This window comes from Salvelinus alpinus, chromosome 7, assembly GCF_045679555.1.
Source record: "Salvelinus alpinus chromosome 7, SLU_Salpinus.1, whole genome shotgun sequence".
Lineage (NCBI taxonomy): Eukaryota > Metazoa > Chordata > Actinopteri > Salmoniformes > Salmonidae > Salvelinus > Salvelinus alpinus.
In genome coordinates, this window is record NC_092092.1 from 67,172,310 (window position 1) to 67,316,488 (window position 144,179).

Genomic DNA, 144,179 nt, shown 5'->3' on the forward strand with positions numbered 1-144,179 from the left:
AGTGGTGTCAGATGTATTCCTGGCCCAGTGGTGTCAGATTTACTCCTGGCCAGTGTTGTCAGATTTACTCCTGGCCCAGTGGTGTCAGATTTACTCCTGGCCCAGTGGTGTCAGATTTACTCCTGGCCCAGTGGTGTCAGATTTACTCCTAGCCCAATGGTGGCATATTTTCTCCTGGCCCAGTGGTGTCAGATTTACTCCTGGCCCAGTGGTGTAAGATTTACTCCTGGCCAGTGGTGTCAGATTTACTCCTGGCCCAGTGGTGTCAGATTTACTCCTTGCCCAGTGGTGTCAGATTTACTCCCTGCCTAGTGGTGTGAGAATTACTTCTGGCCGTGCATTTTGCATAATAAGTCAGCTCTGCAGTAAGTGCAGTGGGCAGAAACCTAACTGGCCATATTCATTAATGTTCCATGTTAAATAAATGTATCTGGGGATCCCTCTCAGTACAGGAGACTTGTTGGAGAATATTATTCAAACCACCAATGGGGATCAGGCTGAAAAAGGATCTAGCCAATGAGTGCATGGACTAAAGTCTATTTAATGAGACATTTCAGCAGAAACATAAACTAGAGCCTCCATACACAACAGCAGGCAGGGGGATTATGGATGGTTAGGCATTATTATTCAATTCGCTTATTGTGCGCTGTTTTATTTCAATTGTGTATCGCTTCAGACCAGAGGAGAGTGGATGAATTCATCAAGTGGGGGAAAAAAGACCACAATGTACAGCAGCAGCCATCCATCCAGGGGCATATTGATGCTGTCTAGTAGTCACACTGACTATTAGTTACCTGAACATGGTTCATATCCACACTCTATTCTGGAGATCATTTGTAAAGTCAACACACTTGCAATTATGAATTAAAGTTCTGAGCATCACAATGTGGGTGGCCTGCAACCCCGTCTTTGAATAATTGCCCATTAGGGATCTGCATTAGTAAAGGTGATGTACACTGCATACCAAGTTGGAGGGGCTGTGTCTGTGTTCATGCATCTCTGAACTCCTCATCTTAACCAGTCAAATGAGCAGCACTGCAGTACACAGTACACTTGCTGACAACAACATTATGCATATAGATGCATAGAATATTTGTTCTGTTCTGTCATGAATAATGTGACATTCTCCTGAAGAATAGATATGATTCCGATTCACATTCATACGGAATTCCTGACAAGAATTTGGTACTCTGAAGTTACAGTCTGCTTGAAGTAGCCCTTTTCCTGCAGTCGAATGTTATTAATATTTTTCATAATTTAATAATTGACAAAAAAAAAATGTAAACGCTGAAAATCCAGTGTTTCTGTCAAATGGTTTTGTTATATTTCTGTATTCTTTGAAGTATATAAAGTGAAATACTGGGATGCAAACTCAAACTTTAATACATTTCAACTCTACATATGACATGGTAAAGGTGTCTTATTTTTTTAAGCCTATAACCATGTGTGTGAGGTGTATAGCCTCCAGTCTTATTTCTCCAATAGTTTGTGTCGGGGGGCTAGCGTCAGTCTGTTATATCTGGAGGATTTCTCCTGTCTTATCCAGAGTCCTGTGTGAATTTAAGTATGCTCCCTCTAATTCTCTCTATCTCTCTTTCCCTCAGGACTACCTGGCCTGATGACTTCTTGCTGTCCCCAGTCCACCTGGTCATGCTGCTGCTCCAGTTTCAACTGTTCTGCCTTACGGCTATGGAACCCTGACCTGTTCACCGGACGTGCTACCTTGTCCCGGACCTGCTGTTCTCGACTATCTCTCTACCGCACCTGCCGTCTCTAACTCTGAATGATCGGCTATGAAAAGCCAACTGACATTTACTCCTGAGGTGCTGACCCGTTGCACAATCTACAACCACTGATTATTATTATTTGACCCTGCTGGTCATCTATGAATGTTTGAACATGTTGGCCATGTACTGTTATAATCTCCACCCGGCACAGCCAGAAGAGGACTGGCCACCCTTCAGAGTCTGGTTCCTCTCTAGGTTTCTTCCTAGGTTCCTGCCTTTCTAGGGAGTTTTTCCTGGCCACCGTGCTTCTACATCTGCATTGCTTGCAGTTTGGGGTTTTAGGCTGGGTTTCTGTATAGCACTTTATGACATTGGCTGATGTAAAAATGGCTTTATAAAGACATTTAATTTGATTTGATATACTTTTGTTTCAAAGTAGATTTGTTTAAGACTACCAAGAAACAGTCTGTGTGACCCTGACTTAGCCCACCGTACTAAAGACTTAATGGATGATCTGTTATGCTTCTGCTATGTCATCATTAGAATAACCATGGAAAGATTTAGCATACTGTAAATATTGAAGTGCAAGGGTGGAATCCATATTTGTGCATCTGTCTGAGTCTCCCAAAGCCATGTGTAGGACAATTCATTCACTACACTTACCCTATTCCATATTCCGCAAGTAGCTGTACATGGTGCTGAATCCATTCAGATGTAACGGATGTGAAATGGCTAGCTAGTTAGCGGTGGTGCGCGCTAATAGCATTTCAATCGGTTACGTCACTCGCTTTGAAACCTTGAAGTAGTGGTTCCCCTTGCTCTGCAAGAGCCGCGGCTTTTGTGGAGCGATGGGTAACGATGCTTCATGGGCGACCGTTGTTGATGTGTGCAGAGAGTCCCTGGTTCGCGCCCGGGTATGGGCGAGGGGACGGACGTAAAGGTATACTGTTACATTGATGCTGATGACCCGGATCACTGGTTGCTGCGGAAAAGGAGGAGGTCGAAAGGGGGGTGAGTGTAACGGATGTGAAATGGCTAGCTAGTTAGCGGTGGTGCGCACTAATAGCGTTTCAATCGGTTACGTCACTCGCTTTGAGACCTTGAAGTAGTGGTTCCCCTTGCTCTGCAAGGGCCGCGGCCTTTGTGGAGCGATGGGTAACGATGCTTCGTGGGTGTCAGTTGTTGATGTGTGCAGAGGGTCCCTGGTTCGCGTCGGGGCGAGGGGACGATCTACAGTTATACTGTTACACAGACACATACAAAATCCATGATTGCAGTCAGAAGTGAAGTCCCCTGTACGTTCTGCTACAGGGATAACGTAAAAAGGCTTCAAAGTGAGATATCAAAGGAAGGTCAACTTATTTTAGTGGAAATGTGACCAGACAGAAAAAAGTCTGGATACGAACACAGGAGTGCATTGTCAACATGATAAATGATGAGTATATTTGTCTCTCTTCATGAATGCATTGTGAAGACAAGCTAAGTCAGCTAGTGTGACTGAGCTTCAGGCAACACATTTTAATGTGATGGGGTGTAAGCTGGAGAACATTGCCCTGCCAAACGGCTGTACATTTTTATGCCGCGTTTTATCTCCAGCGATATTCTTACTATGCACAACTGACTTTTCCGAAACACCTTGAACCATGTAAGAACATGCACATGAAAACAACAAGAAGCGACATCATCTGTTGAAAAGTGAGGGACCAGTATACCTTCTCTCTGGAGTTTGACTTGGCAATAAACACTTTGATTAAGCTGCACACGCTGTCAAACACACAGGCCATAGCTCTGTTAGTGAGATGCTGATTTCTTATTTAACAATTATGAGAAGAAACTGATGAACAAGGCTCCTCCAGGCCTCCCCGTCCTTGGCGAAGCATACAGCAACCAGCACAGATTCACATAAACTATGATAGCTCCTAACATACATTTCATTGCTCAGTTCCCACACTGTAAAAAGTATTATTATTATTACTATAATTAGTAGTCGTAGTAGTAGTAGTAGCAGTCGTCGTAGCAGTAGTAGTAGTTGCAGTAGCAGTAGTTGTAGTAGTAGTATTAACATACTTGTTTCAACCAAAATGAGCAAACATCTTTATATACTTTAGCTGAGGGGACCTGAAATAAAACATTTTGTCAACTTAACAAATCAAGGCAACTAGCTGCAATATGATTTCTTGTTTATTCAACTTCAGGGCAGGGAATTTCTGCTAACATATATTCCTAAGTTGTCTAAACTTTTGATTACATGTCCTCTAACCTATAAAAATATGTTTGCTCAACAATGGAAATTATTTAGTTTTTGAAAGATTGCTGTTATATTTTTATTATGGATGAGACAAGTATGTTAATACTCAAATCAAAATCAAATCAAATTGTGTTAGACACATGCGCCGAATACAACAGGTGTAGACCTTACAGTGAAATGCTTACTTACGAGCTCATAAGTAATTTTTTTTTTTTTATAAGAATAAGAAATAAAACAGGTAATTAAAGAGCAGCAGTAAAATATCAATAGCGAGACTGTATACCGGGGGGTACCGGTACAGAGTCAATGTGCAGGGGCATGGGTTAGTCGAGGTAATTGGTAAAAAGGTAATATGTACATGTAGGTAGAGTTATTAAAGTGACTATGCATAGATGACAACAACAAATCAAATCAAAAAATCGAATCTAATCAAACTTTATTTGTCACATGCGCCCAATACAACAAGTGTAGCCTTTACCGTGAAATGCTTACTTACAAGTCCTTAACCAACAGTGCAGTTCAAGGAGAGTCAAGAAAAAGTTTACCAAATAGACTAAAGGAAAAAAAAAAGTCACATAATAAGAATAACAATAATGAGGCTATATACAGGGGGTACCGGTACCAAGTCAGTGTGCGGGGCTACAGGTTAGTCGAGGTAATTTATACATGTAGGTAGGTTTGAAGTGACAATGCATAGATAATAAACAACTAGTAGCAGCAGTGTACAAAAGGGAGAAGGGGGGTCAATGTAAATAGTCCAGTGGCGATTTTATTAATTGTTCAACAGGATCCTCCTCATCAGAAACGCTGACTAGCATAGCCTAGCCTAGCGCCACAGGGAATATCATATAATATAATTTCATGAAATCACATGTCCAATACAGCAAATGAAAAATAAACATCTTGTGAATCCAGCCAACATGTCCGATTTTTTAAATGTTTTGCAGCGAAAACACAACATATATTTATGTTAGCTCACCACAATAGCCCAAAACACAACGCCATTTTTTCACCGCAAAGATAGCTTTCACAAAACCCACAAATAGAGATAAAATTAATCACTAACCTTTGAACAACTTCATCAGATGACAGTCTTATGACATCATGTTATACAATACATTTATGTTTTGTTCGAAAATGTGCATATTTATAGCTACAAATCTGGGTTTGACATTGCAGCCATGGTCACAAACAGCACCAAAATGTTCGGAGAAATTTTAGACAGCCATGTAATCTAACAGAAAAACTCTTCATAAACTTTGCTGAAAAATACAAGTTGCATATATAATTAAAGATACACTGGTTCTTAATGCAACCGCTGTGTTAGATTTAAAAAAATAACTTTAGTACAAAGCACAGCATGCAATAATCTGAGACAGCGCTCAGCCATTCTCCGCCATGTTGGAGTCCAAAGAGTCCACAAAAATACAAAATAACATTATAAATATTCCCTTACCTTTGATGATCTTTCATCAGAATGCAGTGCCAGGAATCCTAATTCCACAATAAATCGTTGTTTTGTTTTAGAATGTCCATTTCTTCTGTCGAATTAGCAACTTTGGCTAGCATAGTGGAGCTCACGTGTCCATGAAGATTTTACGCATGAACGAAAAATTCAAAAAGTCATAATAATAGTCGAATAAACTGGTCAAACTCAGTTGATAATCCATCTTTAGGATGTTTTTCAGAAATCAATCCAATAACGTCCCAGACGGAGCATTTCTTCGTGTCTACCTAACGCATTGCAGAAAACGATATGACAAATCCAAGTGCGTAGCCAGGTACTACCAATATGGCTGACCTCTCACTCCAACGAGTCCCATCCGGTCCCAGAAAAAGCTAGAGACTTCATTCCACGTTCTACTGCCTGTTGACATCTAGTGGAAGGCATATGAAGTGCATACAGATCCATAAATAAAAGACAATTGAATAGGCAATGCCTTTCACAGAGACCCATTTCAGAATTTTCACTTCCTGTTTGGAAGTTTGCCTGCCAAATGAGTTCTGTTTTACTCACAGATATAATTCAAACAGTTTTAGAAACTTCAGAGTGTTTTCTATCCAATAGTAATAATAATATGCATATCATATGATCTAGGACAGAGTACGAGGCCGTTTAAATTGGGCACGATTTTATCCAGAAGTGAAAAGGGCGCCCCCTATTTCCAAGAGGTTATTAACAGAGAGTAGCAGCGGTGTAAAAGAGGGGGTTGGGGGCAATGCAGATAGTCTGGGTAGCCATTTGATTGGATGTTCAGGAGTCTTATGACTTGGGGGTAGAAGCTGTTTAGAAGCCTCTTGGACTTAGACTTGGTGCTCCGGTACCTTTTGCCATGCGGTAGCAGAGAGAACAGTCTATGACTAGGGTGGCTGTAGTCTTTGACAATTTTTAGGGCCTTACTTTGACACCGCCTGATATAGAGGTCCTGGATGGCAGGAAGCTTTACCCCAATGATGTACTGGGCTGTACGCACCACCCTCTGTAGTGCTTTGCAGTCGGAGGCCGAGCTCTCGATGGTGCGGCTGTAGAATCTTTGAGGATTTGAGGACGCATGCCAATCTTTTCAGTCTCCTGAGGGGGAATAGCTTTTGTCATGCCCTCTTCATGACTGTCTTGGTGTGCTTGGGCCATGTTAGTTTGTTGGTGATGGGGACACAAAGGAACTTGAAGCTCTCAACCTGCTCCACTACAGTCCAGTTGATGAGAATGGGGGCATGCTTGGTCCTCTTTTTCCTACAGTCCAGAATCATCTCCTTTGTCTTGATCACGTTGAGGGAGAGGTTGTTGTCCTGGCACCACATGGCCAGGTCTCTGACCTCCTCCCTATAGGCTGTCTCGTTGTGGTTGGTGATCAGGCCTACCACTGTTGTGTCATTGGTAAACGTAATGATGGTGTTGGAGTCGTGCCTGGCTGTGCAGTCATGAGTGAACAAGGAGTACAGGAGGGGACTGAGCACGCCCCCCTGAGGGGTCCCCGTGTTGAGGATCAGCGTGGCAGATGTGTTCTTACCTACCCTTACCACCTGGGGATCCATAACAAATATAAATACCTGGGGGCGGCCCGTCAGGAAGTCCAGGCGCCAGTTGCAGAGGGAGGTGTTTATTCCCAGTTGAACGCTGAGCTTTAGTCAATGAATAGCATTCTCACGTAGGTGTTAATTTGGTCCAGGTGGGAAAGGGCAGTGTGGAGTGCAATTGAGATTGCATCATCTGTGGATCTGTTAGGGCGGTATGCAAATCGGAGTGGGTGTGGGGTTTCTGGGATAACGGTGTTGACGTGAGCCATGACCAGCCTTTCAAAGAACATCATGGCTACAGATGTGAGTGCTACGGGTCGGTAGTCATTTAGGCAGGTTACTTTCATGTTCTTGGGCACAGGGACTATATGGTGGTCTGCTTAAAATATGTTGGTATTACAGACTTGGACAGGGACAGTTTGAAAATATCAGTGAAGACACTTGCCAGTTGGTCAGCGCATGCTCGCAGTACACGTTCTGGTAATCCGTCTGGCCCTGCGGGCTTGTGAATGTCGACCTGTTTAAAGGTCTTACTCACATCTGCTGCGGAGAGAGTGATCGCACAGTCTTCCGGAACAGCTGGTGCTCTCATGAATGTTTCTGTGTTGGTTGCCTCGAAGTGAGCATAGAAGTAGTTTGGCTCATCTGGGAAGCTCGTGTCACTGGGCAGCTCTCGGCTGTGCTTGCCTTTGTAGTCTGTAATGGTTTGCAAGCCCTGCCACTTCCGACGAGCATCAGATCCAGTGTAATACGATTCAATCTTAGTCCTGTATTGACGTTTTGCCTGTTTGATGGTTCGTCGGAGGGCATAGCGGGATTTCTTATAAGCTTCCGGGTTAGAGTCCCGCTCCTTGAAAGCGGCAGCTCTAGCCTTTAGCTCAGTGCGGATGTTGCCTGTAATCCATGGCTTCTGGTTGGGGTATGTACGTACGGTCACTGTGGGGAGGATGTCATCAATGCATTTATTGATGAAGCGAGTGACTGATGTGTTGTACTCCTCAAAGCCATTGGAGGAATCCCGGAACACATTCCAGTCTTTACTAGCAAAACAGTCCTGTAGCTTAGCATCTGCTTCATCTGACCACTTCTTTTATTGATCAAGTCACTGATGCTTCCTGCTTTAATTTTTGCTGGTATGCAGGAATCAGGAGGACAGAATTATGGTCAGATTTGCCAAATGGAGGGCGAGGGAGAGCTTTGTATGCATCACTGTCTGTGGAGTAAAGGTGGTCTAGAGTTTTTTTCCCTCTGGTTGCACATTTGACATGCTGATAGAAATTTGGTAAGACCGATTTAAGTTTCCATGCATTAAAGTCCCCGGCCACTAGGAGCGCCGCCTCTGGGTGAGCATTTTCCTGTTTGCTTATGGCGGAATACAGCTCATTTAGTACGGTCTTAGTGCCAGCATCAGTCTGTGGTGGTATGTAGACAGCTACGAAAAATAGAGATGAAAACTCTCTTGGTAGATAGTATGGTCTACAGCTTATCATGAGATACTCTACCTCAGGCGAGCAAAACCTTGAGACTTTAGATATCGTGCCTTAGATATCGTGCACCAGCTGTTATTTACAAAAATACATTGTCCCCCACCTCTTGTCTTACCAGACGCCACTGTTCTCTCCTGCCGATACAGCGTACCAGCTGTATGTTAAAATGTCGTCATTCATCCACGACTCCGTGAAGGAGAAGATACTACTGTTTTTTATGTCCCATTGGTAGTTGAATCTTCCTCGTAGGTCATCGATTTGCTAGCAGAATTGAACGTATTGGGGATTTATTCTATCGCCTACAAATTCTCAGAAGGCAGCCCGCCCTCCAGCCCAATTTTCTCCGCCTTCTCTTCACACAAATGATGGGGATCTGGGCCTGTTCCTGGGAAAGCGGTTTGTCATTCACATCGGGCTTGTTAGGCTCGATGCTGCCAGTTCGTGGTGAGTAATCGCAGTTCTGATGTCCAGAAGTTATTTTCGGTCATAAGAGACGGTAGCAGTAACATTATGTACAAAATAAGTTACAAACAATGCAAAGAAAAAAAAAAAAAACTATTGGATAGGAACACGTAAATCGTCAGCCTTCTTTTCCGGCGCCAACTATGGCACCTACTACTAATTCAATTAATTTGTAAAGTGCATTTCTCACATCCAAGACAATAGGGGGAGCTGTTAGCACTTTTTTTTTTTTGACATTGCCAAATTAAACTGCCTAGTACTCAATTCTTGCTCGTACAATATGCATATTATTGTTATTATTGGATAGAAAACACTCTCTAGTTTCTATAACCGTTGGAATTATGTCTCTGAGTGGAACAGAACTCATTCTACAGCACTTTTCCTGAGAGGGAGTGAGATTTCAGAAATCTTGGCCTCTGGTCCCAGGTCAGTTTTAATGTCCCTGTGAATGCTATGAGGATACAAACACTGCCTACGCCTTCCTCTAGATGTCAGTAAGTGGTGACAATTTGAATGGAGTCGATTGCGCAATCAGGGCCTGTATAAAACACCAAAGACCGGAAGTAGCTTTCTTTTGGACCCTGCGCTCGACGCACGATGGACGTCGGACTGGCCTCTTTCCAAGCCTTGGTTTAGCCAGTAATATATCGCCGGTCATGTTTTTACTCGTTATAGGTGTTAAAAACATCATAAGGTAGTTCATTTAAACCGTTTTATAGCAATTTATATCCGTTTAGTGCGATTTTGAGGCATTTATTTGTGACGCCCTTCCATGAGCTGGGCACTTTTCCTGTACATACCGAACGTTAGTGGCCATTTCGACGGGACAAGAGGACATCTTTCGACCAAAAGATGATTAGACCGGAGAAAGGATACATTGCCCAAGATTCTGATGGAAGAACAGCTCATAGTAAGAACTATTTATGATGATAAATCGCTGTTCTGTTGAAAAATGTTAAACGCATATATCGCCATTTTGTTTTGTGTAGCTTCGCTTTGGCGGACCCGGTATTGCACAGTAAGGATAATTTTAGAAATGTAATTCAGCGATTGCATTAAGAACTAAATTGTCTTTCGATTCCTGTCAACCCTGTATTTTTTAGTCAAGTTTATGATTAGTTATCGATTAGACTAGATCACTCTGAAAGATGGCGCCCGACATTTTCAGGCCAGTTTTGCTACTGTTCTCATTGTATAACCACGTTTTTTTGTGGCTAAATATGCACATTTTCGAACAAACTCTATATGTATGTTGTAATATGATGTTACAGGAGTGTCATCGGAAGAATTCTGAGAAGGTTAGTGAAAAAATTAATATATTTTGGAGATGATAACGCTATCGCTCCCTTTGCCTAGAATTCATGCTGGGGTAACGTTTGCACATGTGGTATGCTAATATAACGATTTATTGTGTTTTCGCTGTAAAACGCTTAGAAAATCTGAAATATTGTCTGAATTCACAAGATCTGTGTCTTTCCATTGCTATGCTTTGTCTATTTTTATGAAATGTTTTATGATGAGTAAATTGGTAATACACGTTGCTCTTTGTAGTAATTCTAGTCGCTTTGGGGAGATTTGTGATGGTGGCTGCAATGGCAAACTATGATTTATACCTGAAATATGCAAATGTTTCTAACAAAACCTATGCTATACAATAAATATGTTATCAGACTGTCATCTGATGAGGTTTTTTCTTGGTTAGTGGCTATTTATTTCTTTATTTGGTCGAATTGGTGATAGCTAGTGATGGAGTGGAAAAATAGTGGAGTAAAAAAAATGGTGTCTTTTGCTAACGTGGTTAGCTAATAGATTTACATATTGTGTCTTCCCTGTAAAACATTTAAAAAATCAGAAATGGTGGCTAGATTCACAAGAAGTGTATCTTTCATCTGGTGTCTTGGACTTGTGATTTAATGATATTTAGATGCTACAATTTACTTGTGACGCTATGCTAGCTATGCTAGTCAGAGGGGGGGGGGGGGGGGGTGCTCCCGGATCCGGGTTTCTGAGGCAGTAAAAGTTAAATGTTGTACTTAGAATCCCTTTTTGACTCATGCCCAGTTTTAATGGACCAGATGTAACGGCAGCCTTCCCTCTCTTCACTAGAAGAGGGGGTGAAACAGGGATCGGACCAACACGCAACGTTACACCAGACAATGAGTTCTATCAAATCTATCCTGAGTTACCATAGACCAGATACACAAGCATAATCTGACAATTAATCTTGATGGTTGTAAAGTCGTCTCAAATAAAACTGTGAAGGACCTCGGCGTTACTCTTGACCCTGATCTCTCTTTTGACGAACATATCAAGACTGTTTCAAGGACAGCTTTTTTCCATCTACGTAACATTGCAAAAATCAGAACTCTTCTGTCCAAAAATGATGCAGAAAAATTAATCCATGCATTTGTTACTTCTAGGTTAGACTACTGCAATGCTCTACTTTCCGGCTACCCGGATAAAGCACTAAATAAACTTCAGTTAGTGCTAAATACGGCTGCTAGAATCCTGACTAGAACCAAGAAATTTGATCATATTACTCCAGTGCTAGCTTCCCTACACTGGCTTCCTGTTAAGGCAAGGGCTGATTTCAAGGTTTTACTGTTAACCTATAAAGCGTTACATGGGCTTGCTCCTACCTATCTTTCCGAGTTGGTCCTGCCGTACATACCTATACGTACGCTACGGTCACAAGACGCAGGCCTCCTAATTGTCCCTAGAATTTCTAAGCAAACAGCGGGAGGCAGGGCTTTCTCCTATATATCTCCATTTTTATGGAACGTTCTGCCTACCCATGTGAGAGACGCAGACTCGGTCTCAACCTTTAAGTCTTTACTGAAGACTTATCTCTTCAGTAGGTCATATGATTGAGTGTAGTCTGGCCCAGGAGTGTGAAGGCTCTGGAGTGGAAAGGAGTGGAAAGGCTCTGGAGCAACGAACCGCCCTTGCTGTCTCTGCCTGGCCGGTTCCCCTCTCTCCACTGGGATTCTCTGCCTCTAACCCTATTACAGGGGCTGAGTCACTGGCTTACTGGTGCTCTTTCATGCCGTCCCTGGGAGGGGTGCGTCACTTGAGTGGGTTGAGTTACTGACGTGATCTTCCTGTCTGGGTTGGCGCCCCCCCTTGGTTTGTGCTGTGGTGGAGATCTTTGTGGGCTATACTCGGCCTTGTCTCAGGATTGTAAGTTGGTGGTTGAAGATAACCCTCTAGTGGTGTGGGGGCTGTGCTTTGGCAAAGTGGGTGGGGTTTTATCCTTCCTGTTTGGCCCTGTCCGGGGGTTTCTTCTGATGGGGCCACAGTGTCTCCTGACCCCTCCTGTCTCAGCCTCCAGAATTTATGCTGCAGTAGTTTATGTGTCGGGGGGCTAGGGTCAGTTGGTTATACCTGGAGTACTTCTCCTATCTTATCCAGTGTCCTGTGTGAATTTAAGTATGCTCTCTCTAATTCTCTCGTTCTCTCTTTTTTTCTCTCTCTCGGAGAACCTGAGCCCTAGGACCATACGTCACGGCAAACCGGGCATGATGACTCCTTGCTGTCCCCAGTCCGCCTGGCCTTGCTGCTATTCCAGTTTCAGCTGTTCTGCCTGCGGTTATGGAACCCCTACCTGTCCCAGACCTGCTGTTTTCAACTCTTAATGATCGGCTATGAAAAGCCAACTGATATTTAATCCTGATTATTATTTGACCATGCTTGTCATTTATGAACATTTTGAAAATCTTGGCTCTCTCTAATTCTCTCTCTCTTTCTCTCTCTCGGAGGACCTGAGCCCTAGGACCATACGTCAGGACTACCGGGCATGATGACTCCTTGCTGTCCCCAGTCCACCTGGCCTTGCTGCTATTCCAGTTTCAACTGTTCTGCCCGCGGTTATGGAACCCCTACCTGTCCCAGACCTGCTATTTTCAACTCTTAATGATCGGCTATGAAAAGCCAACTGAAAATGATTCATGATTATTATTTGACCATGCTTGTCACTTATGAACATTTTGAACATCTTGGCATAGTTCTGTTATAATCTCCACCCGGCACAGCCAGAAGAGGACTGGCCACCCCTCATAGCCTGGTTCCTCTCTAGGTTTCTTCCTAGGTTTTGGCCTTTCTAGGGAGTTTTTCCTAGCCACCGTGCTTCTACACCTGCATTGCTTGCTGTTTGGGGTTTTAGGCTGGGTTTCTGTACATCACTTCGAGATATTAGCTGATGTACGAAGGGCTATATAAAATAAACTTGATTTGATAACAATCTCACTAATAGGTAGAACAAACCCACTTACCTTTTTGCTAAATCATATTACATCCTCTGAAATACATGTATTAATGGTATACTGGTCCCTGACAAGTAAAATGACTAAAATAAGTAAGATACAACAAATTACTGGGTAATAAATTAGTGAGAAACATTTAATTTAAAACCAATCTGATATTTTAAGTTATTGGTCTCAGCAAACTAAACTATCTTGTTTGATCAAGGGAGCTATTTGTGTTGCAGATGCAAACTTCAATATTTATTTTCAGTCAGCATTGTTTTTCAAATTCAACTCACGTTGAACAGAAATCATTTGGTTAATGAAGTATTAAATGTCAGCTTAGCAATTTCCCAATTTGAAGTATAGTATAGTAGCATTTTTTTACAGTGCAGAATATTTACATGACACCAGGTTGATATTGGACTTGCCTTTCAAAAGGATCAATCCGTTATGAAGCCCTTTAATGGTAAAACAGGTGTGTAGAACTATCTGGTGGTGAAGTCAGAGAATACTAGGCAGTTAGTTCCAAGCAAAGTGTAGAGAGGCGAGTTCTGAATCTCTCCCTTGCCAAATGTATTCCAAAAACCTCTCAAACACCAGTAGTTATGACTGTAAATTACAACATAACCTCCAACACAACCTCACTGTGGGTTTATCTCACAGCATACAGAGCAGTAGGTGTTTGATTGCCAGTAGTTGTTTGACTGTACATGCAGTTAACCTACATACTGTTATTTTGGACACGTCCCTGTGCAACACCATGCCAAATGTCTACCTATTTAGAGTGTTTTTTTCTCAAGAGGTTTGACATGGTGTGTGGATTTCTTTGTGGTAATGTCACGGTTCATGAATCCACTGCCTCCCTCTCTCTTTCTCTTTCTCTTTTTCTCTCTCTCTCTCTCTCTCTCTCTCTCTCTCTCTCCCGTGTTTGTGTGGGCGTGGTTCCCAATCTCGGCCTGATTGTCTGCGCCAGCTGGAATCACGTATCTTCCCTTTATATGTTCTGTAACCAGTGTTTCTTGTTGTCAGATCGTTGTTACTTCCCTGAGGTTGTGTCGTGTGTCCGTGCTCATTCTCTCGCCGCCCTTGTGTGGATTATCTTCTGTGCTCCTTCCTACCCATCCGGACACACTCCCCTGGATTTCTCAGCACGCTATCAATGGAAGATGCGCCCTAGTCCCTGGGTCGGATTCCGTCTGAGTACAGTCTGTCTGTCCTGTTGCTGCTGTAAACTGTATTCATTAAACCATCGTTGCTTGCATCTTGCATCCGCCTCTGTATTGTCACAGAACGATCTGACCAGACCATGGATGCAGCGAGTTCAACGAGTCTGACCGAATTCATTTCCCGCAGTATCACAAGAATGGATCAACAAGAGGAGAACATCTCCAGCACAGGTCGGGCAGTACAAGCCCTTGCGACGCAGGTATCCCAGCTGACCCAACAATTACAACATCTGAGGGGTCTCGCTGCGCCACCTACACCGGCAGTTCAACCCGCCCCGCCAGAGCCGGATTCCCAGCTAGAGCCACGGCTACCGACACCAGAGGGTTATTCAGGTGATCCTGACTATTGCAGAGCTTTTCTTACGAGATGTTCCATGCATTTCTCGTTGCAGCCACGGACCTTCAACCGTGAACAGTCTAAGGTAGCATTCGTACTCACACTGCTATCAGGCAAAGCGGCTCTTTGGGGAACGGCGGTGTGGGCGAACCAGGACCCATGCTGCACCTCTTTCCAGACACTCTCCGAGGAGATGAGAAGGGTCTTCGATCGGGCCGTGGCGGGTAGGGAGGCGGCCAGACTACTCGCTGACCTTCGCCAAGGAGACCGTTCAGTATCGGAATACTCCATCCAATTCCGCACTCTGGCCGCAGAGTGTCAGTGGAACGAGGAGGCGCAGTGGGACATGTTCCTGCATGGGCTGGAGGACCGGATCCAGAAGGAGATTTATGTTCTGGACCTTCCCAGGAGTTTAAATGGACTAGTGGAACTAGCCTTGAGGGTCGACGCTCGTCTGAGTCGTATTGGCCGCCGAGCATGCCCTAACAGACCGTATAACGACCCGGAGGGCTGGCATGCCAGCGGCGGGAACACGGCCAGGTCAGCCTCCGCTCACGAACCCATGCAGCTGGGGAGAGCTCGCCTCTCCCGGGAGGAAAGGGAGAGGCGGAGATCCCAAGGACTCTGTCTCTACTGTGGTAGAGCGGGCCACTTTATCCACTCCTGCCCGGTAAAAGATCAGGCCCGGTAGTAAGTATGAGGCTACTATCGGGTGGTGTCACCACAGAGAAGACCTCATCATCTACTCTCCTCCCGGTAAGACTAAGATGGGCCACCCACACGCACAACACCCAAGCCTTACTGGACTCAGGAGCAGAGGGTAATCTCATGGACTTCAAGCTCGCTCACAAACTCCAGATTCCTATCACCTCACTCACGCACAAGATATCCGTCAAGATAATGGTCAAGAACTCCCCAACATTTCTCACACCACTGAACCTATCACACTCATCACTTCTGGCAATCACACTGAGACACTATCATTTCTACTCATGGACTCACCCCTTGCACCATTAGTTCTCGGCCACCCTTGGCTCACCCAACACAACCCCAGAGTTGACTGGGGTCATAACTCTATATCCATGTGGAGTAACAAGTGTCTTGAGTCCTGTTTAGTGTCTGCTTGTTCATCTGTGTCTGATTCTGTGTTTCTAGAGGAGGCAGTGGATTTGGCTAACGTGCCCGTTGAATACCTCGACCTGAAGGAGGTGTTCAGTAAGTCCCGTGCTGCTTCTCTTCCTCCGCATCGTCCCTATGACTGTGCAATAGAATTATTGCCAGGTGAGTCTCCGCCTAAAGGCAAGTTATATTCACTCTCTGTTCCTGAGAGGGAGGCTATGGAGAGATACATCTCTGATTCTCTGGCATCTGGATTCATTCGTCCTTCCTCTTCTCCAGCGGGGGCGGGGTTCTTCTTTGTGGGGAAGAAGGACGGATCTCTGCGTCCTTGCATTGATTACCGTGGGTTGAATAACATCACAGTGAAGAATACCTATCCCTTACCGTTGATGTCCTCAGCCTTTGAAAGGTTACAGGGAGCATCCGTGTTCACTAAGTTGGATTTACGTAATGCATATCATTTGGTTCGCATAAGGAGGGGGGACGAATGGAAGACCGCGTTTAACACCCCCAGAGGGCACTTTGAATATTTGGTCATGCCTTTTGGGCTATCCAACTCCCCAGCGGTTTTCCAGGCACTCGTCAATGACGTGCTGAGAGATATGATTGATCAGTTCATATATGTTTACCTGGATGACATACTGATTTTTTCTTTGTCTCTCCAGGAACACGTTCAGCACGTCAGACGAGTGCTTCAGAGGTTGTTGGAGAATGGACTTTTTGTCAAGGCGGAGAAATGCATTTTTCATGCACAATCCGTTCCATTCCTAGGTTACATCGTCTCGACTGAAGGTATTCGCATGGATCCTGGCAAGGTTAAGGCTGTGGTGGATTGGCCAAGCCCAGATTCCCGTAAGGCCCTACAGAGGTTTCTGGGATTCGCCAATTTCTACCGGCGTTTCGTTCGCAACTTTAGCCAGATAGTCGCTTCTCTTACCGCCTTAACCTCCCCCAGAGTGACGTTCAGGTGGTCCGATACAGCCGAGGCTGCATTCGCCAAACTCAAGAGCCGCTTTGTTTCGGCCCCCATCCTCATAGCTCCCGATCCCTTGCGTCAGTTCGTGGTAGAGGTGGACGCTTCAGAGGTGGGGGTAGGTGCGGTACTTTCCCAACGTTCCTCTTCTGACGACAAGATGCACCCTTGCGCGTTCCTGTCCCATCGGTTATCACCTGCGGAACGCAACTACGACATTGGCAACAGAGAGTTGTTGGCAGTGAAGTTAGCACTGGAGGAGTGGCGCCATTGGTTAGAGGGTTCGGGGGTACCTTTTATAGTTTGGACCGATCACAAAAATTTGGAATATATCAGAACCGCCAAGCGACTCAACTCCAGGCAGGCGCGGTGGGCACTCTTTTTCGGACGTTTTGACTTCTCTCTCTCGTATCGCCCGGGTTCCAAGAATGTCAAACCCGATTCCCTTTCTCGCATTTTTGACCATTCCGAACGCCCATCCACTCCCGAGTGCATCCTACCCGGGACCCTAGTGGTCTCCACACTCACATGGGAGGTTGAATCGAGGGTCAAAACGGCCTTAGAAGGGGTAAAGCCTCCGCCCGGTTGCCCGCCTAATCGGTTGTTTGTGCCGGAGGGGTGTCGGTCCGATGTTATTCGGTGGGGGCATTGCTCCAACGTAGCGTGTCATCCAGGAGTCAGCCGCACTAGCTTTTTGGTTAAGCAACGCTTTTGGTGGCCACTGATGGCTCGTGACATTCACAGTTTTGTCTTGGCTTGCTCGGTTTGTGCCACTGGGAAGACTTCTAATCAACCCCCAGATGGGTTACTCCAACCGCTGTCGGTCCCTTCGAGACCCTGGTCCCACATCGCGCTAGATTTTGTTACCGCCCTCCCGCCCTCCCAGGGCAAGACGGTTGTTTTGACCGTGGTGGACCGGTTCTCGAAGGCGGCTCATTTTATTCCCTTGCCTAAATTACCATCTGCCAAGGAGACAGCGGTAACTGTCGTGGATCACGTCTTTTGCTTACATGGCCTGCCGATGGACGTAGTTTCTGACAGGGGGCCCCAATTTGTGTCCAAGTTTTGGCAAGAGTTTTGTAGGTTACTGGGAGCGAGTGTCAGTCTGTCTTCAGGGTTTCATCCCCAGAGCAACGGTCAAACGGAGAGGGCCAACCAAGATTTGGAGAGAGTGTTGCGATGTTTGGTTTCTAAGAATCCCTCTTCCTGGAGTCAACAACTCTCTATGGTTGAGTACGCTCACAATTCGTTGCCAGTGGCAGCCACGGGTCTCTCTCCGTTTGAGTGTAGTTTAGGTTACCAGCCACCTACCTTTCCCAGTACGGAGTCCGAGGTCACTGTTCCCTCCGCTCACGCTTTCATCCAGAGGTGCCGTCACGCATGGAGCAGAGCCCGTGAGACTCTTCTCCGGGTGGGGGCGCGCACCAAGGCTAAGGCCGATCGCCGCCGGTCGAAGCCTCCGGTATACGTCGTTGGCCAAAGAGTGTGGCTTTCTACTAAGAACATTCCACTCCGATCCGTTTCGAACAAGCTTGCCCCCAAATTTATCGGCCCGTTCAAAGTCACCAGGATCATTAGTCCGGTGGCGGTCCGGCTCAAGCTTCCTCCGGCGTATAGGAGAATTCATCCTACCTTTCATGTGTCTAAAATAAAACCTGTGTTTCAGGCACGCATTAACCCGCCGGTCCCGGTTCCCCCGCCGCCACGACTTGTTGATGGGGAACCCACCTTTTCTGTCAATCGTATTTTGGACTCTAGAAGGAGGGGATGCGGATTCCAGTACCTGGTGGACTGGGAGGGTTACGGTCCGGAGGAGAGAAGTTGGGTACCTGCTAGGGACATTCTGGATCACTCCCTTATCGATGATTTCAATCGACAGGTAAATTCGCCAGGGAACGCCAAGAGGCGTTCCTAGGGGGGGGGGGGTATTGTCATGGTTCATGAATCCACTGCCTCCCTCTCTCTTTCTCTTTCTCTTTTTCTCTCTCTCTCTCTCTCTCTCTCTCTCTCTCTCTCTCTCTCTCTCTCTCTCCCGTGTTTGTGTGGGCGTGGTTCCCAATCTCGGCCTGATTGTCTGCGCCAGCTGGAATCACGTATCTTCCCTTTATATGTTCTGTAACCAGTGTTTCTTGTTGTCAGATCGTTGTTACTTCCCTGAGGTTGTGTCGTGTGTCCGTGCTCATTCTCTCGCCGCCCTTGTGTGGATTATCTTCTGTGCTCCTTCCTACCCATCCGGACACACTCCCCTGGATTTCTCAGCACGCTATCAATGGAAGATGCGCCCTAGTCCCTGGGTCGGATTCCGTCTGAGTACAGTCTGTCTGTCCTGTTGCTGCTGTAAACTGTATTCATTAAACCATCGTTGCTTGCATCTTGCATCCGCCTCTGTATTGTCACAGGTAATCCTGGAAAACTGGATTTTCCCAGTAATATATATTTCTTTGAGATGTGTGTCACAACATTTCTCTACCACTGCTAACTAGATTTAAAGTATTGGTAAAAAAATATAACCTTTCCTTGACATTTCCTTTCTTGTAACTTTAGTGGGTGTTATCTATGTACATCACATACAGTAGGATGGTCACGTGAAATGTTATTGTTAGTGGTTGACCCTGGGGTTATGTTACGCCCATAGCTGCGGGAAGTAGGGTGCTGAGGGTTCCACAACACCCCCTGATAAAAAATGAATAATAATATATTATTAATAATTATTTGTGAACTAGGCCTTTATTACTCCTGTATTAGAAAAATAATCCTCAGCACAAAATATGTCCCCTCCCCCATATGCTGTATTGTTCATTTGATGTTATGATTAATATAGTACAGTTATCCTTCTAACCAAGCAGCGGGTATTTCAAATCTAACCAGACAGGAGAAATCATAGTTGACAGACTGCTGATATAATGTCATTCCTTTTATAAAGCACAAATCTGTTAGATAGGCCTTTTTCCCTTTACTGTATTTTAGATAAAATATTGTATACATAAAATAGTGATATGCACTGTAAATACATTTAAGTTTATATTATCCTTTTTCAGACTATTCCTAAATGCAGCGCAACCTAGTTAAAAATGGAAAATAAAAACTGTCTCATTCATCTTCTCATAGACTATCCAGAGCAACAGGTCTCTCTGTATTCTGTTTAACCGGACCCTTAATGGCCCTTCAAGTATTACTGGAAGCAATGGAGCAAGAGCACAATTGGCTTTACAGTAAGCAAATGACAATCAATGAAGATATTTCATGAATGGGACAATACTGACTTGGCCAGATCATCGGCGGCACACAAATTCAATTTCAGGTCTAATGGATGTGCACGAGGGATACCATTTACTCAGAACAACGAGCCTTTTGGTTTAGAGCCCAAAAAGCCTGTCTGAGTAAGGGGACATAAATAGAATCAGGAGCAAGGAAACATTGAAGTGCTAAATGCTCCACTTACGGCAGGGCCAATGCAAGCTATTTACAGGAGAGGTAATCCTTAGTGCCAGGAGATCTGGAAAAACAATATGAATCTCCCAGAACCAATTTAAATGTATATCACGTTAATTAAAAATGTTGAATTAATTGATGACACGTTGCCTGAGCCACACAGAATGATTACACTTTCTTATAATTAAAATGATTCCATGCACTTCATTCAAAATAGTCTGTCCCTCCAATTTCAATGCTAATGTAGGTACAGACATTGATTCTCAGCCACTTACCTCTGAGCATTTGTCAAAGGCTAACTACTTTGAGGGCGCTTGATAGTAAAACAGAATGATTTGAATTGGTTAACAACACAATGCTGTGTATTTGTACAGTTAACAACACAATGCTGTGTATTTGTACGGTTATCAACACTATGATGTGCATTTGCATGGTTATCAACACAATAATGTGTATTTGCATGGTTATCAACACTATGATGTGTATTTGCATGGTTATCAACACAATGATGTGTATTTGCATGGTTATCAACACTATGATGTGTATTTGCATGGTTATCAACACAATGATGTGTATTTGCATGGTTATCAACACTATGATGTGTATTTGCATGGTTATCAACACTATGATGTGTATTTGCATGGTTATCAACACTATGATGTGTATTTGCATGGTTATCAACACAATGATGTGTATTTGCATGGTTATCAACACTATGATGTGTATTTGCATGGTTATCATCACAATGATGTGTATTTGCATGGTTATCAACACTATGATGTGTATTTGCACAGTTATCAACACAATGATATGTATTTGCATGGTTATCAACACTATGATGTGTATTTGCATGGTTATCAACACAATGATGTGTATTTTCATGGTTATCAACACAATGATGTGTATTTGCATGGTTATCAACACAATGATGTGTATTTGCATGGTTATCAACACTATGATGTGTATTTGCATGGTTATCAACACTATGATGTGTATTTGCATGGTTATCAACACTATGATGTGTATTTGCATGGTTATCAACACAATGATGTGTATTTGCATGGTTATCAACACTATGATGTGTATTTGCATGGTTATCAACACAATGATGTGTATTTGCATGGTTATCAACACTATGATGTGTATTTGCACAGTTATCAACACAATGATATGTATTTGCATGGTTATCAACACTATGATGTGTATTTGCATGGTTATCAACACTATGATGTGTATTTGCACAGTTATCAACACAATGATATGTATTTACATGGTTATCAACACAATGATATGTATTTGCATGCACTGCATTTCTGAGGCAATATTACACTTTTTCATTTAACACAGGTAATGTGTTGCTTACAGAAAATGTACCATTAATTCAAAGGGCCTTACCTTGAGGCACTTTTATTGCATGTGCCTAACATTGAATTTCAAATAGTTTCAAGTAAATCTTAGCCTGCACTTGCTTAAGAGGGCGTTCTATGTAAACATAATAAATATGTCTAGAATATTATGGAAATGAGACAGCCTTGGGACAGACATGCAAAACTGAGTCGCATATTTTACGTACTGTAGTCTCCATTCATCAAAAATCTGCTCGCTCTATTCTTCCTTTGTCAAAATCCATTTCACATTAAGCTTTTTTCCTAAAAAACTTGCAAAGCAATAATGCTGCAACTGTGTAACTCCAGGCTCCTTTTGACCCAGTTTGAGCAGGTCTGAAAAGAATCTTCCCTAATATGACTGTGCTGAAAAAGGAATCCTGCAGGTCACATTATTATGGAATTGCTCAAACTACTTGTAGACTCACTATATCTTCAATTGGATATTCTTTTTTGCTTTTCTCTCCGGTTCCTTTTTCAGGATCATTTCTTTACATTTTCTTCTGTTCTGCTTCATTTTCCTTGTCATTGTTTCCTTGTCATTTTCCTAGAACAGATTGGTTGACAGTTTGACCCTGTACCCTCGACGTAGACCCTACTCAAATCTGATGCACTACTGCAGACACATTACTGGGGAGATTGGCTTGGAGAAAGGATTACTTAGAAAGTCATGCTGTCTTCGTGATGTTGATTTGATGGTGCGTGAGTGACAGGTCCATGCCCTTTCCGCTGCTGCCCTTGTCCAAGGCAAAGAACATCCAGTATCTCCAATTTTATGTAACATAAAAAATCCTTTCATAGAGAAAAAATGCATTGACTTAAATTGGAGCTTTTGATCAAAGTGAAGGTTACAGTATTGTAAGTAGTCCATAATATCACGGGACTCAATATCTGCTTAATATCGAAATTCCTGCCCTTCACATTTTATCTAAAAACTCAACATCGTATTTGAGTCTAATTAAGCTATTTGATAGAGGCCCATTTTGAAAATGTTCTTTCATTCCTCCTCAGAAACTTGTCAAGGATTAAATTAAGATGACTTTATTTGTCAAAGGTCCAACCAAAATTTGACTTCTGCTTTATCCCAACCGCTCTGAAAGACACGGCAGGCAATGGCATCTAGGATTTGATACCATCAACATTGCGGTTGCCAGCTCACTTCTTGCCAGATTTTTTCCCGTCAGACCTGGGATTCAAACCCGGCAACTCTCCAGTTGCTGGCTCGCCTCTCTAACCGGTAGGCTACATGCTGCCAGACAGATCTCAATCAGTAGCTCGTCTCAAATCAACCAACGCTGTCTGGTTGAAAGCAGATCACTATAAATCTGTGTGTTGAACTGAACAACCTCTGATCATTATGTGCCAAACCTACTCTCTGGATAGCAACAGCTAGGTTACTAGTGTTGGTTACATACCCATACCTGACATAAGATCATATACAATGCACTGATGTGGGATCTTCATTTGATAACCCTGTTACAGAAGAACTTTCTTGCAATGCAAGAAATTAAAAACGTGTTAATTTGAGGTTTAAAAAGGCTTCTGAAGTTAGTCATTTCCAATTTGAAATGTCAGACTTGATTTTTCTTTACGAAAAATGTATCAACCTCTTCAAAAATGTATGTTATTTATAATACACATAATAATTCAAATTTCACGCTGCTGCAGGAACATTTTCCTGCTGTAGCAAACTGATTCAAGTTAATATCCTACATCTGTACAGCTACTTTAAGAATAAGTCTATACCATACCAGCAGCTCTTGGATAAGAATCTTACAGTAATTAGAATCTTTCCCGGGGAGAGTAGATAGTAGTGTGAGCATCCTATTCGCACTGCCAGACTAATTGCCTCGTTTTTCTGTGGAGCCTATTGAGAACATGAAGCCCACTGGAGTGGTGGTTATTATTACTGATGATCCCTACTGGTCACTTGACATAATACATCAACAGAAAGATTTATTAATGTTTCAAAGAGGAACTAGTACACATCTTGGAACTTAGGAACTAGTACACATCTTGAAATAATAAAACATTTCATCATATTTTAAAATTGCGGTCCTATTGATTATTCATCTAAAGAATAACATGGCTCTCCATGTTAGGTGCCACTGTTACTGTATGTCTTGCATCAAGGAAAGAATATCCAGTATTTGATGACGTGGTCATATATGTGCTAAAACCTATCAATGTGGTATATTTTCATTTTTGAACTTACCTCCCATACAAGCTTTCCCTGGTGTGGATGTTGTTATTAGACCATATCATGGACCCTGGGGACCTAGGGGACCTATGGTGAAATCCAAACCATCTCCAAATTACTTCATGATTAACTCCCTAATTTCCTCTCCACAGAAACAACCATCTCTTTATCTAATTGACTGTAATTCATTTTGTCACCCCACATTACCAACCTGGTTAGTCATTCAATAAGATAAACAATTTGAACTGCTGAAAATATTAATCATGCTTGCTCTGAGAATGTGTGTGAGTGCACAACATTTCGCTAACCCTCTGTCAACAGAATAATGTCAGCCCACTGTCAACAGAATATTGTTTGCCCACTGTCAACATAATAATGCTGGCCCACTGTCAACATACTAATCCTGGCCTTCTGTCAACATAATAGTGCTAACCTACTGTCAACACATTAATGCTAGCCCACTGTCAACATAATAATGCTGGCCCACTGTCAACATAATAATGCTAGCCTACTGTCAACAGAATAATGCTGGCCCACTGTCAACAGAATAATGCTGGCCCACTGTCAGCAGAATAATGCTAGCCCACAGTCAACAAAATAATTCTGGCCCACTGTTAACTGAATAGTGCTAGCCCACTGTCAACAGAATAGTGCTAGCCCACTGTCAACAGAATATTGATGGCCCACTGCCAACATAATAATGCTGGCCCACTGTCAACAGAATAATACTGGCCCACTGTCAACAGAATATTGTTAACCCACTGTCAAGATAATAATGCTTGGCTACTGTCAACAGATTAATGCTTGTCTACTGTCAACCGAATAGTGCTAGCCCACAGGCAATAGAATAATGCTAGCCCACTGTCAACAGAATAATGATGGCCCACTGCCAACATAAGAATGCTGGCCCACTGTCAACAGAATAATACTGGCCCACTGTCAACAGAATAATGCTGGCGTACTGTCAACAGAATAATGCTAGTCCACTGTCAACAGAATATTGTTAACCCACTGTCAAGATAATAATGCTTGGCTACTGTCAACAGATTAATGCTTGTCTACTGTCAACCGAATAGTGCTAGCCCACAGTCAATAGAATAATGCTAGCCCACTGTCAACAGAATAATGATGGCCCACTGCCAACATAATAATGCTAGCTCACTGTCAACATAGTAGCGCTAGCCCACTGTCAACAGAATAATGCAAGAACACTTCCAACTGAATAATGCTTCACTTGACACTCAGTACCTCTTAAGGTTTGAACACTTTTTTAAAATTTTCGCATAAAATGACATACACAAATCTAACCTCCTGTAGCTCAGGACCTGAAGCAAGGAAATGCATGTTCTTGATACCATTTGAAAGGAAACACTTTGAAGTTTGTGGAAATGTAAAATGAATGTAGGAGAATATAACACATTAGATATGGTAAAAGATAATCCAAAGAAAAAAACATGCTTTTTTAGTATTTTTTTTGTAACATCATCTTTGAAATGCAAGAGAAAGGCCATAGTGTATTATTCCAGCCCAGGCGCAATTTCGATTTTGGTCACTAGATGGCAGCAGTGTATGTGCAAGGTTTTAGACTGATCCAATGAACCATTGCATTTCTGTTCAAAATGTTGTATCAAGACTGCTCAAATGTGCCTGATTGGTTTATTAATAACTTTTCAAGTTCAGAACTGTGCACTCTCCTCAAACAATAGCATGGTATTATTTCACTGTAATAGCTACTGTAATTTGGACAGTGCCGTTAGATTAACAAGAATTTAAGCTTTCTGCCAATATCAGATATGTCTATGTCCTGGGAAATGTTCTTGTTACTTTCAACCTCATGCTAATCGCATTAGCCTACGTTAGCTCAACAGTCCTCCGGGGGGGACACCAATACCGTGGAGGTTTAATAAAGGTGAACAGAAGTTTAAAAATAATTTTACTCGCTCTTATGTGCTTGTCCTTTTCATATACTTAAGTACAAGTTAATCAGTGGTAAGACATTTATTTAGTTACTTTCGGGAAAGACCGGAAAACTCCTCCCCTCCCACGTTGGTATGATGGGACAGAACTGCATTCCCAAACGTCCAACCATGGGAAATAGAAAAGCATTGAAGATATGAAGGTTTTATTAGGCTCTCAACCAACAGACAGCCACACCCCTAGTGGTAATGTATGATGGTGATGCATTTTGACATTTAAGACAAACATTGGCTATCTTTAAATATGCACATTGGTGGCAAAGCACACAAATTTAAATAAGGTCACCAACTTGAATTTAATATCCAACTGCATCCTTTCACTGGAGAAGACATGTTTCTTCAATAAGGGGAAGAGAAACTCCTTGAAATGCCATGTTGTAGAATTTGGGATTATAAAAGCATGAAGACATGGTTTTGTCACCAACCTTGTGAAGTTCTTCACAGATAACCGCTTCAGAGTGACTATTGTGACATAGTCACTGACCCCATGTTTCTTGGTGAGATTTTTCTAGTCCATTAACAAGCCGGCTGTTATTATTCCTGTTCCTAAAGTAGGATGCACATCACTGTTGATGCGCACAAGATCACATTAGCGCTGGGGGTGACATGGAGGTCTGAGAGAAACTTCAGAAATGACGTGAAGAGAAGCTCTGCTGCTGCAGACTGACTTGACTAATCTCGGCATAGCAATGCCTTCCAGCTCCCTGTTTAATCACTGCTCCTCCTCACTTCTCGTTCCACATGCAGCCTTTCCTATCTAGGTCATACAAGTCCTCTTCCTCTCCCACTTCTTCTCGATCTTCTTCCTCCTCCACTGTGTGAGCCAGCCTCACAATGCACAGCAGATAAGCCACTTTTACACTATCAATTGTTTAACTGTTTGGATCTACATAATCACAGCACAGTGGTGTTTATACTATAATGCAATGGCGTTGTGAAATGCTTTATTCTCTGTTCCATAGGCATTGTATGGTACAGTATACAGAAGCTGAAATATGATGAATCAACCAGCAGAAAAAAGAAACAGCAACAAAATACATTTTATCTTACAGGTTAGTGCTTCGATTCACATTCTGCTCTGCCCTATGCATCAACAGATATCTGATCTCTGCCCTATGCATCAACAGATATCTGATCTCTGCCCTATGCATCAACAGATATCTGATCTCTGCCCTATGCATCAACAGATATCTGATCTCTGCCCTATGCATCAACAGATATCTGATCTCTGCCCTATGCATCAACAGATATCTGATCTCTGCCCTATGCATCAACAGATATCTGATCTCTGCCCTATGCATCAACAGATATCTGATCTCTGCCCTATGCATCAACAGATATCTGATCTCTGCCCTATGCATCAACAGATATCTGATCTCTGCCCTGCGCATCAACAGATATCTGATCTCTGCCCTATGCATCAACAGATATCTGATCTCTGCCCTACGCATCAACAGATATCTGATCTCTGCCCTATCCATCAACAGATATCTGATCTCTGCCCTATGCATCAACAGATATCTGATCTCTGCCCTATGCATCAACAGATATCTGATCTCTGCCCTATGCATCAACAGATATCTGATCTCTGCCCTATGCATCAACAGATATCTGATCTCTGCCCTATGCATCAACAGATATCTGATCTCTGCCCTATGCATCAACAGATATCTGATCTCTGCCCTATGCATCAACAGATATCTGATCTCTGCCCTATGCATCAACAGATATCTGATCTCTGCCCTATGCATCAACAGATATCTGATCTCTGCCCTGCGCATCAACAGATATCTGATCTCTGCCCTATGCATCAACAGATATCTGATCTCTGCCCTATGCATCAATAGATATCTGATCTCTGCCCTATGCATCAACAGATATCTGATCTCTGCCCTATGCATCAACAGATATCTGATCTCTGCCCTATGCATCAACAGATATCTGATCTCTGCCCTATGCATCAACAGATATCTGATCTCTGCCCTATGCATCAACAGATATCTGATCTCTGCCCTATGCATCAACAGATATCTGATCTCTGCCCTATGCATCAACAGATATCTGATCTCTGCCCTACGCATCAACAGATATCTGATCTCTGCCCTACGCATCAACAGATATCTGATCTCTGCCCTATGCATCAACAGATATCTGATCTCTGCCCTATGCATCAACAGATATCTGATCTCTGCCCTATGCATCAACAGATATCTGATCTCTGCCCTATGCATCAACATATATCTGATCTCTGCCCTATGCATCAACAGATATCTGATCTCTGCCCTATGCATCAACAGATATCTGATATCTGCCCTATGCATCAACAGATATCTGATCTCTGCCCTATGCATCAACAGATATCTGATCTCTGCCCTACGCATCAACAGATATCTGATCTCTGCCCTACGCATCAACAGATATCTGATCTCTGCCCTATGCATCAACAGATATCTGATCTCTGCCCTACGCATCAACAGATATCTGATCTCTGCCCTATGCATCAACAGATATCTGATCTCTGCCCTATGCATCAACAGATATCTGATCTCTGCCCTATGCATCAACAGATATCTGATCTCTGCCCTATGCATCAACAGATATCTGATCTCTGCCCTATGCATCAACAGATATCTGATCTCTGCCCTATGCATCAACAGATATCTGATCTCTGCCCTACGCATCAACAGATATCTGATCTCTGCCCTATGCATCAACAGATATCTGATCTCTGCCCTACGCATCAACAGATATCTGATCTCTGCCCTATGCATCAACAGATATCTGATCTCTGCCCTATGCATCAACAAATATCTGATCTCTGCCCTATGCATCAACAGATATCTGATCTCTGCCCTATGCATCAACAGATATCTGATCTCTGCCCTATGCATCAACAGATATCTGATCTCTGCCCTATGCATCAACAGATATCTGATCTCTGCCCTATGCATCAACAGATATCTGATCTCTGCCCTATGCATCAACAGATATCTGATCTCTGCCCTACGTATCAACAGATATCTGATCTCTGGCCTACGTATCAACAGATATCTGATCTCTGCCCTACGTATCAACAGATATCTGATCTCTGCCCTACGTATCAACAGATATCTGATCTGTGCCCTACGTATCAACAGATATCTGATCTCTGCCCTACGTATCAACAGATACTGTATCTGATCTCTGCCCTACGTATCAACAGATATCTGATCTCTGCCCTACGCATCAACAGATATCTGATCTCTGCCCTACGTATCAACAGATATCTTATCTCTGCCCTACGTATCAACAGATATCTGATCTCTGCCCTACGTATCAACAGATATCTGATCTCTGTCCTACGTATCAACAGATATCTGATCTCTGCCCTACGTATCAACAGATATCTGATCTCTGCCCTACGTATCAACAGATATCTGATCTCTGCCCTACGTATCAACAGATATCTGATCTCTGCCCTACGTATCAACAGATATCTGATCTCTGCCCTACGTATCAACAGATATCTGATCTCTGCCCTACGTATCAACAGATATCTGATCTCTGCCCTACGTATCAACAGATATCTGATCTCTGCCCTACGTATCAACAGATATCTGATCTCTGCCCTACGTATCAACAGATATCTGATCTTTGCCCTACGTATCAACAGATATCTGATCTCTGCCCTACGCATCAACAGATATCTGATCTCTGCCCTACGCATCAATAGATATCTGATCTCTGCCCTACGCATCAACAGATATCTGATCTCTGCCCTATGCATCAACAGATATCTGATCTCTGCCCTATGCATCAACAGATATCTGATCTCTGCCCTACGCATCAATAGATATCTGATCTCTGCCCTACGCATCAACAGATATCTGATCTCTGCCCTACGCATCAACAGATATCTGATCTCTGCCCTATGCATCAACAGATATCTGATCTCTGCCCTATGCATCAACAGATATCTGATCTCTGCCCTATGCATCAACAGATATCTGATCTCTGCCCTATGCATCAACAGATATCTGATCTCTGCCCTATGCATCAACAGATATCTGATCTCTGCCCTATGCATCAACAGATATCTGATCTCTGCCCTACGCATCAACAGATATCTGAAATCTGATCTCTGCCCTATGCATCAACAGATATCTGAAATCTGATCTCTGCCCTACGCATCAACAGTTATCTGAAATCTGCCCTATGTATCAACAGATATCTGATCTCTGCCCTATGCATCAACAGATATCTGATCTCTGTCCTATGCATCAACAGATATCTGATCTCTGCCCTATGCATCAACAGATATCTGATCTCTGCCCTATGCATCAACAGATATCTGATCTCTGCCCTATGCATCAACAGATATCTGATCTCTGCCCTATGCATCAACAGATATCTGATCTCTGCCCTATGCATCAACAGATATCTGATCTCTGCCCTATGCATCAACAGATATCTGATCTCTGCCCTACGCATCAACAGATATCTGATCTCTGCCCTATGCATCAACATATATCTGATCTCTGCCCTATGCATCAACAGATATCTGATCTCTGCCCTATGCATCAACAGATATCTGATATCTGCCCTATGCATCAACAGATATCTGATCTCTGCCCTATGCATCAACAGATATCTGATCTCTGCCCTACGCATCAACAGATATCTGATCTCTGCCCTACGCATCAACAGATATCTGATCTCTGCCCTATGCATCAACAGATATCTGATCTCTGCCCTACGCATCAACAGATATCTGATCTCTGCCCTATGCATCAACAGATATCTGATCTCTGCCCTATGCATCAACAGATATCTGATCTCTGCCCTATGCATCAACAGATATCTGATCTCTGCCCTATGCATCAACAGATATCTGATCTCTGCCCTATGCATCAACAGATATCTGATCTCTGCCCTATGCATCAACAGATATCTGATCTCTGCCCTACGCATCAACAGATATCTGATCTCTGCCCTATGCATCAACAGATATCTGATCTCTGCCCTACGCATCAACAGATATCTGATCTCTGCCCTATGCATCAACAGATATCTGATCTCTGCCCTATGCATCAACAAATATCTGATCTCTGCCCTATGCATCAACAGATATCTGATCTCTGCCCTATGCATCAACAGATATCTGATCTCTGCCCTATGCATCAACAGATATCTGATCTCTGCCCTATGCATCAACAGATATCTGATCTCTGCCCTATGCATCAACAGATATCTGATCTCTGCCCTATGCATCAACAGATATCTGATCTCTGCCCTACGTATCAACAGATATCTGATCTCTGGCCTACGTATCAACAGATATCTGATCTCTGCCCTACGTATCAACAGATATCTGATCTCTGCCCTACGTATCAACAGATATCTGATCTGTGCCCTACGTATCAACAGATATCTGATCTCTGCCCTACGTATCAACAGATACTGTATCTGATCTCTGCCCTACGTATCAACAGATATCTGATCTCTGCCCTACGCATCAACAGATATCTGATCTCTGCCCTACGTATCAACAGATATCTTATCTCTGCCCTACGTATCAACAGATATCTGATCTCTGCCCTACGTATCAACAGATATCTGATCTCTGTCCTACGTATCAACAGATATCTGATCTCTGCCCTACGTATCAACAGATATCTGATCTCTGCCCTACGTATCAACAGATATCTGATCTCTGCCCTACGTATCAACAGATATCTGATCTCTGCCCTACGTATCAACAGATATCTGATCTCTGCCCTACGTATCAACAGATATCTGATCTCTGCCCTACGTATCAACAGATATCTGATCTCTGCCCTACGTATCAACAGATATCTGATCTCTGCCCTACGTATCAACAGATATCTGATCTCTGCCCTACGTATCAACAGATATCTGATCTTTGCCCTACGTATCAACAGATATCTGATCTCTGCCCTACGCATCAACAGATATCTGATCTCTGCCCTACGCATCAATAGATATCTGATCTCTGCCCTACGCATCAACAGATATCTGATCTCTGCCCTATGCATCAACAGATATCTGATCTCTGCCCTACGCATCAACAGATATCTGATCTCTGCCCTACGCATCAATAGATATCTGATCTCTGCCCTACGCATCAACAGATATCTGATCTCTGCCCTACGCATCAACAGATATCTGATCTCTGCCCTATGCATCAACAGATATCTGATCTCTGCCCTATGCATCAACAGATATCTGATCTCTGCCCTATGCATCAACAGATATCTGATCTCTGCCCTATGCATCAACAGATATCTGATCTCTGCCCTATGCATCAACAGATATCTGATCTCTGCCCTATGCATCAACAGATATCTGATCTCTGCCCTACGCATCAACAGATATCTGAAATCTGATCTCTGCCCTATGCATCAACAGATATCTGAAATCTGATCTCTGCCCTACGCATCAACAGTTATCTGAAATCTGCCCTATGTATCAACAGATATCTGATCTCTGCCCTATGCATCAACAGATATCTGATCTCTGTCCTATGCATCAACAGATATCTGATCTCTGCCCTATGCATCAACAGATATCTGATCTCTGCCCTATGCATCAACAGATATCTGATCTCTGCCCTATGCATCAACAGATATCTGATCTCTGCCCTATGCATCAACAGATATCTGATCTCTGCCCTACGCATCAACAGATATCTGATCTCTGCCCTACGCATCAACAGATATCTGATCTCTGCCCTACGCATCAACAGATATCTGATCTCTGCCCTACGCATCAACAGATATCTGATCTCTGCCCTACGCATCAACAGATATCTGATCTCTGCCCTATGCATCAACAGATATCTGATCTCTGCCCTATGCATCAACAAATATCTGATCTCTGCCCTATGCATCAACAGATATCTGATCTCTGCCCTATGCATCAACAGATATCTGATCTCTGCCCTATGCATCAACAGATATCTGATCTCTGCCCTATGCATCAACAGATATCTGATCTCTGCCCTATGCATCAACAGATATCTGATCTCTGCCCTATGCATCAACAGATATCTGATCTCTGCCCTACGTATCAACAGATATCTGATCTCTGCCCTACGTATCAACAGATATCTGATCTCTGCCCTACGTATCAACAGATATCTGATCTCTGCCCTACGTATCAACAGATACTGTATCTGATCTCTGCCCTACGTATCAACAGATATCTGATCTCTGCCCTACGCATCAACAGATATCTGATCTCTGCCCTACGTATCAACAGATATCTTATCTCTGCCCTACGTATCAACAGATATCTGATCTCTGCCCTACGTATCAACAGATATCTGATCTCTGCCCTACGTATCAACAGATATCTGATCTCTGCCCTACGTATCAACAGATATCTGATCTCTGCCCTACGTATCAACAGATATCTGATCTCTGCCCTACGTATCAACAGATATCTGATCTCTGCCCTACGTATCAACAGATATCTGATCTCTGCCCTACGTATCAACAGATATCTGATCTCTGCCCTACGTATCAACAGATATCTGATCTCTGCCCTACGTATCAACAGATATCTGATCTCTGCCCTACGTATCAACAGATATCTGATCTCTGCCCTACGTATCAACAGATATCTGATCTCTGCCCTATGCATCAACAGATATCTGATCTCTGCCCTACGCATCAACAGATATCTGAAATCTGATCTCTGCCCTATGCATCAACAGATATCTGAAATCTGATCTCTGCCCTACGCATCAACAGTTATCTGAAATCTGCCCTATGTATCAACAGATATCTGATCTCTGCCCTATGCATCAACAGATATCTGATCTCTGCCCTATGCATCAACAGATATCTGATCTCTGCCCTATGCATCAACAGATATCTGAAATCTGCCCTATGCATCAACAGATATCTGATCTCTGCCCTATGCATCAACAGATATCTGAAATCTGCCCTATGCATCAACTGAAATCTGATCTCTGCCCTATGCATCAACAGATATCTGATCTCTGCCCTATGCATCAACAGATATCTGAAATCTGCCCTATGCATCAACAGATATCTGAAATCTGCCCTATGCATCAACAGATATCTGAAATCTGCCCTATGCATCAACAGATATCTGATCTCTGCCCTATGCATCAACAGATATCTGATCTCTGCCCTATGCATCAACTGAAATCTGATCTCTGCCCTATGCATCAACAGATATCTGATCTCTGCCCTATGCATCAACAGATATCTGAAATCTGCCCTATGCATCAACAGATATCTGAAATCTGCCCTATGCATCAACAGATATCTGAAATCTGCCCTATGCATCAACAGATATCTGAAATCTGCCCTATGCACCAACAGATATCTGAAATCTGCCCTATGCATCAACAGATATCTGAAATCTGCCCTATGCATCAACAGATATCTGAAATCTGCCCTATCCATCAACAGATATCTGAAATCTGCCCTATGCATCAACAGATATCTGATCTCTGCCCTATGCATCAACAGATATCTGATCTCTGCCCTATGCATCAACAGATATCTGATCTCTGCCCTATGCATCAACAGATATCTGATCTCTGCCCTATGCATCAACAGATATCTGATCTCTGCCCTATGCATCAACAGATATCTGATCTCTGCCCTATGCATCAACAGATATCTGATCTCTGCCCTATGCATCAACAGATATCTGATCTCTGCCCTACGCATCAACAGATATCTGATCTCTGCCCTATGCATCAACAGATATCTGATCTCTGCCCTACGCATCAACAGATATCTGATCTCTGCCCTATGCATCAACAGATATCTGATCTCTGCCCTATGCATCAACAAATATCTGATCTCTGCCCTATGCATCAACAGATATCTGATCTCTGCCCTATGCATCAACAGATATCTGATCTCTGCCCTATGCATCAACAGATATCTGATCTCTGCCCTATGCATCAACAGATATCTGATCTCTGCCCTATGCATCAACAGATATCTGATCTCTGCCCTATGCATCAACAGATATCTGATCTCTGCCCTACGTATCAACAGATATCTGATCTCTGCCCTACGTATCAACAGATATCTGATCTCTGCCCTACGTATCAACAGATATCTGATCTCTGCCCTACGTATCAACAGATATCTGATCTCTGCCCTACGTATCAACAGATACTGTATCTGATCTCTGCCCTACGTATCAACAGATATCTGATCTCTGCCCTACGCATCAACAGATATCTGATCTCTGCCCTACGTATCAACAGATATCTTATCTCTGCCCTACGTATCAACAGATATCTGATCTCTGCCCTACGTATCAACAGATATCTGATCTCTGCCCTACGTATCAACAGATATCTGATCTCTGCCCTACGTATCAACAGATATCTGATCTCTGCCCTACGTATCAACAGATATCTGATCTCTGCCCTACGTATCAACAGATATCTGATCTCTGCCCTACGTATCAACAGATATCTGATCTCTGCCCTACGTATCAACAGATATCTGATCTCTGCCCTACGTATCAACAGATATCTGATCTCTGCCCTACGTATCAACAGATATCTGATCTCTGCCCTACGTATCAACAGATATCTGATCTCTGCCCTACGTATCAACAGATATCTGATCTCTGCCCTACGTATCAACAGATATCTGATCTCTGCCCTATGCATCAACAGATATCTGATCTCTGCCCTACGCATCAACAGATATCTGAAATCTGATCTCTGCCCTATGCATCAACAGATATCTGAAATCTGATCTCTGCCCTACGCATCAACAGTTATCTGAAATCTGCCCTATGTATCAACAGATATCTGATCTCTGCCCTATGCATCAACAGATATCTGATCTCTGCCCTATGCATCAACAGATATCTGATCTCTGCCCTATGCATCAACCGATATCTGAAATCTGCCCTATGCATCAACAGATATCTGATCTCTGCCCTATGCATCAACAGATATCTGAAATCTGCCCTATGCATCAACTGAAATCTGATCTCTGCCCTATGCATCAACAGATATCTGATCTCTGCCCTATGCATCAACAGATATCTGAAATCTGCCCTATGCATCAACAGATATCTGAAATCTGCCCTATGCATCAACAGATATCTGAAATCTGCCCTATGCATCAACAGATATCTGATCTCTGCCCTATGCATCAACAGATATCTGATCTCTGCCCTATGCATCAACTGAAATCTGATCTCTGCCCTATGCATCAACAGATATCTGAAATCTGCCCTATGCATCAACAGATATCTGAAATCTGCCCTATGCATCAACAGATATCTGAAATCTGCCCTATGCATCAACAGATATCTGAAATCTGCCCTATGCACCAACAGATATCTGAAATCTGCCCTATGCATCAACAGATATCTGAAATCTGCCCTATGCATCAACAGATATCTGAAATCTGCCCTATCCATCAACAGATATCTGAAATCTGCCCTATGCATCAACAGATATCTGATCTCTGCCCTATGCATCAACAGATATCTGAAATCTGCCCTATGCATCAACAGATATCTGAAATCTGCCCTATGCATCAACAGATATCTGATCTCTGCCCTATGCATCAACAGATATCTGAAATCTGCCCTATGCATCAACAGATATCTGAAATCTGCCCTATGCATCAACAGATATCTGAAATCTGCCCTATGCATCAACAGATATCTGAAATCTGCCCTATGCATCAACAGATATCTGAAATCTGCCCTATGCATCAACAGATATCTGAAATCTGCCCTACGTATCAACTGAAATCTGATCTCTGCCCTATGCATCAACAGATATCTGAAATCTGCCCTACGTATCAACTGAAATCTGATCTCTGCCCTATGCATCAACAGATATCTGAAATCTGCCCTACGTATCAACTGAAATCTGATCTCTGCCCTATGCATCAATAGATATCTGAAATCTGCCCTATGCATCAACAGATATCTGAAATCTGCCCTACGTATCAACTGAAATCTGATCTCTGCCCTATGCATCAATAGATATCTGAAATCTGCCCTATGCATCAACAGATATCTGAAATCTGCCCTACGTATCAACTGAAATCTGATCTCTACCCTATGCATCAACAGATATCTGAAATCTGCCCTACGTATCAACTGTACTACTTCCGGCGCCGAACAGGATGGCTGCCTCGCTTCGCGTTCCTTGGAAAATATGCAGTAATTTTTTTTCTTTGTTCTTTGTTTTTCTTTTTCTTTTACATTGGTACCCCGGGTGATCTTAAGTTTCATTACATACAGCCGGGAGGAACTACTGAATATACGATTAACGTCAACTAACCACCCTTCCTACCAGGAATATGACTTTCCCGAAACGGATCCAGTGTCTTGCCTTCCACCCAATACAATGGACCTGATCCCAGCCGGCGAAGCTACACGACGCCGAAAAAGGGGCAAACGTAGCGGTCTCCTGGTCAGGCTTCGGAGACGAGCACATCGCGCTCCACTCCCTAGCATACTACTCGCCAATGTCCAGTCTCTTGAGAATAAGGTCGATGAAATCCGAGCACGGGTAACATTCGAGAGAGACATCAGGGATTGCAACGTGCTCTGCTTCACGGAAACATGGCTAACTGAAAAGACGCTAACGGAGTCGGTGCAGCCAGCTGGTTTCTTCACGCATCGCGCAGACAGAAACATACATCTTTCTGGTAAGAAGAGGGGCGGGGGGGTATGCCTCATGATTAACGAGACGTGGTGTGACCATCATAACAACACTCAGGAACTAAAGTCATTCTGTTCACCTGATCTAGAACTCCTCACAATCAAATGTAGACCGCATTATCTACCAAGGGAATTCACTTCGGTCATAATCACAGCCGTATATATTCCCCCCCAAGCAGACACATCGATGGCCCTGAACGAACTCTATCTGACTCTCTGTAAACTGGAAACCACACACCCTGAGGCTGCATTCATCGTAGCTGGGGATTTTAACAAGGCTAATCTAAAAACAAAACTCCCTAAATTCTATCAGCACATCGATTGTCCGACCAGGGCTGGCAGAACTCTGGACCATTGTTATACTAACTTCCGCGACGCATATAAGGCCCTCCCCCGCCCTCCTTTCGGAAAAGCTGACCACGACTCCATTTTGTTGATTCCAGCCTACAAACAGAAATTAAAACTACAAGCTCCCGCGCTCAGGTCTGTTCAACGCTGGTCCGACCAATCTGAATCCACGCTTCAAGACTGCTTTGATCACGCGGATTGGAATATGTTCCGCACGGCGTCCAACAACAACAATGATGAATATGCAGATTCGGTGAGCGAGTTCATTAGGAAGTGCATTGACGATGTCGTACCCAGAGCAACGATTAAAACATTCCCAAACCAGAAACCGTGGATTAACGGCAGCATTCGCGTGAAACTGAAAGCGCGAACCACTGCTTTTAACCAGGGCAAGGTGACCGGAAACATGACCGAATACACACAGTGTAGCTATTCTCTCCGCAAGGCTATCAAACAGGCTAAGTCCCAGTACAGAGACAAAATTGAATCGCAATTCAACAGCTCAGACACAAGGGGTATGTGGCAGGGTCTACAGTCTATCACGGATTACAAAAAGAAAAGCAGCCCCGTCGGGGATCAGGATGTCTTGCTCCCAGACAGGCTAAATACCTTTTTTGCCCGCTTTGAGGATAATACAGTGCCACTGACACGGCCCACTACCAAAACCTGCGGGCTCTCCTTCACTGCAGCCGAGGTGAGTAAAACATTTAAACGTGTTAACCCTCGCAAGGCTGCAGGCCCAGACGGCATTCCCAGCCGCGTCCTCAGAGCATGCGCAGACCAGCTGGCTGGTGTGTTTACGGACATATTCAATCAATCCTTAGCCCAGTCTGCTGTTCCCACATGCTTCAAGAGGGCCACCATTGTTCCTGTTCCCAAGAAAGCTAAGGTAACTGAGCTAAACGACTACCGCCCCGTAGCACTCACTTCCGTCATCATGAAGTGCTTTGAGAGACTAGTCAAGGACCATATCACCTCCACCCTACCGGACACCCTAGACCCACTCCAATTTGCTTACCGACCCAATAGGTCCACAGACGACGCAATCGCAACCACACTGCACACTGCCCTAACCCATCTGGACAAGAGGAATACCTATGTGAGAATGCTGTTCATCGACTACAGCTCAGCATTTAACACCATAGTACCCTCCAAACTCGTCATCAAGCTCGAGACCCTGGGCCTCGACCCCGCCCTGTGCAACTGGGTCCTGGACTTCCTGACGGGCCGCCCCCAGGTGGTGAGGGTAGGTAACAACATCTCCACCCCGCTGATCCTCAACACTGGGGCCCCACAAGGGTGCGTTCTGAGCCCTCTCCTGTACTCCCTGTTCACCCACGACTGCGTGGCCATGCACGCCTCCAACTCAATCATCAAGTTTGCGGACGACACTACAGTGGTAGGCTTGATTACCAACAACGACGAGACGGCCTACAGGGAGGAGGTGAGGGCCCTCGGAGTGTGGTGTCAGGAAAATAACCTCACACTCAACGTCAACAAAACAAAGGAGATGATTGTGGACTTCAGGAAACAGCAGAGGGAGCTCCCCCCTATCCACATCGACGGGTCAGTAGTGGAGAAGGTGGAAAGTTTTAAGTTCCTTGGTGTACACATCACGGACAAACTGAATTGGTCCACCCACACAGACAGCGTTGTGAAGAAGGCGCAGCAGCGCCTCTTCAACCTCAGGAGGCTGAAGAAATTCGGCTTGTCACCAAAAGCACTCACAAACTTCTACAGATGCACAATCGAGAGCATCCTGTCGGGCTGTATCACCGCCTGGTACGGCAACTGCTCCGCACACAACCGTAAGGCTCTCCAGAGGGTAGTGAGGTCGGCAGAACGCATCACCCGGGGCAAACTACCTGCCCTCCAGGACACCTACACCACCCGATGTCACAGGAAGGCCATAAAGATCATCAAGGACAACAACCACCCAAGCCACTACCTGTTCACCCCGCTATCATCCAGAAGGCGAGGTCAGTACAGGTGCATCCAAGCAGGGACCGAGAGACTGAAAAACAGCTTCTATCTCAAGGCCATCAGACTGTTAAACAGCCACCACTAACATTTAGCGGCCGCTGCCAACAAACTGACTCAGCTCCAGCCACCTTAAAAATGGGAATTGATGGAAATTATGTAAAAATGTACCACCAGCCACTTTAAACAATGCCACCTAATATAATGTTTACATACCCTACATTACACATCTCTTATGTATATGTATATACTGTACTCTATATCATCTACTGCATCTTGCCATCTTATGTAATACATGGACCACTAGCCACTTTAAACTATGCCACTTTATGTTTACATACCCTACAGTACTCATCTCATAGGTATATACCGTACTCTATACCATCTACTGCACCTTGCCTATGCCGTCTGTACCATCACTCATTCATATATCTTTATGTACATATTCTTTATCCCTTTACACTTGTGTGTATAAGGTAGTAGTTGCGGAATTGTTAGGTTAGATTACTTGTTGTTATTACTGCATTGTCGGAACTAGAAGCACAAGCATTTCGCTACACTCGCATTAACATCTGCTAACCATGTGTATGTGACTAATAAATTTGATTTGATTTGATTTGATTTGAAATCTGATCTCTGCCCTATGCACCAACATAAAGATCCACTGCAAGTCTCTGGCCTTCTGTTTCTTTCAGTTTCTGAATTCTAACCCAAACAAGACTAGTAGGAAGACAGTGACTAGTCATAGAGGTAAGACAGAGTGCATTATTTCAACATGTACAGAAGGAGTAATTTTCGCTCTACCTCCTTCAACACCATAGCAGACTAACAGAGGAGTCACAGAGTGATGGATGTCCCGCAGAATGGCTGCTCCATACTCTGCTCTCCATGACTCTATTCTGGAGACAAGTTCCTCTACATGTACCACAATGATCAACTGTGCTAATATTAATATTTAATGGATGTGCAAAATACATGTGTTTTCACCACTCCATGTTATGTCCTTGTCATATCCTGAGCAAAAGTCAGAATTCTCAGTGCTGTTATCTCTGGGCTATCTGACTCTGTTGTCACACATGCTGTGGTGCATTTCAAATGAGAGCACTGTATCAACAAGGTACACATGAAAAAAGCATGTGGAGCGAAAAGCCTTTCGTAGCCTTTTAAGATCAAAGTCGCTCTAACAACTAGGCTAAGACATTCACTTGACATGCTGTAACTTTGACAGTACAGATGGCTCAACACGAGAGAGTGGGAGAGATTTCATGTGTTTTTCAAGGTCCCTTTCATCTCCAGCTATTTTCAAAGGGCCAGGGAATACAGGATCCGATCCTTGATGCCATATTGGCACTGCTCTAGCCTGCCACAAGGGGAGCTTTGACTCCTCTTATCTGACACTGGTGCTGTTTTTCTGGGGTTGAAAGAACCAGTTGTTTCGTCTTTTTCCCCCACTGCCAGACTAGATCATGTTTGTTGTGGCCTAGCCTCTGCTGCCTCAGCTGCAGTGGATAATGCAACAGTCAGCAAGGTCATTGGCCCTGGGCAGTGTGCCCTAGACCCAAGCAGATTGCCCTAGACAGAAAGCCACAGTTCTATAAGACCACCAGTTTTACATTCAAGATATCATGTGCTATGACACCCTGGCCTTAGGCTAAAGCCTTCAGGTATAAATCAACGTCATGGCTAACCAGCTTCATCAAAAGCAGCATGGAAGGATCCTGGAGTAAGTACTTCCACCCATCCCGGAATCTCAGACAACCTTCGGTCCCGTCATTCTCATAGGTGTCTTTTTCTGCTCTGATTAGATATGGAGCTGCATCTGATGGTTTCTGCTTTGATTAGATATGGAGCTGCATCTGATGGTTGACATAAGTGAAATGACGGTACTGAATACCTCTCAAATGAGACTGTGCCTAAACCATCTCATTCAGAAAATCAAATACATTTTGTGTCATAACTAAATAACTCACAAGTTGTCAGTAGAACTCTAAAGTAACAAAGCTTCATCTTCTTCACAGATTCTAAATTAGGTGTACTGTATATTCCACTTAGTGAAGGACACAATTTTGGGAATTTAGTCAAGTTTGTGCCCAATGTTAATGGAGAATACTGAAATCTGTTTTAGTTCTACTCAAATTGTAGCAATCTATGCACTGCTGTGACTAAGGCTGCTTGCAACATCATCGTAATCATTTTCCAACTGTCATTAAGCTGTGGAGGAATGAGGTCTTTGACATTGAGCTCATTGCCACTGTGCCTGTGTTTACAACGGTGGTGTGTTCATCGCAGACTGCAGAGGTCCTCAATCTCCATATTCAGCCCTCTCAACACAACACCCACCCAGAGGTTTGGATGGCTTCCAGCAGCTGATGGTTCATTCATTTCCCAAGAATCTGATTAATGATAACTGACGCCAAAGGCATTAGCTTGATCATGGCTGAGCAATAAGAAGCCCTGCTCCTCCAAATGAGTTGTTGCTGGGGATGCTGGGTTCCCCAATTTTTCTTTGAATTAAAACCTAATTTCGGAGTGCCATATGGTAATTAGCGATGACTCGACTCTGACGGATGCACTGTCCTTACCTGGCGATGCTTCTAGTTCTGTAGTGTTTGGCATTGGATGCACCAAACACTGAAGCCGTTTTCCATAAATCGGGTGTCAACAACACACAGCTATGCGGTGACATGATTGATTGACACCAGGTATCTGGGGGAGCCTGCTAAGGGAGTTTCATATGACAAATGTCTGACAGAGAAAGGAAAGAGCATCGATAAAGTATAGACCAGGGCCTGAGGAAGAGGTTTGGGACTCGAGGGCCCCGCCAATCATGATGAATAGACATAATACATTTTTAATGACTTGTCGAAGATCCTTCGAAGATCCTTCTAAACATTGTTTGTTAGTGAATAAAGGTATGTGGTGAAGCTTATGTTAGTGAATAAAGGTATGTGGTGAAGGTTGTTAGTGAATAAAGGTATGTGGTGAAGGTTGTTAGTGAATAAAGGTACAAGGTGGAGCTTATGTTAGTGAATAAAGGTACAAGGTGGAGCTTATGTTAGTGAATAAAGGTACGTGGTAAAGGTTGTTAGTGAATAAAGGTATGTGGTGAAGGTTGTTAGTGAATAAAGGTACGTGGTGGAGCTTATGTTAGTGAATAAAGGTACAAGGTGGAGCTTATGTTAGTGAATAAAGGTACGTGGTAAAGGTTGTTAGTGAATAAAGGTATGTGGTGAAGGTTGTTAGTGAATAAAGGTACGTGGTGGAGCTTATGTTAGTGAATAAAGGTACAAGGTGGAGCTTAAAACCTTTTGTCAATAGGGGGAGCTGTTAGCATTATTTATTTTTTTACATTTCCAAATTAAACTGCCTCGTACTCAATTCTTGCTCGTACAATATGCATATTATTATTACTATTGGATAGAAAACAATCTCTAGTTTCTAAAACCGTTTGAATTATGTCTGTGGGTGAACCAGAACTCTTTCTACAGCGAAACTCATGACAGGACATGCGAAGCTCTGAAAAATAGTCTCTGATCTCGGATCAGTTTAAAACTCTGTGTGTGCCCTATGGCTTGACATGAACTGCACCCGCCTTCCCCTGGATGTCAGTAACCAATGAGAAGTGGAATGGTGTCTCTAGGTGTTTCTCAGAGTTTATAAAAGGGAATGGATTGAGATGTCCCTTCTTTTCGACGCTCGCCAGGACGCAAGGGAGGACATCAGAATCGCATGCTCAAAAGCTCTTGTTATTGATCAAAGATATATCCGTCTGTGATTTAATTCGATATAGGTGTTAGAAACATCATAACGAAGTTATTTGAAACCGATTTATATCAGTTTATACGAGTATATTGCTATTTTTCTGAATTTCCTTAGTATTGCGTTTGAGGATTTGGGCATGTGTGTGCCGTGTAGCTATCGTTAGCTGCTAGTTCCGAAGTTGAGGAGGTCGTTTTAGAACAAAGCAACGATTCTTTTGGACAAAGGACACATTGCCCAAGATACTGATGGAAGCTCGTCCAAAAGTAAGAGTTATTTATGATTTTATTACGTATTTATGTGGAAAAATGTAAATGCAGTTGTCAGCCATTTTTTGCGGCACTAGTCTGGCTGTAACTCACAATGTATGTCTAGTAACGTACATTTAAAAAATCTAAATCAGCGGTTGCATTAATAACCAATGCATCTTTCATTAGCTGTCCAACCTGTATTTTTTTAGTCAATCTAATCGATAAATAATCGTAAACATAGGTGCCTTTCCAAGATGGCGCCGGCCAGAATGCATGCCATGTTTTGACAGATTACATTGCATAACCACGATTTGTGATGCTAAATATGCACATTTTCGAACAAACTCTATATGCATTGTGTAATATGATGTTACAGGACTGTCATCTGAAGAATTCTGAGAAGGTTAGTGAAAAAATTAATATATTTTGGTGGCGATAACGTTATCGCCCCTTTTGCCTTGATTCAATGCGGGGGTGATGTTAGCTCATGTGGTATGCTAATATAACGATATATTGTGTTTTCGCTGTAAAACACTTAGAAAATCTGAAATATTGTCTGGATTCACAAGATCTGTGTCTTTCGATTGCTGTAGGCTGTGTATTTTTCAGAAATGTTTTAGGATGAGTATTTTGGTAATTGACGTCGGTCTCTGTAATTATTCCGGCTGCTTCCAACGCTATTTCAGATTGCAGCTGCAATGTAGAACTGTGATTTATACCTGAAATATGCACATTTTTCTAAAAAAACATATCCTATACCATAAATATGTTATCAGACTGTCATCTTATGAAGTTGTTTCTTGGTTAGTGGCTATATATATCTTTATTTAGTCGAATTAGTGATAGCTACTGATGGAGTAAAAAACTGGTGGAGTAAAAAAAGTGGTGTCTTTTGCTAACGTGGTTAGCTAATAGATTTACATATTGTGTCTTCCCTGTAAAACATTTTAAAAATCAGAAATGATGGCTGGATTCACAAGATCTGTATCTTTCATCTGGTGTCTTGGACTTGTGATTTAATGATATTTAGATGCTTGTATTTACTTGTGACGCTATGCTAGGCTATGCTAGTCAGCTTTTTTACTGTGGGGGGTGCTCCCGGGTCCGGGATGAGTACCAAGTAAAAGTTATGTTAGTGAATAAAGGTACAAGGTGGAGCTTATATTAGTGAATAAAGGTACAAGGTGGAGCTTATGTTAGTGAATAAAGGTACAAGGTGGAGCTTATGTTAGTGAATAAAGGTACAAGGTGGAGCTTGTGTTACTGAATAAAGGTACAAGGTGGAGCTTATGTTAGTGAATAAAGGTACGTGGTGAAGGTTGTTAGTGAATAAAGGTACAAGGTGGAGCTTATGTTAGTGAATAAAGGTACAAGGTGGAGCTTGTGTTACTGAATAAAGGTACAAGGTGGAGCTTATGTTAGTGAATAAAGGTACGTGGTGAAGGTTGTTAGTGAATAAAGGTACAAGGTGGAGCTTATGTTAGTGAATAATGAGTGTGGGGTCTCTATTTCAATAGAATACATTTTTGCCACATTTACTGATCAGGCAAACTCTTTACATCTTCATTATGTTAGATATTACACAATTTTCATTTTAATTGTATGAATAATTTTTCCTAAATCAAGATCAATAAGACAAAAGAGACTTGCATATAATATTTGCTGAGTACATGTATTGTTCTAGATTTCCCATCGTGATGTCTCAGGGACAATGCGTCAGGATCGGAGACTAATCCTTCACATTTTCTTTCTCCTGGCAGATTAGGATACCAACTGTGCTAACTGCAAAAACACAATATTGTCCCAAGATTTCTAAAACCACACTCAGGAAGCCCATATGTAGACAGGCGAAGATGAATAGTTCACTCTGGTACAACAGAGAGTCTCGGAAAAATAGATAAATGAAAACAACGTAACATGTATGTACTTAGGGTAGATGAGAATGAAGCAGCGAACTTGAGAGACGTCACCAGGTGCCAGATAGGCCAATATCTCATTCTTTAATTCGCTCATCTTATTTATTTAGTCTGTTACCCACAGCCCAGGTGGAATAATCATGCCAGCTGTCCAGCCGGTGAACCTTGTGTAACCCCCAACTGTGCCAAAGATGTCTCTTTTAGAAACTCTGTCTAATCTAATCTTTCCTGACACATATTCCACAACAGAAATGCCCTCCTTGTTTTCGTGTCCGTAATCTGTTTTGCCTACTAATTACTAAAACTACATACTGTGTACTAATTGTACTACATACTGTTTAGAACAGGGATCATCAACCAGATTCAGCTGCAGGCCGATTTTTTTGCTTAAATTTGTATACGATCACGTATCTCTCTCTATTATGCGTGGGAATACTTTGGATCAGATTACCAAAAATCACATGGAGCAGATTTGCTGGTGTTTTTACAGTTTTTTGCCCAAAATAATTTAAGAAAATAAAACATGTTTTTTTTTTGCTCAGAAAACTTGGGGGCGAAAGAAAATCACCCACGAGCCAAATTTGGCCTGCAGCCGGCAGTAGGGTGTTCTTGATTTAGATCGTACTGTTTAGTCAAAATGAATGCATTAAGCTACAAATATCAACATTCTAGACTCATCCATACTGAGAAAGCGTCATCTAATGATCAAACACATATGGATTAGGAAAGACGATTCTCTTCCTGCAGCAAATTCTACTAGATGGAAAGTAGAAATTAGTAGGACATCCTAGCATTTAAAGCACGCTACATTTCCAAACTCAAAATGCCTACTGTTAAGAACACTAGTATGGGGAGTTAGATGTGACCGGGTGGTCAGACGTGACTAGGTATTTAGACATGACTCGGCCATAGACTACGTATTTTGAGTCTGAAATAGCACCTTATTCCATATACACTGAGTGTACAAAACATCAAGAACAACTGCTCTTTCCATGAAATAGAATTACCAGGTGAATCCAGGTGAAAGCTATGATCTCTTATTGATGTCACTTGTTAAATCCACTTCAATTAGTGTGGATGAAAGGGAGGAAACAGGTTAAAGAACGATTTTCAAGCCTTGAGACAATTGAGACATGGATTGTGTAAGTGACGCCATTCAGAGGGTGAATGGGCAAGACAAAATATTTAAGTTCCTTTGAACGGGGTATGGCAGTAGGTGCCAGGCGCAACGGTTTGTGTCAAGAACTGCAACGCTGCTGGGTTTTTCACGCTCAACAGTTTCCTGTGTGTATCAAGAATAGTCCACCACCCAAAGGACTTCCAGCTAACTTAACACAACTGTGGGAAGCATTGGAATCAACATGGGCCAGCATCCCTGTGGAACGCTTTCGACACGTTGTAGAGTCCATGCCCTGACGAATTGAGGCTGTTCTGATGGCAAGGGGGGGGGGGGGGGGGTGCAACTCAATATTAGGAATGTTTGGTTTACTCAATATATAGTGCACTCCTTTTGACCAGAGCCCTTGGAGGGCCCTGTGCAACAGTAGTGCAACATATATGGAAGAGGGTGCCATTTCAAATGCAGCCCAAGTGTGCAGAAAGGTTGTCAGAAAGTTGTGGATGAGATGTTCGAAAGCTCTCCAGCTTCCCTTTCTTACTCTGCTTCCTGGTGCATAATTCCAGAATAATGAGCAGTATCATGTAGTTTATTAATAGCATTTAACATTAGAGGGGAGGAATGATGTGATATGGCAGGCCACGCATGAAGTGTGAAGGGACTAGAGAACATAGAGGAGAGAGTGGGGAGAGGCATCCTGATAGTAATGTGCCGTTAAATACCTTTAATCATGGATAATCAGATCCAGCTGACTAGATGGCAAAACTGACATCGTTCACATGGGTCGTATCAGAGAGGTCAACACATGGGTCGTACCAGAGAGGTTAGCACATGGGTCGTACCAGAGAGGTCAGCACATGGGTCGTACCAAAGAGGTCAGCACATGGGTCGTACCAGAGAGGTCAGCACATGGGTCGTACCAGATAGGTCAGCACATGGGTCGTACCAGAGAGGTCAGCACATGGGTCGTACAAGAGAGGTTAGCACATGGGTCGTACCAGAGAGGTCAGCACATGGGTCGTACAAGAGAGGTTAGCACATGGGTCGTACCAGAGAGGTTAGCACATGGGTCGTACCAGAGAGGTCAGCACATGGGTCGTACCAAAGAGGTCAGCACATGGGTCGTACCAGAGAGGTCAGCACATGGGTCGTACCAGAGAGGTCAGCACATGGGTCGTACAAGAGAGGTCAGCACATGGGTCGTACCAGAGAGGTCAGCACATGGGTCGTACCAGAGAGGTCAGCACATGGGTCGTACCAGAGAGGTCAGCACATGGGTCGTACCAGAGAGATCAGCACATGGGTCGTACCAGAGAGTTCAGCACATGGGTTGTACCAGAGAGGTCAGCACATGGGTCGTACCAGAGAGATCAGCACATGGGTCGTACCAGAGAGAACAGCACATGGGTCGTACCAGAGAGGTCAGCATATGGGTCGTACCAGAGAGGTTAGCACATGGGTCGTACCAGAGAGATCAGCACATGGGTCGTACCAGAGAGGTCAGCACATGGGTCGTACCAGAGAGGTCAGCACATGGGTCGTACCAGAGAGGTCAGCACATGGGTCGTACCAGAGAGGTTAGCACATGGGTCGTACCAGAGAGATCAGCACATGGGTCGTACCAGAGAGGTTAGCACATGGGTCGTACCAGAGAGATCAGCACATGGGTCGTACCAGAGAGGTCAGCACATGGGTCGTACCAGAGAGGTCAGCACATGGGTCGTACCAGAGAGGTCAGCACATGGCGCACACACTGTGCTGGATTCACTTGATAGGAGAGCAACACACACACACACACGCAAGCACATGCGTGCACAGTATAATCCTTATCTATTGTGTGCACAATCTACTCAACTTTAACCTGATTTGACATGATAAATCATAAACATAATGTAAACATAATGTCGCTGAAGCTAAAAACTGGTCCAGAAGCTGTGTTACTTCCTCTCAGTCTACGTGAGTCAGAATGGCCTGTTTTTCAACCATGGTGCAGCTGTGACAGTGTGTCTGGCTTCACATTAGTTAGTTATCACTGCCTCTCCTCTCTCCTGTGGACAGCATCCTAGATTCTGGCCTCACATCAGTTAGTTATCACTGACTCTCCTCTCTCCTGTAGACAGCATCCAGTCTGTCTGGCCTCACATTAGTTAGTTATCACTGACTCTCCTCTCTCTTGTAGACAGCATCCAGTCTGTCTGGCCTCACATTAGTTAGTTATCACTGACTCTCCTCTCTCCTGTGTACAGCATTCAGTCTGTCTGGCCTCACATTAGTTAGTTATCACTGACTCTCCTCTCTCCTGTGTACAGCATTCAGTCTGTCTGGCCTCACATTAGTTAGTTATCACTGCCTCTCCTCTCTCCTGTAGACAACATCCAGTCTGTCTGGCCTCACATTAGTTAGTTATCACTGACTCTCCTCTCTCCTGTAGACAGCATCCAGTCTGTCTGGCCTCACATTAGTTAGTTATCACTGACTCTCCTCTCTCCTGTAGACAACATCCAGTCTGTCTGGCCTCACATTAGTTAGTTATCACTGACTCTCCTCTCTCTTGTAGACAGCATCCAGTCTGTCTGGCCTCACATTAGTTAGTTATCACTGACTCTCCTCTCTCCTGTGTACAGCATTCAGTCTGTCTGGCCTCACATTAGTTAGTTATCACTGACTCTCCTCTCTCCTTTAGACAGCATCCAGTCTGTCTGGCCTCACATTAGTTAGTTATCACTGACTCTCCTCTCTCCTGTAGACAGCATTCAGTCTGTCTGGCCTCACATTAGTTAGTTATCACTGACTCTCCTCTCTCCTGTAGACAGCATCCAGTCTGTCTGGCCTCACCTTAGTTATCACTGACTCTCCTCTCTCTTGTAGACAGCATCCAGTCTGTCTGGCCTCACATTAGTTAGTTATCACTGCCTCTCCTCTCTCCTGTAGACAGCATTCAGTCTGTCTGGCCTCACATTAGTTAGTTATCACTGACTCTCCTCTCTCCTGTAGACAACATCCAGTCTGTCTGGCCTCACCTAAATATCACTGACTCTCCTCTCTCCTGTGTAGGGCATTCAATCTGTCTGGCCTCACATTAGTTAGTTATCACTGACTTTCCTCTCTCCTGTGTACAGCATTCAGTCTGTCTGGCCTCACATTAGTTAGTTATCACTGACTCTCCTCTCTCCTGTAGATAGCATCCAGTCTGTCTGGCCTCACCTCAGTTATCACTGACTCTCCTCTCTCTTGTAGACAGCATCCAGTCTGTCTGGCCAGCGCATTAGTTAGTTATCACTGCCTCTCCTCTCTCCTGTGTACAGCATTCAGTCTGTCTGGCCTCACATTAGTTAGTTATCACTGACTCTCCTCTCTCCTTTAGACAGCATCCAGTCTGTCTGGCCTCACATTAGTTAGTTATCACTGACTCTCCTCTCTCCTGTGTACAGCATTCAGTCTGTCTGGCCTCACATTAGTTAGTTATCACTGACTCTCCTCTCTCCTTTAGACAGCATCCAGTCTGTCTGGCCTCACATTAGTTAGTTATCACTGACTCTCCTCTCTCCTGTGTAGGGCATTCAGTCTGTCTGGCCTCACATTAGTTAGTTATCACTGACTCTCCTCTCTCCTGTAGACAGCATCCAGTCTGTCTGGCCTCACCTCAGTTATCACTGACTCTCCTCTCTCTTGTAGACAGCATCCAGTCTGTCTGGCCAGCGCATTAGTTAGTTATCACTGCCTCTCCTCTCTCCTGTGTACAGCATTCAGTCTGTCTGGCCTCACATTAGTTAGTTATCACTGACTCTCCTCTATCCTTTAGACAGCATCCAGTCTGTCTGGCCTCACCTCAGTTATCACTGACTCTCCTCTCTCTTGTAGACAGCATCCAGTCTGTCTGGCCAGCGCATTAGTTAGTTATCACTGCCTCTCCTCTCTCCTGTGTACAGCATTCAGTCTGTCTGGCCTCACATTAGTTAGTTATCACTGACTCTCCTCTATCCTTTAGACAGCATCCAGTCTGTCTGGCCTCACCTCAGTTATCCCTGACTCCCCTCTCTCTTGTAGACAGCATCCAGTCTGTCTGGCCAGCGCATTAGTTAGTTATCACTGCCTCTCCTCTCTCCTGTGTACAGCATTCAGTCTGTCTGGCCTCACATTAGTTAGTTATCACTGACTCTCCTCTATCCTTTAGACAGCATCCAGTCTGTCTGGCCTCACCTCAGTTATCACTGACTCTCCTCGCTCTTGTAGACAGCATCCAGTCTGTCTGGCCAGCGCATTAGTTAGTTATCACTGCCTCTCCTCTCTCCTGTGTACAGCATTCAGTCTGTCTGGCCTCACATTAGTTAGTTATCACTGACTCTCCTCTATCCTTTAGACAGCATTCAGTCTGTCTGGCCTCACATTAGTTAGTTATCACTGACTCTCCTCTCTCCTTTAGACAGCATCCAGTCTGTCTGGCCTCACATTAGTTAGTTATCACTGCCTCTCCTCTCTCCTGTAGACAGCATTCAGTCTGTCTGGCCTCACATTAGTTAGTTATCACTGACTCTCCTCTCTCCTGTAGACAGCATCCAGTCTGTCTGGCCTCACCTTAGTTATCACTGACTCTCCTCTCTCTTGTAGACAGCATCCAGTCTGTCTGGCCTCACATTAGTTAGTTATCACTGCCTCTCCTCTCTCCTGTAGACAGCATTCAGTCTGTCTGGCCTCACATTAGTTAGTTATCACTGACTCTCCTCTCTCCTGTAGACAACATCCAGTCTGTCTGGCCTCACATTAGTTAGTTATCACTGCCTCTCCTCTCTCCTGTAGACAGCATTCAGTCTGTCTGGCCTCACATTAGTTAGTTATCACTGACTCTCCTCTCTCCTGTAGACAACATCCAGTCTGTCTGGCCTCACCTTAGTTATCACTGACTCTCCTCTCTCCCGTGTAGGGCATTCAATCTGTCTGGCCTCACATTCGTTAGTTATCACTGACTTTCCTCTCTCCTGTGTACAGCATTCAGTCTGTCTGGCCTCACATTAGTTAGTTATCACTGACTCTCCTCTCTCCTGTAGACAGCATCCAGTCTGTCTGGCCTCATATTAGTTAGTTATCACTGACTCTCCTCTCTCCTGTAGATAGCATCCAGTCTGTCTGGCCTCACCTCAGTTATCACTGACTCTCCTCTCTCTTGTAGACAGCATCCAGTCTGTCTGGCCAGCGCATTAGTTAGTTATCACTGCCTCTCCTCTCTCCTGTGTACAGCATTCAGTCTGTCTGGCCTCACATTAGTTAGTTATCACTGCCTCTCCTCTCTCCTGTGTACAGCATTCAGTCTGTCTGGCCTCACATTAGTTAGTTATCACTGACTCTCCTCTATCCTTTAGACAGCATCCAGTCTGTCTGACCTCACATTAGTTAGTTATCACTGACTCTCCTCTCTCCTGTAGACAGCATCCAGTCTGTCTGGCCTCACATTAGTTAGTTATCACTGACTCTCCTCTCTCCTGTGTACAGCATTCAGTCTGTCTGGCCTCACATTAGTTAGTTATCACTGACTCTCCTCTCTCCTGTAGACAGCATCCAGTCTGTCTGGCCTCACCTCAGTTATCACTGACTCTCCTCTCTCTTGTAGACAGCATCCAGTCTGTCTGGCCTCACATTCGTTAGTTATCACTGACTCTCCTCTCTCTTGTAGACAGCATCCAGTCTGTCTTGCCAGCGCATTAGTTAGTTATCACTGCCTCTCCTCTCTCCTGTGTACAGCATTCAGTCTGTCTGGCCTCACATTCGTTAGTTATCACTGACTCTCCTCTCTCTTGTAGACAGCATCCAGTCTGTCTTGCCAGCGCATTAGTTAGTTATCACTGCCTCTCCTCTCTCCTGTGTACAGCATTCAGTCTGTCTGGCCTCACATTAGTTAGTTATCACTGACTCTCCTCTATCCTTTAGACAGCATCCAGTCTGTCTGGCCTCACATTAGTTAGTTATCACTGACTCTCCTCTCTCCTGTAGACAGCATCCAGTCTGTCTGGCCTCACCTTAGTTATCACTGACTCTCCTCTCTCTTGTAGACAGCATCCAGTCTGTCTGGCCTCACATTAGTTAGTTATCACTGCCTCTCCTCTCTCCTGTAGACAGTATTCAGTCTGTCTGGCCTCACATTAGTTAGTTATCACTGACTCTCCTCTCTCCTGTAGACAGCATCCAGTCTGTCTGGCCTCACCTTAGTTATCACTGACTCTCCTCTCTCTTGTAGACAGCATCCAGTCTGTCTGGCCTCACATTAGTTAGTTATCACTGCCTCTCCTCTCTCCTGTAGACAGCATTCAGTCTGTCTGGCCTCACATTAGTTAGTTATCACTGCCTCTCCTCTCTCCTGTAGACAGCATCCAGTCTGTCTGGCCTCACCTTAGTTATCACTGACTCTCCTCTCTCTTGTAGACAGCATCCAGTCTGTCTGGCCAGCGCATTAGTTAGTTATCACTGCCTCTCCTCTCTCCTGTGTACAGCATTCAGTATGTCTGGCCTCACATTAGTTAGTTATCACTGCCTCACCTCTCTCCTGTATACAGCATTCAGTCTGTCTGGCCTCACATTAGTTAGTTATCACTGACTCTCCTCTCTCTTGTAGACATCCAGTCTGTCTGGCCTCACAATAGTTAGTTATCACTGGCTCACCTCTCTCCTGTCGACAGCATTGTACTCCCTGACGAAGGCCATGCAGCCGAAACGTGTCGGAGTTTTTAAAATGTGTTTCCATTAAACATGCCATACAAATAAATGCATTTTAATTAATTATATATGAACAGTGCCTTTGTCCTCCTTTCTTTTTGATGACCAATTTATCCATTTTACCAAAGAGCTCCTTCCGTCTTCCAAAATCTACTATTGGGTACCTTAGCAGCACTTCCCTTTTTCAGCATACAGTGTGACTCGCATGTTGTCAAATCTAAAATAACATTTTATTTGTCACATGCGTGAATACAACTGGTGTAGACTTTAACGTGAAATGTTTGCTTATGACCCATTCCCAACAATGCGGAGTTTAAAAATAAAATAAAATAGTAACACAAGAGGAATAAAATAAGTACACATGAATGGAGCTATATACAGGGACTATCAGTACCAGATCAATGAGCAAGGTAATTGAGGTAGATATGTTCATGAAGGCAGGGTAAAGTGACTAGGCAACAGGATAGATAATAATATGAGTAAAATAAAGAATAGAGTAGCAGAAGCAAATGATAAGTGTAAAAGTGTGTAAGTATGCGTGTGTGTTTGTGTTGTGTCGGTCAGAAGTTTACATACACTCAAATAGTATTTGGTAGCATTGCGTTTAAATAGTTTAAAACCTGTTTAGGATAGGGGGCAGCATTTTCACATTCGGATGAAAAGCTTGCCCAGAGTAAACTTCCTGCTACTCAGGCCCAGAAGCTAATATATGCATATTATTAGTGTATTTGGATAGAGAACACTCAAAAGTTTCTAAAACTGTTTGAATGATGTCTGTGAGCATAACATAACTCATATGGCAGGCGAAAACCTGAGAAGAATCCAAAAAGGAAGTGGGAAATCTGAGGTTTGTAGTTTTTCAACTCATTGCCTTTCTAATATACAGTGTAAATGGGGTCATATTGCAGTTCCTAAGGCTTCCACTAGATGTCAACAGTCTTTAGAACCTTGTTTCGGGCTTCTACTGTGAAGGGGGAGAGAATAAGAGCTGTTTGCCTGAGGGGTCTGGCAGAAGGCCATGAGCTGGTCACGCGCGTGGCCGTGAGAGCGACCTGCGTTCCATTGGATTTCTAAAGACAAAGGAATTGTCTGCTTGAAACATTATTGAAGATTTATGTTAAAAACATCATAAAGATTGATTCTATACATCAGAATGCACTCCCAGGAATCCCAGTTCCACAATAAATGTTCGTTTTGTTCGATAATGTCCATCATTTATGTCCAAATTCCTCCTTGTTGGTCTAGCGTTCAGTACACTTTCCAAACTCACGATGCGCGGGCAGGTCCAGCGGAAAGTACGGACGAAAAGTTAAAAAGTTATATTACAGTCCGTAAAAACATGACAAACTAAGTATTGAATCAATCTTTAGGATGTTTTTAACATAATTCTTCAATAATGTTCCAACTGGAGTATTCCTGTGTCTTCAGAATTGCGATGGAACAGAGCTCGCTCTCACGTGAACGCGCATGGTCAGAGCATGGTCACCTCATTCCTCTCTCCTTCGGCCCCACTAAACAGTAGAGGCATCAGACAAGGTTCTAACGACTGTTGACATCTAGTGGAAGCCTTAGGAAGTGCAACATTACCAATATCCCACTGTATCTTCAATAGGAGCTGAGTTGAAAATCGACCAACCTTAGATTTCTCACTTCCTGGTTGTATTTTTTCTCAGGTTTTTGCCTGCCTGATGAGTTCTGTTATACTCACAGACACAGGGTGTTTTCTATCCAAATCTACTAATAATATTCTAGATTTTATGGCTTTGTAGCAGGCCGTTTACTCTGGGCATGCTTTTCATCCGGACGTGAAAATACTGCCCCCTACCCCAAAGACGTTAACGGGGTCGACTTGACAACAGCCAGTGAAAGTGCACGGCGCCAAATTCAAACAGAAATCTCATAATTAAAATTCCTCAAACATACAAGTATTTTACACCATTTTAAAGATATACTTGTCCGATTTCAAAAAGGCTTTACGACGAAAGCACATTATCTGATTATGTTAGGTCAGTACCTAGTCAGAGAAAAACACAGCCATTTTTCCAGCCAAAGAGAGGAGTCACTAAGCAGAAATAGAGATAAAATGAATCACTAACCTTTGATGATCTTCATCAGATGACACTCATAGGACTTCATGTTACACAATACATGTATGTTTTGTTTGATAAAGTTCATATTTATATGCATAAATCTTAGTTTACATTGGCGCGTTGTTCAGTAATGTTTTGCCTCCAAAACATCCGGTGATTTTGCAGAGAGCAACATCAATTTACAGAAATACTCATAATAAACATTGATAGCACTACAGGGAGACAGGACGGACAGCTGATCATCCTCGCAGTGGCAGACCACGTGTAAGAGCACCTGCACAGGATTGGTACATGCGAACATCACACCTGCGGGACAGGTACAGGATGGCAACAACAACTGCCCGAGTTACACCAGGAATGCACAATCCCTCCATCAGTGCTCAGACTGTCTGCAATAGTCTGAGAGAGGCTGGACTGAGGGCATGTAGGCCTGTTGTAAGGCAGGTCCTCACCAGACATCACCGGCAACAATGTTGCTTATGGGCACAAACTCACTGTCGCTGGACCAGACCGGACTGCCAAAAAGTGCTCTTCACTGACGAGTCACAGTCTCACCAGGGGTGATGGTCGGATTTACGTTTATCGTCGAAGGAATGAGCATTACACCAAGGTCGATTTGGAGGTGGAGGGTCCGTCATGGTCTTGGGCAGTGTGTCACAGCATCATCGGACTGAGCTTGTTGTCATTGCAGGCAATCTCAGTGCTGTGCGTTACAGGGAAGACATTCTCCTCCCTCATGTGGTACCCTTCCTGCAGGCTCATCCTGACATGACCCTCCAGCATGACAATGCCACCAGCCATACTGTTCGTTCTGTACGTGATTTCCTGCAAGACAGGAATGTCAGTGTTCTGCCATGGCCAGCGAAGAGCCCGGATCTCAATCCCATTGAGCACGTCTGGATTGGAGGGTGAGGGCTAGGGACATTTCCCCCAGAAATGTCCGGGAACTTGCAGGTACCTTGGTGGTAGAGTGGGGTAACATCTCACAGCAAGAACTGGTAGATCTGGTGCAGTCCATGAGGAGGAGATGCACTGCAGTACTTAATGCAGCTGGTGGCCACACCAGATACTGACTGTTACTTTTGATTTTGACCCCCCCCCCCTTTGTTCAGGGACACAATGTTCTGTTTCTGTTAGTCACATGTCTGTGGAACTTGTTCAGTTTATGTCTCAGTTGTTGAGTCTTGTTATGTTCATAAAAATATTTACAGATGTTAAGTTTGCTGAAAATAAATGCAGTTGAAAGTTAGAGGACATTTCTCTTTTTGCTGAGTTTACTACTGAGTGTACGTAGGGTCAGTGAAAGATAGAGTTAGTGCAGATTGTTCGGGTGACATTAATTTCCTATTTAGCAGTCTGGCTATGTAGCAGTCTTATGGCTTGGGGGTAGAAGCTGTTTCGGAGCCTGTTGGTCTGAGAGCTGATGCTCCGGTACCATTTGACGGATGGTAGCAGAGAGAACAGTCTATGGCTTGGGTGGCTAAAAACTTTGGCAACTTCTCGGCCTTCCTCTGACACTGCCTGACATAGAGATCCTGATTGGCAGGGAGCTTGGTCCCAGTGATGTACTGGACTGTCTGCACCACCCTCTGTAGCGCTTTGCAGTCAAGAGCAGTGCATTTGTTATACCAAGCAGTGATGCAGTCAGTCAAGATGCTCTCGATGTGGCAGCTGTAGAAGTTTTTTAAGATCGCAGAGCCCATGCCAAATCTTTTCAGCCTCCTGACGGGGAAGAGGCGCTGCCGTGCCCTATTCACGACTGTGCTGGTATCTGTGGACCATGTTAAGTCCTTAGTGATGTGGACACCAAGGAACTTGAAGCTCTCTACCCGCTCTACAACAGCCCCGTCAATGTGGATGGGGGCATGCTCTCCCCTCTTTCTTCTGTATTCCACAATCAGCTCCTTGGTCTTACTGACATTGAGGGAAAGGTTGTTTTCTTGGCACATCACTGCTAAATCTCTGACCTCCTCCCTGTAGGCTGACTCATTGACATCGGTGATCAGGCCTACCATCGTCGTATCGGCAGCAAACTGATGGTGTTGGAGTTGTGGGTGGCCATGCAGTCAAGGGTGAACAGGGAGCACAGGAGGGGGCTAAGCCAACACCCCTGAGGGGCCCCCGTGTTGAGTGTCAGCGTGGGGGAGGGAATGTTGTCTACACTTACCACCTGGGGTCGGCCCGTCAGGAATCCAGCATCCAGTTGCAGAAGGAGGTGTTTAGTTCCAGTGTCACTAGCTTGGTGATGACCTTAGAGGGGACTATGGTGTTGAACGCTGAGCTGTGGTCTATGAACAGCATTCTTACATAGTTATTTCCCCTCTTGTCCTGGTGGGAGAGGGCAGTGTGAAGTGTAATTGAGATTGTGTCATCTGTGTATCTGTTGGGGAGGTATGCGAATTGGATTGGGTCTCGGGTGTCTGGGATGATGGTGTTGATGTGTGTCATGACCATTTCATAATTACAGATCTGAGTGCTACAGTACGATAGTCGTTTAGGCAGGTTACCTTGGAGCTCTTGGGAACAAGGACAATGGTGATCAGTTTGAAATAGGTTGGGATTATAGGCTGGGACAAGGAGAGATTGAAAATGTCTGAAGAACGCACCCTGGTATTCCGCCGCCCGGCGGCCTTGTGATTGTAAACCTGTTTAAACATTTTGCTCACATCAGCCACGAACAGTGAGATCACACAGTCATCCGGAAAAATGTGTTAGTTCTCTCTCCCTCTCCTCTAGGCTGTAGACAGCGTCCAGTGTGTCTGGCCTCACATTAGTTAGTTATCACTGCCTCTCCTCTCTCCTGTAGACAGCCTCAAGTGTGTCTGTCCACACATTAGTTAGTTATCACTGCCTCTCCTCCATCCTACAAACAGTGTAAATACTGTAGCTTGTTGAAGCAGTACAAGCCACATAGAGCCAAACCTTTTACACACACACACACACAGTGGCTGAAAAATGAGATGCCTTCAATTTTGTCCTTTGGTTACAGCGGAGCACAGTAGAGAAGAAGAGATCTTGTGAGGATCAGGTTCAGTGCAACATTGATCCGATTATGGTACTTATAGCCAGCTTCCTAATGCAAGCCAATCTAAAATCTATAATCTGCCGCATTCGACTTCCAAGAGCAAGAAAGTGCATTCAAGGATGCTGCATGGGCTATGATTACAAGGTCCTACTGTATTGCATGCACTTGTAAAGTCATGAAAGATCAACTGTAATCTCTAACGTGTAACTACTAACAATAAATTGTCTTTTTGAGGGGTCATTTTATGGTCAGGAACATTCAACATATATGGTCTATGGTTGTAAATGAGATATTGCTGGATGTTGTGTCTCGCTATGGCCTTTACATGTGAAGTCAGTAACACCTTCAGGACAGCTGATCAACATTAGTTGAAAAGCCTCAGCTGAGTCTGATGAACTCTTGACTTTGAAAGTGAGATGAACATTGCCGATCTCATCTGTGCTTAATTACCTGCACAGACAACTCCTCACGTTCATAGCGCTCATTATGTTCCTTTATCCTTCCTTAAATTCTAGATAATAATTCATTGAAAATGTACGCTTTCTCTGCAATGGGTAATATATTGAGACCACTGCTGTCACTTATACATAAATGACAGTCCTCATAATGAATTATAGTGGAATAAACGTCTCAGATACAGCTAGAGAGATTCATTACTGACTGAATAACAAAGTGCAATTGAAATGAATTCGCATAGTACAATATTGCAGCAGTAGCATAGCCATACATTGACAATAAGTAGTTCAAAGCAATGCAGTCCAGGAATGGACATTTCTACAAAACTAGCTACAGTAGAACACAATATGTAGCCACTTCTTTTGTGTAACACAATGTCAAATTTTCCACAAACGATCAGTTGTTATACTATGCTATTTATAAGGCCAAACCATACAATTATCTGCCAGCCAGTGGGGTAAGTGAAAAATAATGCAAACAGAAACTGAGGTTCAGCCATTGCCTTAGAGCTAGGAAACACCTGCAAAACCTATTTTAGTCCTAACCACTATCTGTGACTACTCAATGTCATTTTTCATTAAGAGGATGTCAGAGTTCAACACAACTGTGTGTCTGGCAACCAGAGTCTACCACCTTTGTCACCCGAGACTGTGGGCTAACTATCTCCTGGCTCATAGCAGTGTTATACAAGGATTTCAACTGCCACTGCACAGAACAAACCTGGTACCTGCCTGGCACCACAACAGAAAGAACAACAACCACTGTATTCTTATGGGAATTGTATTGTACGCTAATCCTGGGATGAATCAGCACTGTGTATCCAAACTCTGATTGAAAAGAATGTGGTCTAATAGCACATCCTTTTTTTTTGTGATTAGAATAGAACAGCTATAATAATATAATAACAATTAGAATAGAACAGCTAATGGAAAAGAACAGCTATAATAGTATAACAACTATTAGAATAGAACAGCTAATGGAAAAGAACAGCTATAATAGTATAACAACTATTAGAATAGAACAGCTAATGGAAAAGAACAGCTATAATAATATAACAACTATTAGAATAGAACAGCTAATGGAATAGAACAGCTACACAAATAGAAAAGCTATAAGAATAGAACAGCCATTAGAATAGAACAGCTATTAGAATAGAACAGCTGTTATAATAGAACAGCTTTTAGAACAGAACATCTACAAGAATAGAACAGCTATTAGAATAGAACAGCTATTAGAATAGAACAGCTATGAGAATAGAACAGCTTTTAGAATAGAACAGCTTTTAGAATAGAACAGCTATTAGAATAGAACAGCTATTAGAATAGAACAGCTATTAGAATAGAACAGCTTTTAGAATAGAACAGCTTTTAGAATAGAACAGCTTTTAGAACAAAACATCTACAAGAATAGAACAGCTATTAGAATAGAACAGCTATTAGAATAGAACGGCAATAATAATACAAAAACTGTTAGAATAATACAGCTAATGGAATAGAAAAGCTATACAAATAGAACAGCTATTAGAATAGAACAGCTATTAGAACAGAACAGCTATTAGAATAGAACAGCTATAAGAATAGAAAGGAGGAAAAGAGAAAAGGAATTGTTTTTTGTTTTTATGAACATACTGTATCTGTCACACCCTGATCTGTTTCACCTGTCTTTGTGCTCGTCTCCACCCCCCCACCAGATGTCTCCCATTTCCCTCATTATCCCCTGTGTATTTATACCTGTGTTCTCTGTTTATCTGTTGCCAGTTCGTCTTGTTTGTCAAGCCTAGCAGCGTTTTTCCCTTTGCTTCTGTCTTTTCTAAAGTTCCTGTTTTCTAGTTTTCCCGGTTTTGACCATTCTGCCTGCCCGGACCATTTAGCCTGCTTGCCGTCCTGTACCTTGTCCCACCACACTGGATTATTGACCTCTGCCTGCCCTGACCCTGAGACTGCCTGCCGTTCTGTACCTTTTGGACTCTGAACATGATTACTTACCTCTGCCTGCCCTTGACCTGCCCCCTGTTCTAGTAATAAACTTTTGTTACTTCCACACTGTCTGCATCTGGGTCTTCCCTAAAACGTGATAGTATCTGTCATCTGGAGAGGGTAGTTGACAATACAAACGTGGAGCTAATGCCTGATAGCCTGATCCCTTGATTGGCTGGGTATGTCAGCTACATGCGTCAGGGAACGACATCTCTTTCAGGAATTGGCTGACAGCCAAGAGAGGGCAGTGGACTTACATTAAACTGTTGAATTGGCCAATGAGCAGGTGTACAAAAAGGTGAAAAAAATCAAGATTTGCCTGAGGGCTAAAACTCAGTTAATCATTTTGTGGTATTTTTGTTTAACCTTTTGAAGATAGCTAGCTGTAAAAAAGTTATAGTAATTAATGACTGTCTTTACTACTATATCAAGTACCCATTCAAATACAAAATACATTAAATACTGATTAAAACCTTGGTCAAAACATATCATAACCATAAATTCACTGCTGAGAAATGTATCTCTCCGGTCCTCCTAAAAATAATTGAAATATAGTCATAGTAGTGTCGGATATCTGCCTTGCTATCCTCCCTTGACAAACACAATTAGACGGTATCTCTTGCCTGAAATAAATTGTTCTCTGCAGGGGTCAGGTTTCCTTTGAGAAAGGGGAATGATAATAACACAATGAAGTTGTGAGAATGATTTCTAAGATTAACGATGACTAGAGGTGCGCTGCTATGAGGACAAATGAGCTGCTCATTCCTAGGCCTCTGTAAGTTAACCGTACGATGGCAGGCTAATGGGACAAACATGGATACACTGCAAATAGGGTATTACCAATCTACATATGACAAGATGCTTCTTCTGTTGTGTACCTATATTAAGACTTTATTTTGCTCCATTATGATGTTCTATATGGCTCAATTAGCAGAGTATGGGGCTGTGTATGGCTCAATTAGCAGAGTATGGGGATGTGTATGGCTCAATTAGCAGAGTATGGGGCTGTGTATGGCTCAATTAGCAGAGTATGGGGATGTGTATGGCTCAATTAGCAGAGTATGGGGCTGTGTATGGCTCAATTAGCAGAGTATGGGGCTGTGTATGGCTCAATTAGCAGAGTATGGGGATGTGTATGGCTCAATTAGCAGAGTATGGGGCTGTGTATGGCTCAGTTAGTAGAGCATGGGGCTGTGTATGGCTCAGTTAGCAGAGTATTGGGATGAGTATGGATTAATATGGCTCAGTTAGTAGAGTATGGGGCTTTGTATGGTTCTATGTGGCTCAGTTAAAAGAGTGTGGGGCTGTGTATGGTTCTATATGTCTCAGTTAGTAGATTATGGGGTTGTGTATGGTTCTATATTTCTCAGTTAGTAGAGCATGGGGCTGTGTATGGTTGTATATGGCTCAGTTTGTAGAGTATGGGGCGGTGTATGGTTCTTTATGGCTCAGTTAGTAGATTATGGGGTTGTGTATGGATCAGTTAGTAGAGATGGGGCTTTAAAAATCTATATGGCTCAGATAGTAGATTTTGGGGCTGTGTATGGTTCTATGTGGCTCAGTTAGTAGAGAATGGGGCTATGTATGGTTCTATATGTCTCAGTTAGTAGAGCATGGGGCTGTGTATGGTTCAATATGGCTCAGTTAGTGGAGCATGGGGCTGTGTAAGGTTCTACATGGCTCAGTTAGTAGGGTATGGTGCTGTATATGGCTCAGTTAGTGGAGCATGGGGCTGAGTAAGGTTCTACATGGCTCAGTTAGTAGGGTATGGGGCTGTATATGGCTCAGTTAGTGGGTATGGGGCTGTGTAAGGTTCTACAAGGCTCAGTTAGTAGAGCATGGGGCTGTATGTGGTTCTATATGGCTCAGTTAGTACAGTATGGGGTTGTGTATGGTTCTATATGGCTCAGTTAGTACAATATAGGGCTGTGTATGGTTCTATATTACTCAGTTAGTAGAGCTTGGGGCTGTGTATGGTTCTATATGGCTCAGTTAGTAGAGATGGGGTTGTGTATTGTTTTATATGGCTCAGTAAGTAGAGTATGGGGTTGTGTATGGTTCTATATGGCTCAGTTAGCAGAGTATGGGGCTGTGTTTGGTTTTATATGGCTCAGTTAGTAGAATATGGGGCTGTGTATGATTCAATATGGCTCAGTTTGTTGAGTATGGGGATGTGTATGGCTCAGTAAGTAGGGCATATGGCTGTTTATGGTTATGTATGGCTCAGTTAGAAGTGTGTGGGGCTGTGTTTGGTTCTATATGGCTCAGTTAGTGGAGCATGGGGCTGTGTATGGCTCAGTTAGTAGAGTATGGGTATGTGTATGGCTCAGTTAGTAGCGCATGGGGCTGTGTATGGCTCTATATGGCTCAGTTAGAAGAAAATGGGTCTCTGTATGGTTGTATATAGCTCAGTTAGTAGAGTATGGGTCTGTGTATTTCTCAGTTAGTAGTGCATGGGGCTGTGTATGGCTCTATATGGCTCACTTAGCGGAGCATGTGGCTGTGTGTGCTTCTCTATGGCTCAGGTATTAGATCACATACTATAATCCTACTGTGCAGTTTGACTCCAACCCAGAGTATCAGCTCATTGTACTACAGGCCTACATCGCAGTGTGACTCCCACCCAGACGATCATCTCATTATACTATAGGCCTACTGTGCAGTGTGACTCCCACCCAGACAATCAACTCATTATACTACAGGCCTACTGTGCAGTGTGACTCCCACCCAGACGATCAACTCATTATACTACAGGCCTACTGTGCAGTGTGACTCCCACCCAGACAATCAACTCATTATACTACAGGCCTACTGTGCAGCATTATGCGAATTTGCTTTGATCATGTTATTGTGCTGTCTTAAAAAAGCTGTGCATCCTGTGCTTTACATGAGAAAATTATGAAAAAAAGGAAATGTTCTTTGTCACAACTCAATTAGTATCTCAATTAGGCACAGTATACACTGAGTGTACATTAGGAATACCTGCTCTTTCCATGACAGACTGACCAGATTAATCCAGGTGAAAGCTATGATTGTAAGGTTCTTATTTTCTTTTCTTAGTCGACCTTGTGCTCTTTTTCTGTGTGTTCTTGAACGTAGCACTGTTTGTTTGTGTTCTGGAATGTAGCCCTGTCTTTCATTTTTGTTCATTGATTTCACCTGTTTTGGTTTCTCACCTGGTCTCATCAGCTCCCTATTTAGTTCAGTTCTTTCTGTTTGTATGGTTGTGAGGTATTGTTTGTTTTTGACTGCCTACCTGTGTTTGACCATTACCTGCCTGAGACCATGATTCCTGACTTCTGCGAAGGCGTAATAAACATCTGCTGCGCTCTGCGTGTGAATCTACACCTTTTTCTCCCTGAGTATTCATTACAATGATCCCTTATTGATGTCACCTGTTTAAAAAAACATGTTTTAAATTTATTTAACTCGGCAAGTCAGTTAACATCGAATTCCTATTTACAATGACGGCCTACACCGGCCAAACCCGGACGACGTTTGGCCAATTGTGCGCCGCCCTATGGGATATCCAACCACGGCAGGTTGTGATACAGCCTGTAGTGATGTCTCTAGCCCTGAGATGCAGTGCCGTAGACCGCTGCCCCCCCCTTCAGTCATTGTAGCTGAAGGGGAGGAGATAGGCTAAAGAAGGATTTTTAAGCCTTGAGACAATTGAAACATGGATTGTTTATGTGTGCCATTCAGAGAGTGAATGGGCAAGACAAAATATTTAAGTGTCTTTGACTTGCGTATGATAGTAGGTGCCAGGCGCACCGGTTTGTGTGTGTCAAGAACTGCAACGCTGCTGGGTTTTCAAGCTCAAATGTTTCCAATGTGTATCAAGAATGGTCCACCACCCAAAGGATATCCAGCCAACTTGACACAACTGTTGGAAGCATTGGAGTCAACATGGGCCTCTATCCCTGTGGAAATCTTTTGACACCTTGTACAGTTTTAGAAAAATAAAATGCTATCTAGAACCTAAGGGTGTTCTTTGGCTGTCCCCATAGGAAAACCCTTTTTGTTGCAGGTAGAGCCCTTTTGAGTTCCATGTAGAACCCTTTCTACAGAAGGTTCTACATGGAACCTGAAAAGGTTAGATTTTGAATAAAAAAGGGTTCTACCTGTAAACAAAAACGGTTCTCCTATGGGGACAGCCAAATAACTATTTTGGAACCCTTTTTAGAGTGGAGAGTCCATGCCCCAATGAATTGATGCTGTTCTTAGGGCAAAAGATGGGTGGAACTCAATATTAGGAAGGTGTTCCTTAATGTTTTGTACACAGTGTATATAGCATAGATACGTCAAAGCAACCTAACACTATTAGTTTAGCCTAAACATCTTCAATTAATGCAGCATGCTAAAACCATCCCAAAAGGCTGGGGGTCTGTTTACCTTTTGATGGTGAGCATGAGCTCTGAGAAACAGTGACTTCATTCATTAATGCTATGCCACGAATGCAGAATAAAGCCTTTTAAAATCATAGTGTTTCACAACACTCAAAACAGATTATGAGTGCTAGACCCCAGAACATTTACTGGGCAGGACAGTGAGTGCTTTATGAACAGCTCTCTGGCCTCTGTCCAGGACTGAGCAATGTGCAGTGTCTGTGATGTCAGCGTTCAGCTCCCAAGGCAAACCCTGCTGCTGCATGACTGATCATAATGAACATCAACACTGTGACCTACAGTGCTCTCTCTCTGTGCATTCTAAAACCTCTCTGCTCATCTCACTACTCCTCTCCTTAATGACATGTGTATGCTTGAACTATAAAATGTTATTGGGATGCGATTGAAGGCACAAATGGATTAGTTTTCTCCTTCTCAACCAAAGTTGAAAAGGTAATGCAAGATATGATTGTCAGTTCTATGACTGCTATTAAAATATGTCCCTTGGTCCCTCCACTACAGGGAGATGAGATGCATTGAAATAGAGGTGTAGGATCTTAATTTGAGCCAGTTTGCTACAGCAGTAAAATAATCCTGCAGCAACAGGAAATGTGGATTATAATGAATGGACATTTTTAGAATCAAGACTGAAATGTCAACGTTGGAAATTACAAACTTCAGAAACTTCAGAAGCCTTTTAAAACTCAAATACACTACACGTTTTAAATCTCCTGCGTTGCAAGAAAATCCTCCTGCAACAGGGTGATCAAATTAAGATCCTATATCTGTAGATACACTTACTATCACAATGACAGAGAATTAGCTAACAGAGACAGACAACCCTGGCAGTTGCTTAGTAACAGTTGTACTATGTGGTAGAGAGCAGATGGAGGTGTGTTGATGTGTTCTTCAAATCCCTTGTGGACTGATTGAGAGTGCCTCCGTTTAGAGAAATGGACCAGGAAACATAACTTTGTTGAGGCTTGGCAACCCTACTGAGACGGTCAGATTCAGTAAAAGCTTCCGGCTTTATGCTTTTTGGGCTGTGAGGGCTGTGAGGGCTGTGAGGGCTGTCGAGGGCTGTGAGGGCTGTTGAGGGCTGTGAGGGCTGTCAGGGGCTGTGAGGGCTGTGAGGGCTGTCGAGGGCTGTGAGGGCTGTGAGGGCTGTGAGGGCTGTCGAGGGCTGTGAGGGCTGTGAAGTCTGTCGAGGGCTGTGAGGGCTGTTGAGGGCTGTGAAGGCTGTTGAGGGCTGTGAAGGCTGTCAGGGGCTGTGAAGGCTGTCAGGGGCTGTGAGGGCTGTCAGGGGCTGTGAGGGTTGTTGAGGGCTGTGAGGGCTGTCAGGGGCTGTGAGGGTTGTTGAGGGCTGTGAGGGCTGTCAGGGGCTGTGAGGGTTGTTGAGGGCTGTGAAGGCTGTCGAGGGCTGTGAGCGCTGTGAAGGCTGTGAGATCAAACCCAGTGGTGTCTTTCTTTTCAGAATTTGTGCCCCGGATTGTAAAGTTTACAATACATACTATAATGCTCTGAACCTTGAATGTGGTTAATTTAATAGAATATTAACGTTCAAGAAATCACATTCAAGAAATCATTATCGTTCAAGATACTGCATCGTGTATTACGGAATCTTGAATGTGTATATCAGTAAAACATGTCCTTCTTTCCTTCTGTCTTTAGGCTATATAATGCTTAGAATGCATGGGCTGCACCATTTCTACAGTGTACCCTTTGGTCTAACAGTAGTGTCGGACACTAAACATGGGCTGTACCATTTCTACAGTGTACCCTTTGGTCTAACAGTAGTGTAGAACACTAAACATGGGCTGTACCATTTCTACAGTGTACCCTTTGGTCTAACAGTAGTGTAGAACACTAAACATGGGCTGTACCATTTCTACAGTGTACCCTTTGGTCTAACAGTAGTGTCGGACACTAAACATGGGCTGTACCATTTCTACAGTGTATCCTTTGGTCTAACAGTAGTGTCAGACACTAAACATGGGCTGTACCATTTCTACAGTGTATCCTTTGGTCTAACAGTAGTGTCGGACACTAAACATGGGCTGTACCATTTCTACAGTGTACCCTTTGGTCTAACAGTAGTGTAGAACACTAAACATGGGCTGTACCATTTCTACAGTGTACCCTTTGGTCTAACAGTAGTGTAGAACACTAAACATGGGCTGTACCATTTCTACAGTGTACCCTTTGGTCTAACAGTAGTGTCGGACACTAAACATGGGCTGTACCATTTCTACAGTGTACCCTTTGGTCTAACAGTAGTGTCGGACACTAAACATGGGCTGTACCATTTCTACAGTGTACCCTTTGGTCTAACAGTAGTGTCGGACACTAAACATGGGCTGTACCATTTCTACAGTGTATCCTTTGGTCTAACAGTAGTGTCGGACACTAAACATGGGCTGCACCATTTCTACAGTGTACCCTTTGGTCTAACAGTAGTGTCGGACACTAAACATGGGCTGTACCATTTCTACAGTGTACCCTTTGGTCTAACAGTAGTGTAGAACACTAAACATGGGCTGTACCATTTCTACAGTGTGCCCTTTGGTCTAACAGTAGTGTAGAACACTAAACATGGGCTGTACCATTTCTACAGTGTACCCTTTGGTCTAACAGTAGTGTCGGACACTAAACATGGGCTGTACCATTTCTACAGTGTACCCTTTGGTCTAACAGTAGTGTCGGACACTAAACATGGGCTGTACCATTTCTACAGTGTACCCTTTGGTCTAACAGTAGTGTCGGACACTAAACATGGGCTGTACCATTTCTACAGTGTACCCTTTGGTCTAACAGTAGTGTCGGACACTAAACATGGGCTGTACCATTTCTACAGTGTACCCTTTGTTCTAACAGTAGTGTCGGACACTAAACATGGACTGTACCATTTCTACAGTGTACCCTTTGGTCTAACAGTAGTGTAGAACACTAAACATGGGCTGTACCATTTCTACAGTGTACCCTTTGGTCTAACAGTAGTGTCGGACACTAAACATGGGCTGTACCATTTCTACAGTGTACCCTTTGGTCTAACAGTAGTGTCGGACACTAAACATGGGCTGTACCATTTCCACAGTGTACCCTTTGGTCTAACAGTAGTGTCGGACACTAAACATGGGCTGTACCATTTCTACAGTTTACCCTTTGGTCTAACATTAGTGTCGGACACTAAACATGGGCTGCACCATTTCTACAGTGTACCCTTTGGTCTAACAGTAGTGTCGGACACTAAACATGGGCTGTACCATTTCTACAGTGTACCCTTTGGTCTAACAGTAGTGTCGGACACTAAACATGGGCTGTACCATTTCTACAGTGTATCCTTTGGTCTAACAGTAGTGTCGGACACTAAACATGGGCTGTACCATTTCTACAGTGTACCCTTTGGTCTAACAGTAGTGTAGAACACTAAACATGGGCTGTACCATTTCTACAGTGTACCCTTTGGTCTAACAGTAGTGTCGGACACTAAACATGGGCTGCACCATTTCTACAGTGTATCCTTTGGTCTAACAGTAGTGTCAGACACTAAACATGGGCTGTACCATTTCTACAGTGTATCCTTTGGTCTAACAGTAGTGTCGGACACTAAACATGGGCTGTACCATTTCTACAGTGTACCCTTTGGTCTAACAGTAGTGTAGAACACTAAACATGGGCTGTACCATTTCTACAGTGTATCCTTTGGTCTAACAGTAGTGTAGAACACTAAACATGGGCTGTAAAATTTCTACAGTGTACCCTTTGGTCTAACAGTAGTGTCGGACACTAAACATGGGCTGTACCATTTCTACAGTGTACCCTTTGGTCTAACAGTAGTGTCGGACACTAAACATGGGCTGCACCATTTCTACAGTGTACCCTTTGGTCTAACAGTAGTGTCGGACACTAAACATGGGCTGTACCATTTCTACAGTGTACCCTTTGGTCTAACAGTAGTGTAGAACACTAAACATGGGCTGTACCATTTCTACAGTGTGCCCTTTGGTCTAACAGTAGTGTAGAACACTAAACATGGGCTGTACCATTTCTACAGTGTGCCCTTTGGTCTAACAGTAGTGTAGAACACTAAACATGGGCTGTACCATTTCTACAGTGTACCCTTTGGTCTAACAGTAGTGTCGGACACTAAACATGGGCTGTACCATTTCTACAGTTTACCCTTTGGTCTAACAGTAGTGTCGGACACTAAACATGGGCTGCACCATTTCTACAGTGTACCCTTTGGTCTAACAGTAGTGTAGAACACTAAACATGGGCTGTACCATTTCTACAGTGTACCCTTTGGTCTAACAGTAGTGTCGGACACTAAACATGGGCTGTACCATTTCTACAGTGTACCCTTTGGTCTAACAGTAGTGTCGGTCACTAAACATGGGCTGTACCATTTCTACAGTGTACCCTTTGGTCTAACAGTAGTGTCGGACACTAAACATGGGCTGTACCATTTCTACAGTGTACCCTTTGGTCTAACAGTAGTGTAGAACACTAAACATGGGCTGTACCATTTCTACAGTGTACCCTTTGGTCTAACAGTAGTGTCGGACACTAAACATGGGCTGTACCATTTCTACAGTGTACCCTTTGGTCTAACAGTAGTGTCGGACACTAAAAATGGGCTGTACCATTTCCACAGTGTACCCTTTGGTCTAACAGTAGTGTCGGACACTAAACATGGGCTGTACCATTTCTACAGTTTACCCTTTGGTCTAACAGTAGTGTCGGACACTAAACATGGGCTGCACCATTTCTACAGTGTACCCTTTGGTCTAACAGTAGTGTCGGACACTAAACATGGGCTGTACCATTTCTACAGTGTACCCTTTGGTCTAACAGTAGTGTCGGACACTAAACATGGGCTGTACCATTTCTACAGTGTATCCTTTGGTCTAACAGTAGTGTCGGACACTAAACATGGGCTGTACCATTTCTACAGTGTACCCTTTGGTCTAACAGTAGTGTCGGACACTAAACATGGGCTGTACCATTTCTACAGTGTACCCTTTGGTCTAACAGTAGTGTAGAACACTAAACATGGGCTGTACCATTTCTACAGTGTGCCCTTTGGTCTAACAGTAGTGTAGAACACTAAACATGGGCTGTACCATTTCTACAGTGTACCCTTTGGTCTAACAGTAGTGTCGGACACTAAACATGGGCTGTACCATTTCTACAGTGTACCCTTTGTTCTAACAGTAGTGTCGGACACTAAACATGGGCTGTACCATTTCTACAGTGTACCCTTTGGTCTAACAGTAGTGTAGAACACTAAACATGGGCTGTACCATTTCTACAGTGTACCCTTTGGTCTAACAGTAGTGTCGGACACTAAACATGGGCTGTACCATTTCTACAGTGTACCCTTTGGTCTAACAGTAGTGTCGGACACTAAACATGGGCTGTACCATTTCCACAGTGTACCCTTTGGTCTAACAGTAGTGTCGGACACTAAACATGGGCTGTACCATTTCTACAGTTTACCCTTTGGTCTAACAGTAGTGTCGGACACTAAACATGGGCTGCACCATTTCTACAGTGTACCCTTTGGTCTAACAGTAGTGTCGGACACTAAACATGGGCTGTACCATTTCTACAGTGTACCCTTTGGTCTAACAGTAGTGTCGGACACTAAACATGGGCTGTACCATTTCTACAGTGTATCCTTTGGTCTAACAGTAGTGTCGGACACTAAACATGGGCTGTACCATTTCTACAGTGTACCCTTTGGTCTAACAGTAGTGTAGAACACTAAACATGGGCTGTACCATTTCTACAGTGTACCCTTTGGTCTAACAGTAGTGTCGGACACTAAACATGGGCTGCACCATTTCTACAGTGTATCCTTTGGTCTAACAGTAGTGTCAGACACTAAACATGGGCTGTACCATTTCTACAGTGTATCCTTTGGTCTAACAGTAGTGTCGGACACTAAACATGGGCTGTACCATTTCTACAGTGTACCCTTTGGTCTAACAGTAGTGTAGAACACTAAACATGGGCTGTACCATTTCTACAGTGTATCCTTTGGTCTAACAGTAGTGTAGAACACTAAACATGGGCTGTAAAATTTCTACAGTGTACCCTTTGGTCTAACAGTAGTGTCGGACACTAAACATGGGCTGTACCATTTCTACAGTGTACCTTTTGGTCTAACAGTAGTGTAGAACACTAAACATGGGCTGTAAAATTTCTACAGTGTACCCTTTGGTCTAACAGTAGTGTAGAACACTAAACATGGGCTGTACCATTTCTACAGTGTGCCCTTTGGTCTAACAGTAGTGTAGAACACTAAACATGGGCTGTACCATTTCTACAGTGTACCCTTTGGTCTAACAGTAGTGTCGGACACTAAACATGGGCTGTACCATTTCTACAGTGTACCCTTTGGTCTAACAGTAGTGTCGGACACTAAACATGGGCTGTACCATTTCTACAGTGTACCCTTTGGTCTAACAGTAGTGTCGGACACTAAACATGGGCTGTACCATTTCTACAGTGTACCCTTTGGTCTAACAGTAGTGTCGGACACTAAACATGGGCTGTACCATTTCTACAGTGTACCCTTTGGTCTAACAGTAGTGTCGGACACTAAACATGGGCTGCACCATTTCTACAGTGTACCCTTTGGTCTAACAGTAGTGTCGGACACTAAACATGGGCTGTACCATTTCTACAGTGTACCCTTTGGTCTAACAGTAGTGTCGGACACTAAACATGGGCTGTACCATTTCTACAGTTTACCCTTTGGTCTAACAGTAGTGTCGGACACTAAACATGGGCTGCACCATTTCTACAGTGTACCCTTTGGTCTAACAGTAGTGTAGAACACTAAACATGGGCTGTACCATTTCTACAGTGTACCCTTTGGTCTAACAGTAGTGTCGGACACTAAACATGGGCTGTACCATTTCTACAGTGTACCCTTTGGTCTAACAGTAGTGTAGAACACTAAACATGGGCTGTACCATTTCTACAGTGTACCCTTTGGTCTAACAGTAGTGTCGGACACTAAACATGGGCTGTACCATTTCTACAGTGTATCCTTTGGTCTAACAGTAGTGTCAGACACTAAACATGGGCTGTACCATTTCTACAGTGTATCCTTTGGTCTAACAGTAGTGTCGGACACTAAACATGGGCTGTACCATTTCTACAGTGTACCCTTTGGTCTAACAGTAGTGTAGAACACTAAACATGGGCTGTACCATTTCTACAGTGTACCCTTTGGTCTAACAGTAGTGTAGAACACTAAACATGGGCTGTACCATTTCTACAGTGTACCCTTTGGTCTAACAGTAGTGTCGGACACTAAACATGGGCTGTACCATTTCTACAGTGTACCCTTTGGTCTAACAGTAGTGTCGGACACTAAACATGGGCTGTACCATTTCTACAGTGTACCCTTTGGTCTAACAGTAGTGTCGGACACTAAACATGGGCTGTACCATTTCTACAGTGTATCCTTTGGTCTAACAGTAGTGTCGGACACTAAACATGGGCTGCACCATTTCTACAGTGTACCCTTTGGTCTAACAGTAGTGTCGGACACTAAACATGGGCTGTACCATTTCTACAGTGTACCCTTTGGTCTAACAGTAGTGTAGAACACTAAACATGGGCTGTACCATTTCTACAGTGTGCCCTTTGGTCTAACAGTAGTGTAGAACACTAAACATGGGCTGTACCATTTCTACAGTGTACCCTTTGGTCTAACAGTAGTGTCGGACACTAAACATGGGCTGTACCATTTCTACAGTGTACCCTTTGGTCTAACAGTAGTGTCGGACACTAAACATGGGCTGTACCATTTCTACAGTGTACCCTTTGGTCTAACAGTAGTGTCGGACACTAAACATGGGCTGTACCATTTCTACAGTGTACCCTTTGGTCTAACAGTAGTGTCGGTCACTAAACATGGGCTGTACCATTTCTACAGTGTACCCTTTGGTCTAACAGTAGTGTCGGACACTAAACATGGGCTGTACCATTTCTACAGTGTACCCTTTGGTCTAACAGTAGTGTAGAACACTAAACATGGGCTGTACCATTTCTACAGTGTACCCTTTGGTCTAACAGTAGTGTCGGACACTAAACATGGGCTGTACCATTTCTACAGTGTACCCTTTGGTCTAACAGTAGTGTCGGACACTAAAAATGGGCTGTACCATTTCCACAGTGTACCCTTTGGTCTAACAGTAGTGTCGGACACTAAACATGGGCTGTACCATTTCTACAGTTTACCCTTTGGTCTAACAGTAGTGTCGGACACTAAACATGGGCTGCACCATTTCTACAGTGTACCCTTTGGTCTAACAGTAGTGTCGGACACTAAACATGGGCTGTACCATTTCTACAGTGTACCCTTTGGTCTAACAGTAGTGTCGGACACTAAACATGGGCTGTACCATTTCTACAGTGTATCCTTTGGTCTAACAGTAGTGTCGGACACTAAACATGGGCTGTACCATTTCTACAGTGTACCCTTTGGTCTAACAGTAGTGTAGAACACTAAACATGGGCTGTACCATTTCTACAGTGTACCCTTTGGTCTAACAGTAGTGTCGGACACTAAACATGGGCTGCACCATTTCTACAGTGTATCCTTTGGTCTAACAGTAGTGTCAGACACTAAACATGGGCTGTACCATTTCTACAGTGTATCCTTTGGTCTAACAGTAGTGTCGGACACTAAACATGGGCTGTACCATTTCTACAGTGTACCCTTTGGTCTAACAGTAGTGTAGAACACTAAACATGGGCTGTACCATTTCTACAGTGTATCCTTTGGTCTAACAGTAGTGTAGAACACTAAACATGGGCTGTAAAATTTCTACAGTGTACCCTTTGGTCTAACAGTAGTGTCGGACACTAAACATGGGCTGTACCATTTCTACAGTGTACCCTTTGGTCTAACAGTAGTGTAGAACACTAAACATGGGCTGTACCATTTCTACAGTGTACCCTTTGGTCTAACAGTAGTGTCGGACACTAAACATGGGCTGTACCATTTCTACAGTGTACCCTTTGGTCTAACAGTAGTGTCGGACACTAAACATGGGCTGCACCATTTCTACAGTGTACCCTTTGGTCTAACAGTAGTGTCGGACACTAAACATGGGCTGTACCATTTCTACAGTGTACCCTTTGGTCTAACAGTAGTGTCGGACACTAAACATGGGCTGTACCATTTCTACAGTTTACCCTTTGGTCTAACAGTAGTGTCGGACACTAAACATGGGCTGCACAATTTCTACAGTGTACCCTTTGGTCTAACAGTAGTGTCGGACACTAAACATGGGCTGTACCATTTCTACAGTGTACCCTTTGGTCTAACAGTAGTGTCGGACACTAAACATGGGCTGTACCATTTCTACAGTGTATCCTTTGGTCTAACAGTAGTGTCGGACACTAAACATGGGCTGTACCATTTCTACAGTGTACCCTTTGGTCTAACAGTAGTGTAGAACACTAAACATGGGCTGTACCATTTCTACAGTGTACCCTTTGGTCTAACAGTAGTGTCGGACACTAAACATGGGCTGCACCATTTCTACAGTGTATCCTTTGGTCTAACAGTAGTGTCAGACACTAAACATGGGCTGTACCATTTCTACAGTGTATCCTTTGGTCTAACAGTAGTGTCGGACACTAAACATGGGCTGTACCATTTCTACAGTGTACCCTTTGGTCTAACAGTAGTGTAGAACACTAAACATGGGCTGTACCATTTCTACAGTGTACCCTTTGGTCTAACAGTAGTGTAGAACACTAAACATGGGCTGTACCATTTCTACAGTGTACCCTTTGGTCTAACAGTAGTGTCGGACACTAAACATGGGCTGTACCATTTCTACAGTGTACCCTTTGGTCTAACAGTAGTGTCGGACACTAAACATGGGCTGTACCATTTCTACAGTGTACCCTTTGGTCTAACAGTAGTGTCGGACACTAAACATGGGCTGTACCATTTCTACAGTGTATCCTTTGGTCTAACAGTAGTGTCGGACACTAAACATGGGCTGCACCATTTCTACAGTGTACCCTTTGGTCTAACAGTAGTGTCGGACACTAAACATGGGCTGTACCATTTCTACAGTGTACCCTTTGGTCTAACAGTAGTGTCGGACACTAAACATGGGCTGTACCATTTCTACAGTGTACCCTTTGGTCTAACAGTAGTGTCGGACACTAAACATGGGCTGTACCATTTCTACAGTGTACCCTTTGGTCTAACAGTAGTGTCGGACACTAAACATGGGCTGTACCATTTCTACAGTGTATCCTTTGGTCTAACAGTAGTGTCGGACACTAAACATGGGCTGCACCATTTCTACAGTGTACCCTTTGGTCTAACAGTAGTGTCGGACACTAAACATGGGCTGTACCATTTCTACAGTGTACCCTTTGGTCTAACAGTAGTGTAGAACACTAAACATGGGCTGTACCATTTCTACAGTGTGCCCTTTGGTCTAACAGTAGTGTAGAACACTAAACATGGGCTGTACCATTTCTACAGTGTACCCTTTGGTCTAACAGTAGTGTCGGACACTAAACATGGGCTGTACCATTTCTACAGTGCACCCTTTGGTCTAACAGTAGTGTCGGACACTAAACATGGGCTGTACCATTTCTACAGTGTACCCTTTGGTCTAACAGTAGTGTCGGACACTAAACATGGGCTGTACCATTTCTACAGTGTACCCTTTGGTCTAACAGTAGTGTCGGACACTAAACATGGGCTGTACCATTTCTACAGTGTACCCTTTGTTCTAACAGTAGTGTCGGACACTAAACATGGGCTGTACCATTTCTACAGTGTACCCTTTGGTCTAACAGTAGTGTAGAACACTAAACATGGGCTGTACCATTTCTACAGTGTACCCTTTGGTCTAACAGTAGTGTCGGACACTAAACATGGGCTGTACCATTTCTACAGTGTACCCTTTGGTCTAACAGTAGTGTCGGACACTAAACATGGGCTGCACCATTTCTACAGTGTACCCTTTGGTCTAACAGTAGTGTCGGACACTAAACATGGGCTGTACCATTTCTACAGTGTACCCTTTGGTCTAACAGTAGTGTCGGACACTAAACATGGGCTGTACCATTTCTACAGTTTACCCTTTGGTCTAACAGTAGTGTCGGACACTAAACATGGGCTGCACCATTTCTACAGTGTACCCTTTGGTCTAACAGTAGTGTCGGACACTAAACATGGGCTGTACCATTTCTACAGTGTATTCTTTGGTCTAACAGTAGTGTAGAACACTAAACATGGGCTGTACCATTTCTACAGTGTACCCTTTGGCTAACAGTAGTGTCGGACACTAAACATGGGCTGTACCATTTCTACAGTGTACCCTTTGGTCTAACAGTAGTGTCGGACACTAAACATGGGCTGTACCATTTCTACAGTGTACCCTTTGTTCTAACAGTAGTGTAGAACACTAAACATGGGCTGTACCATTTCTACAGTGTACCCTTTGGTCTAACAGTAGTGTAGAACACTAAACATGGGCTGCACCATTTCTACAGTGTACCCTTTGGTCTAACAGTAGTGTCGGACACTAAACATGGGCTGTACCATTTCTACAGTGTACCCTTTGGTCTAACAGTAGTGTAGAACACTAAACATGGGCTGCACCATTTCTACAGTGTACCCTTTGGTCTAACAGTAGTGTCGGACACTAAACATGGGCTGTACCATTTCTACAGTGTACCCTTTGGTCTAACAGTAGTGTCGGACACTAAACATGGGCTGTACCATTTCTACAGTGTACCCTTTGGTCTAACAGTAGTGTCGGACACTAAACATGGGCTGCACCATTTCTACAGTGTACCCTTTGGTCTAACAGTAGTGTCGGACACTAAACATGGGCTGTACCATTTCTACAGTGTATCCTTTGGTCTAACAGTAGTGTAGAACACTAAACATGGGCTGCACCATTTCTACAGTGTACCCTTTGGTCTAACAGTAGTGTCGGACACTAAACATGGGCTGTACCATTTCTACAGTGTACCCTTTGGTCTAACAGTAGTGTCGGACACTAAACATGGGCTGTACCATTTCTACAGTGTACCCTTTGGTCTAACAGTAGTGTAGAACACTAAACATGGGCTGCACCATTTCTACAGTGTACCCTTTGGTCTAACAGTAGTGTCGGACACTAAACATGGGCTGTACCATTTCTACAGTGTACCCTTTGGTCTAACAGTAGTGTCGGACACTAAACATGGGCTGCACCATTTCTACAGTGTACCCTTTGGTCTAACAGTAGTGTCGGACACTAAACATGGGCTGTACCATTTCTACAGTGTATCCTTTGGTCTAACAGTAGTGTAGAACACTAAACATGGGCTGCACCATTTCTACAGTGTACCCTTTGGTCTAACAGTAGTGTCGGACACTAAACATGGGCTGTACCATTTCTACAGTGTACCCTTTGGTCTAACAGTAGTCGGACACTAAACATGGGCTGCACCATTTCTACAGTGTACCCTTTGGTCTAACAGTAGTGTAGAACACTAAACATGGGCTGCACCATTTCTACAGTGTACCCTTTGGTCTAACAGTAGTGTAGAACACTAAACATGGGCTGTACCATTTCTACATTGTACCCTTTGGTCTAACAGTAGTGTCGGACACTAAACATGGGCTGTACCATTTCTACAGTTTACCCTTTGGTCTAACAGTAGTGTAGAACACTAAACATGGGCTGCACCATTTCTACAGTGTACCCTTTGGTCTAACAGTAGTGTAGAACACTAAACATGGGCTGTACCTTTCTACAATTTACCCTTTGGTCTAACAGTAGTGTAGAACACTAAACATGGGCTGTACCATTTCTACAGTGTACCCTTTGGTCTAACAGTAGTGTCGGACACCAAACATGGGCTGCACCATTTCTACAGTGTACCCTTTGGTCTAACAGTAGTGTCGGACACTAAACATGGGCTGCACCATTTCTACAGTGTACCCTTTGGTCTAACAGTAGTGTCGGACACTAAACATGGGCTGTACCATTTCTACAGTGTATCCTTTGGTCTAACAGTAGTGTAGAACACTAAACATGGGCTGCACCATTTCTACAGTGTACCCTTTGGTCTAACAGTAGTGTCGGACACTAAACATGGGCTGTACCATTTCTACAGTGTACCCTTTGGTCTAACAGTAGTCGGACACTAAACATGGGCTGCACCATTTCTACAGTGTACCCTTTGGTCTAACAGTAGTGTAGAACACTAAACATGGGCTGCACCATTTCTACAGTGTACCCTTTGGTCTAACAGTAGTGTAGAACACTAAACATGGGCTGCACCATTTCTACAGTGTACCCTTTGGTCTAACAGTAGTGTAGAACACTAAACATGGGCTGTACCATTTCTACATTGTACCCTTTGGTCTAACAGTAGTGTCGGACACTAAACATGGGCTGTACCATTTCTACAGTTTACCCTTTGGTCTAACAGTAGTGTAGAACACTAAACATGGGCTGCACCATTTCTACAGTGTACCCTTTGGTCTAACAGTAGTGTAGAACACTAAACATGGGCTGTACCTTTCTACAATTTACCCTTTGGTCTAACAGTAGTGTAGAACACTAAACATGGGCTGTACCATTTCTACAGTGTACCCTTTGGTCTAACAGTAGTGTCGGACACCAAACATGGGCTGCACCATTTCTACAGTGTACCCTTTGGTCTAACAGTAGTGTCGGACACTAAACATGGGCTGCACCATTTCTACAGTGTACCCTTTGGTCTAACAGTAGTGTCGGACACCAAACATGGGCTGCACCATTTCTACAGTGTATCCTTTGGTCTAACAGTAGTGTAGAACACTAAACATGGGCTGCACCATTTCTACAGTGTATCTTTGGTCTAACAGTAGTGTAGAACACTAAACATGGGCTGTACCATTTCTACAGTGTATCCTTTGGTCTAACAGTAGTGTAGAACACTAAACATGGGCTGCACCATTTCTACAGTGTATCCTTTGGTCTAACAGTAGTGTAGAACACTAAACATGGGCTGTACCATTTCTACAGTGTACCCTTTGGTCTAACAGTAGTGTCGGACACTAAACATGGGCTGCACCATTTCTACAGTGTATTCTTTGGTCTAACAGTAGTGTCGGACACTAAACATGGGCTGCACCATTTCTACAGTGTACCCTTTGGTCTAACAGTAGTGTCGGACACTAAACATGGGCTGCACCATTTCTACAGTGTATCCTTTGGTATAACAGTAGTGTAGAACACTAAACATGGGCTGCACCATTTCTACAGTGTATCCTTTGGTCTAACAGTAGTGTAGAACACTAAACATGGGCTGCACCATTTCTACAGTGTACCCTTTGGTCTAACAGTAGTGTAGAACACTAAACATGGGCTGTACCTTTTCTACAGTTTACCCTTTGGTCTAACAGTAGTGTCGGACACTAAACATGGGCTGTACCATTTCTACAGTGTATCCTTTGGTCTAACAGTAGTGTCGGACACTAAACATGGGCTGTACCATTTCTACAGTGTACCCTTTGGTCTAACAGTAGTGTAGAACACTAAACATGGGCTGTACCATTTCTACAGTGTATTCTTTGGTCTAACAGTAGTGTCGGACACTAAACATGGGCTGTACCATTTCTACAGTGTACCCTTTGGTCTAACAGTAGTGTCGGACACTAAACATGGGCTGTACCATTTCTACAGTGTACCCTTTGGTCTAACAGTAGTGTAGAACACTAAACATGGGCTGTACCTTTTATACAGTGTACCCTTTGGTCTAACAGTAGTGTAGAACACTAAACATGGGCTGTACCATTTTTACAGTGTACCCTTTGGTCTAACAGTAGTGTAGAACACTAAACATGGGCTGCACCATTTCTACAGTGTACCCTTTGGTCTAACAGTAGTGTCGGACACTAAACATGGGCTGTACCATTTCTACAGTGTACCCTTTGGTCTAACAGTAGTGTAGAACACTAAACATGGGCTGCACCATTTCTACAGTGTACCCTTTGGTCTAACAGTAGTGTCGGACACTAAACATGGGCTGTACCATTTCTACAGTGTACCCTTTGGTCTAACAGTAGTGTAGAACACTAAACATGGGCTGTACCATTTCTACAGTGTACCCTTTGGTCTAACAGTAGTGTCGGACACTAAACATGGGCTGTACCTTTTCTACAGTTTACCCTTTGGTCTAACAGTAGTGTCGGACACTAAACATGGGCTGCACCATTTCTACAGTGTACCCTTTGGTCTAACAGTAGTGTCGGACACTAAACATGGGCTGTACCATTTCTACAGTGTACCCTTTGGTCTAACAGTAGTGTCGGACACTAAACATGGGCTGTACCATTTCTACAGTGTACCCTTTGTTCTAACAGTAGTGTCGGACACTAAACATGGGCTGTACCATTTCTACAGTGTACCCTTTGGTCTAACAGTAGTGTAGAACACTAAACATGGGCTGTACCATTTCTACAGTGTACCCTTTGGTCTAACAGTAGTGTCGGACACTAAACATGGGCTGTACCATTTCTACAGTGTACCCTTTGGTCTAACAGTAGTGTAGAACACTAAACATGGGCTGCACCATTTCTACAGTGTACCCTTTGGTCTAACAGTAGTGTCGGACACTAAACATGGGCTGTACCATTTCTACAGTGTACCCTTTGGTCTAACAGTAGTGTCGGACACTAAACATGGGCTGCACCATTTCTACAGTGTACCCTTTGGTCTAACAGTAGTGTCGGACACTAAACATGGGCTGTACCATTTCTACAGTGTACCCTTTGGTCTAACAGTAGTGTCGGACACTAAACATGGGCTGTACCATTTCTACAGTTTACCCTTTGGTCTAACAGTAGTGTCAGACACTAAACATGGGCTGCACCATTTCTACAGTGTACCCTTTGGTCTAACAGTAGTGTCGGACACTAAACATGGGCTGCCCCATTTCTACAGTGTACCCTTTGGTCTAACAGTAGTGTCGGACACTAAACATGGGCTGTACCATTTCTACAGTGTATTCTTTGGTCTAACAGTAGTGTAGAACACTAAACATGGGCTGTACCATTTCTACAGTGTACCCTTTGGTCTAACAGTAGTGTCGGACACTAAACATAGGCTGCACCATTTCTACAGTGTACCCTTTGGTCTAACAGTAGTGTCGGACACTAAACATGGGCTGTACCATTTCTACAGTGTACCCTTTGGTCTAACAGTAGTGTCGGACACTAAACATGGGCTGCACCATTTCTACAGTGTACCCTTTGGTCTAACAGTAGTGTCGGACACTAAACATGGGCTGCACCATTTCTACAGTGTACCCTTTGGTCTAACAGTAGTGTCGGACACTAAACATGGGCTGTACCATTTCTACAGTGTACCCTTTGGTCTAACAGTAGTGTCAGACACTAAACATGGGCTGTACCATTTCTACAGTGTACCCTTTGGTCTAACAGTAGTGTAGAACACTAAACATGGGCTGCACCATTTCTACAGTGTACCCTTTGGTCTAACAGTAGTGTCGGACACTAAACATGGGCTGTACCATTTCTACAGTGTACCCTTTGGTCTAACAGTAGTGTCGGACACTAAACATGGGCTGTACCATTTCTACAGTGTACCCTTTGGTCTAACAGTAGTGTCGGACACTAAACATGGGCTGCACCATTTCTACAGTGTACCCTTTGGTCTAACAGTAGTGTCGGACACTAAACATGGGCTGCACCATTTCTACAGTGTACCCTTTGGTCTAACAGTAGTCGGACACTAAACATGGGCTGCACCATTTCTACAGTGTACCCTTTGGTCTAACAGTAGTGTAGAACACTAAACATGGGCTGTACCATTTCTACAGTGTACCCTTTGGTCTAACAGTAGTGTAGAACACTAAACATGGGCTGTACCTTTTCTACAGTTTACCCTTTGGTCTAACAGTAGTGTCGGACACTAAACATGGGCTGCACCATTTCTACAGTGTACCCTTTGGTCTAACAGTAGTGTCGGACACTAAACATGGGCTGCACCATTTCTACAGTGTACCCTTTGGTCTAACAGTAGTGTCGGACACTAAACATGGGCTGCACCATTTCTACAGTGTACCCTTTGGTCTAACAGTAGTGTCGGACACTAAACATGGGCTGTACCATTTCTACAGTGTACCCTTTGGTCTAACAGTAGTGTCGGACACTAAACATGGGCTGCACCATTTCTACAGTGTACCCTTTGGTCTAACAGTAGTGTCGGACACTAAACATGGGCTGCACCATTTCTACAGTGTACCCTTTGGTCTAACAGTAGTGTCGGACACTAAACATGGGCTGCACCATTTCTACAGTGTACCCTTTGGTCTAACAGTAGTGTCGGACACTAAACATGGGCTGCACCATTTCTACAGTGTACCCTTTGGTCTAACAGTAGTGTCGGACACTAAACATGGGCTGTACCATTTCTACAGTGTACCCTTTGGTCTAACAGTAGTGTCGGACACTAAACATGGGCTGCACCATTTCTACAGTGTACCCTTTGGTCTAACAGTAGTGTCGGACACTAAACATGGGCTGCACCATTTCTACAGTGTACCCTTTGGTCTAACAGTAGTGTCGGACACTAAACATGGGCTGTACCATTTCTACAGTGTACCCTTTGGTCTAACAGTAGTGTCGGACACTAAACATGGGCTGCACCATTTCTACAGTGTACCCTTTGGTCTAACAGTAGTGTCGGACACTAAACATGGGCTGCACCATTTCTACAGTGTACCCTTTGGTCTAACAGTAGTGTCGGACACTAAACATGGGCTGTACCATTTCTACAGTGTATCCTTTGGTCTAACAGTAGTGTAGAACACTAAACATGGGCTGCACCATTTCTACAGTGTACCCTTTGGTCTAACAGTAGTGTCGGACACTAAACATGGGCTGTACCATTTCTACAGTGTACCCTTTGGTCTAACAGTAGTCGGACACTAAACATGGGCTGCACCATTTCTACAGTGTACCCTTTGGTCTAACAGTAGTGTAGAACACTAAACATGGGCTGCACCATTTCTACAGTGTACCCTTTGGTCTAACAGTAGTGTAGAACACTAAACATGGGCTGTACCATTTCTACATTGTACCCTTTGGTCTAACAGTAGTGTCGGACACTAAACATGGGCTGTACCATTTCTACAGTTTACCCTTTGGTCTAACAGTAGTGTAGAACACTAAACATGGGCTGCACCATTTCTACAGTGTACCCTTTGGTCTAACAGTAGTGTAGAACACTAAACATGGGCTGTACCTTTCTACAATTTACCCTTTGGTCTAACAGTAGTGTAGAACACTAAACATGGGCTGTACCATTTCTACAGTGTACCCTTTGGTCTAACAGTAGTGTCGGACACCAAACATGGGCTGCACCATTTCTACAGTGTACCCTTTGGTCTAACAGTAGTGTCGGACACTAAACATGGGCTGCACCATTTCTACAGTGTACCCTTTGGTCTAACAGTAGTGTCGGACACTAAACATGGGCTGTACCATTTCTACAGTGTATCCTTTGGTCTAACAGTAGTGTAGAACACTAAACATGGGCTGCACCATTTCTACAGTGTACCCTTTGGTCTAACAGTAGTGTCGGACACTAAACATGGGCTGTACCATTTCTACAGTGTACCCTTTGGTCTAACAGTAGTCGGACACTAAACATGGGCTGCACCATTTCTACAGTGTACCCTTTGGTCTAACAGTAGTGTAGAACACTAAACATGGGCTGCACCATTTCTACAGTGTACCCTTTGGTCTAACAGTAGTGTAGAACACTAAACATGGGCTGCACCATTTCTACAGTGTACCCTTTGGTCTAACAGTAGTGTAGAACACTAAACATGGGCTGTACCATTTCTACATTGTACCCTTTGGTCTAACAGTAGTGTCGGACACTAAACATGGGCTGTACCATTTCTACAGTTTACCCTTTGGTCTAACAGTAGTGTAGAACACTAAACATGGGCTGCACCATTTCTACAGTGTACCCTTTGGTCTAACAGTAGTGTAGAACACTAAACATGGGCTGTACCTTTCTACAATTTACCCTTTGGTCTAACAGTAGTGTCGGACACCAAACATGGGCTGCACCATTTCTACAGTGTACCCTTTGGTCTAACAGTAGTGTCGGACACTAAACATGGGCTGCACCATTTCTACAGTGTACCCTTTGGTCTAACAGTAGTGTCGGACACCAAACATGGGCTGCACCATTTCTACAGTGTATCCTTTGGTCTAACAGTAGTGTAGAACACTAAACATGGGCTGCAACATTTCTACAGTGTATCTTTGGTCTAACAGTAGTGTAGAACACTAAACATGGGCTGTACCATTTCTACAGTGTATCCTTTGGTCTAACAGTAGTGTAGAACACTAAACATGGGCTGCACCATTTCTACAGTGTATCCTTTGGTCTAACAGTAGTGTAGAACACTAAACATGGGCTGTACCATTTCTACAGTGTACCCTTTGGTCTAACAGTAGTGTCGGACACTAAACATGGGCTGCACCATTTCTACAGTGTATTCTTTGGTCTAACAGTAGTGTCGGACACTAAACATGGGCTGCACCATTTCTACAGTGTACCCTTTGGTCTAACAGTAGTGTCGGACACTAAACATGGGCTGCACCATTTCTACAGTGTATCCTTTGGTATAACAGTAGTGTAGAACACTAAACATGGGCTGCACCATTTCTACAGTGTATCCTTTGGTCTAACAGTAGTGTCGGACACTAAACATGGGCTGTACCATTTCTACAGTGTACCCTTTGGTCTAACAGTAGTCGGACACTAAACATGGGCTGCACCATTTCTACAGTGTACCCTTTGGTCTAACAGTAGTGTAGAACACTAAACATGGGCTGTACCATTTCTACAGTGTACCCTTTGGTCTAACAGTAGTGTCGGACACTAAACATGGGCTGTACCATTTCTACAGTGTACCCTTTGGTCGAACAGTAGTGTAGAACACTAAACATGGGCTGTACCATTTCTACAGTGTATCCTTTGGTCTAACAGTAGTGTAGAACACTAAACATGGGCTGCACCATTTCTACAGTGTACCCTTTGGTCTAACAGTAGTGTCGGACACTAAACATGGGCTGTACCATTTCTACAGTGTATCCTTTGGTCTAACAGTAGTGTAGAACACTAAACATGGGCTGCACCATTTCTACAGTGTACCCTTTGGTCTAACAGTAGTGTCGGACACTAAACATGGGCTGTACCATTTCTACAGTGTACCCTTTGGTCTAACAGTAGTCGGACACTAAACATGGGCTGCACCATTTCTACAGTGTACCCTTTGGTCTAACAGTAGTGTAGAACACTAAACATGGGCTGCACCATTTCTACAGTGTACCCTTTGGTCTAACAGTAGTGTAGAACACTAAACATGGGCTGTACCATTTCTACATTGTACCCTTTGGTCTAACAGTAGTGTCGGACACTAAACATGGGCTGTACCATTTCTACAGTTTACCCTTTGGTCTAACAGTAGTGTAGAACACTAAACATGGGCTGCACCATTTCTACAGTGTACCCTTTGGTCTAACAGTAGTGTAGAACACTAAACATGGGCTGTACCTTTCTACAATTTACCCTTTGGTCTAACAGTAGTGTAGAACACTAAACATGGGCTGTACCATTTCTACAGTGTACCCTTTGGTCTAACAGTAGTGTCGGACACCAAACATGGGCTGCACCATTTCTACAGTGTACCCTTTGGTCTAACAGTAGTGTCGGACACTAAACATGGGCTGCACCATTTCTACAGTGTACCCTTTGGTCTAACAGTAGTGTCGGACACTAAACATGGGCTGTACCATTTCTACAGTGTATCCTTTGGTCTAACAGTAGTGTAGAACACTAAACATGGGCTGCACCATTTCTACAGTGTACCCTTTGGTCTAACAGTAGTGTCGGACACTAAACATGGGCTGTACCATTTCTACAGTGTACCCTTTGGTCTAACAGTAGTCGGACACTAAACATGGGCTGCACCATTTCTACAGTGTACCCTTTGGTCTAACAGTAGTGTAGAACACTAAACATGGGCTGCACCATTTCTACAGTGTACCCTTTGGTCTAACAGTAGTGTAGAACACTAAACATGGGCTGCACCATTTCTACAGTGTACCCTTTGGTCTAACAGTAGTGTAGAACACTAAACATGGGCTGTACCATTTCTACATTGTACCCTTTGGTCTAACAGTAGTGTCGGACACTAAACATGGGCTGTACCATTTCTACAGTTTACCCTTTGGTCTAACAGTAGTGTAGAACACTAAACATGGGCTGCACCATTTCTACAGTGTACCCTTTGGTCTAACAGTAGTGTAGAACACTAAACATGGGCTGTACCTTTCTACAATTTACCCTTCGGTCTAACAGTAGTGTAGAACACTAAACATGGGCTGTACCATTTCTACAGTGTACCCTTTGGTCTAACAGTAGTGTCGGACACCAAACATGGGCTGCACCATTTCTACAGTGTACCCTTTGGTCTAACAGTAGTGTCGGACACTAAACATGGGCTGCACCATTTCTACAGTGTACCCTTTGGTCTAACAGTAGTGTCGGACACCAAACATGGGCTGCACCATTTCTACAGTGTATCCTTTGGTCTAACAGTAGTGTAGAACACTAAACATGGGCTGCACCATTTCTACAGTGTATCTTTGGTCTAACAGTAGTGTAGAACACTAAACATGGGCTGTACCATTTCTACAGTGTATCCTTTGGTCTAACAGTAGTGTAGAACACTAAACATGGGCTGCACCATTTCTACAGTGTATCCTTTGGTCTAACAGTAGTGTAGAACACTAAACATGGGCTGTACCATTTCTACAGTGTACCCTTTGGTCTAACAGTAGTGTCGGACACTAAACATGGGCTGCACCATTTCTACAGTGTATTCTTTGGTCTAACAGTAGTGTCGGACACTAAACATGGGCTGCACCATTTCTACAGTGTACCCTTTGGTCTAACAGTAGTGTCGGACACTAAACATGGGCTGCACCATTTCTACAGTGTATCCTTTGGTATAACAGTAGTGTAGAACACTAAACATGGGCTGCACCATTTCTACAGTGTATCCTTTGGTCTAACAGTAGTGTCGGACACTAAACATGGGCTGTACCATTTCTACAGTGTACCCTTTGGTCTAACAGTAGTCGGACACTAAACATGGGCTGCACCATTTCTACAGTGTACCCTTTGGTCTAACAGTAGTGTAGAACACTAAACATGGGCTGCACCATTTCTACAGTGTACCCTTTGGTCTAACAGTAGTGTAGAACACTAAACATGGGCTGTACCATTTCTACATTGTACCCTTTGGTCTAACAGTAGTGTCGGACACTAAACATGGGCTGTACCATTTCTACAGTTTACCCTTTGGTCTAACAGTAGTGTAGAACACTAAACATGGGCTGCACCATTTCTACAGTGTACCCTTTGGTCTAACAGTAGTGTAGAACACTAAACATGGGCTGTACCTTTCTACAATTTACCCTTTGGTCTAACAGTAGTGTAGAACACTAAACATGGGCTGTACCATTTCTACAGTGTACCCTTTGGTCTAACAGTAGTGTCGGACACCAAACATGGGCTGCACCATTTCTACAGTGTACCCTTTGGTCTAACAGTAGTGTCGGACACTAAACATGGGCTGCACCATTTCTACAGTGTACCCTTTGGTCTAACAGTAGTGTCGGACACTAAACATGGGCTGTACCATTTCTACAGTGTATCCTTTGGTCTAACAGTAGTGTAGAACACTAAACATGGGCTGCACCATTTCTACAGTGTACCCTTTGGTCTAACAGTAGTGTCGGACACTAAACATGGGCTGTACCATTTCTACAGTGTACCCTTTGGTCTAACAGTAGTCGGACACTAAACATGGGCTGCACCATTTCTACAGTGTACCCTTTGGTCTAACAGTAGTGTAGAACACTAAACATGGGCTGCACCATTTCTACAGTGTACCCTTTGGTCTAACAGTAGTGTAGAACACTAAACATGGGCTGCACCATTTCTACAGTGTACCCTTTGGTCTAACAGTAGTGTAGAACACTAAACATGGGCTGTACCATTTCTACATTGTACCCTTTGGTCTAACAGTAGTGTCGGACACTAAACATGGGCTGTACCATTTCTACAGTTTACCCTTTGGTCTAACAGTAGTGTAGAACACTAAACATGGGCTGCACCATTTCTACAGTGTACCCTTTGGTCTAACAGTAGTGTAGAACACTAAACATGGGCTGTACCTTTCTACAATTTACCCTTCGGTCTAACAGTAGTGTAGAACACTAAACATGGGCTGTACCATTTCTACAGTGTACCCTTTGGTCTAACAGCAGTGTCGGACACCAAACATGGGCTGCACCATTTCTACAGTGTACCCTTTGGTCTAACAGTAGTGTCGGACACTAAACATGGGCTGCACCATTTCTACAGTGTACCCTTTGGTCTAACAGTAGTGTCGGACACCAAACATGGGCTGCACCATTTCTACAGTGTATCCTTTGGTCTAACAGTAGTGTAGAACACTAAACATGGGCTGCACCATTTCTACAGTGTATCTTTGGTCTAACAGTAGTGTAGAACACTAAACATGGGCTGTACCATTTCTACAGTGTATCCTTTGGTCTAACAGTAGTGTAGAACACTAAACATGGGCTGCACCATTTCTACAGTGTATCCTTTGGTCTAACAGTAGTGTAGAACACTAAACATGGGCTGTACCATTTCTACAGTGTACCCTTTGGTCTAACAGTAGTGTCGGACACTAAACATGGGCTGCACCATTTCTACAGTGTATTCTTTGGTCTAACAGTAGTGTCGGACACTAAACATGGGCTGCACCATTTCTACAGTGTACCCTTTGGTCTAACAGTAGTGTCGGACACTAAACATGGGCTGCACCATTTCTACAGTGTATCCTTTGGTATAACAGTAGTGTAGAACACTAAACATGGGCTGCACCATTTCTACAGTGTATCCTTTGGTCTAACAGTAGTGTAGAACACTAAACATGGGCTGCACCATTTCTACAGTGTACCCTTTGGTCTAACAGTAGTGTAGAACACTAAACATGGGCTGTACCTTTTCTACAGTTTACCCTTTGGTCTAACAGTAGTGTCGGACACTAAACATGGGCTGTACCATTTCTACAGTGTATCCTTTGGTCTAACAGTAGTGTCGGACACTAAACATGGGCTGTACCATTTCTACAGTGTACCCTTTGGTCTAACAGTAGTGTAGAACACTAAACATGGGCTGTACCATTTCTACAGTGTATTCTTTGGTCTAACAGTAGTGTCGGACACTAAACATGGGCTGTACCATTTCTACAGTGTACCCTTTGGTCTAACAGTAGTGTCGGACACTAAACATGGGCTGTACCATTTCTACAGTGTACCCTTTGGTCTAACAGTAGTGTAGAACACTAAACATGGGCTGTACCTTTTATACAGTGTACCCTTTGGTCTAACAGTAGTGTAGAACACTAAACATGGGCTGTACCATTTTTACAGTGTACCCTTTGGTCTAACAGTAGTGTAGAACACTAAACATGGGCTGCACCATTTCTACAGTGTACCCTTTGGTCTAACAGTAGTGTCGGACACTAAACATGGGCTGTACCATTTCTACAGTGTACCCTTTGGTCTAACAGTAGTGTAGAACACTAAACATGGGCTGCACCATTTCTACAGTGTACCCTTTGGTCTAACAGTAGTGTCGGACACTAAACATGGGCTGTACCATTTCTACAGTGTACCCTTTGGTCTAACAGTAGTGTAGAACACTAAACATGGGCTGTACCATTTCTACAGTGTACCCTTTGGTCTAACAGTAGTGTCGGACACTAAACATGGGCTGTACCTTTTCTACAGTTTACCCTTTGGTCTAACAGTAGTGTCGGACACTAAACATGGGCTGCACCATTTCTACAGTGTACCCTTTGGTCTAACAGTAGTGTCGGACACTAAACATGGGCTGTACCATTTCTACAGTGTACCCTTTGGTCTAACAGTAGTGTCGGACACTAAACATGGGCTGTACCATTTCTACAGTGTACCCTTTGTTCTAACAGTAGTGTCGGACACTAAACATGGGCTGTACCATTTCTACAGTGTACCCTTTGGTCTAACAGTAGTGTAGAACACTAAACATGGGCTGTACCATTTCTACAGTGTACCCTTTGGTCTAACAGTAGTGTCGGACACTAAACATGGGCTGTACCATTTCTACAGTGTACCCTTTGGTCTAACAGTAGTGTAGAACACTAAACATGGGCTGCACCATTTCTACAGTGTACCCTTTGGTCTAACAGTAGTGTCGGACACTAAACATGGGCTGTACCATTTCTACAGTGTACCCTTTGGTCTAACAGTAGTGTCGGACACTAAACACGGGCTGCACCATTTCTACAGTGTACCCTTTGGTCTAACAGTAGTGTCGGACACTAAACATGGGCTGTACCATTTCTACAGTGTACCCTTTGGTCTAACAGTAGTGTCGGACACTAAACATGGGCTGTACCATTTCTACAGTTTACCCTTTGGTCTAACAGTAGTGTCAGACACTAAACATGGGCTGCACCATTTCTACAGTGTACCCTTTGGTCTAACAGTAGTGTCGGACACTAAACATGGGCTGCCCCATTTCTACAGTGTACCCTTTGGTCTAACAGTAGTGTCGGACACTAAACATGGGCTGTACCATTTCTACAGTGTACCCTTTGGTCTAACAGTAGTGTAGAACACTAAACATGGGCTGCACCATTTCTACAGTGTACCCTTTGGTCTAACAGTAGTGTCGGACACTAAACATGGGCTGTACCATTTCTACAGTGTACCCTTTGGTCTAACAGTAGTGTCGGACACTAAACACGGGCTGCACCATTTCTACAGTGTACCCTTTGGTCTAACAGTAGTGTCGGACACTAAACATGGGCTGTACCATTTCTACAGTGTACCCTTTGGTCTAACAGTAGTGTCGGACACTAAACATGGGCTGTACCATTTCTACAGTTTACCCTTTGGTCTAACAGTAGTGTCAGACACTAAACATGGGCTGCACCATTTCTACAGTGTACCCTTTGGTCTAACAGTAGTGTCGGACACTAAACATGGGCTGCCCCATTTCTACAGTGTACCCTTTGGTCTAACAGTAGTGTCGGACACTAAACATGGGCTGTACCATTTCTACAGTGTACCCTTTGGTCTAACAGTAGTGTCGGACACTAAACATGGGCTGTACCATTTCTACAGTGTACCCTTTGGTCTAACAGTAGTGTAGAACACTAAACATGGGCTGCACCATTTCTACAGTGTACCCTTTGGTCTAACAGTAGTGTCGGACACTAAACATGGGCTGTACCATTTCTACAGTGTACCCTTTGGTCTAACAGTAGTGTCGGACACTAAACACGGGCTGCACCATTTCTACAGTGTACCCTTTGGTCTAACAGTAGTGTCGGACACTAAACATGGGCTGTACCATTTCTACAGTGTACCCTTTGGTCTAACAGTAGTGTCGGACACTAAACATGGGCTGTACCATTTCTACAGTTTACCCTTTGGTCTAACAGTAGTGTCAGACACTAAACATGGGCTGCACCATTTCTACAGTGTACCCTTTGGTCTAACAGTAGTGTCGGACACTAAACATGGGCTGCCCCATTTCTACAGTGTACCCTTTGGTCTAACAGTAGTGTCGGACACTAAACATGGGCTGTACCATTTCTACAGTGTATTCTTTGGTCTAACAGTAGTGTAGAACACTAAACATGGGCTGTACCATTTCTACAGTGTACCCTTTGGTCTAACAGTAGTGTCGGACACTAAACATGGGCTGCACCATTTCTACAGTGTACCCTTTGGTCTAACAGTAGTGTCGGACACTAAACATGGGCTGTACCATTTCTACAGTGTACCCTTTGGTCTAACAGTAGTGTCGGACACTAAACATGGGCTGCACCATTTCTACAGTGTACCCTTTGGTCTAACAGTAGTGTCGGACACTAAACATGGGCTGCACCATTTCTACAGTGTACCCTTTGGTCTAACAGTAGTGTCGGACACTAAACATGGGCTGTACCATTTCTACAGTGTACCCTTTGGTCTAACAGTAGTGTCAGACACTAAACATGGGCTGTACCATTTCTACAGTGTACCCTTTGGTCTAACAGTAGTGTAGAACACTAAACATGGGCTGCACCATTTCTACAGTGTACCCTTTGGTCTAACAGTAGTGTCGGACACTAAACATGGGCTGTACCATTTCTACAGTGTACCCTTTGGTCTAACAGTAGTGTCGGACACTAAATATGGGCTGTACCATTTCTACAGTGTACCCTTTGGTCTAACAGTAGTGTCGGACACTAAACATGGGCTGCACCATTTCTACAGTGTACCCTTTGGTCTAACAGTAGTGTCGGACACTAAACATGGGCTGCACCATTTCTACAGTGTACCCTTTGGTCTAACAGTAGTCGGACACTAAACATGGGCTGCACCATTTCTACAGTGTACCCTTTGGTCTAACAGTAGTGTAGAACACTAAACATGGGCTGTACCATTTCTACAGTGTACCCTTTGGTCTAACAGTAGTGTAGAACACTAAACATGGGCTGTACCTTTTCTACAGTTTACCCTTTGGTCTAACAGTAGTGTCGGACACTAAACATGGGCTGCACCATTTCTACAGTGTACCCTTTGGTCTAACAGTAGTGTCGGACACTAAACATGGGCTGCACCATTTCTACAGTGTACCCTTTGGTCTAACAGTAGTGTCGGACACTAAACATGGGCTGCACCATTTCTACAGTGTACCCTTTGGTCTAACAGTAGTGTCGGACACTAAACATGGGCTGTACCATTTCTACAGTGTACCCTTTGGTCTAACAGTAGTGTCGGACACTAAACATGGGCTGCACCATTTCTACAGTGTACCCTTTGGTCTAACAGTAGTGTCGGACACTAAACATGGGCTGCACCATTTCTACAGTGTACCCTTTGGTCTAACAGTAGTGTCGGACACTAAACATGGGCTGTACCATTTCTACAGTGTACCCTTTGGTCTAACAGTAGTGTCGGACACTAAACATGGGCTGTACCATTTCTACAGTGTACCCTTTGGTCGAACAGTAGTGTAGAACACTAAACATGGGCTGTACCATTTCTACAGTGTACCCTTTGGTCTAACAGTAGTGTAGAACACTCAAACATGGGCTGCACCATTTCTCCAGTGTACCCTTTGGTCTAACAGTAGTGTCGGACACTAAACATGGGCTGTACCATTTCTACAGTGTACCCTTTGGTCTAACAGTAGTCGGACACTAAACATGGGCTGCACCATTTCTACAGTGTACCCTTTGGTCTAACAGTAGTGTAGAACACTAAACATGGGCTGCACCATTTCTACAGTGTACCCTTTGGTCTAACAGTAGTGTAGAACACTAAACATGGGCTGTACCTTTCTACAATTTACCCTTCGGTCTAACAGTAGTGTAGAACACTAAACATGGGCTGTACCATTTCTACAGTGTACCCTTTGGTCTAACAGTAGTGTCGGACACCAAACATGGGCTGCACCATTTCTACAGTGTACCCTTTGGTCTAACAGTAGTGTCGGACACTAAACATGGGCTGCACCATTTCTACAGTGTACCCTTTGGTCTAACAGTAGTGTCGGACACCAAACATGGGCTGCACCATTTCTACAGTGTATCCTTTGGTCTAACAGTAGTGTAGAACACTAAACATGGGCTGCACCATTTCTACAGTGTATCTTTGGTCTAACAGTAGTGTAGAACACTAAACATGGGCTGTACCATTTCTACAGTGTATCCTTTGGTCTAACAGTAGTGTAGAACACTAAACATGGGCTGCACCATTTCTACAGTGTATCCTTTGGTCTAACAGTAGTGTAGAACACTAAACATGGGCTGTACCATTTCTACAGTGTACCCTTTGGTCTAACAGTAGTGTCGGACACTAAACATGGGCTGCACCATTTCTACAGTGTATTCTTTGGTCTAACAGTAGTGTCGGACACTAAACATGGGCTGCACCATTTCTACAGTGTACCCTTTGGTCTAACAGTAGTGTCGGACACTAAACATGGGCTGCACCATTTCTACAGTGTATCCTTTGGTATAACAGTAGTGTAGAACACTAAACATGGGCTGCACCATTTCTACAGTGTATCCTTTGGTCTAACAGTAGTGTCGGACACTAAACATGGGCTGTACCATTTCTACAGTGTACCCTTTGGTCTAACAGTAGTCGGACACTAAACATGGGCTGCACCATTTCTACAGTGTACCCTTTGGTCTAACAGTAGTGTAGAACACTAAACATGGGCTGCACCATTTCTACAGTGTACCCTTTGGTCTAACAGTAGTGTAGAACACTAAACATGGGCTGTACCATTTCTACATTGTACCCTTTGGTCTAACAGTAGTGTCGGACACTAAACATGGGCTGTACCATTTCTACAGTTTACCCTTTGGTCTAACAGTAGTGTAGAACACTAAACATGGGCTGCACCATTTCTACAGTGTACCCTTTGGTCTAACAGTAGTGTAGAACACTAAACATGGGCTGTACCTTTCTACAATTTACCCTTTGGTCTAACAGTAGTGTAGAACACTAAACATGGGCTGTACCATTTCTACAGTGTACCCTTTGGTCTAACAGTAGTGTCGGACACCAAACATGGGCTGCACCATTTCTACAGTGTACCCTTTGGTCTAACAGTAGTGTCGGACACTAAACATGGGCTGCACCATTTCTACAGTGTACCCTTTGGTCTAACAGTAGTGTCGGACACTAAACATGGGCTGTACCATTTCTACAGTGTATCCTTTGGTCTAACAGTAGTGTAGAACACTAAACATGGGCTGCACCATTTCTACAGTGTACCCTTTGGTCTAACAGTAGTGTCGGACACTAAACATGGGCTGTACCATTTCTACAGTGTACCCTTTGGTCTAACAGTAGTCGGACACTAAACATGGGCTGCACCATTTCTACAGTGTACCCTTTGGTCTAACAGTAGTGTAGAACACTAAACATGGGCTGCACCATTTCTACAGTGTACCCTTTGGTCTAACAGTAGTGTAGAACACTAAACATGGGCTGCACCATTTCTACAGTGTACCCTTTGGTCTAACAGTAGTGTAGAACACTAAACATGGGCTGTACCATTTCTACATTGTACCCTTTGGTCTAACAGTAGTGTCGGACACTAAACATGGGCTGTACCATTTCTACAGTTTACCCTTTGGTCTAACAGTAGTGTAGAACACTAAACATGGGCTGCACCATTTCTACAGTGTACCCTTTGGTCTAACAGTAGTGTAGAACACTAAACATGGGCTGTACCTTTCTACAATTTACCCTTCGGTCTAACAGTAGTGTAGAACACTAAACATGGGCTGTACCATTTCTACAGTGTACCCTTTGGTCTAACAGCAGTGTCGGACACCAAACATGGGCTGCACCATTTCTACAGTGTACCCTTTGGTCTAACAGTAGTGTCGGACACTAAACATGGGCTGCACCATTTCTACAGTGTACCCTTTGGTCTAACAGTAGTGTCGGACACCAAACATGGGCTGCACCATTTCTACAGTGTATCCTTTGGTCTAACAGTAGTGTAGAACACTAAACATGGGCTGCACCATTTCTACAGTGTATCTTTGGTCTAACAGTAGTGTAGAACACTAAACATGGGCTGTACCATTTCTACAGTGTATCCTTTGGTCTAACAGTAGTGTAGAACACTAAACATGGGCTGCACCATTTCTACAGTGTATCCTTTGGTCTAACAGTAGTGTAGAACACTAAACATGGGCTGTACCATTTCTACAGTGTACCCTTTGGTCTAACAGTAGTGTCGGACACTAAACATGGGCTGCACCATTTCTACAGTGTATTCTTTGGTCTAACAGTAGTGTCGGACACTAAACATGGGCTGCACCATTTCTACAGTGTACCCTTTGGTCTAACAGTAGTGTCGGACACTAAACATGGGCTGCACCATTTCTACAGTGTATCCTTTGGTATAACAGTAGTGTAGAACACTAAACATGGGCTGCACCATTTCTACAGTGTATCCTTTGGTCTAACAGTAGTGTAGAACACTAAACATTGGCTGCACCATTTCTACAGTGTACCCTTTGGTCTAACAGTAGTGTAGAACACTAAACATGGGCTGTACCTTTTCTACAGTTTACCCTTTGGTCTAACAGTAGTGTCGGACACTAAACATGGGCTGTACCATTTCTACAGTGTATCCTTTGGTCTAACAGTAGTGTCGGACACTAAACATGGGCTGTACCATTTCTACAGTGTACCCTTTGGTCTAACAGTAGTGTAGAACACTAAACATGGGCTGTACCATTTCTACAGTGTATTCTTTGGTCTAACAGTAGTGTCGGACACTAAACATGGGCTGTACCATTTCTACAGTGTACCCTTTGGTCTAACAGTAGTGTCGGACACTAAACATGGGCTGTACCATTTCTACAGTGTACCCTTTGGTCTAACAGTAGTGTAGAACACTAAACATGGGCTGTACCTTTTATACAGTGTACCCTTTGGTCTAACAGTAGTGTAGAACACTAAACATGGGCTGTACCATTTTTACAGTGTACCCTTTGGTCTAACAGTAGTGTAGAACACTAAACATGGGCTGCACAATTTCTACAGTGTACCCTTTGGTCTAACAGTAGTGTCGGACACTAAACATGGGCTGTACCATTTCTACAGTGTACCCTTTGGTCTAACAGTAGTGTAGAACACTAAACATGGGCTGCACCATTTCTACAGTGTACCCTTTGGTCTAACAGTAGTGTCGGACACTAAACATGGGCTGTACCATTTCTACAGTGTACCCTTTGGTCTAACAGTAGTGTAGAACACTAAACATGGGCTGTACCATTTCTACAGTGTACCCTTTGGTCTAACAGTAGTGTCGGACACTAAACATGGGCTGTACCTTTTCTACAGTTTACCCTTTGGTCTAACAGTAGTGTCGGACACTAAACATGGGCTGTACCATTTCTACAGTGTATCCTTTGGTCTAACAGTAGTGTAGAACACTAAACATGGGCTGCACCATTTCTACAGTGTACCCTTTGGTCTAACAGTAGTGTCGGACACTAAACATGGGCTGTACCATTTCTACAGTGTACCCTTTGGTCTAACAGTAGTCGGACACTAAACATGGGCTGCACCATTTCTACAGTGTACCCTTTGGTCTAACAGTAGTGTAGAACACTAAACATGGGCTGCACCATTTCTACAGTGTACCCTTTGGTCTAACAGTAGTGTAGAACACTAAACATGGGCTGCACCATTTCTACAGTGTACCCTTTGGTCTAACAGTAGTGTAGAACACTAAACATGGGCTGTACCATTTCTACATTGTACCCTTTGGTCTAACAGTAGTGTCGGACACTAAACATGGGCTGCACCATTTCTACAGTGTACCCTTTGGTCTAACAGTAGTGTAGAACACTAAACATGGGCTGTACCTTTCTACAATTTACCCTTCGGTCTAACAGTAGTGTAGAACACTAAACATGGGCTGTACCATTTCTACAGTGTACCCTTTGGTCTAACAGCAGTGTCGGACACCAAACATGGGCTGCACCATTTCTACAGTGTACCCTTTGGTCTAACAGTAGTGTCGGACACTAAACATGGGCTGCACCATTTCTACAGTGTACCCTTTGGTCTAACAGTAGTGTCGGACACCAAACATGGGCTGCACCATTTCTACAGTGTATCCTTTGGTCTAACAGTAGTGTAGAACACTAAACATGGGCTGCACCATTTCTACAGTGTATCTTTGGTCTAACAGTAGTGTAGAACACTAAACATGGGCTGTACCATTTCTACAGTGTATCCTTTGGTCTAACAGTAGTGTAGAACACTAAACATGGGCTGCACCATTTCTACAGTGTATCCTTTGGTCTAACAGTAGTGTAGAACACTAAACATGGGCTGTACCATTTCTACAGTGTACCCTTTGGTCTAACAGTAGTGTCGGACACTAAACATGGGCTGCACCATTTCTACAGTGTATTCTTTGGTCTAACAGTAGTGTCGGACACTAAACATGGGCTGCACCATTTCTACAGTGTACCCTTTGGTCTAACAGTAGTGTCGGACACTAAACATGGGCTGCACCATTTCTACAGTGTATCCTTTGGTATAACAGTAGTGTAGAACACTAAACATGGGCTGCACCATTTCTACAGTGTATCCTTTGGTCTAACAGTAGTGTAGAACACTAAACATTGGCTGCACCATTTCTACAGTGTACCCTTTGGTCTAACAGTAGTGTAGAACACTAAACATGGGCTGTACCTTTTCTACAGTTTACCCTTTGGTCTAACAGTAGTGTCGGACACTAAACATGGGCTGTACCATTTCTACAGTGTATCCTTTGGTCTAACAGTAGTGTCGGACACTAAACATGGGCTGTACCATTTCTACAGTGTACCCTTTGGTCTAACAGTAGTGTAGAACACTAAACATGGGCTGTACCATTTCTACAGTGTATTCTTTGGTCTAACAGTAGTGTCGGACACTAAACATGGGCTGTACCATTTCTACAGTGTACCCTTTGGTCTAACAGTAGTGTCGGACACTAAACATGGGCTGTACCATTTCTACAGTGTACCCTTTGGTCTAACAGTAGTGTAGAACACTAAACATGGGCTGTACCTTTTATACAGTGTACCCTTTGGTCTAACAGTAGTGTAGAACACTAAACATGGGCTGTACCATTTTTACAGTGTACCCTTTGGTCTAACAGTAGTGTAGAACACTAAACATGGGCTGCACCATTTCTACAGTGTACCCTTTGGTCTAACAGTAGTGTCGGACACTAAACATGGGCTGTACCATTTCTACAGTGTACCCTTTGGTCTAACAGTAGTGTAGAACACTAAACATGGGCTGCACCATTTCTACAGTGTACCCTTTGGTCTAACAGTAGTGTCGGACACTAAACATGGGCTGTACCATTTCTACAGTGTACCCTTTGGTCTAACAGTAGTGTAGAACACTAAACATGGGCTGTACCATTTCTACAGTGTACCCTTTGGTCTAACAGTAGTGTCGGACACTAAACATGGGCTGTACCTTTTCTACAGTTTACCCTTTGGTCTAACAGTAGTGTCGGACACTAAACATGGGCTGCACCATTTCTACAGTGTACCCTTTGGTCTAACAGTAGTGTCGGACACTAAACATGGGCTGTACCATTTCTACAGTGTACCCTTTGGTCTAACAGTAGTGTCGGACACTAAACATGGGCTGTACCATTTCTACAGTGTACCCTTTGTTCTAACAGTAGTGTCGGACACTAAACATGGGCTGTACCATTTCTACAGTGTACCCTTTGGTCTAACAGTAGTGTAGAACACTAAACATGGGCTGTACCATTTCTACAGTGTACCCTTTGGTCTAACAGTAGTGTCGGACACTAAACATGGGCTGTACCATTTCTACAGTGTACCCTTTGGTCTAACAGTAGTGTAGAACACTAAACATGGGCTGCACCATTTCTACAGTGTACCCTTTGGTCTAACAGTAGTGTCGGACACTAAACATGGGCTGTACCATTTCTACAGTGTACCCTTTGGTCTAACAGTAGTGTCGGACACTAAACACGGGCTGCACCATTTCTACAGTGTACCCTTTGGTCTAACAGTAGTGTCGGACACTAAACATGGGCTGTACCATTTCTACAGTGTACCCTTTGGTCTAACAGTAGTGTCGGACACTAAACATGGGCTGTACCATTTCTACAGTTTACCCTTTGGTCTAACAGTAGTGTCAGACACTAAACATGGGCTGCACCATTTCTACAGTGTACCCTTTGGTCTAACAGTAGTGTCGGACACTAAACATGGGCTGCCCCATTTCTACAGTGTACCCTTTGGTCTAACAGTAGTGTCGGACACTAAACATGGGCTGTACCATTTCTACAGTGTATTCTTTGGTCTAACAGTAGTGTAGAACACTAAACATGGGCTGTACCATTTCTACAGTGTACCCTTTGGTCTAACAGTAGTGTCGGACACTAAACATGGGCTGCACCATTTCTACAGTGTACCCTTTGGTCTAACAGTAGTGTCGGACACTAAACATGGGCTGTACCATTTCTACAGTGTACCCTTTGGTCTAACAGTAGTGTCGGACACTAAACATGGGCTGCACCATTTCTACAGTGTACCCTTTGGTCTAACAGTAGTGTCGGACACTAAACATGGGCTGCACCATTTCTACAGTGTACCCTTTGGTCTAACAGTAGTGTCGGACACTAAACATGGGCTGTACCATTTCTACAGTGTACCCTTTGGTCTAACAGTAGTGTCAGACACTAAACATGGGCTGTACCATTTCTACAGTGTACCCTTTGGTCTAACAGTAGTGTAGAACACTAAACATGGGCTGCACCATTTCTACAGTGTACCCTTTGGTCTAACAGTAGTGTCGGACACTAAACATGGGCTGTACCATTTCTACAGTGTACCCTTTGGTCTAACAGTAGTGTCGGACACTAAATATGGGCTGTACCATTTCTACAGTGTACCCTTTGGTCTAACAGTAGTGTCGGACACTAAACATGGGCTGCACCATTTCTACAGTGTACCCTTTGGTCTAACAGTAGTGTCGGACACTAAACATGGGCTGCACCATTTCTACAGTGTACCCTTTGGTCTAACAGTAGTCGGACACTAAACATGGGCTGCACCATTTCTACAGTGTACCCTTTGGTCTAACAGTAGTGTAGAACACTAAACATGGGCTGTACCATTTCTACAGTGTACCCTTTGGTCTAACAGTAGTGTAGAACACTAAACATGGGCTGTACCTTTTCTACAGTTTACCCTTTGGTCTAACAGTAGTGTCGGACACTAAACATGGGCTGCACCATTTCTACAGTGTACCCTTTGGTCTAACAGTAGTGTCGGACACTAAACATGGGCTGCACCATTTCTACAGTGTACCCTTTGGTCTAACAGTAGTGTCGGACACTAAACATGGGCTGCACCATTTCTACAGTGTACCCTTTGGTCTAACAGTAGTGTCGGACACTAAACATGGGCTGTACCATTTCTACAGTGTACCCTTTGGTCTAACAGTAGTGTCGGACACTAAACATGGGCTGCACCATTTCTACAGTGTACCCTTTGGTCTAACAGTAGTGTCGGACACTAAACATGGGCTGCACCATTTCTACAGTGTACCCTTTGGTCTAACAGTAGTGTCGGACACTAAACATGGGCTGTACCATTTCTACAGTGTACCCTTTGGTCTAACAGTAGTGTCGGACACTAAACATGGGCTGTACCATTTCTACAGTGTACCCTTTGGTCGAACAGTAGTGTAGAACACTAAACATGGGCTGTACCATTTCTACAGTGTACCCTTTGGTCTAACAGTAGTGTAGAACACTAAACATGGGCTGCACCATTTCTACAGTGTACCCTTTGGTCTAACAGTAGTGTCGGACACTAAACATGGGCTGTACCATTTCTACAGTGTACCCTTTGGTCTAACAGTAGTGTCGGACACTAAACATGGGCTGCACCATTTCTACAGTGTACCCTTTGGTCTAACAGTAGTGTCGGACACTAAACATGGGCTGTACCATTTCTACAGTGTACCCTTTGGTCTAACAGTAGTGTCGGACACTAAACATGGGCTGTACCATTTCTACAGTGTACCCTTTGGTCGAACAGTAGTGTAGAACACTAAACATGGGCTGTACCATTTCTACAGTGTACCCTTTGGTCTAACAGTAGTGTAGAACACTAAACATGGGCTGCACCATTTCTACAGTGTACCCTTTGGTCTAACAGTAGTGTCGGACACTAAACATGGGCTGTACCATTTCTACAGTGTACCCTTTGGTCTAACAGTAGTGTCAGACACTAAACATGGGCTGTACCATTTCTACAGTGTACCCTTTGGTCTAACAGTAGTGTAGAACACTAAACATGGGCTGCACCATTTCTACAGTGTACCCTTTGGTCTAACAGTAGTGTCGGACACTAAACATGGGCTGCACCATTTCTACAGTGTACCCTTTGGTCTAACAGTAGTGTCGGACACTAAACATGGGCTGCACCATTTCTACAGTGTACCCTTTGGTCTAACAGTAGTGTAGAACACTAAACATGGGCTGCACCATTTCTACAGTGTACCCTTTGGTCTAACAGTAGTGTCGGACACTAAACATGGGCTGTACCATTTCTACAGTGTACCCTTTGGTCTAACAGTAGTGTCGGACACTAAACATGGGCTGTACCATTTCTACAGTGTACCCTTTGGTCTAACAGTAGTGTCGGACACTAAACATGGGCTGCACCATTTCTACAGTGTACCCTTTGGTCTAACAGTAGTGTAGAACACTAAACATGGGCTGTACCTTTTCTACAGTTTACCCTTTGGTCTAACAGTAGTGTCGGACACTAAACATGGGCTGCACCATTTCTACAGTGTACCCTTTGGTCTAACAGTAGTGTCGGACACTAAACATGGGCTGCACCATTTCTACAGTGTACCCTTTGGTCTAACAGTAGTGTCGGACACTAAACATGGGCTGCACCATTTCTACAGTGTACCCTTTGGTCTAACAGTAGTGTCGGACACTAAACATGGGCTGTACCATTTCTACAGTGTACCCTTTGGTCTAACAGTAGTGTCGGACACTAAACATGGGCTGCACCATTTCTACAGTGTACCCTTTGGTCTAACAGTAGTGTCGGACACTAAACATGGGCTGCACCATTTCTACAGTGTACCCTTTGGTCTAACAGTAGTGTCGGACACTAAACATGGGCTGCACCATTTCTACAGTGTACCCTTTGGTCTAACAGTAGTGTCGGACACTAAACATGGGCTGTACCATTTCTACAGTGTACCCTTTGGTCTAACAGTAGTGTCGGACACTAAACATGGGCTGTACCATTTCTACAGTGTACCCTTTGGTCTAACAGTAGTGTCAGACACTAAACATGGGCTGTACCATTTCTACAGTGTACCCTTTGGTCTAACAGTAGTGTAGAACACTAAACATGGGCTGCACCATTTCTACAGTGTACCCTTTGGTCTAACAGTAGTGTCGGACACTAAACATGGGCTGTACCATTTCTACAGTGTACCCTTTGGTCTAACAGTAGTGTCGGACACTAAACATGGGCTGTACCATTTCTACAGTGTACCCTTTGGTCTAACAGTAGTGTCGGACACTAAACATGGGCTGCACCATTTCTACAGTGTACCCTTTGGTCTAACAGTAGTGTCGGACACTAAACATGGGCTGCACCATTTCTACAGTGTACCCTTTGGTCTAACAGTAGTCGGACACTAAACATGGGCTGCACCATTTCTACAGTGTACCCTTTGGTCTAACAGTAGTGTAGAACACTAAACATGGGCTGTACCATTTCTACAGTGTACCCTTTGGTCTAACAGTAGTGTAGAACACTAAACATGGGCTGTACCTTTTCTACAGTTTACCCTTTGGTCTAACAGTAGTGTCGGACACTAAACATGGGCTGCACCATTTCTACAGTGTACCCTTTGGTCTAACAGTAGTGTCGGACACTAAACATGGGCTGCACCATTTCTACAGTGTACCCTTTGGTCTAACAGTAGTGTCGGACACTAAACATGGGCTGCACCATTTCTACAGTGTACCCTTTGGTCTAACAGTAGTGTCGGACACTAAACATGGGCTGTACCATTTCTACAGTGTACCCTTTGGTCTAACAGTAGTGTCGGACACTAAACATGGGCTGCACCATTTCTACAGTGTACCCTTTGGTCTAACAGTAGTGTCGGACACTAAACATGGGCTGCACCATTTCTACAGTGTACCCTTTGGTCTAACAGTAGTGTCGGACACTAAACATGGGCTGCACCATTTCTACAGTGTACCCTTTGGTCTAACAGTAGTGTCGGACACTAAACATGGGCTGTACCATTTCTACAGTGTACCCTTTGGTCTAACAGTAGTGTCGGACACTAAACATGGGCTGTACCATTTCTACAGTGTACCCTTTGGTCGAACAGTAGTGTAGAACACTAAACATGGGCTGTACCATTTCTACAGTGTACCCTTTGGTCTAACAGTAGTGTAGAACACTAAACATGGGCTGTACCATTTCTACAGTGTACCCTTTGGTCTAACAGTAGTGTAGAACACTAAACATGGGCTGTACCTTTTCTACAGTTTACCCTTTGGTCTAACAGTAGTGTCGGACACTAAACATGGGCTGCACCATTTCTACAGTGTACCCTTTGGTCTAACAGTAGTGTCGGACACTAAACATGGGCTGCACCATTTCTACAGTGTACCCTTTGGTCTAACAGTAGTGTCGGACACTAAACATGGGCTGCACCATTTCTACAGTGTACCCTTTGGTCTAACAGTAGTGTCGGACACTAAACATGGGCTGCACCATTTCTACAGTGTACCCTTTGGTCTAACAGTAGTGTCGGACACTAAACATGGGCTGCACCATTTCTACAGTGTACCCTTTGGTCTAACAGTAGTGTCGGACACTAAACATGGGCTGTACCATTTCTACAGTGTACCCTTTGGTCTAACAGTAGTGTAGAACACTAAACATGGGCTGTACCATTTCTACAGTGTACCCTTTGGTCTAACAGTAGTGTCGGACACTAAACATGGGCTGCACCATTTCTACAGTGTACCCTTTGGTCTAACAGTAGTGTAGAACACTAAACATGGGCTGTACCATTTCTACAGTGTACCCTTTGGTCTAACAGTAGTGTCGGACACTAAACATGGGCTGCACCATTTCTACAGTGTACCCTTTGGTCTAACAGTAGTGTCGGACACTAAACATGGGCTGCACCATTTCTACAGTGTACCCTTTGGTCTAACAGTAGTGTCGGACACTAAACATGGGCTGTACCATTTCTACAGTGTACCCTTTGGTCTAACAGTAGTGTAGAACACTAAACATGGGCTGTACCATTTCTACAGTGTACCCTTTGGTCTAACAGTAGTGTCGGACACTAAACATGGGCTGCACCATTTCTACAGTGTACCCTTTGGTCTAACAGTAGTGTCGGACACTAAACATGGGCTGCACCATTTCTACAGTGTACCCTTTGGTCTAACAGTAGTGTCGGACACTAAACATGGGCTGTACCATTTCTACAGTGTATTCTTTGGTCTAACAGTAGTGTAGAACACTAAACATGGGCTGTACCATTTCTACAGTGTACCCTTTGGTCTAACAGTAGTGTAGAACACTAAACATGGGCTGCACCATTTCTACAGTGTACCCTTTGGTCTAACAGTAGTGTCGGACACTAAACATGGGCTGTACCATTTCTACAGTGTACCCTTTGGTCTAACAGTAGTGTAGAACACTAAACATGGGCTGCACCATTTCTACAGTGTACCCTTTGGTCTAACAGTAGTGTAGAACACTAAACATGGGCTGTACCTTTTCTACAGTTTACCCTTTGGTCTAACAGTAGTGTCGGACACTAAACATGGGCTGTACCATTTCTACAGTGTATCCTTTGGTCTAACAGTAGTGTCGGACACTAAACATGGGCTGTACCATTTCTACAGTGTATTCTTTGGTCTAACAGTAGTGTCGGACACTAAACATGGGCTGTACCATTTCTACAGTGTACCCTTTGGTCTAACAGTAGTGTAGAACACTAAACATGGGCTGCACCATTTCTACAGTGTATCCTTTGGTCTAACAGTAGTGTCGGACACTAAACATGGGCTGTACCATTTCTACAGTGTACCCTTTGGTCTAACAGTAGTGTCGGACACTAAACATGGGCTGTACCATTTCTACAGTGTACCCTTTGGTCTAACAGTAGTGTAGAACACTAAACATGGGCTGTACCTTTTATACAGTGTACCCTTTGGTCTAACAGTAGTGTAGAACACTAAACATGGGCTGTACCATTTTTACAGTGTACCCTTTGGTCTAACAGTAGTGTAGAACACTAAACATGGGCTGCACCATTTCTACAGTGTACCCTTTGGTCTAACAGTAGTGTCGGACACTAAACATGGGCTGTACCATTTCTACAGTGTACCCTTTGGTCTAACAGTTGTGTCGGACACTAAACATGGGCTGTACCATTTCTACAGTGTACCCTTTGGTCTAACAGTAGTGTAGAACACTAAACATGGGCTGTACCATTTCTACAGTGTACCCTTTTGTCTAACAGTAGTGTCGGACACTAAACATGGGCTGCACCATTTCTACAGTGTACCCTTTGGTCTAACAGTAGTGTCGGACACTAAACATGGGCTGCACCATTTCTACAGTGTACCCTTTGGTCTAACAGTAGTGTCGGACACTAAACATGGGCTGTACCATTTCTACAGTGTACCCTTTGGTCTAACAGTAGTGTAGAACACTAAACATGGGCTGCACCATTTCTACAGTGTACCCTTTGGTCTAACAGTAGTGTAGAACACTAAACATGGGCTGCACCATTTCTACAGTGTACCCTTTGGTCTAACAGTAGTGTCGGACACTAAACATGGGCTGCACCATTTCTACAGTGTATTCTTTGGTCTAACAGTAGTGTAGAACACTAAACATGGGCTGTACCATTTCTACAGTGTATTCTTTGGTCTAACAGTAGTGTAGAACACTAAACATGGGCTGCACCATTTCTACAGTGTATTCTTTGGTCTAACAGTAGTGTAGAACACTAAACATGGGCTGTACCATTTCTACAGTGTACCCTTTGGTCTAACAGTAGTGTCGGACACTAAACATGGGCTGTACCATTTCTACAGTGTACCCTTTGGTCTAACAGTAGTGTAGAACACTAAACATGGGCTGCACCATTTCTACAGTGTACCCTTTGGTCTAACAGTAGTGTAGAACACTAAACATGGGCTGTACCATTTCTACAGTGTACCCTTTGGTCTAACAGTAGTGTCGGACACTAAACATGGGCTGTACCATTTCTACAGTGTACCCTTTGGTGTAATAGTAGTGTCAACACTAACCATGTGGATGTTATATTAGGCAATAACAGCTGTTAACTCTTGTTAGATTCTGGGTTACACTTGGAACATTATTATACTAGATACATTATACATCAGATGTAATACTATAGTATCTGAGGAGTGATAGAGACTGGTTTTTACATCAGAAGGTAATGGTTATCTGATGGCTTTGGAATGTGCTGGGTAGAGGGGAGGCAGTCACAGGATTGCTATAGGTGATACTGGTGGAGAGCTTTGGATTAGGCATCAAGGGGGTTGAGGTCAGGTCAGATCGGTTCATTACCCCATTACTTTGTCTTCCTGTCGAACCATAACAGATGTCAGGATTGGAGAGAAGGAGGAGTGCATCTTAATTGGAGTATATATACTTGTGTTGGTGGAAACATGTTTTGTCTAATGCAGCTGTATTGATCCTCTGGGAAGAATTAAACTTGGTTGAGCTTTCATAGTGTCCGTAGAGTTTTTTACTCTGAGAATTAGAACCTAACACTCTCATTTGCCTGATGTAACACAGGCATCACCTGTGATTACAAATTCCCAATCTGATCTTTAGTGTTGCTATTTAGGCCTAGTGGTAGGAACAGTCACCCTATAGAGCGTCCTAAATCTCCCTTCCACAATGACTGGTGGCTAACACTATCTTGCAGTAGAGTTTCTGCTGCATGGTATGCCTGTTAATGAAGAATGGTTATACTTTATATGTGTGGTACTTGTTTTAATGAATCACATTATTATTTTATTACCATATATTATGTCATTACAAGTAAACACAAGGTAGCTAATGCTTTTATCCTGAGAAACTTGATGAGTGAGAGCATACATGTTTAGTATCTGTGTGTGTGTGTGTGTGTTGTGTGTGTGAGATCCATGTGGGAATTGAGCCCACAACTTAGGCATTGCTTGCGCCACGCTCTTACCACCCAAACCACTCTGAAAGTGTAATCTCTAGTCCCTCCCTGACCAGGGACTAGAGATTATACCAACAACACTAAATTATGCCAAGTGGGGGCTCGACAGGGCAGGTGTCTATGTTCCATTCAGGAAGTGCCAAGTCATGACTGATTCGTTCAGTATTATTGCCTGACAGGCCTAGGCTAATCAGGTGGTGCACACATCCAGACTGGGTATTACAAAACCTAACATATGAAGGGACAAGGACAAGAGATGTATGTGTGAGAGAGAGAACGAGTGTGTGGAGTGGTGAGGGGTCCTGACATCCGCTGTGTGTGTGTGTGTGTGTGTGTGTGTGCATTCTCAGTCTACCCTTTGGTCTAACTCCCAAGTGGCGCAGTGGTCTAAGGCACTGCATCTCAGTGCAAGAGGCGTCACTGCAGTCCCTGGTTTGAATCCAGGCTGCATCACATCTGGCCGTAATTGGGAATCCCATAGGGTGGCGCACAATTGGTGAGGGTAGTCCGTCATTGTAAATAAGAATTTGTTCTTAACTGACTTGCCTAGTTAAATAAAGGTACAATTAAATACTTCTGTGCATGCGAGCGTGTTTGAGTGTAGAGTGACTAGAGGTCCTGACATCTGCTCATCATGGGTGGTGCTGACTGTGTTTTAGTACAGCCTCACAGTCCCACCACACACACACACATAAATAAGGTTAAATAAAAAAAATATATCAAAAATGTAATACACATTCACATTACCATACACACACATACACATTCACATTACCATACACACACATACACATTCACATTACCATACACACACATACGCAGAGCTAGACATATGCAGGGCTAATGATTAGAATCTGCCTTGTATTTACAAAAGGATTATAGAGAATCACCGTGGAATCATCAGGGTACTGCTGCCATCTTGGTGCCAGAGGAGATAGTTTGAAAGTTGAAAAGTGACAAAAAGCTTTGGTTTGCACTTTTGGTCAGCACACTGGACTGTCCGAGATTCAATCAAAGGCACATTGTTTACAAGCACGCTACAATTGAATTTCAAGGCAGTTTTCCAGATTGTATTCATGGTAAACGCTGTATAGAAACTAATATGCAAGACAAATACAGAGCTCCAATAAGTTTGATTGTCCGTTTGTCCATGTTGGGGTGATTGCAGTAGGGGAGTTGAAGAATGTTAAGCTCTCTAAATGGTATTTTCTGTGATTATACTCAGCAGCAAGCCAATTGGAAGGGGGATCCAATGAGCTTCCAAAGCAACAAGTACTTGAGGGGAATGAGACTAGCTTCCAAAACTAAGTTATTAGTATAATGAAGTTAAATACAATCGTGTTCATTCATACAAAGTCTCTAGCTCATGTATACTGTAGACTGTTTTTAATCCCAACACTGAATTCCATTTTGCAGGTCCTTAATCAATTACATTCATAAACCATCGGATGTGTTATGAATATTCAAACAGCAGGGATTTTGAAACTCATTTCCCCATCTTTCATAATCTTGTCAGAACACGGAACACGCGTAGCCAATTGCATGAACTTGGAGCATGCGCTCCCTCCTCTTCCTCAAGTGTACACGTCATAATGTCCTGAAGCAATATGAATAAGTCACCACAGCTTGAAGGCGCAGGTTGAGTTTAGAATTCATATTTACAGTTAGCAATGCAGAGGTAATGGTGATGGTTAGCATTCTAATAGAATTATTGTACAGTGAAACTGAAAAGTTAAAAAAACTGCGCAACTCACAACTGATTAGATAAGGACCAGTGTGCTCCCAAAATAGGGTTGGAATTGGATGACTTTGAGATGCTAAGACAAACGTAAACATTTGGCCTACAGCCCTAAGTCATGCACATACAATCTACAATAAACAGTTTAAATGGTATATAAAAGACTGTCAAATAAAAATTTGCCTGTGAGGCAACACCTCACTATGCCTTAAATTCAGACTGTCACATTCCTCCTTACTCCAGGAATTAATGGAATACAGGAAAATGTCAGAACACATTTGCTGTGCTTTTTCAACTTTTGCTTGATTCAGTTAGCGTTAGGCTTCTAGTAGTCTGTGGGCACTTTCTAAAAGTAAACATCCACTCAAGCATAACTTGTCAGGTTCTAATTAAACGTGAACCTGAAGAAAATTTGAACATTGGTGGAACAGAACATCCGAACAATTGTGGCAATGTCAGTGCTGAAGCATGGTTCTAACATAGGTATACTTATATCAACAATCTGTCTGCCATCACCCACCCTCTGTGTGGTGAACACTGGCATCCTAAAATATTATTCACCCCTTGATCTTAGTCCAAATGAAGAGACTGAACAGTGTCAAAAACCCAGACAACTGTAATGTAAATTAGGATATCATCTTGGTACATCATAAGCAGAGCTTCTATTTCCATTTGTGAGCTATTAATGAACTGAACTCGCTATTTGAATCGTGCATTTCACATCAAAGGCAGCCGCTCGGTCTAACAGGGCAAGGGACTGTAAATTAAAAATATATTCAGATTGGGCTTTTGTTCAACTCAGAGGTGTATGGATAAACCGAAAAACACCTTCTGTTTTTTATACAGCGAAGACTGGAGCTCTCTGACATCGCCAATGTCTGTTTGTAAAGGTACTGCGTGTGATTGTAGTGGGTCACTGTCCTGCCCTGCAGCAGAATGGCCCAACGTGACCTACAAAGAACCATGCAGGCCTAACACCTTCACAGGAGGGGGGGATTCCTACAGTTCCAAGCTTTGCCTCATTCTAAAGCACATTGGGTGTTGCACACTGGCCTGTACACAAACCTAGTAGAGAGACAGTGGTTGTTTGTGGCAGCCTGTTATGGCAGGTTTGTTGATTGAGGAAAGCTTGCAGTAGGGAGTAATGTGGTAAGACATAACCTGAAGGCCATGCTCTATGGTGTCACCTGATGGCCCTGCTCTACGTTGTCACCTGAAGGCCCTCCTCTATGTTGTCAGCTGAAGACCCTGCTCTATGTTGTCACCTGAAGCCCTGCTCTATGTTGTCACCTGAAGGCCCTGCTCTATTCTATCACCTGAAGGCCCTCCTCTATGTTGTCAGCTGAAGGCCCTGCTCTATGTTGTCACCTGAAGCCCTGCTCTATGTTGTCTCCTGAAGGCCTTGCTCTATTCTGTCACCTGAAGGCCCTGCTTTATGTTGTCACCTAAAGACCCTGCTCTATGGTGTCATCTGAAGGCCCAGCTCTATGTTGTCACCTGAAGCCCTGCTCTATGCTGTCACTGAAGCCCTGCTCTATGCTGTCACCTGAAGCCCTGCTCTATGCTGTCACCTGAAGCCCTGCTCTATGCTGTCACTGAAGGCCCTGCTCTATGTTGTCACTGAAGGCCCTGCTCTATGTTGTCACCTGACGTCCTGCTCTATGCTGTCACTGAAGGCCCTGCTCTATGTTGTCACCTGAAGCCCTGCTCTATGCTGTCACTGAAGGCCCTGCTCTATGCTGTCACCTGAAGCCCTACTCTATGTTGTCACCTGAAGGCCCTGCTCTATGCTGTCACTGAAGGCCCTGCTCTATGCTGTCACCTGAAGCCCTACTCTATGTTGTCACCTGAAGGCCCTGCTCTATGTTGTCACCTGAAGGCCCTGCTCTATGTTGTCTACTGAAGGCCCTGCTCTATGTTGTCACCTGAAGGCCCTGCTCTATGTTGTCTACTGAAGGCCCTGCTCTATGTTGTCACCTGACGGCCCTGCTCTATGCTGTCACCTGAAGACCTGCTCTATTCTATCACCTGAAGCCCTGCTCTATTCTGTCACCTGAGGGCCCTGCTCTATGCTGTCACCTGAAGGCCCTGCTCTATGGTGTCACCTGAAGGCCCTGCTCTATGCTGTCACCTGAAGGCCCTGCTCTATGCTGTCACTTGAAGGCCCTGCTCTATGTCATCTGAAGACCTTGCTCTATGCTGTCACTGAAGGCCCTGCTCTATTCTGTCACCTGAAGCCCTGCTCTATATTGTCTCCTGAAGGCCCTGCTCTATGCTGTCACCTGAAGGTCCTGCTCTATTTTGTCTCCTGAAGGCCTTGCTCTATTCTGTCACCTGAAGGCCCTGCTTTATGTTGTCACCTAAAGACCCTGCTCTATGGTGTCATCTGAAGGCCCAGCTCTATGGTGTCACCTGAAGCCCTGCTCTATTCTGTCACCTGAAGCCCTGCTCTATTCTGTCACCTGAAGCCCTGCTCTATGTTGTCACCTGAGGGCCCTGCTCTATGTTGTCACCTGAAGGCCCTGCTCTATGGTGTCACCTGAATGCCCTGCTCTATGGTGTCACCTGAAGGCCCTGCTCTCTGCTGTCACCTGAAGGCTCTGCTCTATGGTGTCACCTGAAGGCTCTGCTCTATGTTGTCTCCTGCTGGCTGTTCTTTTTTGTTTCTGTATTAAAAGGAAACTTTGAGAACAAAACCATGGAACCCTGAAATAGAGATAGACAGGTCGTTTGACTCGTTAAATAAAGGATCTTCGATTCTTGCCAGTGATTTGAGTAAAAGGCCACGTACAAACCTTTGTTAAACATGAACATCTTCCAGAGCAGTTAGGTAGTCATTACTCTAGAATGGGAAACAAGCTTGTACACGCTTTGGTTTGTTATTCCAGGGTAGGTAAAAAGTGAAAAAGAAGAAAAATAACTGTGATAAAAGATGTTCCCCCAACTATCAGAAGTAATCTCTTCATGCTTGTCGGATGTGCTTGGTTTGAGTCGTGGTAATGAGAGACGGGTGGCTGAGAGACTGTTCACCAGGAACAAGAAGGCAGAACTTACAGCTGTGTTTCCATCAACACATAATCACACTGACAGTTTTGTCAGCCTTCCTGGCACATAGAGTGGCATAAATGTGTGGATAATCATCTTTAGAGTGTCATTTCTGCATGCTGGATGTGCCTGTTGTGGGGAATCTAATGCGGAGTGACTGCTGGGAAGACAGGGGGAATCCTCTGGGGATTGGTAGGGCCCTCCCAGCGAACAGGCATTGTGTGGCCACATGGCACCCCTCGCTCAAACACAGGATACATCGATAACACAGGCGGCTGGTGGTACCTTATTTGAGGAGGACAGGCTCATTGTAATTGCTGGAACGGAATGAATGGAATGGTATCAAACACATCAAACACATGGTTTCCATGAGTTTTATACCATTACATTTAATCCATCCCAGCCATTATTATGAGCCGTCCTCCTCTCACCAGCCTCCTGTGATACATACATACATGTAGTGGGTGATGGTTCTGTTACCTATATGCGTAATGAGAATTACAAGCTAGGAGAAACTAGACTGAATATGCCCAAGTGGGTCACTCAGCAAGGTACCATGGAAGCTCAAATTGCTTCAGGTTAAAAGATGGACAATTTAGCTCTTCTGCATCCCTACAAAAGAAATAACAATCCTGAACAATGGTTAGGACTTTACTTCAGGTTCATTCTGAGAAGCCTGGCCAAGGTTATGTGTGCAGGCAGCAGGCATTGTGAAGGAAAGCGCTCGCTGTTGATTTTCTCTTGGAATGTTGATACAGTACATTTGTACTAAATCCAAATACAGTCAAAGGAAAATTACAAAATTGAGTTAATTGTTCAAATGAAATATGTGATCAGTCATCACTGGCTCCCTCTGAGAGGTGAGTGCAAGTTTAGAGAAAGTTTTGGCATGAGTAAATACTCTAGAGTTATCCTTACACACACACACACACACACACACACAAAAACACGCACGCAAAAACACACACACACACACACACACACACACACACACACACACACACACACACACACACACACACACACACACACACACACACACACACACACACAGGAACATCCACAAAGCACTCTCTACTTGTCTCTATAACTTTAGAGGATAACAGTAATGAATAGTGCTATCATTAGTATTTTGTATTTTATTAGCATCCCCATTAGCTGTTGTCAAGGCAGCAGCTACTCTTCCTGAGGTCCAAACAGAGATAAAACATTAAATAAAACAAACATTGTGCATTATACAAATTTACATTGCTCCATTATTACATTACACTATTACAAAACTACATTACATTACTAAGGATAATGATTGGGTGTGTGGAGAGTGTATGTTTTAGAGTGTCTGTGTGTATGTCTCTTCACAGTCCGCATTATGCCATCAGGTATTGTTTAATCTGTTTTTGAAATTATTATCAATTTCTTTCAACCAATCATCAGTCATTTCTGTCAGTGCTGAGTACTGTAGCTTCCCTATAAGCTTTCTGAAAGTCTGTTGTTAATCCATTTACATTTAAATAACATTGTATCTGATCGAACACCATTTTTTCCAAAAGTACTGTATACTAAGGACCGGTAGCAAGCTGATTGGTCGTATTTTTGAACCGGTAAAGGGTGCTTTGCTATTCTTGGGTAGCGGAAATACTTTTTCTTCCCTCCAGGTCTGAAGGCACACACCTTCCTCGAGTCTAGACTTAGATTAAAGATATGGCAAATAAGAGTGGAAATGTAGTCCGCTAACATCCTCACTAATTTTCCAACTAAGTTGTCAGTACCAGGTGGTTTGTCATTATTAACCTCTCTGGTACAAGTGGGACGGTAGCATCCCACCTGGCCAACATCCAGTGAAATTGCAGAGCGCCAAATTCAAAAACAGAAATACTCATGATAAAAATTCAGAAAACATACAAGTTTTATACATAGGTTTAAATATGAACTTCTTGTGAATCCAACCACGGAGTCAGATTTCAAAAAGGCTTTACGGCGAAAGCATACCATACGATTATTTGAGAACATCGCCCAGCAGACAAATCATTACAAACAGTAACCAGCCAAGTAGAAGAGTTACACAAGTCAGAAATAGAGATAAAATCAATCACTTACCTTTGATGATCTTCATATGGTTGCACTCAGAAGACATTAATTTACTCAATAAATGTTCGTTTTGTTCGATAAAGTCTTTCTTTATATCCAAAAACCTCTGTTTTGTTTGCGCGTTTTCTTCAGTAATCCACAAGCTCAAACGCAGTCACAACAGGCAGACAAAAAAATCCAAATTGTATCCGTAAAATTCATAGAAACATGTCAAACGATGTTTATATTCAATCTTCAGGGGGTTTTTACCCTAAATAATGTGATGTCTTAAGTTTTATCACATTTTCCCTAAACATCATTTATTATATTTGAATTTAACAATAGCATTCAACCCCTGTGCTTGAAGAGTTAATTAAGTCATGCATTTAGTCAGTGAATTCAAATTAATATTGATTATCATATCTTAAAAAAAGGTATGTGTAATTTAACCATACATTTTTTCAAAATGTGCTTTTCAATGTAAACTCAGCAAAAACAGAAACGTCCCTTTTTCAGGACCCTGTCTTTCAAAGACAATTCGTAAAAATTCAAATAACTTCACAGATCTTCATTGTAAAGGCTTTAAACACTGTTTCCCATGCTTGCTCAATGAACCATAAATAATCAATGAACATGCACCTGTGGAACGGTCGTTAAGACACTAACAGCTTACAGACGGTAGGCAATTAAGGTCACAGTTATGAAAACTTACAACACTAAAGAGGCCTTTCCACTGACTCTGAAAAACACCAAAAGAAAGATGCACAAGGTCCCTGCTCATCTGTGTGAACGTGCCTTAGGCATGCTGCAAGGAGGCATGAGGACTGCAGATATGACCAGAGCAATAAATTGCAATGTCCGTACTGTGAGATGCCTAAGACAGCGCTACAGGGAGACAGGGCGGACAGCTGATCGTACTCACAGTGGCAGACCACGTGTAACAGCACCTGCACAGGATCGGTACATCTGAACATCACACCTGCGGGACAGGTACAGGATGGCAACAACAACTGCCCAGGAATGCACAATCCCTCCATCAGTGCTCAGACTGTCCGCAATAGGCTGAGAGAGGCTGGACTGAGGGCTTGTAGGCCTGTTGTAAGGCAGGTCCTCACCAGACATCACCGGCAACAACGTCGCCTATGGGCACAAACCCACCGTCGCTGGGCCAGACAGGACTGGCAAAAAGTGCTCTTCACTGACGAGTCGTGGTTTTGTCTCACCAGGAGTGATGGTCGGATTCGAGTTTATCGTCGAAGGAATGAGCGTTACAGCGAGGCCTGTACTCTGGAGCGGGATCGATTTGGAGGTGGATGGTCCGTCATGGTCTGGGGTGCTGTGTCACAGCATCATAGGACTGAGCTTGTTGTCATTGCAGGCAATCTCAATGCAATGCGTTACAGGGAAGACATCCTCCTCCCTCATGTGGTACCCTTCCTGCAGGCTCATCCTGACATGACCCTCCAGCATGACAATGCCACCAGTCATACTGCTCGTTCTGTGCGTAATTTCCTGCAAGACAGGAATGTCAGTGTTTTCCCATTGCCAGCAAAAAGCCCGGATTTCAGTCCCATTGAGCAATTCTGGGATCTGTTGGATCGGAGGGTGAGGGCTAGGGCCATTCCCCCCAGAAATGTCTGCGAACTTGCAGGTTCCTTTGCGGAAGAGTGGGGTAACATCTCACAGCAAGAACTGGCAAATCTGGTGCAGTCCATGAGGAGGAGATGCATTGCAGTACTGCATTGCAGCTGGTGGCCACACCAGATACTGACTGTTACTTTTGATTTTGACCCCCCCTTTGTTCAGGGACACATCATTAAATTTCTGTTAGTCACATGTCTGTGGAACTTGTTCAGTTTATGTCTCAGTTGTTGAATCTTGTCATGTTCATAAAAATATTTACACATGTTAAGTTTGCTGAAAATAAACGCAGTTGACAGTGAGAGGACATTTCTTTTTTTGCTGAGTTAAGATATTTTCTGTGTTCAGATGGAACATTTCTCTGCTCCCTCAGTGACAATGTACTGTAAGTACCACCTGTGCATACTGAGTCTATGACTGTGATTAATTGCATAGCCTCCTGTTCAGCATACAACAGCATCACATTTTCAGTCTTAAGAATTCAGCCCACAAATAAAGGATGAGGACCTTTAAGATGAAAGGAAAGGAACCTGCAGTTCTTCTGATAACCGTCACTCCAATCCCCAATCCTGACAGTAGAGTATGCAATCTTTTAATCCATATTTTAGAGGAATATAATCGTGGGCTATGAATTCATTCTTGGCAATGCCAAATCATAATAAAAGTACTCCCAAAAACCTGTATTCCGGATAATGTAAGAAAACTCAAAATACCATAGTTGAAATATTGCCAAACTTCAGGACGAAGGCACCTGTATGAGTGTAACCTTGTTGTTGCTTAACTTAGGGCTTTCGGTGGCCATTATATGCACATGAAAATGCACAAAATGGACCTTGAGGCAGGTTCAATTACTTCAAATTTGGATTTAATAAAATTGTTGGTAGAGTGCTGTAGTTTGATAAGGTGCCAAGACTTTCCAGCTGCTATAGGCTGCATCAGCTCCTTTCTTAGACAGACAGATTCAGTGGGCCGTCCCTTCGCCAGCTGGCCAGTGGTGTTACTGCATTGACAGGTGCTCTGACAACTTGTCAGCCTCCCTTCAAGTACATGTACAGTTAGAGTCTGTGTATTTGTGGAATTTTATAACATCAGGACTCTATTGTAGATCAACAATTTACCACAAGATGACAAATATGTATATGTAAGTACCCAAGATGTTTAGCAATTTGTAAAGTAGAATAGTGTTTTGTTTCTCCCTTGTAGTCTATTTCATACCCATCAGGGAATGTTTTTGTATAATGAGTTCTTTGGTCAGGATTATACGATTCATACCTGTAATTTCTGCTGTCACATTTCTGCCCATGTGTTGAATTTATTTCGTGAGTTGTATCTCTAAGGCTTTTACCCAGAAACTGGAGCTGTATCTCTGGGGCTTTTATCCAGACACTGGAGCTGTATCTCTGGGGCTTTTACCCTGACACTGGAGCTGTATCTCTGGGGCTTTTACCAAGACAGTGGAGCTGTATCGCTGGGGCTTTTACCCTGACACTGGAGCTGTAACTCTGGGGCTTTTACCCAGACACTGGAGCTTTATCTCTGGGGCTTTTACCCAGACACTGGAGCTGTATCTCTGGGGCTTTTACCCAGACACTGGAGCTGCATCTCTGGGGCTTTTACCAAGACAGTGGAGCTGTATCGCTGGGGCTTTTACCAAGACAGTGGAGCTGTATCGCTGGGGCTTTTACCCTGACACTGGAGCTGCATCTCTGGGGCTTTTACCCAGACACTGGAGCTTTATCTCTGGGGCTTTTACCCAGACACTGGAGCTGTATCTCTACCCAGACACACCATCTGTATTTAAAAGTTCGGTTTGAGGTATGAACCTGTCAGGAATTTATTCTTTATAAGGTACTCCCATGGGTGAATGGAAATTCACTTTTGTTATAGTGTCTTCTTTCCCCCTCTTTGCACAAGTTGTAGGGATCACAAGTTGTATGGCTGAAAGGATTGCAATAATATTTTCCTCAAAGTCATCGAACCCAATGCCCAAAGTCCTTGAGAGCGAATGAATCTTACATTCCAACTCAATAAAATCTACCGGATCAGCATTTGCACTAACCTCTTCACCCTTCGACACATCCGCTCTTTACTCAGTGGCTTTCAGGACCCAGGGGAATCATGCACCCCAAATATCTGAGGGGGCACAAAGTACGTGAGAATGGCTCACAATGGTCCATAGTAGGGCTAAGTGTCACGCCTTGACCATAGAGAGCCTTTTTATTCTCTATTTTGGTTAGGTCGGGGTGTGACTAGGGTGGGTAATCTAGGTTGTTTATTTCTATGTTGGCCTGGTATGGTTCCCAATCAGAGGCAGCTATTTATCGTTGTCTCTGATTGGGGATCATATTTAGGCAGCCATTTCCCCACTGTGTTTTGTGGAATCTTGTTTTTGTGTAGTTGCCTGTGAGCACTTCATTGACATCATGTTTCGTTTGTCCTTTATTGTTTTGTGGGTTTCACTTCAATAAAGTGGCGGGCGGCACAAGGGATGGTCGGCGGATCCGGGGAGTGAACCAGAGCCAGTCTGGGAGAAGAGGGAGAAATTGGAGGAGAGAGAAATGAGAGAGTTGTTGTTTTGGTGTATGATGCACGACATTCGCCCTAAGGAGCTCTTTATCAGTTTGATGCCACCTGAGTCAGCTCTCCGTACTCGTCCTGAGGAACGTGCAAACAGTCTGGTAAAATCTGTGCCGGCTCAACGCACCAGGTCTCCAGTACGCCTCCCCAGCCCTGTACATCCTGTGCCAGCTCCTCGCACTTTCCCTGAAGTGTGTGTCACCAGTCCGGTACCACCTGTGCCGGCTCCAAGCACTAGGCCTAAGGTGCGCCTTCCCAGTCCGGTACGTCCTGTGTCTCCTCCTCGCACTTGCACTGAAGTGTGTGTCACCAGTCCGGTACCACCTGTGCCGGCTCCACATACTAGGCCTCCAGTGCGCCTTCCCAGTCCGGTACATCCTGTGCCTGCGCCTCGCACTCGCCCTGAAGTGTGTGTCACCAGTCCGGTACCACTTGTGCCGGCTCCACGCACTAGGCCTCCAGTGCGCCTTCCCAGTCCGGTACGTCCTGTGCCTGCTCCCCGCACTCGCCCTGAGGTGCGTGTCACCAGTCCGGTGCCACCTGTACTGGCTCCACGCACTCGGCCTCCAGTGCGATTTAACAGTTCAGAGCTTCCGGCGACGGTCCCCAGTCCAGAACTTCCGGCGACGGTCCACAGCCCGGAACTTCCTGCGGCGGTCCACAGTCCAGAACCTCCTGCGATGGTCCACGGTCCTGAACCTCCTGCGACGGTCCACGGTCCGGAACCTCCTGCGACGGTCCACTGTCCGGAACCTCCTGCGACGGTCCATGGTCCGCGACCTCCTGCGACGGTCCACGGTCCGGGACCTCCTGCGACGGTCCACGGTCCAGGGCCTCCTGCGACGGTCCAAGGTCCGGGACCTCCTGCGACGGTCCACTGTCCGGGACCTCCTGCGACGGTCCACGGTTCGGGACCTCCTGCGACGGTCAATGGTCCGGAACCTCCAGCGAGGGTCAATGGTCAGGAGCTTCCATGAGAGGCGTCCAGTTCTGCTCCAGGGCAGGAGCCTTCCTCTGTGCCGGTGCCCAGTCCAGGCACGGTGTCCAGTCCAGCTCCAGGGCAGGAGCCTTCCTCTGCGCTGGTGCCAAGTCTGGGTACGGTGTCCAGTCCAGCTCCATGGCCCGGAGCCTTCCTCTGTGCCGGTGCCCAGTCCAGGCACGGTGTCCAGTCCAGCTCCAGGGCAGGAGCCTTCCTCTGCGCTGGTGCCAAGTCTGGGTACGGTGTCCAGTCCAGCTCCATGGCCCGGAGCCTTCCTCTGCGCCGGTGCCCAGTCCAGGCACGGCGGCCAGCCCAACTCCATGGCCGGAGCCCTCCTTTTCGCCGATGCCCAGTCCAGGCATGGCGGCCAGCCCGGGTCCATGGCTGGATCCGAGGGATGAGCGTGTTCTTCGCCCCGCACCAGAGCCGCCAAATGATGCTGGCGGATCCGCGAGCTAAGTGGGTACTTCGCCCCGCACCGGAGCTGCCACTAACGCTAGATGTCCACCCGGACCCTCCCCTAATAAGTCAGTTTTTGCGGCCGGAGTCCGCACCTTTGAGAGGGGTACTGTCACGCCCTAACCATAGAGAGACTTTTTATTCTCTAGTTAGGTTAGGTCGGGGTGTGACTAGGGTCAGTTATCTAGGTTGTTTATTTCTATGTTGGCCTGGTATGGTTCCCAATCAGAGGCAGCTGTTTATTGTTGTCTCTGAATTATGAAACCGCGTTTTCCTGCAATCTAGAGCCATAGTCATTATTCTTAATTTTATGTTAAAAAAATATGTTTATTTTTCTGCATATCTAAGTATATCCTCTTGACAGTTTCTTTTTTAAGACACTAAATATGCTTGTCTGCATCTCTGCTAAAATCTGGGTCAAAGAATGTGAGTGTTATTCCATATATTTAGTTATTGCTTGCTATTCTAAAGTTTACCAACCTTGGTAGCAGGCATGCCAGCTAACATAGTTGGACAAGCTAGCTACTCTAACTGCAGAAGGAGGACCGAGCACGCCCTCATTCTCATCGACAGGGTTGTAGTGTAAATAGGCCTTTATAAATACATTTGATTGATTGATTGATATTTGCGGAGTTTCTCCCATTCTTCTCTGCGGATCCTCTCAAATTCTGTCAAGTTGGATGGGATCTGTTGCTGCACAGCTATTCTCTCTCTGTTCTCTCCAGAGATGTTCGATCGGGTTCAAGTCCGAGCTCTGTCCTGAACCTTTTCTGTCTTGGCTCTGTGCTTAGGGTTGTTGTCCTGTTGGAAGGTGAACCTTCACTCCCAGTCTGAGGCCCTGAGCGCTCTGGAGCAGGTTTTCATCAAGGCTCTCTCTGTACTTTGCTCCGTTGATCTTTCCCTCGATCCTGACTAGTCTCACAGTCACTGCCGCTGAAAATATCCCACAGCATGATGCTGCCACCATCATGCTTCACCGTAGGGATGGTGCCAGGTTTCCTCCAGACGTGACACTTGGCATTCAGGCCAAAGAGTTCAATCTTGTTTCATCAGACCAGATAATCTTGTTTCTCATGGTCTGAGAGTCTGTAGGTGTCTTTTGGCAAACTCCAAGCGGGCTGTCATGTGCCTTTTACTGAGGAGTGACTTCCGTCTGGCCACTCTACCATAAAGGCCTGCTTGGTGGAGTGCTACAGAGATGGAAGGTTCTCTTATCTCCACAGAGGAACTCTAGAGCTCTGTCAGTGACCATCAGGTTCTTGGTCACTTTCCTGACCAAGGCCCTTCTCCCCCAATTGCTCAGTTTGGGCGGTTTCGTTGTGTTCTTGGGGACCTTCAATGCTGCAAAAATTATTTGCCACCCTTCCACAGATCTGTGCCTCGACACAATCCTGTCTCTGAGTTATTTAATTCCTTCGACCTCATGGCTTGGTTTTTGCTCTGACATGCACTGTCAACTGGCGGACCTTAAATAGACAGGTGTGTGCCTTTCCAAATCATGTCCAATCAATTTAATTTACCACAGGTGGACTCCAATCATGTTGTAGAAACATCTCAAAGATGATCAATGGAAACAGGATGCACCTGAGTTCAAAACTCAGGATGCACCTGAGTTCAAAAACCCCCCTTCAGGGGGTTTTTACCCTAAATAATGTGATGTCTTAAGTTTTATCACATTTTCCCTAAACATCATTTATTATATTTGAATTTAACAATAGCATTCAACCCCTGTGCTTGAAGAGTTAATTAAGTCATGCATTTAGTCAGTGAATTCAAATTAATATTGATTATCATATCTTAAAAAAAGGTATGTGTAATTTAACCATACATTTTTTCAAAATGTGCTTTTCAATGTAAACTCAGCAAAAACAGAAACGTCCCTTTTTCAGGACCCTGTCTTTCAAAGACAATTCGTAAAAATTCAAATAACTTCACAGATCTTCATTGTAAAGGCTTTAAACACTGTTTCCCATGCTTGCTCAATGAACCATAAATAATCAATGAACATGCACCTGTGGAACGGTCGTTAAGACACTAACAGCTTACAGACGGTAGGCAATTAAGGTCACAGTTATGAAAACTTACAACACTAAAGAGGCCTTTCCACTGACTCTGAAAAACACCAAAAGAAAGATGCACAAGGTCCCTGCTCATCTGTGTGAACGTGCCTTAGGCATGCTGCAAGGAGGCATGAGGACTGCAGATATGACCAGAGCAATAAATTGCAATGTCCGTACTGTGAGATGCCTAAGACAGCGCTACAGGGAGACAGGGCGGACAGCTGATCGTACTCGCAGTGGCAGACCACGTGTAACAGCACCTGCAAAGGATCGGTACATCTGAACATCACACCTGCGGGACAGGTACAGGATGGCAACAACAACTGCCCAGGAATGCACAATCCCTCCATCAGTGCTCAGACTGTCCGCAATAGGCTGAGAGAGGCTGGACTGAGGGCTTGTAGGCCTGTTGTAAGGCAGGTCCTCACCAGACATCACCGGCAACAACGTCGCCTATGGGCACAAACCCACCGTCGCTGGGCCAGACAGGACTGGCAAAAAGTGCTCTTCACTGACGAGTCGTGGTTTTGTCTCACCAGGAGTGATGGTCGGATTCGAGTTTATCGTCGAAGGAATGAGCGTTACAGCGAGGCCTGTACTCTGGAGCGGGATCGATTTGGAGGTGGATGGTCCGTCATGGTCTGGGGTGCTGTGTCACAGCATCATAGGACTGAGCTTGTTGTCATTGCAGGCAATCTCAATGCAATGCGTTACAGGGAAGACATCCTCCTCCCTCATGTGGTACCCTTCCTGCAGGCTCATCCTGACATGACCCTCCAGCATGACAATGCCACCAGTCATACTGCTCGTTCTGTGCGTAATTTCCTGCAAGACAGGAATGTCAGTGTTTTCCCATTGCCAGCAAAAAGCCCGGATTTCAGTCCCATTGAGCAATTCTGGGATCTGTTGGATCGGAGGGTGAGGGCTAGGGCCATTCCCCCCAGAAATGTCTGCGAACTTGCAGGTTCCTTTGCGGAAGAGTGGGGTAACATCTCACAGCAAGAACTGGCAAATCTGGTGCAGTCCATGAGGAGGAGATGCATTGCAGTACTGCATTGCAGCTGGTGGCCACACCAGATACTGACTGTTACTTTTGATTTTGACCCCCCCTTTGTTCAGGGACACATCATTAAATTTCTGTTAGTCACATGTCTGTGGAACTTGTTCAGTTTATGTCTCAGTTGTTGAATCTTGTCATGTTCATAAAAATATTTACACATGTTAAGTTTGCTGAAAATAAACGCAGTTGACAGTGAGAGGACATTTCTTTTTTTGCTGAGTTAAGATATTTTCTGTGTTCAGATGGAACATTTCTCTGCTCCCTCAGTGACAATGTACTGTAAGTACCACCTGTGCATACTGAGTCTATGACTGTGATTAATTGCATAGCCTCCTGTTCAGCATACAACAGCATCACATTTTCAGTCTTAAGAATTCAGCCCACAAATAAAGGATGAGGACCTTTAAGATGAAAGGAAAGGAACCTGCAGTTCTTCTGATAACCGTCACTCCAATCCCCAATCCTGACAGTAGAGTATGCAATCTTTTAATCCATATTTTAGAGGAATATAATCGTGGGCTATGAATTCATTCTTGGCAATGCCAAATCATAATAAAAGTACTCCCAAAAACCTGTATTCCGGATAATGTAAGAAAACTCAAAATACCATAGTTGAAATATTGCCAAACTTCAGGACGAAGGCACCTGTATGAGTGTAACCTTGTTGTTGCTTAACTTAGGGCTTTCGGTGGCCATTATATGCACATGAAAATGCACAAAATGGACCTTGAGGCAGGTTCAATTACTTCAAATTTGGATTTAATAAAATTGTTGGTAGAGTGCTGTAGTTTGATAAGGTGCCAAGACTTTCCAGCTGCTATAGGCTGCATCAGCTCCTTTCTTAGACAGACAGATTCAGTGGGCCGTCCCTTCGCCAGCTGGCCAGTGGTGTTACTGCATTGACAGGTGCTCTGACAACTTGTCAGCCTCCCTTCAAGTACATGTACAGTTAGAGTCTGTGTATTTGTGGAATTTTATAACATCAGGACTCTATTGTAGATCAACAATTTACCACAAGATGACAAATATGTATATGTAAGTACCCAAGATGTTTAGCAATTTGTAAAGTAGAATAGTGTTTTGTTTCTCCCTTGTAGTCTATTTCATACCCATCAGGGAATGTTTTTGTATAATGAGTTCTTTGGTCAGGATTATACGATTCATACCTGTAATTTCTGCTGTCACATTTCTGCCCATGTGTTGAATTTATTTCGTGAGTTGTATCTCTAAGGCTTTTACCCAGAAACTGGAGCTGTATCTCTGGGGCTTTTATCCAGACACTGGAGCTGTATCTCTGGGGCTTTTACCCTGACACTGGAGCTGTATCTCTGGGGCTTTTACCAAGACAGTGGAGCTGTATCGCTGGGGCTTTTACCCTGACACTGGAGCTGTAACTCTGGGGCTTTTACCCAGACACTGGAGCTTTATCTCTGGGGCTTTTACCCAGACACTGGAGCTGTATCTCTGGGGCTTTTACCCAGACACTGGAGCTGCATCTCTGGGGCTTTTACCAAGACAGTGGAGCTGTATCGCTGGGGCTTTTACCAAGACAGTGGAGCTGTATCGCTGGGGCTTTTACCCTGACACTGGAGCTGCATCTCTGGGGCTTTTACCCAGACACTGGAGCTTTATCTCTGGGGCTTTTACCCAGACACTGGAGCTGTATCTCTACCCAGACACACCATCTGTATTTAAAAGTTCGGTTTGAGGTATGAACCTGTCAGGAATTTATTCTTTATAAGGTACTCCCATGGGTGAATGGAAATTCACTTTTGTTATAGTGTCTTCTTTCCCCCTCTTTGCACAAGTTGTAGGGATCACAAGTTGTATGGCTGAAAGGATTGCAATAATATTTTCCTCAAAGTCATCGAACCCAATGCCCAAAGTCCTTGAGAGCGAATGAATCTTACATTCCAACTCAATAAAATCTACCGGATCAGCATTTGCACTAACCTCTTCACCCTTCGACACATCCGCTCTTTACTCAGTGGCTTTCAGGACCCAGGGGAATCATGCACCCCAAATATCTGAGGGGGCACAAAGTACGTGAGAATGGCTCACAATGGTCCATAGTAGGGCTAAGTGTCACGCCTTGACCATAGAGAGCCTTTTTATTCTCTATTTTGGTTAGGTCGGGGTGTGACTAGGGTGGGTAATCTAGGTTGTTTATTTCTATGTTGGCCTGGTATGGTTCCCAATCAGAGGCAGCTATTTATCGTTGTCTCTGATTGGGGATCATATTTAGGCAGCCATTTCCCCACTGTGTTTTGTGGAATCTTGTTTTTGTGTAGTTGCCTGTGAGCACTTCATTGACATCATGTTTCGTTTGTCCTTTATTGTTTTGTGGGTTTCACTTCAATAAAGTGGCGGGCGGCACAAGGGATGGTCGGCGGATCCGGGGAGTGAACCAGAGCCAGTCTGGGAGAAGAGGGAGAAATTGGAGGAGAGAGAAATGAGAGAGTTGTTGTTTTGGTGTATGATGCACGACATTCGCCCTAAGGAGCTCTTTATCAGTTTGATGCCACCTGAGTCAGCTCTCCGTACTCGTCCTGAGGAACGTGCAAACAGTCTGGTAAAATCTGTGCCGGCTCAACGCACCAGGTCTCCAGTACGCCTCCCCAGCCCTGTACATCCTGTGCCAGCTCCTCGCACTTTCCCTGAAGTGTGTGTCACCAGTCCGGTACCACCTGTGCCGGCTCCAAGCACTAGGCCTAAGGTGCGCCTTCCCAGTCCGGTACGTCCTGTGTCTCCTCCTCGCACTTGCACTGAAGTGTGTGTCACCAGTCCGGTACCACCTGTGCCGGCTCCACATACTAGGCCTCCAGTGCGCCTTCCCAGTCCGGTACATCCTGTGCCTGCGCCTCGCACTCGCCCTGAAGTGTGTGTCACCAGTCCGGTACCACTTGTGCCGGCTCCACGCACTAGGCCTCCAGTGCGCCTTCCCAGTCCGGTACGTCCTGTGCCTGCTCCCCGCACTCGCCCTGAGGTGCGTGTCACCAGTCCGGTGCCACCTGTACTGGCTCCACGCACTCGGCCTCCAGTGCGATTTAACAGTTCAGAGCTTCCGGCGACGGTCCCCAGTCCAGAACTTCCGGCGACGGTCCACAGCCCGGAACTTCCTGCGGCGGTCCACAGTCCAGAACCTCCTGCGATGGTCCACGGTCCTGAACCTCCTGCGACGGTCCACGGTCCGGAACCTCCTGCGACGGTCCACTGTCCGGAACCTCCTGCGACGGTCCATGGTCCGCGACCTCCTGCGACGGTCCACGGTCCGGGACCTCCTGCGACGGTCCACGGTCCAGGGCCTCCTGCGACGGTCCAAGGTCCGGGACCTCCTGCGACGGTCCACTGTCCGGGACCTCCTGCGACGGTCCACGGTTCGGGACCTCCTGCGACGGTCAATGGTCCGGAACCTCCAGCGAGGGTCAATGGTCAGGAGCTTCCATGAGAGGCGTCCAGTTCTGCTCCAGGGCAGGAGCCTTCCTCTGTGCCGGTGCCCAGTCCAGGCACGGTGTCCAGTCCAGCTCCAGGGCAGGAGCCTTCCTCTGCGCTGGTGCCAAGTCTGGGTACGGTGTCCAGTCCAGCTCCATGGCCCGGAGCCTTCCTCTGTGCCGGTGCCCAGTCCAGGCACGGTGTCCAGTCCAGCTCCAGGGCAGGAGCCTTCCTCTGCGCTGGTGCCAAGTCTGGGTACGGTGTCCAGTCCAGCTCCATGGCCCGGAGCCTTCCTCTGCGCCGGTGCCCAGTCCAGGCACGGCGGCCAGCCCAACTCCATGGCCGGAGCCCTCCTTTTCGCCGATGCCCAGTCCAGGCATGGCGGCCAGCCCGGGTCCATGGCTGGATCCGAGGGATGAGCGTGTTCTTCGCCCCGCACCAGAGCCGCCAAATGATGCTGGCGGATCCGCGAGCTAAGTGGGTACTTCGCCCCGCACCGGAGCTGCCACTAACGCTAGATGTCCACCCGGACCCTCCCCTAATAAGTCAGTTTTTGCGGCCGGAGTCCGCACCTTTGAGAGGGGTACTGTCACGCCCTAACCATAGAGAGACTTTTTATTCTCTAGTTAGGTTAGGTCGGGGTGTGACTAGGGTCAGTTATCTAGGTTGTTTATTTCTATGTTGGCCTGGTATGGTTCCCAATCAGAGGCAGCTGTTTATTGTTGTCTCTGAATTATGAAACCGCGTTTTCCTGCAATCTAGAGCCATAGTCATTATTCTTAATTTTATGTTAAAAAAATATGTTTATTTTTCTGCATATCTAAGTATATCCTCTTGACAGTTTCTTTTTTAAGACACTAAATATGCTTGTCTGCATCTCTGCTAAAATCTGGGTCAAAGAATGTGAGTGTTATTCCATATATTTAGTTATTGCTTGCTATTCTAAAGTTTACCAACCTTGGTAGCAGGCATGCCAGCTAACATAGTTGGACAAGCTAGCTACTCTAACTGCAGAAGGAGGACCGAGCACGCCCTCATTCTCATCGACAGGGTTGTAGTGTAAATAGGCCTTTATAAATACATTTGATTGATTGATTGATATTTGCGGAGTTTCTCCCATTCTTCTCTGCGGATCCTCTCAAATTCTGTCAAGTTGGATGGGATCTGTTGCTGCACAGCTATTCTCTCTCTGTTCTCTCCAGAGATGTTCGATCGGGTTCAAGTCCGAGCTCTGTCCTGAACCTTTTCTGTCTTGGCTCTGTGCTTAGGGTTGTTGTCCTGTTGGAAGGTGAACCTTCACTCCCAGTCTGAGGCCCTGAGCGCTCTGGAGCAGGTTTTCATCAAGGCTCTCTCTGTACTTTGCTCCGTTGATCTTTCCCTCGATCCTGACTAGTCTCACAGTCACTGCCGCTGAAAATATCCCACAGCATGATGCTGCCACCATCATGCTTCACCGTAGGGATGGTGCCAGGTTTCCTCCAGACGTGACACTTGGCATTCAGGCCAAAGAGTTCAATCTTGTTTCATCAGACCAGATAATCTTGTTTCTCATGGTCTGAGAGTCTGTAGGTGTCTTTTGGCAAACTCCAAGCGGGCTGTCATGTGCCTTTTACTGAGGAGTGACTTCCGTCTGGCCACTCTACCATAAAGGCCTGCTTGGTGGAGTGCTACAGAGATGGAAGGTTCTCTTATCTCCACAGAGGAACTCTAGAGCTCTGTCAGTGACCATCAGGTTCTTGGTCACTTTCCTGACCAAGGCCCTTCTCCCCCAATTGCTCAGTTTGGGCGGTTTCGTTGTGTTCTTGGGGACCTTCAATGCTGCAAAAATTATTTGCCACCCTTCCACAGATCTGTGCCTCGACACAATCCTGTCTCTGAGTTATTTAATTCCTTCGACCTCATGGCTTGGTTTTTGCTCTGACATGCACTGTCAACTGGCGGACCTTAAATAGACAGGTGTGTGCCTTTCCAAATCATGTCCAATCAATTTAATTTACCACAGGTGGACTCCAATCATGTTGTAGAAACATCTCAAAGATGATCAATGGAAACAGGATGCACCTGAGTTCAAAACTCAGGATGCACCTGAGTTCAAAAACCCCCCTTCAGGGGGTTTTTACCCTAAATAATGTGATGTCTTAAGTTTTATCACATTTTCCCTAAACATCATTTATTATATTTGAATTTAACAATAGCATTCAACCCCTGTGCTTGAAGAGTTAATTAAGTCATGCATTTAGTCAGTGAATTCAAATTAATATTGATTATCATATCTTAAAAAAAGGTATGTGTAATTTAACCATACATTTTTTCAAAATGTGCTTTTCAATGTAAACTCAGCAAAAACAGAAACGTCCCTTTTTCAGGACCCTGTCTTTCAAAGACAATTCGTAAAAATTCAAATAACTTCACAGATCTTCATTGTAAAGGCTTTAAACACTGTTTCCCATGCTTGCTCAATGAACCATAAATAATCAATGAACATGCACCTGTGGAACGGTCGTTAAGACACTAACAGCTTACAGACGGTAGGCAATTAAGGTCACAGTTATGAAAACTTACAACACTAAAGAGGCCTTTCCACTGACTCTGAAAAACACCAAAAGAAAGATGCACAAGGTCCCTGCTCATCTGTGTGAACGTGCCTTAGGCATGCTGCAAGGAGGCATGAGGACTGCAGATATGACCAGAGCAATAAATTGCAATGTCCGTACTGTGAGATGCCTAAGACAGCGCTACAGGGAGACAGGGCGGACAGCTGATCGTACTCGCAGTGGCAGACCACGTGTAACAGCACCTGCACAGGATCGGTACATCTGAACATCACACCTGCGGGACAGGTACAGGATGGCAACAACAACTGCCCAGGAATGCACAATCCCTCCATCAGTGCTCAGACTGTCCGCAATAGGCTGAGAGAGGCTGGACTGAGGGCTTGTAGGCCTGTTGTAAGGCAGGTCCTCACCAGACATCACCGGCAACAACGTCGCCTATGGGCACAAACCCACCGTCGCTGGGCCAGACAGGACTGGCAAAAAGTGCTCTTCACTGACGAGTCGTGGTTTTGTCTCACCAGGAGTGATGGTCGGATTCGAGTTTATCGTCGAAGGAATGAGCGTTACAGCGAGGCCTGTACTCTGGAGCGGGATCGATTTGGAGGTGGATGGTCCGTCATGGTCTGGGGTGCTGTGTCACAGCATCATAGGACTGAGCTTGTTGTCATTGCAGGCAATCTCAATGCAATGCGTTACAGGGAAGACATCCTCCTCCCTCATGTGGTACCCTTCCTGCAGGCTCATCCTGACATGACCCTCCAGCATGACAATGCCACCAGTCATACTGCTCGTTCTGTGCGTAATTTCCTGCAAGACAGGAATGTCAGTGTTTTCCCATTGCCAGCAAAAAGCCCGGATTTCAGTCCCATTGAGCAATTCTGGGATCTGTTGGATCGGAGGGTGAGGGCTAGGGCCATTCCCCCCAGAAATGTCTGCGAACTTGCAGGTTCCTTTGCGGAAGAGTGGGGTAACATCTCACAGCAAGAACTGGCAAATCTGGTGCAGTCCATGAGGAGGAGATGCATTGCAGTACTGCATTGCAGCTGGTGGCCACACCAGATACTGACTGTTACTTTTGATTTTGACCCCCCCTTTGTTCAGGGACACATCATTAAATTTCTGTTAGTCACATGTCTGTGGAACTTGTTCAGTTTATGTCTCAGTTGTTGAATCTTGTCATGTTCATAAAAATATTTACACATGTTAAGTTTGCTGAAAATAAACGCAGTTGACAGTGAGAGGACATTTCTTTTTTTGCTGAGTTAAGATATTTTCTGTGTTCAGATGGAACATTTCTCTGCTCCCTCAGTGACAATGTACTGTAAGTACCACCTGTGCATACTGAGTCTATGACTGTGATTAATTGCATAGCCTCCTGTTCAGCATACAACAGCATCACATTTTCAGTCTTAAGAATTCAGCCCACAAATAAAGGATGAGGACCTTTAAGATGAAAGGAAAGGAACCTGCAGTTCTTCTGATAACCGTCACTCCAATCCCCAATCCTGACAGTAGAGTATGCAATCTTTTAATCCATATTTTAGAGGAATATAATCGTGGGCTATGAATTCATTCTTGGCAATGCCAAATCATAATAAAAGTACTCCCAAAAACCTGTATTCCGGATAATGTAAGAAAACTCAAAATACCATAGTTGAAATATTGCCAAACTTCAGGACGAAGGCACCTGTATGAGTGTAACCTTGTTGTTGCTTAACTTAGGGCTTTCGGTGGCCATTATATGCACATGAAAATGCACAAAATGGACCTTGAGGCAGGTTCAATTACTTCAAATTTGGATTTAATAAAATTGTTGGTAGAGTGCTGTAGTTTGATAAGGTGCCAAGACTTTCCAGCTGCTATAGGCTGCATCAGCTCCTTTCTTAGACAGACAGATTCAGTGGGCCGTCCCTTCGCCAGCTGGCCAGTGGTGTTACTGCATTGACAGGTGCTCTGACAACTTGTCAGCCTCCCTTCAAGTACATGTACAGTTAGAGTCTGTGTATTTGTGGAATTTTATAACATCAGGACTCTATTGTAGATCAACAATTTACCACAAGATGACAAATATGTATATGTAAGTACCCAAGATGTTTAGCAATTTGTAAAGTAGAATAGTGTTTTGTTTCTCCCTTGTAGTCTATTTCATACCCATCAGGGAATGTTTTTGTATAATGAGTTCTTTGGTCAGGATTATACGATTCATACCTGTAATTTCTGCTGTCACATTTCTGCCCATGTGTTGAATTTATTTCGTGAGTTGTATCTCTAAGGCTTTTACCCAGAAACTGGAGCTGTATCTCTGGGGCTTTTATCCAGACACTGGAGCTGTATCTCTGGGGCTTTTACCCTGACACTGGAGCTGTATCTCTGGGGCTTTTACCAAGACAGTGGAGCTGTATCGCTGGGGCTTTTACCCTGACACTGGAGCTGTAACTCTGGGGCTTTTACCCAGACACTGGAGCTTTATCTCTGGGGCTTTTACCCAGACACTGGAGCTGTATCTCTGGGGCTTTTACCCAGACACTGGAGCTGCATCTCTGGGGCTTTTACCAAGACAGTGGAGCTGTATCGCTGGGGCTTTTACCAAGACAGTGGAGCTGTATCGCTGGGGCTTTTACCCTGACACTGGAGCTGCATCTCTGGGGCTTTTACCCAGACACTGGAGCTTTATCTCTGGGGCTTTTACCCAGACACTGGAGCTGTATCTCTACCCAGACACACCATCTGTATTTAAAAGTTCGGTTTGAGGTATGAACCTGTCAGGAATTTATTCTTTATAAGGTACTCCCATGGGTGAATGGAAATTCACTTTTGTTATAGTGTCTTCTTTCCCCCTCTTTGCACAAGTTGTAGGGATCACAAGTTGTATGGCTGAAAGGATTGCAATAATATTTTCCTCAAAGTCATCGAACCCAATGCCCAAAGTCCTTGAGAGCGAATGAATCTTACATTCCAACTCAATAAAATCTACCGGATCAGCATTTGCACTAACCTCTTCACCCTTCGACACATCCGCTCTTTACTCAGTGGCTTTCAGGACCCAGGGGAATCATGCACCCCAAATATCTGAGGGGGCACAAAGTACGTGAGAATGGCTCACAATGGTCCATAGTAGGGCTAAGTGTCACGCCTTGACCATAGAGAGCCTTTTTATTCTCTATTTTGGTTAGGTCGGGGTGTGACTAGGGTGGGTAATCTAGGTTGTTTATTTCTATGTTGGCCTGGTATGGTTCCCAATCAGAGGCAGCTATTTATCGTTGTCTCTGATTGGGGATCATATTTAGGCAGCCATTTCCCCACTGTGTTTTGTGGAATCTTGTTTTTGTGTAGTTGCCTGTGAGCACTTCATTGACATCATGTTTCGTTTGTCCTTTATTGTTTTGTGGGTTTCACTTCAATAAAGTGGCGGGCGGCACAAGGGATGGTCGGCGGATCCGGGGAGTGAACCAGAGCCAGTCTGGGAGAAGAGGGAGAAATTGGAGGAGAGAGAAATGAGAGAGTTGTTGTTTTGGTGTATGATGCACGACATTCGCCCTAAGGAGCTCTTTATCAGTTTGATGCCACCTGAGTCAGCTCTCCGTACTCGTCCTGAGGAACGTGCAAACAGTCTGGTAAAATCTGTGCCGGCTCAACGCACCAGGTCTCCAGTACGCCTCCCCAGCCCTGTACATCCTGTGCCAGCTCCTCGCACTTTCCCTGAAGTGTGTGTCACCAGTCCGGTACCACCTGTGCCGGCTCCAAGCACTAGGCCTAAGGTGCGCCTTCCCAGTCCGGTACGTCCTGTGTCTCCTCCTCGCACTTGCACTGAAGTGTGTGTCACCAGTCCGGTACCACCTGTGCCGGCTCCACATACTAGGCCTCCAGTGCGCCTTCCCAGTCCGGTACATCCTGTGCCTGCGCCTCGCACTCGCCCTGAAGTGTGTGTCACCAGTCCGGTACCACTTGTGCCGGCTCCACGCACTAGGCCTCCAGTGCGCCTTCCCAGTCCGGTACGTCCTGTGCCTGCTCCCCGCACTCGCCCTGAGGTGCGTGTCACCAGTCCGGTGCCACCTGTACTGGCTCCACGCACTCGGCCTCCAGTGCGATTTAACAGTTCAGAGCTTCCGGCGACGGTCCCCAGTCCAGAACTTCCGGCGACGGTCCACAGCCCGGAACTTCCTGCGGCGGTCCACAGTCCAGAACCTCCTGCGATGGTCCACGGTCCTGAACCTCCTGCGACGGTCCACGGTCCGGAACCTCCTGCGACGGTCCACTGTCCGGAACCTCCTGCGACGGTCCATGGTCCGCGACCTCCTGCGACGGTCCACGGTCCGGGACCTCCTGCGACGGTCCACGGTCCAGGGCCTCCTGCGACGGTCCAAGGTCCGGGACCTCCTGCGACGGTCCACTGTCCGGGACCTCCTGCGACGGTCCACGGTTCGGGACCTCCTGCGACGGTCAATGGTCCGGAACCTCCAGCGAGGGTCAATGGTCAGGAGCTTCCATGAGAGGCGTCCAGTTCTGCTCCAGGGCAGGAGCCTTCCTCTGTGCCGGTGCCCAGTCCAGGCACGGTGTCCAGTCCAGCTCCAGGGCAGGAGCCTTCCTCTGCGCTGGTGCCAAGTCTGGGTACGGTGTCCAGTCCAGCTCCATGGCCCGGAGCCTTCCTCTGTGCCGGTGCCCAGTCCAGGCACGGTGTCCAGTCCAGCTCCAGGACAGGAGCCTTCCTCTGCGCTGGTGCCAAGTCTGGGTACGGTGTCCAGTCCAGCTCCATGGCCCGGAGCCTTCCTCTGCGCCGGTGCCCAGTCCAGGCACGGCGGCCAGCCCAACTCCATGGCCGGAGCCCTCCTTTTCGCCGATGCCCAGTCCAGGCATGGCGGCCAGCCCGGGTCCATGGCTGGATCCGAGGGATGAGCGTGTTCTTCGCCCCGCACCAGAGCCGCCAAATGATGCTGGCGGATCCGCGAGCTAAGTGGGTACTTCGCCCCGCACCGGAGCTGCCACTAACGCTAGATGTCCACCCGGACCCTCCCCTAATAAGTCAGTTTTTGCGGCCGGAGTCCGCACCTTTGAGAGGGGTACTGTCACGCCCTAACCATAGAGAGACTTTTTATTCTCTAGTTAGGTTAGGTCGGGGTGTGACTAGGGTCAGTTATCTAGGTTGTTTATTTCTATGTTGGCCTGGTATGGTTCCCAATCAGAGGCAGCTGTTTATTGTTGTCTCTGAATTATGAAACCGCGTTTTCCTGCAATCTAGAGCCATAGTCATTATTCTTAATTTTATGTTAAAAAAATATGTTTATTTTTCTGCATATCTAAGTATATCCTCTTGACAGTTTCTTTTTTAAGACACTAAATATGCTTGTCTGCATCTCTGCTAAAATCTGGGTCAAAGAATGTGAGTGTTATTCCATATATTTAGTTATTGCTTGCTATTCTAAAGTTTACCAACCTTGGTAGCAGGCATGCCAGCTAACATAGTTGGACAAGCTAGCTACTCTAACTGCAGAAGGAGGACCGAGCACGCCCTCATTCTCATCGACAGGGTTGTAGTGTAAATAGGCCTTTATAAATACATTTGATTGATTGATTGATATTTGCGGAGTTTCTCCCATTCTTCTCTGCGGATCCTCTCAAATTCTGTCAAGTTGGATGGGATCTGTTGCTGCACAGCTATTCTCTCTCTGTTCTCTCCAGAGATGTTCGATCGGGTTCAAGTCCGAGCTCTGTCCTGAACCTTTTCTGTCTTGGCTCTGTGCTTAGGGTTGTTGTCCTGTTGGAAGGTGAACCTTCACTCCCAGTCTGAGGCCCTGAGCGCTCTGGAGCAGGTTTTCATCAAGGCTCTCTCTGTACTTTGCTCCGTTGATCTTTCCCTCGATCCTGACTAGTCTCACAGTCACTGCCGCTGAAAATATCCCACAGCATGATGCTGCCACCATCATGCTTCACCGTAGGGATGGTGCCAGGTTTCCTCCAGACGTGACACTTGGCATTCAGGCCAAAGAGTTCAATCTTGTTTCATCAGACCAGATAATCTTGTTTCTCATGGTCTGAGAGTCTGTAGGTGTCTTTTGGCAAACTCCAAGCGGGCTGTCATGTGCCTTTTACTGAGGAGTGACTTCCGTCTGGCCACTCTACCATAAAGGCCTGCTTGGTGGAGTGCTACAGAGATGGAAGGTTCTCTTATCTCCACAGAGGAACTCTAGAGCTCTGTCAGTGACCATCAGGTTCTTGGTCACTTTCCTGACCAAGGCCCTTCTCCCCCAATTGCTCAGTTTGGGCGGTTTCGTTGTGTTCTTGGGGACCTTCAATGCTGCAAAAATTATTTGCCACCCTTCCACAGATCTGTGCCTCGACACAATCCTGTCTCTGAGTTATTTAATTCCTTCGACCTCATGGCTTGGTTTTTGCTCTGACATGCACTGTCAACTGGCGGACCTTAAATAGACAGGTGTGTGCCTTTCCAAATCATGTCCAATCAATTTAATTTACCACAGGTGGACTCCAATCATGTTGTAGAAACATCTCAAAGATGATCAATGGAAACAGGATGCACCTGAGTTCAAAACTCAGGATGCACCTGAGTTCAAAAACCCCCCTTCAGGGGGTTTTTACCCTAAATAATGTGATGTCTTAAGTTTTATCACATTTTCCCTAAACATCATTTATTATATTTGAATTTAACAATAGCATTCAACCCCTGTGCTTGAAGAGTTAATTAAGTCATGCATTTAGTCAGTGAATTCAAATTAATATTGATTATCATATCTTAAAAAAAGGTATGTGTAATTTAACCATACATTTTTTCAAAATGTGCTTTTCAATGTAAACTCAGCAAAAACAGAAACGTCCCTTTTTCAGGACCCTGTCTTTCAAAGACAATTCGTAAAAATTCAAATAACTTCACAGATCTTCATTGTAAAGGCTTTAAACACTGTTTCCCATGCTTGCTCAATGAACCATAAATAATCAATGAACATGCACCTGTGGAACGGTCGTTAAGACACTAACAGCTTACAGACGGTAGGCAATTAAGGTCACAGTTATGAAAACTTACAACACTAAAGAGGCCTTTCCACTGACTCTGAAAAACACCAAAAGAAAGATGCACAAGGTCCCTGCTCATCTGTGTGAACGTGCCTTAGGCATGCTGCAAGGAGGCATGAGGACTGCAGATATGACCAGAGCAATAAATTGCAATGTCCGTACTGTGAGATGCCTAAGACAGCGCTACAGGGAGACAGGGCGGACAGCTGATCGTACTCGCAGTGGCAGACCACGTGTAACAGCACCTGCACAGGATCGGTACATCTGAACATCACACCTGCGGGACAGGTACAGGATGGCAACAACAACTGCCCAGGAATGCACAATCCCTCCATCAGTGCTCAGACTGTCCGCAATAGGCTGAGAGAGGCTGGACTGAGGGCTTGTAGGCCTGTTGTAAGGCAGGTCCTCACCAGACATCACCGGCAACAACGTCGCCTATGGGCACAAACCCACCGTCGCTGGGCCAGACAGGACTGGCAAAAAGTGCTCTTCACTGACGAGTCGTGGTTTTGTCTCACCAGGAGTGATGGTCGGATTCGAGTTTATCGTCGAAGGAATGAGCGTTACAGCGAGGCCTGTACTCTGGAGCGGGATCGATTTGGAGGTGGATGGTCCGTCATGGTCTGGGGTGCTGTGTCACAGCATCATAGGACTGAGCTTGTTGTCATTGCAGGCAATCTCAATGCAATGCGTTACAGGGAAGACATCCTCCTCCCTCATGTGGTACCCTTCCTGCAGGCTCATCCTGACATGACCCTCCAGCATGACAATGCCACCAGTCATACTGCTCGTTCTGTGCGTAATTTCCTGCAAGACAGGAATGTCAGTGTTTTCCCATTGCCAGCAAAAAGCCCGGATTTCAGTCCCATTGAGCAATTCTGGGATCTGTTGGATCGGAGGGTGAGGGCTAGGGCCATTCCCCCCAGAAATGTCTGCGAACTTGCAGGTTCCTTTGCGGAAGAGTGGGGTAACATCTCACAGCAAGAACTGGCAAATCTGGTGCAGTCCATGAGGAGGAGATGCATTGCAGTACTGCATTGCAGCTGGTGGCCACACCAGATACTGACTGTTACTTTTGATTTTGACCCCCCCTTTGTTCAGGGACACATCATTAAATTTCTGTTAGTCACATGTCTGTGGAACTTGTTCAGTTTATGTCTCAGTTGTTGAATCTTGTCATGTTCATAAAAATATTTACACATGTTAAGTTTGCTGAAAATAAACGCAGTTGACAGTGAGAGGACATTTCTTTTTTTGCTGAGTTAAGATATTTTCTGTGTTCAGATGGAACATTTCTCTGCTCCCTCAGTGACAATGTACTGTAAGTACCACCTGTGCATACTGAGTCTATGACTGTGATTAATTGCATAGCCTCCTGTTCAGCATACAACAGCATCACATTTTCAGTCTTAAGAATTCAGCCCACAAATAAAGGATGAGGACCTTTAAGATGAAAGGAAAGGAACCTGCAGTTCTTCTGATAACCGTCACTCCAATCCCCAATCCTGACAGTAGAGTATGCAATCTTTTAATCCATATTTTAGAGGAATATAATCGTGGGCTATGAATTCATTCTTGGCAATGCCAAATCATAATAAAAGTACTCCCAAAAACCTGTATTCCGGATAATGTAAGAAAACTCAAAATACCATAGTTGAAATATTGCCAAACTTCAGGACGAAGGCACCTGTATGAGTGTAACCTTGTTGTTGCTTAACTTAGGGCTTTCGGTGGCCATTATATGCACATGAAAATGCACAAAATGGACCTTGAGGCAGGTTCAATTACTTCAAATTTGGATTTAATAAAATTGTTGGTAGAGTGCTGTAGTTTGATAAGGTGCCAAGACTTTCCAGCTGCTATAGGCTGCATCAGCTCCTTTCTTAGACAGACAGATTCAGTGGGCCGTCCCTTCGCCAGCTGGCCAGTGGTGTTACTGCATTGACAGGTGCTCTGACAACTTGTCAGCCTCCCTTCAAGTACATGTACAGTTAGAGTCTGTGTATTTGTGGAATTTTATAACATCAGGACTCTATTGTAGATCAACAATTTACCACAAGATGACAAATATGTATATGTAAGTACCCAAGATGTTTAGCAATTTGTAAAGTAGAATAGTGTTTTGTTTCTCCCTTGTAGTCTATTTCATACCCATCAGGGAATGTTTTTGTATAATGAGTTCTTTGGTCAGGATTATACGATTCATACCTGTAATTTCTGCTGTCACATTTCTGCCCATGTGTTGAATTTATTTCGTGAGTTGTATCTCTAAGGCTTTTACCCAGAAACTGGAGCTGTATCTCTGGGGCTTTTATCCAGACACTGGAGCTGTATCTCTGGGGCTTTTACCCTGACACTGGAGCTGTATCTCTGGGGCTTTTACCAAGACAGTGGAGCTGTATCGCTGGGGCTTTTACCCTGACACTGGAGCTGTAACTCTGGGGCTTTTACCCAGACACTGGAGCTTTATCTCTGGGGCTTTTACCCAGACACTGGAGCTGTATCTCTGGGGCTTTTACCCAGACACTGGAGCTGCATCTCTGGGGCTTTTACCAAGACAGTGGAGCTGTATCGCTGGGGCTTTTACCAAGACAGTGGAGCTGTATCGCTGGGGCTTTTACCCTGACACTGGAGCTGCATCTCTGGGGCTTTTACCCAGACACTGGAGCTTTATCTCTGGGGCTTTTACCCAGACACTGGAGCTGTATCTCTACCCAGACACACCATCTGTATTTAAAAGTTCGGGTTTGAGGTATGAACCTGTCAGGAATTTATTCTTTATAAGGTACTCCCATGGGTGAATGGAAATTCACTTTTGTTATAGTGTCTTCTTTCCCCCTCTTTGCACAAGTTGTAGGGATCACAAGTTGTATGGCTGAAAGGATTGCAATAATATTTTCCTCAAAGTCATCGAACCCAATGCCCAAAGTCCTTGAGAGCGAATGAATCTTACATTCCAACTCAATAAAATCTACCGGATCAGCATTTGCACTAACCTCTTCACCCTTCGACACATCCGCTCTTTACTCAGTGGCTTTCAGGACCCAGGGGAATCATGCACCCCAAATATCTGAGGGGGCACAAAGTACGTGAGAATGGCTCACAATGGTCCATAGTAGGGCTAAGTGTCACGCCTTGACCATAGAGAGCCTTTTTATTCTCTATTTTGGTTAGGTCGGGGTGTGACTAGGGTGGGTAATCTAGGTTGTTTATTTCTATGTTGGCCTGGTATGGTTCCCAATCAGAGGCAGCTATTTATCGTTGTCTCTGATTGGGGATCATATTTAGGCAGCCATTTCCCCACTGTGTTTTGTGGAATCTTGTTTTTGTGTAGTTGCCTGTGAGCACTTCATTGACATCATGTTTCGTTTGTCCTTTATTGTTTTGTGGGTTTCACTTCAATAAAGTGGCGGGCGGCACAAGGGATGGTCGGCGGATCCGGGGAGTGAACCAGAGCCAGTCTGGGAGAAGAGGGAGAAATTGGAGGAGAGAGAAATGAGAGAGTTGTTGTTTTGGTGTATGATGCACGACATTCGCCCTAAGGAGCTCTTTATCAGTTTGATGCCACCTGAGTCAGCTCTCCGTACTCGTCCTGAGGAACGTGCAAACAGTCTGGTAAAATCTGTGCCGGCTCAACGCACCAGGTCTCCAGTACGCCTCCCCAGCCCTGTACATCCTGTGCCAGCTCCTCGCACTTTCCCTGAAGTGTGTGTCACCAGTCCGGTACCACCTGTGCCGGCTCCAAGCACTAGGCCTAAGGTGCGCCTTCCCAGTCCGGTACGTCCTGTGTCTCCTCCTCGCACTTGCACTGAAGTGTGTGTCACCAGTCCGGTACCACCTGTGCCGGCTCCACATACTAGGCCTCCAGTGCGCCTTCCCAGTCCGGTACATCCTGTGCCTGCGCCTCGCACTCGCCCTGAAGTGTGTGTCACCAGTCCGGTACCACTTGTGCCGGCTCCACGCACTAGGCCTCCAGTGCGCCTTCCCAGTCCGGTACGTCCTGTGCCTGCTCCCCGCACTCGCCCTGAGGTGCGTGTCACCAGTCCGGTGCCACCTGTACTGGCTCCACGCACTCGGCCTCCAGTGCGATTTAACAGTTCAGAGCTTCCGGCGACGGTCCCCAGTCCAGAACTTCCGGCGACGGTCCACAGCCCGGAACTTCCTGCGGCGGTCCACAGTCCAGAACCTCCTGCGATGGTCCACGGTCCTGAACCTCCTGCGACGGTCCACGGTCCGGAACCTCCTGCGACGGTCCACTGTCCGGAACCTCCTGCGACGGTCCATGGTCCGCGACCTCCTGCGACGGTCCACGGTCCGGGACCTCCTGCGACGGTCCACGGTCCAGGGCCTCCTGCGACGGTCCAAGGTCCGGGACCTCCTGCGACGGTCCACTGTCCGGGACCTCCTGCGACGGTCCACGGTTCGGGACCTCCTGCGACGGTCAATGGTCCGGAACCTCCAGCGAGGGTCAATGGTCAGGAGCTTCCATGAGAGGCGTCCAGTTCTGCTCCAGGGCAGGAGCCTTCCTCTGTGCCGGTGCCCAGTCCAGGCACGGTGTCCAGTCCAGCTCCAGGGCAGGAGCCTTCCTCTGCGCTGGTGCCAAGTCTGGGTACGGTGTCCAGTCCAGCTCCATGGCCCGGAGCCTTCCTCTGTGCCGGTGCCCAGTCCAGGCACGGTGTCCAGTCCAGCTCCAGGGCAGGAGCCTTCCTCTGCGCTGGTGCCAAGTCTGGGTACGGTGTCCAGTCCAGCTCCATGGCCCGGAGCCTTCCTCTGCGCCGGTGCCCAGTCCAGGCACGGCGGCCAGCCCAACTCCATGGCCGGAGCCCTCCTTTTCGCCGATGCCCAGTCCAGGCATGGCGGCCAGCCCGGGTCCATGGCTGGATCCGAGGGATGAGCGTGTTCTTCGCCCCGCACCAGAGCCGCCAAATGATGCTGGCGGATCCGCGAGCTAAGTGGGTACTTCGCCCCGCACCGGAGCTGCCACTAACGCTAGATGTCCACCCGGACCCTCCCCCCTCCCCTAATAAGTCAGTTTTTGCGGCCGGAGTCCGCACCTTTGAGAGGGGTACTGTCACGCCCTAACCATAGAGAGACTTTTTATTCTCTAGTTAGGTTAGGTCGGGGTGTGACTAGGGTCAGTTATCTAGGTTGTTTATTTCTATGTTGGCCTGGTATGGTTCCCAATCAGAGGCAGCTGTTTATTGTTGTCTCTGAATTATGAAACCGCGTTTTCCTGCAATCTAGAGCCATAGTCATTATTCTTAATTTTATGTTAAAAAAATATGTTTATTTTTCTGCATATCTAAGTATATCCTCTTGACAGTTTCTTTTTTAAGACACTAAATATGCTTGTCTGCATCTCTGCTAAAATCTGGGTCAAAGAATGTGAGTGTTATTCCATATATTTAGTTATTGCTTGCTATTCTAAAGTTTACCAACCTTGGTAGCAGGCATGCCAGCTAACATAGTTGGACAAGCTAGCTACTCTAACTGCAGAAGGAGGACCGAGCACGCCCTCATTCTCATCGACAGGGTTGTAGTGTAAATAGGCCTTTATAAATACATTTGATTGATTGATTGATATTTGCGGAGTTTCTCCCATTCTTCTCTGCGGATCCTCTCAAATTCTGTCAAGTTGGATGGGATCTGTTGCTGCACAGCTATTCTCTCTCTGTTCTCTCCAGAGATGTTCGATCGGGTTCAAGTCCGAGCTCTGTCCTGAACCTTTTCTGTCTTGGCTCTGTGCTTAGGGTTGTTGTCCTGTTGGAAGGTGAACCTTCACTCCCAGTCTGAGGCCCTGAGCGCTCTGGAGCAGGTTTTCATCAAGGCTCTCTCTGTACTTTGCTCCGTTGATCTTTCCCTCGATCCTGACTAGTCTCACAGTCACTGCCGCTGAAAATATCCCACAGCATGATGCTGCCACCATCATGCTTCACCGTAGGGATGGTGCCAGGTTTCCTCCAGACGTGACACTTGGCATTCAGGCCAAAGAGTTCAATCTTGTTTCATCAGACCAGATAATCTTGTTTCTCATGGTCTGAGAGTCTGTAGGTGTCTTTTGGCAAACTCCAAGCGGGCTGTCATGTGCCTTTTACTGAGGAGTGACTTCCGTCTGGCCACTCTACCATAAAGGCCTGCTTGGTGGAGTGCTACAGAGATGGAAGGTTCTCTTATCTCCACAGAGGAACTCTAGAGCTCTGTCAGTGACCATCAGGTTCTTGGTCACTTTCCTGACCAAGGCCCTTCTCCCCCAATTGCTCAGTTTGGGCGGTTTCGTTGTGTTCTTGGGGACCTTCAATGCTGCAAAAATTATTTGCCACCCTTCCACAGATCTGTGCCTCGACACAATCCTGTCTCTGAGTTATTTAATTCCTTCGACCTCATGGCTTGGTTTTTGCTCTGACATGCACTGTCAACTGGCGGACCTTAAATAGACAGGTGTGTGCCTTTCCAAATCATGTCCAATCAATTTAATTTACCACAGGTGGACTCCAATCATGTTGTAGAAACATCTCAAAGATGATCAATGGAAACAGGATGCACCTGAGTTCAAAACTCAGGATGCACCTGAGTTCAAAAACCCCCCTTCAGGGGGTTTTTACCCTAAATAATGTGATGTCTTAAGTTTTATCACATTTTCCCTAAACATCATTTATTATATTTGAATTTAACAATAGCATTCAACCCCTGTGCTTGAAGAGTTAATTAAGTCATGCATTTAGTCAGTGAATTCAAATTAATATTGATTATCATATCTTAAAAAAAGGTATGTGTAATTTAACCATACATTTTTTCAAAATGTGCTTTTCAATGTAAACTCAGCAAAAACAGAAACGTCCCTTTTTCAGGACCCTGTCTTTCAAAGACAATTCGTAAAAATTCAAATAACTTCACAGATCTTCATTGTAAAGGCTTTAAACACTGTTTCCCATGCTTGCTCAATGAACCAT